Consider the following 113,515-nt stretch of genomic DNA (forward strand, 5'->3'; position numbering starts at 1 on the left):
GGAGCATCGTCTGTGGCATCGACGTGTTTCCCGTGGGTCTCTGAAGAGCTGTTACAGGACAAGTTCTGCGTGTGCTTACAAGGGTGACTGCCCACGGGGAGCCTGGATGAGACAGTCTTTTAACATAGTTAATTTGTTATTGAAATAAAACTTGTGAAGTTAATGAACAGCACTGTCGTTTGTTTGCACCTGCTGTTTCTGTTGCAGGAAGGCGCTATATATGTATATCTCTCTCCACAAAATGCACCTTTCAGAATATATTTAATGCATTTTCGTGCCGCTGCTGCCAGGGTGGGCTTCGCCTTTTCCTCCTCGACTTCGGGCCTTTTCCCTGTGAAGTTTTCCCCTGCCTGGGGCTGAGTGACCCATTCCTGGGCTGCATACGCCGTACGGAGCTGTGGGGCAGCCCGGTCTGCGGCTTTGTTCGGGACAAAGGTTGGAGGTGGTGACCTGCTGCTTTCAGAGCATCTTCTGGTCATTTAGCTATAATGCGAACTCACACAGCACTACAGCCAGGTACAGCTTACGTACTGTAGACACCTAGAAAGATTCAGTGGAAAAAGTAGGACTTCTATTTCCTTTCTCTCTGTTAACACGCAGGCAGGACTGCAGGAGTTACCTTCTTTTTCAGAAGAGAAAAAGACAATATTTGGAATACACTATTTTCAATATTAGGAAACTAGGGTCTTATGCTGAATGCTCTTCCTCCTGCCCAGGTGTACTGGTGCGGACAGATGAGTTTGCTGCGCTCGTTATCATCCCTTTCAGCTTTCCCTGCCTGGAAAGCTCTTGCTCGCAGGCCGGAGAGCAAAGGAAGCCCTGAAGAGTAAGAATTGTGGAAAATGGAGAGTCGGCTGCAGTTAGCTCAGACCTCCCTGGGACGGCGTGCGGGGGGGGGAAGTGCTGGGTGCCAGATGGGACTTTTTAGACATGTTTTTATTGCTCCTGAGTAAAATAACAGTTCTGGCTGTTCCTGCAGCATCTCTGCTGTCGGGTTCAGTTGTGGCTGTAAGGCAGGAGTTTGGAAACTGCATTTTTCAATTTGTGGGGGTCTGGTTCATTTTGCACCACTATCAGATATGGTTAAGATGCGAGTCCTTATGTGACCCTTAGTGAGAAAGGTGTTAACTTATAGCTTAACTTCTTAAAACCGCAGGAAAATGAATTCTGGAATATTCTTTTCCGCTCTCGCTCTTCACACAGGGATGCGTGTCTGGTGTGTGGCTCCGTGGTGGGTTTGTGGTTGGACTGGATGGTTCAAAAGGTCTTTTCCAAGCGAGGTGACTCCAAGTCCACCCTCCAGCCACCGCGGTGCCTTGAACGCCCTGTCTGGCAGTGGGGTCTCCACCGCTCGTGTGCTCTGCGGGCTCCCCGGGCTCTGCCGCCCTTCGCGGTGCTTGTCCCCCGTTTGCAGGAGGAGCCGGGGGACCCAGAGCCGCTTCTCCCCCCGCCGGCTGCGGGTCGTTCCCTGACCCCTCCCCCGGGCCGCCCCCTGGGCCGGGCCCTGCTCGGGGTACAAGTAGCTCCGGCCGGCGACACGGGGGAGTTTTGTCCGTGTGGGAGCCCGGGAGGCGCGTCCGCCCGTCCCGGGGCGCGGGTGGAACAGCTGGACGGGGCAGGTGAGCCGGGTGGGGTGGGGTGGGGTGGGGTGGGATGCTCGGAGGGCGCTTTGTCCCTGCGGGCCGGGCGGAGGAAGCTCCAGCCTGAGCTGATGAATGTTCGCGGGGATGATCAGTGTCTGTTAATTACCCTGATCGGTTCTAATTGCCGTGCGCGCCCGTCTGGAATAGATTCGCCGCGGGTGGGCGGACGGGGCTGTGCGGGGGATGCAGGGGCAGCGAGCTGGTGCAGCGGAGCCCGTCGGGGTTCCCTGAGCCGTTCCCTGAGCTCCTGACCCGGCGTTTTCAGGGGCTGCCGGTCGGGTCCCCGCGGGGAAGCCGTGGGGCGAGCAGCCCTGTCCGTGTTCGGAGCGGTCACGGGTGGAAGCGGGGGCTCGGCTGTGTTTCCGTGGGGTGTCACTGCTCCCGGGGTGTGCGGTGCTAAAGGCACCTGCCAGGTAACGTTTGCTCGGAACAGCAGAGTTTTTGAAAGTGATTGTGTCTAACCTGATATTCAGTGGTAAAAAGCAGCCTTTCATAGTTTAGAGTGTGTGGAATTACGGTGCTAAACCAGTTTTCCGCTGTAACAATGTGGCTTATTTGTGCTGCCTTCAGCAGGAGGGTTTTTAATCTTTCTATTGATTTAAAGACCTGAGCTACATAATTATTTCCTGCAAAAATCACAGGGGCAGTAATTGCCTGAGCCCTTCTTTTCCTGTTGTGCAGAGACCTGTTAATAGGATTCTTTTCTCAGAAAGAAAGGTCTCCTTAGCAGCATTTCATGTCAAGAATGAAGCGGTGTCAGGTAGAAACGAAATGTTTGTCAATGGGGATGTGTATTCTAAAGAATTCCAAACTTAACTCTAGAGTGTTCGGTGTTTTGAAAAATAGTGATGAAGTGATACGTTTAAAAAGCAGAAACATCTCCAAATGATATGCGCTTAAGTGTGAAAATTAATGAGGGAACGTTAAAGTTGAAACTTGAACAGCAATTTGAGTGCGCACTTAGAAGACAGAAATCCAGGCTGAATAAATAGGGGAGGTGAGAGAAAGAAAAGTGTTTTCAAGTGCGTGTGGGAGGGAACCGCATGAGACTTTACAAATGAGCCGTTTACAAATGGTGAGAGAGGATGCAAATGTATTTATCTGCGAGTTTGCCGGGAGGGTTTGTGGAAGCTCTGATGCTGCCTCTGGTTTGGGCTTATTTGGTGCTGAGGTACAAGCCCAAACATGCGAGGGGCCGGATTTGTGCTGGCAGGGCCGGCTCTGGAAAACGACCCCCACGTCCTGAGCTCCCCAATGGGGCGGGGGGCCTGGATCTGCACCCCCAGCGCAGCCCCTGTGCCCGCCCTGAGCCGGGGTGACGGGCGGCACCTGGGAGCACCGCCGAGCTTTGGGCTTCTCAGGTGTAACACGCTCATTTCCTCATTCGCACTTTGCCAGAGTCTTTCATCTGAGAATTTTCACTCTGCTTGTTTGCTTTGCCCAGAATTTGGGGAAATATGGACAAAATGAAACCTGTGTTTCTAAGAATAAGCAGCTTGAGGGTGGAAAATCATGTCTTGCCTGTTACCTGACCGGTCATCGAACAACTTTGTTTCCCACACTTTGGAGAAAGGAACTGAATTTTGTTTTGCATGAATTTGCATCAGGGATGTTCTTGTTGTTGTTTCCTCTGAAAATCTTCCCAAGTCTGGCCGATTAAGAAGTCTCTGAAAAATGCACACGCTTTGCTTTTAGTTGGGGTTTTTTGGATCACTGAAATGTCAGAAGATTCTGCCCTCGCCACAGCGGAGTCTCCAAAAAGCTGCGGCTGGGCCGGCTCTGCCGCTCCCAAAGGGTCGGTGATGATTCCGCCTTTGACCTGTGGCTTCCGATCATGAGCCGGATCAATGAGCTGTATTGGTGAACCGGATCGTCACCGTCCTGGGCGGTTCGGGCCGGGAGCTGCACCGGCTGGGCCTCCCGCCGTGCCCGGAGGAGACTCGCTGCCTTAAAACAGTGATTTACAGAGGGATCTGAAAAATATCTGACAGGTGGTGCTGGCACACGGGTGGGGTGGGAGTCCTGTGAGTGTTCTTCCAGTATAATTCTGTATGTATAGAGTTTTAATACACAGTGAACAGACAGCAAAAGGGGGAGGGGGGGATGAACTAATCATAGTTCCTCTTGTAATGTTTTGCTAATATTTGTCATTAAAATGAAGTTTTAATTTCCTTAGAAGTTATTTGCAAAGGAAAAAACGTCTTAGAAATGTCATTGATGTCAAATCTGCATATACCTTGTAAACTTTATTCTTTGAAAAGTTCCCTCTGATTTCTAGTACCTGGGTTCTCATATTTTCCTCAGGGTTTCCACCACCAGTGTTGGCCAAGTGTGAGGCACCTTTTCTTCAGTTTGCCATTATTTACACACTCAAACAACAGAGGGCAAGTGTACATTTTCTTTAAACAAGGGACATATTTATCTCAAGGGTATGCAAAAGATTAATTACATTGCATATTTCCTGTCTGCTTTTGGGGTCTGATTTAGATCTGATCCAAAACGTTAAAATCAGTGTAAAGGTGCCATTTACTTCAGTGGGCCTTAAATAAAAACTTCTTAAAAGGACAGTGACAGAACTTAATGTTCTGTCAAATTATGTACATCTTTAAGAGTGAATAAATGCACTGTAATATTCCATAAGTAATCTGACAAGCGCGTTTTCTGGTGATGCAGAAGATCTTTATCACAAAAGTGATGATTCTATGGCTCAAAGTGTTTCCAGTTTTGGTGCTGAATGATGCTGGGTGCCAAGGTGAGGGAATGAAGGACGGACGGTCCGGCCCGGGAGCGGAGCTGGTTACACCAACATTGCGGTTACACCAATTCCGCGGGTTTCCTGCGGTTTGTTCGGGGCACACCAAGCCGGAATGGGAACCAGGCGGTTAGAATATTCTGCCAGAATAGGGTCCTGTGCATGATCACAAGTGACACAGAATTTCCGTTTTTGGCTCGGTGTGCGTGAATGGCTGTAGACTACATGTCTCGAATGAGATTTAGGTTATTTTCCTATGCAGATGAGCAGAGTGCCTGTACTTGCTCTCGCAGATTAGCATCATTCTGTAAATACAGGGCCTGCCTTCCCGTCGGAGCAGCTGGGAGGTGCTGGGTGCGGAGTGAAACATGTGCTGCTCGCACCTCGTGTCCGAGTGACCTGCTGCCGTGGGGATGCGCTGTGAGCCCCTTGCTGTCCCAGAGCATCCTGTGCCTGTCACTGGACGTACCTGCGGAACAACGTGGGGCGGCTGTGACCCCGGAGCGGTCACAGCTGGGCTGCTGTCCGCAATGTGCGGTTGGCGCAGGCTGGAAGGAGGTCAGCTGTGCCATACGTGCATGCTCCACATTGCTGAGGGATTTATACATCCAAGGGTCTTTCCAGCTTAAAATCAGATGAGCTCATACTAATTTTATCTAATCCAGGCATAGCGTCTTTCCGCTTACTGCGAATGTGCCGTTTGCACCTGTCCCAGCCTCCCTCCTCTTATTCCTCCTCCGTCCCTGCTGCTGGGGCCGTTTGTAGCAGCAGCTCTAGGACAATGAGCTGCGGGGTTGTGGGGGTCAGGGTGTTGTCCTCACGGCGTCCGCTGCCCGCAGACCTGGGCAGCAATTAACTGCCCCATAGTGTCCCGATTTCAGTGTGTGTCGCAGCCCTGCCGGGTGACACACTGCGCACTTCCACTCCTTGGTGGTTCTTTGATAGTTTTTCATATCCCAAATACCTTGAAATAGAATGTTTAATTTGGGCTGGGACTGGAGCATCTTCTTTGGCACAAGCCAAAAGTTACTTTTAAGTTTTTTTGTAGACAGGCTGAAAAAGTGATGAGATGAACTGAAGCAATTCTTACTTAACCAGTTCAGTTGTCAGAATGAAAATACATATGATGGGCCAATGCCAGAAAGCTGTTCTGGCAGATCTCTGCTGCCAAGTTTCGTGTCTCTGGCTCTCTGCGGTGAAATTTTGAGTCTCCAGCTCTGCTCTCATGAGAATTCCCCGCAAACCCTCAACAGAAAGCAGTTGTTTAACTGGAGAATGTGGCTTTCTCCGTACGTAGCGCCTGTTCCTGGGGAAGCTCAGCTACAGCCTCTGCCGTGTGGTGTTTTCCAGCGAGGGCTGGGGAGCCCCGCGGGTCAGACGCACAACCGGGCTCAGGGTGACGGGGTGGGGGTCACTCGGACGCGTTGGTTTCTCCCTTCCCTTGGCACCAGCTCCTTCCCCAGGGCACATCTCACACGCGGATGTGGAGGAGACACTTAAATCCATCTCAAGGCCTGTGGTAAGCGATGTGGTTTTTAGATTTGCTTCTGGGGCGTTTCAGAGGTGTCCCGGGTGGCATTTCGGAAGGGTCAGTAGAAGCTGTTGTAACACACTAAGGGCCTGTGAGCTTGCACGTGTGCTCTTGGGTGGCTTGGGCTTAAGGATCTGAGACCGTAACCTGAACTGACCTCTGGAAATGCCCCCATGGAGCTCACCTGTTCGTGGTTAGTTAAGCCAGGAAAGCTGGTCTGCTCCTCAGAGCAGGGAACTGGACGGTAGACTTGTTCTCTTTCCGCTTTTGTCATTAACTTATTGCATGAGTGTGTCTAAATCGCCGCGTAGCTCCAAATCTGTCCCTTGAACAGGTTCCGTCAGCTCTGCATCTGAGAAGCACTGAGTTCAAAGCACCTTTATATGTATTTATATATGTATTTCGAGTAATTTTGCTGAAATTATATGAAACAGACTGTTAAAACAAGAACAACTTGCTCATATTAAATAAGAAATAAATCCTTCCCATGTTAGTGCATTTTGTTAGTGAATTGCCAGTCATTAGATGAGACTTATAGAATTTCATGTTGTGTATGTAGGAGAATTGCTGCTTTTAATATATAAAGTCAGATTTGGAAAGCAGAGATCAGTTGTAGCATCTCGTGTATCCACTTACAGAACAGACACCTCTCATGCATCCTGTCGTCTGTTAATAACTTCTTACAAGTTTAGCACATGAAAAACATCTTGAAACTTGTTGCTGAGTTTTTTCCATGATGGAAAGTCTCTCTGTTGTGGCGTTTCCATAGTGCGGAGCTTGCAGAACAAGGCCCTTATTAGCAGAAAAGGGCCACAGAAAAGAAAATGTGTGCTTCCCAAAGTATTAATCTCAAGTGTAAAATGGCTTTGTGTGTTATTCTGTCATCCCAATGCCTTCTGAAGTTCAGGAACGCTCCAGAATTTAAATGATTAACTGGCATTTCCAGAGTGCTGGCCAAACGAATGCTTACCAAGCGGGAAGTTATGTGATTAATGAGCCAGATTTGCTTGCAGACCTCTGAAACAGATATTCGTGTTTGATTGCTAGGATAATATTGCCTTTTCTTGTGAAAATATGTCTACTCAAGTTGCGTTGTGAGACAGGCTGGTATTTTTCCAAAAGCTACATTCAAGAGATGTTCAGAACCTGCTGATTTTATAGATTTCTATGCTCCGCTGCAGAGAACGAAGGTGTGTGAGGAAGAAATCCCTGTTAGCCGTCGTTATTCTGAACTGTACTTAATGCCCAGACCTTCACGCTCTGTATTTCCGACCCTGCGTGATTCTCCCTTAGCGAGCAGGCGCTGGTTGGAGCTGCTGCCCGCGGGCTCACGGGGCCACGGCGGAGCTGCCCACTCTATCTGGGGCTCAAGCGCGTAATGCTCCTTTTCTTTATGACTCCTAATGGTACATTATTTATTTAGCCTCCCCGTGACAAAGACACCGTTGTGCTGGAGTGTTGTGGGAGCAGCAGAGGGCCGGGCGCTGATCGCGTAACCGGATCGACACAGCAGCAGAATGTGTTGGTTTTCCTGAGTGCAGAGCAGAGGAGCAGGTCCCCGTGCCAAGGGCAGGCGGCAGCTGGCACCGCTGCTCCCCAGCCTGAGCCTGGTCTCGGGGAACCATCAGCTCCCTCTCCTCTTGCTTCTCTCACATTTTACAATGCTTAAAAGATAAATAAATCACTATTTATTTGGGAGTTTTTTATTAGCATCCTGTGCTCCTTTTAAATACTTAGCTACAAGTGCGATTCCTGACATTTTTTTCAATGTAGTGACAAGTTGCTTTGAAAGTCAAGTTTTATAATCTATGAAAAAAGGAAGCGTACAACTTCTGACGAGTGACGCGTTCCTGAAACAGAATGCCCTGTTTATTTCCTTAATGCCTTTTCATGTAGCCAGTATAAGGAAGGAGTTTTGCCATAGATTTGAGCGGAGCCGGTGCGGGTTTCTGGTGAGCTGGTTTGCTGCCGAGCGCTGTTCACAGGCTGGAGCCCCGGGTACCGCACCAGCGATGCGCGGTCGGTGCCGCCAGGGACGGGCCCTGCTGCTTTCTGTCTTCTGTACCCAGACTCCGTTTTATATTGAAGGAAACTCAACTCAGCACTAACGCTGAGAGAGCGTGAATTGATTTGGGATGAGTTTCTGTGTTAGTGTTGGTGCTGCTGAAACGCGTCCGTCCTGCAGCGCGCTCCTCTGCTCTGGGATCTGCTCCATGTTCACCCCGTTCCTCTGGGATCTCCTGCAGCTCAATGAACCAGCAGAAAATGGAATAAAAACCCTGACCGCTTTCTGCCAGATCACAAACTGAACCAGGCGAGTGCGGATCCAGGAGGGGAAGGTGTTGCCGTTTAAATGGTTTGAGCAGATTCTGCCCAGGGATCGCTGGTGATCTATATCAGCCGTACACGGGATTGCTGGTGATCTATATGAGCCGTACAAGGGATCGCTGGTGATCTATATGAGCCATACACAGGATCGCTGGTGATCTATATGAGCCGTACACGGGATCACTGGTGATCTGTGAGCCGTACACGAGATCGCTGGTGATCTAGATGAGCCGTACACGGGATCGCTGGTGATCTATGAGCCGTACACAATGAGGCTCAGCTGGTTTCAGAAACAATGTTAAACAGTAAAGTTAAAAGCGCTTATCCAGGCTGCTGCCGCCCCTTGATTCAGAAGCTAAAACATTGTGTGATATGATATTCTCTAAAGAATTTTCTGTGGGTTCAAAGAGCTCAGACACATTGAAATGGGCTTGCAATGCAGTTTCAACTGGAAACTTTGGTTGGCTAAATATTGGTTTACTTTTCTAATGAGGCTTTCGAATATTATTTGATTGTTCTCACCTACATATCTGCGATTATATATTTTACTAGGGACGAATCCTGTAACCATGTGCAGTCAAAGCTCCCAGTGCAGATTTACATGACTAAAAGTGTGGCTGTGCCCTTGGGCAGTGACACCAGTTTAAGGTAACATTGGAAGCTGTGCTGCTTGTTTCTGCCCCACGCTGTGGCAGAAACGCCCCCCTGCAGCTGCTTGTGTTGCTGCGCATTGGGAAAACAGCCTTAAAAGCAGCGTGAGCAAAGGAAACTTTGGTATGTTGCTTTGCTGCAGAACAGTTTGTATGAAATGGGGACTGAAGGAACACGGGGACCTGCCTTTGATCCGCAGTATATCAACATGGCTTAGAACAATAGCAGTGGCTTTGTGTTACCTTCTATAAACTGTTGCCAATTAACTCAATAATATGAAGTGCAAAAAAATATTGATTGTTTGCTGTAATGTCATGCAGAAGGATTAACTCCGATAGGAATTATTGGATTCTGATGAAAAAACAATGAATATGTGTCTATAATACCCCGTCTCAGTCTCTGCCCTGCAGCCAGTTTGGTTCCTAGGTAGGGCAGCTGCAGTCTGGGATTGATGAGATCTCTTGGGAATGTTGTTTTGTCCATTAGGCTGCAGTTGCTGAGATGATTTTGGTGGGTAAACCCCAGGATTTTGATTTTTACTTTATATCTGTGCCACCATTGACCTAGTTTGTGAAGCCAATAGCTCCGAGCAGCCATCTGTATCCCAGCTGATGCCGAGTAATGAAAATAACATCAAAAGGTAATAGCCTGCTGGGCAACTGGAAGTTTTTCCGGGTAGCAATTGCTGTTTGCATTGCTTCTCCCTTTGGATTCCACTTTCCAACACCTTGAGAAAAAGGCCGGGAAGGGAGATGCTTGGGGAACAGCACCGCGGGGGGAAGGGGGCTCTGATCAGCCCTGTCCGTGGCTCCTTATCTATGTGAGATGGCAACAGCAACCACCTGTGGTTTTATTTATCCCGCTGCCTTAAGGGCTCACATGAGTAACCGGTATCAGATTCGGTGTATTTGAGGCTGGATGAAAGGCTGTCACAGCCATGAGGAATTAGTTAATGCTGTGTTTATCTGATACCCCTGCAGTCCGTGCGTTGGCGGCGTGGGCGCTGTACGGCTGCTGCTAACGGGGCAGCGGCAGAACGTGAGATGCTGGTGAACGGTGAGCAAGCAGCTCCCTGGGGGCTGTTGATCGCTGCGCTTTTCTGTGTTTTCTCTGAGTTTCAGGTCCTTACCTTCAAGCACACAAGTGTGGAACACATCCTAACAACATGCAGATCGAGCAGGTCTGTAAAGTCATGTTAAGAGCTGAGTTTTGGCCATAATCCTAGTGATTGCTTTTCTGCTCCCAAGCAGTTCTGTGCGGTGGCCACGTTCAGAAATGAAGGGTATCCTGGTGTCAACCACCGACAACTTCATCATGAACATAATGAGATTTTATGCATCTCTGAAAGCATTAGCTGTACAAATTCAACTTTCCCTGAGAGTCTTAGCTCCCAATGAAGAAATCCACTGTGTATATTGGTATTTCTGTTTGCGAAGAAGAGTTTGAAAACATAATGTAAATGCACTCTAAACATTCAGGAACAGATCAAAGGAGCCTCAGCTTGGTTGTTTTTACCAAATCCTTTGGTTGTTTTTACTCTAGGCCCTGTTTATTATTGTTGCCATGTAAGTTTATAGGTAACAAACCCAAGGGGGCTTTTTCATGCCGTGTAGATTTCCTGAGAACACTCAGTTATTTGCTAGCGGTGATGAACCATGGGCTGCTGTGCCTGTGTCTGACGCGCAGGGAGGTTTCTGCCTGGCTTCCATCGGGTCCTCCAGTTCTAATGTATTGTGGTGGTTTTAAGTGCCAAGAGCAGCTGTAAATTCTCTCTTTTGGAGTCTCTCCATTGCATCTCATTCAATCACTATTGGTCATTAAAGATGTTATCATATCCAAGCCGGGCAGGGCTGCGGTGAGCCCCGTCGCGGGGAGCGAGTTCGTTCTGCTGTCCCTCGGGAGCAGCTCCGCTCTTCTGGGCCTGAATCCGAGAGAGCAAAGGGCAAACACTCACCCCCAACCTACAGCACGTTGTGCGAAGGCAGTGCAGGGCTTTAATTGTTAATACTGGCAAAACATGGATTTACTGCGACAGGTGGGGCCCTAGAGGAGCTATTATACATGATATTATTGCATGCATAGTGCTGTGTATTACTGCGAGTTACTAGTAAAGGTCTGGTGGTTCAGAGCGGGAAGTTACATGATACTGTGCTCACGGGGCCATTTTCCTGTGGCTTTGTGCTGTTTTGCAAAGTCTCAAGTGATTTTTCTCTGAGCTGTCACTGTCACTCTGCCCCTCACAGAAGCTTTCGGCGCCCCCGGGTTGGCAGGGAAGTTGTTTGTCTCTGAGAGCCCCACAGGTTTTCGCGGGTTTATCCTGACAGCAGTGTGGCAAGAAGGATGTTGTTTGTCCTCAATTTACATACAGGACACTTCATTTAAGGGCTCCTGAACTTTGAGTCTGTGCAGTTCTTGTCCAGAGTGGTCAGGAGATGGACATCAGGCATCATGGGTGGAAGGGTCTGGACACTATCTCAGTTTTGATGTGTTCAAATGTCTTAAAAGATATATATATAAAAATAGAAATATATATATATATAAATATATATATATTTAAATAGAAATATATGTATGTGTGTGTGTATATATATATATATATATATATATGTATATTAAAAATTCTAATATAAGGGCCAAACCTTACAAAGAACTGTGGCAAATCCCAGAGCTAAACCAAGCTCTCCTAAGTGAGGAGCCCGGCCCGAACTCAGCAGCAGTTTGTGATTGGACCCTCTGAGACACCGGGTGGAAAAATGACGACTTTGGCTTTCCGTATTTTCTCATGTCTTATATTTGAACCTTCGTTATTTGTGTAGGACTAAGGTCGGACTTGTCTGCAGCACTTTAACAAATCGCTCACCATGGACGTACCTGCCCCAAACGTGCTGTTATCAAAGGAGCGCACGGCGGTTCCTGCGCAGGGAGGACACGACCAGTGTCACCGGCTCTGGCCCCACCGGAGCTCTTATTGTCACCAGCAGGGGACTTGCTCAGGTTTGTCTTTTCCTTGCAGTGCAAGATGTGGGTATTTTTCCTTCTTGTTTCTCAGACTGTTGGCAGCGGTCCCCTCGCCTGCTGTGCCAGAACACTCGACTCCATCAGATACCCAGGCAGCGCTTTGTGAAAACAGCGTTTAATGCAGTGACTGAACACCGAGTTAGTTACTGAGTAACTACCCGGGAGCCCTTCTCCATACTCTGGAGTTACTGATCACGTTATGTGCTGGTGGAATTAATATATATATATATATATATATATATATTAGCTGTAGGGATGGCCTGTTTGTGTTTGGGATTTTGAAGAGGAGCCTGGACGGCTGCTCACAGAAAAACCTCAAAAATGGGTTAGATGAGTCACCAGTGAACTGTATTTCAGAGACTCGTGTATTCTGCTCACACAGGAGGTGTGGAATGGAGCATTTTCTTGGGGAAATCTCACTGTCCTCTCCTGCTTCTGTGCACTAAACCAGGGTCGGGTTCTGGGCTCTCTGGGGCAGCTGCAGAGCTGGTGGAGCCAGGAAAACCAGCGGTGGGATCCACGTCCCGCTGCAGAACAGTTACTCCCAAACACTGCCTGGAAACTGAACGCAGCCACAAGCAAGCACGTTGGTTTTGTAGGAAACGTGGAAGGAATCCCCTGGTTTCCCTTGAGAGACGATACATAAGAACAAATCCAGGAGCTGTTGCCTGCACGGCACTATCCAGTTGGCCGCTTAGTTTGAGGAAAAGAATAGTGGCATAAAATCAGCTTATTTTTTAAGCCCAGCTGGAAACTAGCGGGAATTCATCTTACCAGATAAGGATGTTATAAAATGTTATTATCAGGCTCTATCACATATATTTGGAGGCAGAAAAGAATGTATTGCAGAGGCTTGAGCTGATTCGAAGTTGCACAAAAATAGATGAGGCTCAATCCGTGTGCCTTCTATGCTGTTTTATGAACAAGACACTTCACAAAACCCAACCGAAAACCTTAAAAACAAAAACCCTGCAGCATATAAAACACAGCTTCAGTGTTTTCTTCAGCTTTATCGTACAACCCTTCTTCTCTTCCGCTCTGAAAGCAGCAAATAGTTCTTTAAGAAAATCAAATCTAACTGATTTGTTGGATTAAATCTATTTTCAATTGGATTTAAATAGCTGTTGTCTAGCGGTGCTTCCTCGCAGCAAGGGCTCTGGTGTGACCCCGGTTGGGGACAGGTTGAGGTTTATGGGGTGAAGGATGCTCCCCCGGTGATGCCGTCGCGGCGGGATGCGGGATGGGGTGCCGGGGTGCCAGGGCCTCTCCTGCTCTCTCTGCCGTGGCCTTGGCAGCGTCTTCATGGAATTTTTCAGTTGTGCCCACGCAGGAGTCGTGTCCACCGGGCAGAAAAAGCACCGTTGTTAATAATTAACTGGCGAGATAACGAAACGGCCGAGCCCGCTGTTTGCTTGTCTTGCTTTGCCGCTGTAACGCTGCGTGCGGCGGGTAAAGCAAAGGGCAGTTTCCCCCGGGGAGGCGGAGGTTTGTACCCGTGTGTGGAGCAGCCGCTGCCTCCGAGACATCGCGGGTGTGCGGAGGGACCGAAAGAGACCGGGAAACCACCCCGACACGGTACGAGCTGTGCCCAAAGCATCGCGCATTCTGACGGTCACAGTTGCTTTTTCCACTGACTTTCAGGTCTTTCCTGTGGAAATGGCTGGAATGTGGACCCAACGCGTTAGCTTTTGTTTTCTAAAGATGAAACTGGAGGTAGAAAATGTGTGCTGGCTAAACTGACTGTGAATGTGCCTTCAGATCGCTAGAGGTGACGAGCCAAACGGCGTTTCAGTGCGTGTGGATGCAGTTTAGATGGCTGTGTGTGGTACACAGTGTCTCTCTGTCATTCAACAGCTGCTGTGATGCTTATCTGTATATTTGCTTTATGTAAGCAAAGAGTGGAAATAACATTCTGGTTACTGTATGCTGCTCATATCTTGTTTGCTGTAAATCTGGTGGGAACAGACCCAGGCGTGGAGGTGGCAAGAGAGGGAAGAGCAACATTGGAAAATGAAGCGTTGATGTGTTGTTTTTTGTTGAACCTTTCTGCTCACCAGGGACTAACTCGGGTTCCCTCCAGAGCATCTGCTGCCAAAGTCCATCGGCTCCCACCCCTCTGTAACAGCAGAGAACGGGTGACGGAGCAGGATGTATCTTGGAAAACATTAAAACCACGTGTAGAAATGTTTAACCTGGGGTTGCAAGCAGCCTCAGGCACATGAGCACACAGAGCAGCCTGAGCTCCGGGGCTTGTCCTGTGTCTGTGTGCACAAGTGATGCTTTTCATAGGGAAATGCGTGAGTATAACCAAATGAGTAAACAAGGATAGAACTTCATTTATACAAGAAAATTCATCTTTAAAATGCAAAAATTATTGGTCCCTTACACATTGTAACACACTAATAATAGACATATTTTAAAACTACTTGCACAGAGTACTAAGCAGCTCTTCCTGTCAGTTATTCTGGAGCCAAACCGCCTGTCTGGGGAAAGATGTGCTGCCCTGGATTTCATTGATTGAGAGGCCAGTTTCTTTTTGGACAGCCTCCTGAGATGGTTCCTGCCCCTGCTCCATGAGCACATGCCCATGTTGCAGCCGTCCCTGGAAATCAAACCTCTTTTTCCTTTATACCTGTTAAAATCCGATGGCTCATCCCTCGGGGAGAACACAGTTCTCTCAACGTGTCCTGCTCTGTCTGAGATTTCTCACCTCTCTATCGGTACTGAGACAAGCAGGGGACAGAAAAGTCACTTTTTGCCCTTAAAGAGCACATTTCTTGCTAACCCCGGGGCGGGGAGGAGGCGAGGGAAGCCTCTTCACTTAGCTGGAATTTTCTTCTGTGTTTTCTAGGCTACTGGATAGTACACACTAATTCTAAAGAAACCTGTCTGAAAATGAATAGTATTGTTAGTTTTCCTTTTCGAAGCTGTGTTCTTTAGGAGTCTGTCATTCTCCAATGCTCTTCAACATTTTAAAGCCTGTTCTTGTAGCATGTCGAAGCAGCATGGATGGTGAATTGATGGCATCAAATGAACTTGATTAGATTTAAAAAAATGAAAGTTGTGATGAGGTAAGAAAGGATGAAAAGCGTACATCTGGGATAAAGCTGTGATTCCTGACAAAAGCGTTTTTTAAAGTGCTTTCAGAGGTAGAAAAGAAAAATAAGGGTTTGGTGTTTAGTAGACTAAGCAGTAATGATGATGGAAGCCAAGAGAAACTTTTGAGGCTGAATAAGGCAAGTCAGAGAACTGGAGGCCAATGGGGAAGTGTGTGGTGGCGACTGCTCTGATTTAAAGGTCGGACCCTGCTGGGTGCTCAGAAAAGGACTTTTGCAGGGCTGGGAAAAGTTGCCAAACCTGATCTTCCTCATTGAATCCTAGGCCAGAGATCAGACTATGGTTCTTGGGTCCAAAGCCATTTAATCTGGGCCACAGCTCTTCTCCAGCCGAGCGTGCAGGCTGTGGAAAGGCTGGCGCTCGTGTCCGGCAGTGAGATGCTGTCGCTGCGTGGGAGGCGGCTCCAGGGAAGGTGGAGGACGGAGCAGTTCGGGCACCATGGCCAGAGCGGAGCTCCACTGTCTGGATCCATGGTCTTGACCGGGAATGTTCACATTCCTCAAACCATGGTGAGATGTATTCTGTGCACTTGAGATGTAAACCTCATCAAAACCCCATGCAGTATCCGTTTTAGGAATGTTTGGACTTTCCTTGGCTCGCAGCAGCAGGGTGAGTTTCCCACTGGGTCTGCATAAGCCAAACCTGAAAGTCTGTCCTTAGGTTTTGATGTATGATACCTTTGGCAGCCCTTAGCAACCTGCGTGATAGTTCTGGACATTACACTAAATGAGAAGTCTGGTTTTTAGAGTCTTCAGAAATGTTTGCAAGAAAAATGCGGATTAGTGGAATGTGTATTCTCTAGTCAACTAGAGGGGTGGACGATATATTCTGATATATTCTCGTATGTTGCCACTCTGAAACCTAAAGCTGAGAGTCCTAGGGGATCAAATTGTTGATTATACATTAGAAAAAGAATAATATAGTGAATGTATCTATTAAAAAAAAGCTGACAACAACAACCAAAAAACACAACAACAACAGCCAAGAGAGAAACAGGGAGTTTCGGAGCTGCTGGGTGCAGAGCTGATCCGCCAGCCCCACCGGCCACAGTCCCGTGGAAGTGGTGCAATTGGAAGACTTCAGACATTTGTCTGGATTTTCTGGATGTCTCCCGGTCTGGTCGAAGGAGCAGCTCTTCTTGCTGGGCACCTTGTGTCTCAGCAAGAGGAGACACAGTCACCGAGGACATGCAGGTCGTTCGTGTTGGGAGTGCGCTCAGATTTCAGGCCAGGAACCGGGGCTGGATCAGCAGCTGGTGCCCGACTGAAGGTGTGTGTCCCACCAGCAACTCTTCTCGCCTTCCCCAAGCCTTAGGCTCTGCAGACCCCCCGGGACGGCCGCTGGGACTGCCCACTGCAGCCGGAGTCCCACAGGTGATATTTTGGGAGCAATTAGAGCCCGTGGTCTGTGAAACACGTGGGTTGGATGCTGTGGACTGTGCAACTGATTGGAATCTGAAGAATTTTGGCTAATATTTACATGGGGTGTTTACCCTTTGATAAGAAACAGGTCATTTACAACCATGTACATGACATAATATTGGTAGGTTGGTCACGGTGTTTGCTTTGCATTTCACACACTTACCGTTCTCATTGCTTGGAGAACAGTTGCATATTGTCATTTGATATGGATTAATGGCTATGTTTCCCCCTTTATTTCCATGGAGCCATTTGTTTAAAAGAGGCAGTTTGACAGAAATAGATGCAGGAGGTTTGCCATGTTCCCTCACATAGTGTTGCCTTTGTCTCCGGAGTGTTTTGGGGCAGAAATCCTCTTTGGTTTTCCAAAGTTACAATTCCTCAGCTGCAAGCACCACCAGCCCGGCCTCAAAAGGAGATTTGAACTCTGCCTGTGTTTATTATGGAAGATTTGAATTGTTTCTCTGATGGAAAGATCGTGTTGGTAAACTTGAACTGCGCAAGCACACAAATGTGGCTGCATCCAGTGCCAGGGCTGGTTTTCTGGGGTTACTGGAGATAAATCAGAGGCTGGATGAAGAGAATCGCTGTGTTTCAGATGGGTGACGCTTTGGGCAAGAGTTGTATGTAACTACAGGTGAGTTATGGATTAATTAGCAGCAGCTAGTACAGCCTAAATGAGGTCAAACAAGAACAAAGTGTAAGGAGAAGCAAGCTTGCTCCTAAAGCGGGTGACACGTTAACTGACTGCAGGCTGGAGCTGCTGATTTTTCTCTGTACAGAGTGAATTTGGCAGAGACGTGAGGCTTTGACCTACTAAGTTGGTTGCAAGGAATTCAAGATTGTGCAATCCAAACCACTTTCCCTAGAATCCAGAGGTTGAGCTGGTGGCCGGTGTTTTAATTCCGGATGAGATTTGATAAGCGTTTGGGTGAAGAAGTTGCAATGCAAGCACTGGTACCTGAGCTGAGAAAACGTACGGCGTGGGCTGTAAAAATGTGAATTTCCTGGCCATGCCCACTGCTTTACCACTACTATTATTTTTCTCTGTCATTATTATGGTGGAAACTTGGAACAAGTCTTGTTTTGAGACATAAAGCATGGTTATCTTAGGCCAGAGACAGCCCAGCCCAGTGCACACAATGTCCCATGTCACCTGGATTTTGTTCTTCCTCAGCCATCGGCCTGAAGCATTAGAGGAGTTCTGATCCTTACAGGTTCTCTTACATGCTTTTGTTCATGTCATCAGTCTAGTTTGCAGGGACAGGAGTTGGACTCGATGGTCCTCATGGGTCCCTTCTAACTCAGGCCATTCTATGATCCTCTGATTGTCAGATCTGGAGAGCAGAGTGCAGGTTTTATATTTGCAAACGGCTTTGCTTCCAGGGCTGTGCCCTGTGTGGGGCTTCCTAGGTAGTGCTGGAGTCAATATAATAAATAAGTGGATGGAAGTCAAGTTAACCCTTTTAAAAACAAACCCCAAAACCCACTGCCACCAACACTTTGGATCTTGGTAGGTTGTTAGTAGCTTTATTTCTTCCTTGGACATGGAGTGACACACTGTTAATGCATTTCCCTTCATCTTCTGGTATTCTGGCTTCTTATATAGTTTTAATCTAACGTTTTTGCTTACAGAGGTTTACAATGTGAGCCTGGAATGTGCACATTGTATTGCAGCCTTGCCAGGGTGGTTCTAAGGCCCAGAGACAGTCTGGTCCATGAGGGTGCTCTACCCTCTACCAGCTGAGGAGAACAATAACACCGTTGTTAATGGTCCTTGAGTTTTAAGTACATTAATTTGCTTCTCTTCCATGTAAAAGAGAAGGCAGTTTTCACATTGATCTCAGGGTGTTTAAAGAACAATGATTCAGCTTCTAGAGCTTGGGAAACATCTTCCCCAAAAGAAATACGACATGTTTTCCCCAAGATGTGTTTCAGTATCATATTATTTAAATTTTAGCAGAGACTTCCAGAGAACATATATTACTCCATTTCTTATAATATTTCAGTTGTTTCAAGGATGTGAAATTGCAAACTTGGTCTTGAGCAAAACATACACGCAAAGTGCCATCCATGGACCAGAGGGCACCCAATGTGGGGAAGTCCTCTTGTGTTTCTGGTGCTTGTCCACGGAGCAGAAGGAAGAGGCTGCGGGACCTTCAGAGGGGCGATGGGAGGGACCACGCAGATGGAGCAGGGAATGTCCTGTGAGCTGCAATGTCCTGCACCTGGGACAGGCAGGGACGCGTCCCTCCTGCTGCTCTTTCCCAGCCTGATGGTCTTACCTCAGTCTTCTAAGATATTGAACTTATATTTCCTATTATTTCTGGTATCATCATAAAAACCCGAGACAAAGAGTCTTCACTCTGTTGCCGACCTCACTGTAAATCATCAACAGGTCGCTTGAAATAATGGAGGGAAAGAGGTCTTGGGAAACCAAGAGAGTACTTTTGTTTATATATATAAACCAAAGCACAACTGTTATTTATATTCCACACAAAGCTGTGAAAAGTTAGAGCCAAATTCCCATTGTAAATCAGGGCGGCTCCATTGACTTGAGTGGAGCGGTGCCAGCACGAGCAGGCAGAGCCCCGGCTTGGCCTGTTAACAGCAGCCGAGGAACGAGCTGCGCGGGGAAGATCCACTGGAACAACATTTTGATTTAACAAACGGAGATAAGAATGGCAGAGGAATCTGCCTCTGGTTCTCCCATGCAACGTGGCTCCCGTGGGCTTGGGTCCTGGGCACCTCCCAGCAGAAATTCCTACTGTGCAGCGTTATGCTGTTTTCTTTTCCCAGAAACTAGTTAATTTATTTACTGTGCCCCACCAGTCCAAGTTCGCTGTACAGATTAGATTAACTTGTGTATTCTGGCTCCTCTCCATCTCTTCCTTTGGCTCAAAATGAATGATACCAGGACTGTCTCTGCAATGAGGCAGGAGTGGGAAGTTTTTTGATTAAACAGCTATATTACCCCCGAAACCTCCCTCAGGGCCAGTTTTCTGAGTCTTTAAAACTCATTTAAATGAGAGTTACTGCATAAGGCCTCTGGCTGGTACCTGTCAGGCTTTTCTTGGGCTGGTGCTGCCTGTGGGGGTGTTGGGGTTTGGAGGGTGATGGGAGCTTTTACGGAGTGGGGAGAAGGCTGATAAGACTGATTATAATGATGATTTCTTTCTATTTGATAATTCTTCGGGGTCCATGAGCATTTTTGGAAGCACAACTCTAAGTCATTTTGAAACTTCAACCAGCCAGATGCGTGTTGTATTTAAGCACCTCCAGCATTAGCATCGTATCTGAGCTGGGATTCTCAACCTCTCCGATTTGTTTCTAGGCAGGTTCAGGAACTAATTTTCCTCTGATTTTTCACCTGTTTCTCTTTCTTTTTAGGATCCCTTAGATATTATTAGGATGTGACCACAAAGAAAAATGTGCTTTTCTACAAAGTCGGTTGTGGACGTTTAATCAGATTTTGGTCTCTGGAAATGCTACAACATGGCTTCATCTGGAAATGAGCCAGGAAGATGGACTCACGGGCCAGGGGCCAGCGCTGGGGAGCTGGGAGAGCCTGGGACCTCTTCTGGAAACAGTACTTGTGTTTCACCGGTGAAGTCGCTGGGCAGCACAGATCAGCCCTTGCACCTCCCTGGAAGAGCAGACTCTGCTTACAGCTCTTTCTCAGGGGGATCAAACGTTCCAGAGTATCCCACCCCAATGTGCTATGGTGAGAACTGCTGTTTGCCTCCAGAGCAGGTACCGTACATGGACGCGGAATATGTGAGAGGTATTTACCATCTAAGCACAGCAAACTCTGAACTCGGGTGCCCGCATCCACACCAGGCACCAGATCTGAGCGTCCAGAATAACTCCCAGAGCACCAGCCTTGCGGAACGCTGTGGAGTCACTCCTGCCCAAAGGACTTCACGGCAGGGGCCGCTGCCTCTGCTTGCACCTCCACCTTCTCCTCCCACGCGGCTCGATAGCTATAAAGTCACCAAACACCTTGAAAATGCGAGAGGGAGACGCAACTCTGGCAGTCACAGCGAGTGCAGCGCACAGGACGGTCCCCTCGCTGGCAAGGATGCTCCACGGAGTCAACCCAGGGATGAAGGTACCGAGCAGGATACAGTGGCTGCTAGGATAAGGACTCTGGAAAACAAGGGCCTTTCTTCTGCTGATCCTACAAATGAGGTCGCTCTATCAAAAAATCAGGGGTTAAAGACAGAGGAAAATGGAGAGTGGAATCCATCGCAACATCCTGTAAAGAGGAGCAACCCACACATTTTCAGGAGACCTTCTTCATTCATTTTTCAAGAATATTTAAAGACTGACTCTGTGGCTAACGTCCCTAAAATACTTTCTGCTTATAATTCAGTTCATGCTTATAAAATTCCTGAAGAGAAGAGCTCCAGGCCCTATCACGCAGTGCACACCCAGCCGAGTTCTGTTAACAATGCACAAGGAGACAAGCAGTGTCCCTGCGTTGTGCACAAGCCGGGTTTGCGAGAGGCGGATCCGCCGAGCGCGGCGCTGGAGCCCAGCCGAGGAAAAGGGTCCTCGCCCTGCGCTCGGTGCCCGCTGCTCACCCAGCTGCATCCGGACTCGGATCAGGATGTGTTTGAGGGCAGTTGTGACTTAAAATATATGGAGAATGCTCTTCTAATGGAATCTGCTTCCAGGAAGCTCCACAGTTGTACAGATGGAAATCAGTGCTGTGACTCCGAAGGAAAGATTGGGAGTGATGTTAAGGAACTGCTCCTGAATCAGCAAGTCAGAACACCGAGATCATCCCTGTCCTGCAGCTACAATGCTGTGGGGCTGGAGCACCCTCACTGTGAGGGGCCAGACCAGGGAAACGGGCAATGCTGTGATCAGCCCAGTCAAACATCTTTTTCCAGGCCAAAGGAAGATTCCACATCTCAGTTTTTACATGAAGCCACGAAAGAAAAACAGACTAATAACAGCAGCCCTGACCTGAGCACACATCTAGGACAAGAGGAGCCTTCTGTCCCTCCTCAGAAACATCAGGATGACCTGGCTGGTGAACAAATAACCAGGCAGACAACTCCCATGCTTTACTACCTTTCTGGGGGGAAAACCACCAACATGCTGCAGCCCAGCAAGCTCACCCCGTGCCAGGAGGACTCGAGGAGCTCACCAGAGGAGTTTCCAGCCAGCAGCCCCTCTGCCCCCACGCAGTGTCTGCAGATACAAAGGGAAAGTCATCGGCTCCAAAGGCCCGACCACCACCGTCAGCGCGGTGCCGACGATCTCCTGCTGCAGCCTGAAGGTCTCATTGGCGGGAGTCCCACTTCGTCCGTGGATGAGAGTTTCAAGAACGACTACAGAGAGAAACTTAAAGTGGCTCAGAAAAAGGTTCTGAGAGAAACCTCCTTTAAAAGAAAAGACTTACAGATGAGTTTGCCCGTTAGACTGAGACAGAAATCCTCTAGAAGGCCTTCAATTGAACACCTGAGGTCTTTCTCCTTATCCAGTGCAAGCGAGGATGCCAAACCTGTTCCTTGTTCCCCTTCTCATCTAGAACCCGTGGAAAGCTTCAACAGAGATGAAGAAATTAAGAGGCCACAAATGGGTCGAATAGCAGGAAGGAAAAGGGTAACAAAGGAGCAGAAACAACTCTGTTATTCTGAACCTGAGAAACTCGATCAGCTGGCAGATAAGGAGGTGTCATGGAATCAAGTCAGGGATGAAATCACTGAGCAAGACATAGTGGCAGCTCGGAAAAAGACCCTGGAAAACAGAGGTAGGGCACTTTCCAGTTCAAGTATCTCCAGGACGGAGCTGAAGCAAATCCAGCATACCGCACTGATTGAATACATGGAGAGGAAGATCAGTCAAAGACCAGGTAGTTCACAGCACCTCCCGCTGCATAAGCCACCCCTGCAGAAGAGGCTGTCGCATCCCAACTGGCCTCCTGGCAAGGTCTCCATCCCAAACGGGAGCAGGAAGGTGCAAAACACAGAGGTTTCCTGCCAGGTTTTCTCTAAAGAAAAGCCACCAGATGCTTTTCCTCCTTTGGCTTTCGTTCCCCCACCAAGTGCGCCCGGCATGTGCGATCCCAGCTCTGCCGCTGCGGGGACGCTGAAGCACGACCCGTCTCCCAGCGACGCGGACGGGACCCGCATGGGCCCGTGGGTGTCAGCCCAAAGCATCCCCCAGGCCAGGGAGCCGGCAGCTGGGAGAGCTCACCAGAGATCCCAATCCACTCCTCCTTCCACACAGGTAAGAGAGATGTTAAGATAGCAGCTGTTGTTTGAGTCCATCTTATGACTATCCACTGGTTCTTAGAGAACTGTGAGGCTATTCACAGGAAAAACTGCTGAATGTCGTGAATGAGGAACTAAGACTTTAACTTTTTAGCATGTAGTAGCGGAATGATGGAGGAGAAAAGCCATGTTTGCTTAATCTATAGGAAACACCATGTAGCCGTTCGGAAGCAAAATGCGTGCTCTGCTTTGCAGTGTGCGGGAGAAATAATTTGAGGGGATTTTGAGAGAAACGCTACCGATTTTAATGCCCTAAATATTTATGATCGATGGTAAGAATTTGTTATTCTTGAAAATGCTCATAAGAGAGTATTGCAGATGAACAGGGTGTTCTTTAATGGGAAGCGTTGCAAGAGAAGGCTGGTTGCATTTCAGCAGTCGCTGTTGTGAACTGCGGCCGCTTCATTAGAGCGCTACCCCAGAAAAGGGGATTATAGAGACATTTCTATAAATGACCAGCCTTTTTGCTCCTGGATTCAAAGGACAGTAGCTGTCAATATTTTCAAGGAGAATAAAGAAGATAAAAAGGTTAGAAAACCAGTAATCTAATATGCTGCTACAATTACCCAACTGAGGAGGCTGACAAAGTTCCACCAGTGCCACCTGCTTTCTGAATTGCTGTGAGAGCCTGTGAGAACATGTATTTTGTTGCCAGCTGTGCTTTGATTTTGTAGGAAAAAGAGCTGGATGCTTCCTTGACAGTGATGGATTTATTTATTTATTGTATGTTTACATTCTTAACAATGACCAGAAAGTTGTTTCCTGTGGTTGTGCTCCAAGTGTTCAAAGTCCGCTTGGACGGGGCTTTGCTGGTGAGAGATGTCCCTGCTCATGGCAAGGGCTGGACTAGAGGACCTTCAAAGGTCTCCTCTGACCCAAACCATTCTATGATTCTACCTGGGAAGAGCACAATAGCAATTTAATTAACAAGAAGAGACAGACAAAATTGAAAACCTTGTTGTACCTACCCAGAGACTTACTCTTGGCTCCTGTTTCTGGGGATGACAAACGTGGGGTAAAATGAAAGAGCTGCCTATTTGCGCAGTGCTGGTTGCCCCAGTGTTCTGTTCTCATTCGCAGGACCCGTGCAGATGCAGCGATGGGGCAGCGGCGCCGTCCCGGGGCAGCGAGAGCTCTCCTGGCACCCCCAGGTAAGGCTGTGCCAGGTGTGAACGCAGCGGCTGCTTCTACCCTCCTGTCTTGGGGTTCCTCCTTCTCCAGATGGGGATGTTCTATTTGTTCTGTTTGGGGACAGTTAATTTCAGCTGCGTGGAGCAGAGGTGGAAGGTGCAGAGAGCAGCTGAGCTGCCGTCCCCGCGGCGGCCGCTCTCCTTCGCTCTCTGAGTTCACAGCTCCCTCGTCTGAGCTCCGGCACAAACGGCACCTGCAACAGCTTGGAAATGCCCAGTCTTGGAAAATCTGTGTGCTGAGAGTGGGATAATAGGGGCTTTTGATGGGGTTTTTAAAGGGAAAAATTACTGTGCCTTTTACACAGAGCTAACTGGAAAGTCTGTGTTAACTCTGTTTGCTTTGCTCGTTTGGGTAGCATCGGGGAGAAAAGTGTCTGAACTCTGTCTCAACAAGGCAGTGATGCTGATGCTTGTGTAGTAATAGAATTTCTGCTGTTTCAGTCATTCAAAAAGATCCAAATGGTTTCCTAGAGGCTTGATCATGTTAGAAAAAAGTTGTTTTTAGTAAGATATTGAAGTTTTTCTTAAATTTCCTAGTTTGGCTAAGAGGCTTAGCAGGTCTGTATGAATGGCACTGGGAGTTCTGGACAGAACAGCAGCATCATAAACATAACTCTAAAATTAATAGGTATTGTGGAATCTGAATTAAAAAAAAAAGCTGGAAAGATAACGATAATTAACTGTAGCTGCTTAAACAGTCTGCAAAAGTATCTATTGTAGAGAAAGTGTCTAAAGTAAAAGGAAGTGTCTCTTTATAGTTTCCATGATCCTGAGAAAGATGGATGTGAGAATCACGAGTGTAAAGACAATGACGCGACTGGACGTGCGTGTTGTCAGGATACGCAGGAGCCGAGTCCTGCAGCCTCTGTTCCTGCCCCAAGAAACAAGGAGGATGCTCAGGAGTGTCCTGCAATAAACGGCGACGAGGAGGAATGCAGAACTAAATCTCCAAATGGCAACACCTTAGTGGAGTGTCCAGCGGAGCAAACATCCGTGCCCAACAGCCAAGGTGATGCTCCCCTTGACCGAGAGCCCGGTCTGCCCGAGGGCAGGCGGCCGTCTCCTGAAGACCAGCGGTGTGAAGAGCTCGCTATGGAGATCGCTGCCAAAGACAGTTCGCTTGTTGATATTCTCATGCCTCATCCTCTTAGAAAAACGGCTCTCGACCTGCTGGACGGTCTCTTTCCCATTAACGTTTCCATGCTGGATAAATCACACAGAAAAAAGGGAGATGTACAGTATGCACAGGAGTGTGAGTAAGTAGACAAAACCAATTATCAAGTATTTTAAGCTATGTTACCATATGAATGTAATATATATTCTTGTAGCAAGATGCGCTGAGCACATTTTTAATTTTTGTTTCATTAGCAAAATATTTCATCTTCCTGATTTACATATCAAGAAATATCTGAGCCTATGGTTCAATTATATCTCAAAAAATGGGACTGTAACAAGCCTGAGCTGCAAATCTTTTCCTCTATATCTTTTAAAAGCTTAGAAGAATTGCTGCTGTGAGAAGAGAGGAGAGTGATTTTGGAGCAATGAACGCAGTGTTCGTGAACAAAACTCTTAAGTGTTTGCCACGGGTATTTATTCTTTGTTCCAATAGCAGGAAAAGTCATAAAGGTGCAGCAGAAGAATGTCCTGGGTCTGAACCTGATGCGGAGCGGAGGAGTGAAGGTCCTGCCTCCGAGGGAACCCGAATCCCGCACAGGAGCAGGGACAGCACCAGCAACCTGGATGACATCACGTCCAAGAAAGTAGGTGGATGCCCAACAGAGGCACCGGTGCTTCGTAACACAGCACAGAAACGTTATTAGTGTCACATACGTTACTGTGGTTATTTTTAGTTGACTTTTATCCCAATAATATTGTTTAATAGATAACTTCGAATCCACGTTTGCCAGTAGGTGAAGTTCTGGCAAATCAGCGTGTTGATCAGAACGGGTGTATTTAATTGACTCCAGGTTTGGTTCAGACCTTTGTTGTTGGGGCTGGAGCTGGAGCAGGCGCGCAGGCTTGGTGAGACCTTTCCTTGCCAGGCCGGCTCCTGTGTGGCAGCTCGCTCACAATTTAATGTTCAAATCTGGCCTCAAAATTAATGAGATTTGTTACAAATGGCAGCCTAAATAATAAGAGAGACATGGCAGCAGTTTCTGTGCTCTACGTTGCCCTATTAATGTCCAACTGTGCAGGGAACAGAAGCAGCTCAGACAGAGCTGGACTATGATAGAACTGCAGCAGCTGGGAAGGGCAACATGTAGCTTTGAAGAATTAGAGTTTTTTATTATTATTTTTTTCGTCTCCTGTAGAAGCTTGGCCATGCTCTACCCAGAGAATGACAGCCCGCCTTCCCGAAACGCCTCCTGCTCCGCGGGTGCTGACACTCTTTGTTACCCACTGTCTCACTGCTGCTGCTCATGGTGGCATTGGCTGTTTTCAGAAAAAGCTGAGGGGGTTCTTCTCCCACTCAGCTCTCGGAGCCCTTTTCTGTATCAACATTTCTGTACCAAGCAGCCTCCTCTGCTTGCATTGCTCTGCAGGCACGGTGGCGTGCTTGGGTCACCCCAGAACTGGGCATATTATACATGAAATTCCAAGCAGTTCTTATAAAGGTTGGTAATGGGACTGTGACTTCATGCTCACGTCTCGGAGCAAAACCCGCGTGTCATCATGTTGTCATCTTCATTGTAGTTCACTCTCTGAGCTGGGGATTATATCACTAGTTAAGGCGATCACCAGTACTTTGCTTTTCAGAGTTTGAGAATTAAGTACAGCTTAGAAAATGTATTTCTTTTGGTTTTTCTTTCCCAGAGCTTAAAATTATTTTAAACCTCAAAAATTTGGCAAGGATGATGCCAGGAAAATAACTTTTCTAGAAATAATAGAGATTCTCTTTGGCAATAAGAGGTTTCTATGGCTTTGTTCCCCCCTTTGCAGCTGGAGCTGGCGTCCCGGCTGCGGCGGAAGCTGCGGGCGCTGCGGGAGGAGCGGGAGCTGCTGCTCGGGGAGGCGCGGGAGTGCGCGGGGCGCGGGGCCGAGCTGGCGGCCGCCCTGCGCCGCCTCTGCAAGCCCAACGAGTTCGAGCGCTACGAGACCTTCATCGGGGACCTGGAGAAGGTCGTGAGCCTCTTGCTGTGCCTGTCCAGCCGCCTCGCCAGGGTCCAGAATGCCATGAGCAGGATCGATGGCAACACGGATGCCGAGGAGAGGGTCAGTGACAAGCGAGCGGGGCGTTTAGTTTTTGTTCACCGCAGGTGAGGCTGCGCTCGCCTCATTTTTCTGATAGCTCTAAAGCTGTAAATTCTACAGGAATCCCACGCAGCTTTTGTTCGGGTTTTGTTGGTATCACCGAGGCAATGACCTCAGTGTGGAGCATGGGTTTGGTGCACAGTTGTTGTCCCAAAACCAGGGTTTTTTACCCAGTGTGCAAAAGAAAAGCCAAGTTTGTAGCTCAAGGACACAGATGTTTAGTACTGAGTTGCGCAAGTCTGAATGCTGGAGTAAAGCCAGCACAGCAGAAAGAAAAGTAGCAGCTGTTATATACAAAATCTTATCACACTCAGGGCAGTCCTAAAGAGTCAGTTGGTTGCACATTTGCATACTGGGTACATAATCATTTTAGTGTACAATGAGCAACATTCACCTAAAGGATGCTTGATCCAACAGTCTCAAGATAGGTGTGTTACAGCGAGACTCAACTGATTATGCGGGCTTCAGAATGTCTAAAGCTGCAAGGGCAGTCTCTCCAATGAGGCGCTTTGCGGATCACTCTGATCTTTGCCTGATGAGTGGGGTGACCTAAAACTGACGGGATTTCTGTATCTTTAGGTTCATGCTTGCTGGCAGGATGCGTTCTGGAGGTGGTGATGGGAACAGCGGCTCTGCGGGGGCCGCTGGGGGGAGCCGCACCAGAGCTTGTGCAGATCGCTGGGAGCAGCTCCCAACCTGCACTTCAGGAGGGATTTTTGTCATTCTGTTTTGTTTTTAATTGGTAATTTAAATGCGGTAATTACTGCTTTTGAAAGTGTATTTCACTTAATGTGCTTGTTTTAACTGTAGGGAGCAGGAGGAAGATGTGGCTGTAACTTCAGATAAAATTCCCTGCAGTTTAACTCACCTGGCCTGTCTTGCTGGATAATTAGGAATTATTTCGTGTCACTCGGAAATCTTTTCAAGTCTGAAATACGCTTTTTAGCTGTTGCTTTAGTGTATCTTTATACTCTGCACAGTAAATACATTAAAATAATGCATTCGAGAATTTGAATAACACGCTCAATGAAGATTTGGTTACGTAGCAGCATTTTTACAGCCATATCCCCGTTGCTGCCATTGCCCCGGCGTTAGGAAAACCAGCAGGCTCCAGCTTTGGCTCTGTTTTTAGGGTGCTGATTGTGACCGTTGCTCTGTGGTAGATTTATCGGCACTGTCTTGAAACTGCGTGTTTTCCAGCAGTGCTATCCTCGTATAAATCAACACAGCTGCAAGAGAATGACCTGAAATGTGAAAGGGATTAAAATCCTGTAGGACAGACAAGGCTTGATTCTCATGGGTTTGTTAAAAAGAAGCCTTTGAACCATTATGTCTGCATCAAAGATACTTTTATCGTATGTACCTTTTAATAGAAGTCACGCTATCTTTTTAATATGATATTGGCACTTGAGACACATGCAGCTTGGAGAATACAAAGAACTTCTAATTAAATGAAGGATGGGCACAGGTTACTCTATAATTACCAAAATGTTAAGTATATTGATTCTTATTATTTATTTTCCTGAGGGCAGCACGGCAGAAGTGAGCCTTGGTGGGGTCTACTGGGTGTCTTCACCTCACAAGCCACACGAATGAGTAATTCAATCAAGGAAAAACTCATGTGGAACACAAAGCCCACAAGAGGAAGTAATTAAACTAAATTGAGTGTGGCTTCCAATTGAAGATCTCGAGTCTGCCAGGAGCTATGAGTTTTCATAGCGTGCTGCTTTGTTTTATCCCCATTAGCAATCGCTGGACGAACGGCACAAGCTCCTGTCCAGGCAGCGGGAGGATGCAAAAGACCTGAAGGAGAACCTGGACCGCAGGGAGAGGGTGGTCGCCGGCATCCTCGCCAAATACCTGACCGAGCAGCAGCTCCAGGGCTACCGACACTTCGTTCAGCTCAAGACCTCCCTGCTGATCGAACAGAAGGACCTTGAAGAGCAGATTAAATTTTTCGAAGAACAATTAGAAAACCTAGAGAAAAGCATCCCCCTCTAGTACCCACCAGCAGGGCATCAGCTTTCACACACGGTAACTTGTGGCGTTCCCCAGGCGCTCGCCGGGCTGGGTTTGGTGAATTTGTGTGATCCCATTAGTGCTGGGGTGCCCTGGGGGTGCTCTGGGCACAGGCTGGACGTGCCTTCCCCCCTGGATGGGCCAAGTGACAGCAGCCAACAGTGTGTGTTTTGGAAACGACTGATAGGATGTGTTGCTCCTATTAACTTGGCATGTATTTCCCCTTCTTGTCTGTCCATCTGTTTCCAGATTGACGTGATCTCAATAAAAGAACGATACCAGTATTTTCCTCTCGTGGGTGGGCTGGGTATTTGAAATGAGAGATGACGTGGGTGTTCAAATTTGAAATGGAGATTGCACAAAGTCATAGGAAATGTTTATGGACTATTTCAGCGAGACTCCTCATTTCTACTGTTTATATGAACGGCACAGTAAAAATACACTATAATGGAAGTAAATAATGATTTCCTTTCTCGGCAGCGGCCAACCGTGAGTGTTCCCTGGTTCTGGGGGATCCCGATGGGCTGTTTGGTAGGAGGGCAGGAAAGTGTCATCCTCATTGACAGCAAAAAGCTGATCAGTGATGAAGCCACCTGAAATAAACCCTTCGGGGAATGATAAACTCTGACCCTACTCCCGCGTGGTCATTTGCAAAGTCTTCGCCATGCCTTTGAAGGGTTTACTTTCGAAGCAGCCCCTTCGGGGGTTGGGTTTAGGCAGTTTTCCATTGTCAGTGCGCACAAGAAGTGCTGGACGGGAGGGAGAAGCTGCACTGCGGGGCGGCTGGGATGAGTTGGGGAGATTGTTCTGTTTCAATGAGGCTTTAAATAAATCCCTCAGCTAAAATATTTTAAACTAATGTGTGTTGAGTCAAACCGGTGATGTTGCTGTATTTAAAATCTGAGTGTGGTGTGTTTTTTGTTAAGTATTCAGTGAGAGGAATATTCCATCTGGGCCACATACCTAGACCATGAATAAGGTGGCTGCTAATCAAACTCAGGTTTCTTCCACAGGCAAAAGAGATGTTAATGTTTCACTAGGGGTGTGTGTCCTGACTCCGGTATCATCAGTGCCAAGAGCAGCTCCTGAGGCATCGTCTGCTTTGGGGCTGCGTGAGCTTCCAGTAAGCACGGGTCTGGGTTTGTTTTACCTCAGATCACATTCTTCATCTGAGTTTACCCACTGGGCAACACGAATGAACCGATCAAGAGGTGACAGCATATGGAAAGGAGACCCTGTGTGTATTCTGTTTGCTGAGGGGGACTTGCCGGCCCCCCGGGGAAGGAGGAAACTGAGAGCAAAGCAAGAAGTGGCCTGGGATGCTGCAATGGAGCACAAATACTTTGCCAGCCTCCGAGGTTGCCAGCTGCTCTGGATTGGTAGCACAACAAATAAATGTATCATCAGGTACTGTCCAGACTCTGACAGAGAAGCATTGTTCTGTTCTGTGTTTGCATATGTATGCAGAAGCACTTGTATCTATAGCCCTGCTCACGTTTCAGGAGAAACAGCTCAGTACCCTGAGCAAGGCGGCAAAGACCCAGCCTCAGGAGTCAGTTTATGATGTGTACTAAGTATCAGTGAATACATTTGTAATGGTGCGAGTGGATGGTATATAGCAAAGAGTAGTTTTGTGATATTAACGCTTTGTCGCAGCGATCTGAGCAAAATACACTGTGCTCAGTGCTGAAAACACCGTTTCCCTGGGCACAAGGAGCTCCAGGGGCGCAGTGACCAAGGTGGTTATTGCCCCAATGTGAGGGAAAAGCAGCCAGACACAGATCTTGTCCATGGTTCTCAAACGGCCGTAAATACATCCTTTTAATATGTAAATCTGAAGGCTGCCTTTCCAAAACGGTCTTTAAAGTAGCAGAAGTAATGCTAAGGGAATGGAGAATTTTTAAAAATGCGCCATGTTAAGTGAGCTGTTTGCATTATTTCAGAAGCCTGACTTGAACCTGCCCTCTATTATTATTCCTAGTTGAGGAAAATCCAGCTGGTTTGAAAATGTTTGATAACTGAAGCTAACGCTTGCCTTTAATTGAAAGAATGGGTCTGTGCTGTTCGGTTTCTCGTGTGTGCCCTGGGGCAGATTGCTGCTCCTGCCACCCTTCTCAGGTTCACTTCAAAGAGCAACAGTTACAAACGACTTCCAGCCTGTTTTCCAAAGAGTCACACCTGTGCTCCTTGTTGCTTTGTTAGAACGCTGAATTTCAGGCAAATGAGAACGGATACAGTGATGACACTGACATCTCTGCGGGCAAGCGGAAACCCTCTTTCCAAAGCACCAGCAGGTCTGGATCCTGAGGTGAGCCCTGTGGTTTTGTTTTGTGTTGTTTTGTTTTCTAATCAATTTATTAGGAACAATTTCTTCCCCAGAGGGCTGTCGGGCATTGGAACAGGCTGCCCAGGGCAGTGCTGGAGTCACCGTCCCTGGAGGGTTGGACAGATGGAGGTGAGGTTCTCAGGACATGGGGCAGTGCCAGGGTGGGTTATGGTTGGACTCGATCATCTTAAAGGTTTATTTGCAACCAAAATGATTCTGTGATTCTGCTGCCTGGAGTGAGGAAAGCTGGGGGTTTCCAGGGACTTCAGGGCCTTGGCATTTTACCAGTGCTGAGACCTGCTGGGCTGTTTCTCTTGCAAAGTCAAGTGTGTTGGGGGAATGTAAGGAACGACGGGGCTCCCGCTGCCAGAGCCTCTGGGGAGACAGAACAGGAACACCGGGGACTCTCCTGCAGCCGGCAAACCTGATGCTGCCTTGACATCCCCGGTGCAAGGTAACCAGAGCCCCACCACGAGAGGGCTGCTATGGGACACCTGCCGTGGTGTGTCTGTCTGAATTAATTACAGCTACAGCCAGGGGAAAGCAAAACAATAGAGAAGGAAGAAGGTGAACTGGGCAAAATGCAAGAGCCTGGATCTCCCTGGTTTGTGGGAGGCCGCTGGTTTTCCAGGAACGATCTGAAGCTCATCTGGCCATCCACGAACACGCAGCGCGGGGGGAGAAACCACAGTAGCCTCTGTCCTGCTAAGGAAGAGCAGGTGGGGCCCGTTTCAGGACAAACGGATCCATTTTGTTGCCCAGGGCCAGAGATGAGCGTTACAGGTGTGGGACAGGTCGTGGGAGCACACGCTGCTCTGTGCCCATCTGATGGTGCCTTGGCAGCAACTGCAGGGATTTTGGAAGTAGCAGCTCATTTAGAATTTGATTTAACACCCACAGGGATGTGTGGGAGTCACTGCTGGATCAGGACCTGCTGGTTCAGCCCTTCAGGCACTAACCAAAGGATTTTGATTTTTGTTTTTAAACCAGGCCTTGTTTTCTTTGCTGGGGTGTTACTCTGTGGGACTTTTGCATGTGGAGCTAATTAAGGAATGGAGGGGCACAGGGATTAATGTAAATGTGCTCTGCGAAAGATCTATTTGCTACTTGTGAGAGCTGTGTTTAATAAGTAGAAGGATGTTCTCTCTGCTTTGGGAATTCATGGCAACCATCTGAATAAAACTTTAAAAATAAACTGAGAGCAGCCCTGCAAAGCTGATCTGCGCCTGAAGGGAGCCCACGTACGCATTACACAATAATCAGGGAACCTCTGGGTTTCGCAAAGTGCGCTCAAGAAGCAGCACATGAATTTCACTGCTGAATGAGGCAGCATTAAAGGTTATCAGAGAGACTCATGAGCCTTGAGGCTGACTCACCTCCTAGATAAATCCACAGAGAGAAAACATGGGCTGAACTGATAGTCCTGATTTAGAGAATAAGTGACTCTGCTAAAAATGTGCATGAACAGGCAAGTGTCTTGCTGATGGCTTCAGCCCGTGATGGAAGAACAAGGACATCCCAGGCTCCAGAGGAGGCGGTGGTAGAGCGCTGGGTTATTCCACTGGAGGAATGGTGCAAGTTCTACACGGAGAAACAGTCTTTCTCTTGGATTATCTGCATTTCTACCAGAAGCATTAATTGACACACATTTACTCAAAAACGTTTTGTGGTGCAATTGGATTTTTTTTTCTTTTTTGGTTTTTAGTTTTTTGTGTGTGCTTTCTTTTTTTCTTTCTTCTTTGTTGTCATTGTCAGACGCCCCTTTCGGGAGCGGTGAGCAGGACTGGGCTGTTCCCATTGAGGCTGCACCGTGTGCTGCTGCAGCAGCTCTCTTGGAAGTCTTTGCAGGTGTAACACTGTTATCAGGGGAATGAGTTTTGTGATAGCCGTTTATCTATCTATTCTCTTTTTTTAACTAGTCTGGGTCATTTGCATCACCATTAGGAAGCATCTCCTGATAGGACTTCCCTGGCAGTTCACTCCAAAAGGGCCGGGAGGTGACCAACCACCACTGTTCAACCGCCAGCAGCTGGTCATGGTTCAGTTCGGGGTATAAGGCCTCTATATGTGCTTAATGGTTTGCTTTGTGTTAGAAATCAGTGAAATAAACCTTGGAACTGGAATAGGAATGTTCCTCATTAGGATACAGAGCTTTTGATGTGTCATCTCTTCTCCTGTGGAACAACCACCGTGCTGTTCGTGCCCGTGCCCTGTGCCGGCCAAGTCCCCATTAACAACCTCTTCAGCTGGGGGGTCCCATGTTAGTGTAGATCGCTGGAAAGAGCAAAAACTGCCACATTACCAGTTTGCTCAGATTAATATGCAAATCGGGAGACAAATGCGTCCAAGGAATGTAGGTCACGGTGGACCCGTGCAGGGCAGAAGGGACGAGCGATGGGGAATTCGGGACTGTCTGGAGAGGCCTCTGCCCTCGCCTGGCGGCTGCAGCTCCCGTTGGGCTGTTTGAGTTATTCAGTGACTTTTCCATTAGACCTTGGTTTTGTGATGAAGCTGAGATCCTGCAGCACAGGAGTGGCATTTCCTGGGGCTTTTGTAGAATAAGCGTTTCTACGTGGCACTGGCAAGGGAACGGAGATGGACACAAGCTTATCTGAGCCTGACAACAACCACGCTGCTCAAACAGCCATGTCTAGGGGACAAAGTCTGGCGTTGTGGAGAGAAATGTGGCTTGAAGGTTGTTTGCAAACGTCTTCTGTGCAGGTTTTTGAGCTGATATTCCTCAGAACAAAATGTGCTGAGGAGCAGGCAAACGTGAGTTATCTTCAGCGAGACAGCCTGAGCCAGGGGCAGACAAACATGAGCTTTGCTGATCTCTGCTGCTGAACTCCGCTCCCAGCCAGTTTTATTTGTGTAGGCACTCTGCTGAATGCACAGCATCCACGGGTTGTGGATGACACTGCTCATGCTGCCTACAGGTCTAAAAAAATCATCTTAATTTTGATGTGGAATATCAGTGCTAACTGTGTGCTTTAAAGGAGTGACTGGGGTTCATCTCCACTTTATGGCCAGAAAACTGAGCTGTGGCCAGTAGGCAGGGTAGTAACGGAGGCACAACGCAACCCTGAGCCCCTGAATCCCTGCCCTGTGCCTTATCTGCACCTCCCATCTCCAGCCTTCCCCACCACCTGAGCCATCTCCAGCCTTCCCCACCACCTGAGCCATCTCCACCCGGCAGGAGGGGAGCACAGGGGCTCCAATGTTGGGATTTATCCTTTCCTGTGACCAGCTTTGACGGGGAGGGCGGCTCCCGGTGGTCACAGGGCTCCTTGCCCAGCCCGTGGCACACGCTGCGCAGTCCCGGCCCCACAGGCCTCCCGGCTCTGTGGCTTGGGGAAGCGTCCTGGCTGAACGTCACTGCCGCCAGTCATTCAGGTGAGAATCCTCCAGCGTTCAGCCGGATTTGGGCTCGGTACAGTGAAATTAAGGAGAATCCATCAAGCTGAGTGATTCAGAAAACAGTCCCGGCCTCATCTCTGCCAGAACACTCCCACAATTGTCCTACAGTGTAAACAACAACAGACGGAAGCAAACCCCAGAAAGGCTGACGGACTGGTTGTACTTAAGCTAAAGGTAATATATATATTTTTGTGAGTTTACAACAGCGCCTTCTCAACACCTCTCGGTATTTCTTTGCACCTGAAGCGATGCAGCGCTGAGTACACCATTATATACGAATCGCAGCCTGTCTAAATACTTTTCCTTCATCTGAGCTGAGTCACGGCAGGAACTCGCTCACCGCCTGACCTTGCCAGTCCCCACCTGCCCCAACCCTGCTGGCGCCTCCCAGCACTGCAGTGTGCACGGACCAGGGCTCTGGCGCCGCTGGCGTTTTGCTGTTGCACCAGCTCATTGCCGGGACACCTCCGAGGAACGAGTAGTGCACAGTTTCCTCGAAGACACATGCTGCAAGGAGCCTTATTTCAGCTGGGACTTCTTGCTTTTCCTTCAACAGAGCAACACAGGAGCAACGGAACCTTCTCTGCACTTTCCTTGATCACAGGTTGGTCAGTTGTTTTGTTTTAAACAGAAAACACTCCATCCTGGAGCCTTACCTCTGACGCAAGTGGGTTTTACTCAGAACTAGCAGTAAAAATTGAGCTATGTAATTTGAACAAGTATCACGTGTATTCCTGTGACTAATGAACAAACATCCCAGCAAGGCCGAGGCGAACTGGAGAGTGTTTCCAGTTCACAGATACAGAAACGCGTATCAGTCCTGCCGGTGCAACAACACGAACACGCGTGTGCTTCTGTGGTTTCAGTTAACACACACAAAGTATTTCAGGTCAGTAAACTTGGACAGACTTTTGAAAACAGAGTGACAGGTTTGTGTTGTCTTCCTTTTTCCTGGAAGCACACAAGCTGACGCGGTGCAGCACCAGCCATGCTCCCAAAAGGCCACGCTGGCCAATGGTCACACCAACAGCTATGCAGCAACTAGGATTTTATTTTTCTTAACCCCTGCTCCAGATATAGAAGTCATGAGGTGCTTGATCACTAATGTTTGCTTAACAACTTAATTAGTTCAATGCGGAAGCAGACTGGTGCGGAATACCCCAGCCTCTTCCGAGAGCGGGTGGATCAGACCCCTCTGCAATCGCTGATAACGCTCGCAAAAAAACATCAGCAGCTTCAGGAAGAACATTTTGCAGCGAAGGAGGGCAGCGCCTCCACCTCCAGCGCGTCCTGCAGCATTCCTGCTGCTTGGGAGAAGCCAATTACAGCCCATTAGAAGCACCAGGCTTAATTCAAGGCTGACAACAAAACATTCCTGAAGTCAATGACTTGGAAAGAAAGGCAAAGTGTGCAAACAAGTGGTTTGGTAAAGAAACCAAACCACCTGATGGCTGGAAAGCAAAGCAAGTGCAGTATCACCATAACCCTTTGCCTCTGAATTTATACAGGGGTTTAGTTAGGCTTTCAGAGAAAACATGAGAGTCTAGCAGACTGGCCCCAGGACCCAGACGCTTTCTGTTCTGAGATCTGCCTCTTCACATTAACTTTAACCAAAATAGTAATTAAAAAAAATAATAATCTCACTGCAAATGTCTTATTAACCTGCAGTTAACATGCTTTTCGGAGCTACATGTAGTTCTATATATAGAACAATTATGTTTACAACATAAAAGAAGAGTTAGTTTTAAGCCAATAACTCATGCTGCTGTGACAAACACTGTGGTCATGCAGACGTTCTATCATGAAACATCTAACATAACGTACGCCCAATTTTTACAAATATTTATTGTAAATAGATCAAAATCAAAGGCCGAGTTTTAAATAAGAAGAATCAGACACACAAGCTCAACTTTGATTCCAGGTGGCTCCTCAGAAACTCCGCAGGATCCGATTCCCAGATTTTCAGTTCAGTTTTTCCCCTATCAACAATGTTTTTATTCAGATTAAGTGACTGAGCTATTGTCAAGTTGCAGTGTTCACAGTATCATCACGACACGTTAGTACCAGCTGGTCAAAAGTCTTTCAGGAAAAAGAATAAATTAAAAATGCCAACCTAGCTTCAACCTGAGGTAGACAGGACATGGTCATTTGAGTGCTGAGCGTTGGTTTTTTAATTTTTAAAATCTGTTTATCTAATAAAATGCTTTAGTCAATAATTGAGATTGTTATGTTAGTATTTCTGATAGCGAGAAACTTTGTTTTGAAAAAGTACACTTTTTTTTTTTAATAGAAATATTCCTCTTCTGTTACCAAAATAATCAGAAACATCATAGAAAACTATGCATCTCTCCTCTAATAATTTAAGCCCGCTATATAACAAGCCATGTTAAAGTAGCCAGCTACCAGCTTGCTGTTCACAGTGTAGAATATGCAACTCTTTACCCCACTTTTGCCCTCCAGCCAAGGGACACAGATCAAGAAGGCCGTACCTTAAGCACTTTAACCTGTCTACAGACACAGAGGTTGTTACAGATTTTCAAGCTTTAAGTATAAAGTTTGTGGTCTCCGGCGATCCATCAGCAGGATGCAGCATTTGTAATGCTCCCTGGGCAGCTCCCTTTGCACAGGTGTCTGAGCTGCCTTTCACCCAGCAGCCTTTGGGCAAGACCACATCAATGACTTAGTTAAACATCCAAAATGATATACACGGAGCGAAGAGATCCGAGCTGCTTCCATGAGAGAAAAATCGAGACCCCCACTCATGTTATTAAATGATTTTGATGCCAAGAAGGTGGAGACTAGTGGCCAAAGAACAGCTCAGACACGGGTCTGCGCTTCACGACGACCTCCTCTTCCTCCTCCTCCATCGCCTCGGAGAGGGAGGAATACGAAGGGAAACCCCCTCTGGTCTTTGGCTTCCTCCTGGGACCCGTAGTGGCAGCCAGGAGCTTGTTTAAGGACGAGGGCTTCCTTAAGCCTTTGGTGAGATCGTAGAAAGCCATGTCATCCGATATGACCCCCAGAAAAGTGCTAGTAGAGCTCAAGATGGAAGCCGCGAGCTTTGTGGACTTCTTGATGGGCACGGAGGGCTCTGCGCTGTGGGAAAGGCTGGGGTCCCCCAGCAAGCGCCGCACCGCAGAGGAGGCCCCTTCCTTCAGGTACTGGTGTGGCTTCTTCCCGCTGTAGTCCCTCAGGTCGGTCTTGGCGTGGTAGCTGTAGACCAGCATGGTGATGATCTTCTCCTGGCCGTGGATGGCGGCCAGGTGCAGGGCCGTGTAGCCGCCATGCGACCTGGCGTCCACGTTGACGCGGGCCCCCCCTTTCTCGGCCGCCCGGATGATGTTGGTCACCATGTCGCAGTTGCCGCTCTTGGCGGCCCAGTGCAGGGCGGTGAAGCCCGAGATGAAGTCCCTGCGGGCGGCCAGGCTGGCGTCACCCAGCAGGAGCCCGTGGAGCTGCTGCGTCCACTGCCCGCCGGCCGCCAGCACCAGCCACTGGTGCTCAGCCTCCTCCAGCGGCACCGCTGACGGCTCCTCGCTGGCCCGGTGGTTCTTGGGCCCCCGCCGCAGGCCAGGCGAGCGGGACCCGGCGTCCTCCTCCGGTGGGGGTGACAATGGGGACGCTGGCTCCTCCGGTGGCACCGGGGCGGCGGCGGTGGGGGGCGGCACGCAGCGCACCGGCAGCATGCAGGGCTTGGAGAGCGGCTCCCGCCGGGCGCCCCCCGCGCTGGCAGGCAGGGGCACCCCGCCGCCCCCGCCCTGGAAGAGGCCCCGCAGCTCCGACACGGCCCGCGGGGACGGCAGCTCCTCGGGGGGCACCGGCGAGAGCCGCCCGGCGGGGCCGCGCTCGGGGCCGCCGCCGCCATCGCCCCCCGGCGCCAGCGCGCCCCCTGGCGGCGGGGCGGCGCGCAGCTCCCGCCGCAGGACCACGAACTTGGCCCCGTCGCGCTCCTTCACCACGGCCACGGCGTTCACCGCCGCCTTGAACCGCTCCCGCCGCTCCGCCCGCGCCGCCGCGTCCCCGCCGGCCTCCAGCAGCGGCCGGAAGGTGCTCACCAGCTCGGTGTTGCGCACCCGCCCGCCCTGCTCCTGCAGGAAGCCCAGCACGGCCGCCGGGCTGATGTCGAGCTCCGCCATCCCGCCGCCACAGGTGGTGCCGGAGCCGCCGCCGCCGCGCCCGCCGACTCCCCGCGGCGGAGGGAGCCGCGGAGCTCGCCCGCCCGCCCTCGGGGGCTCGCCGGGATCTGCAGGCAGGAAGCACCTGCAGGCAGGAAGCACCTGCGGCGGCGGCGAGCGCGTCCCCCGCGGCCGCTCCCGCTGAGGTGATCGGGCCGCCCCGCCCCGCCCCGCCCGCGCCGCCGCTGAGCGAGCGGAGCCGCACCGGAGCGCGCTCCTCCCGCGGGGCGGCGCTGCGGGTGAACCGCGCGGGCCCGGCCCCCGGTGCCCCGACCCCCCGGCTCCGGCTCCGACCCCCGGTCCTGGTCCCGGCTCCGGCCCCCAGTCCCTCGGCCCCGTGTCACTTGCTGCTCCGATGTCTCCGCCAAGTGACAGAAGAGACGCGTGTCGGTGAGACCAGAGTCTCTCATCTATTCGAGACGATGTTTTGTTCGTTTGTTTGTTTCAAGAGCAGATAAGTGGCGCAGCTTTGGGTAGAACTCACTCTGCAAAGTCAGGTTTCCATTCCCTGGGAAGGCCCCGGTGTTCTGCCCCAGCTGCCATTCTTCTGGCTTGGAGTCTCGTGCCTCAAAATAGTTCAGAAGACAGGGGGACAGGTCAGTCTTTTGAAATATATTCAACTCTATTTGATACTATATATATCATACCTATTATTTCTATGTCTCTTATCTATATAGCGTCTATAATGTAAGTATCTGTATAGATGAAATCTATACAAGATGTTTGTATCTATTCATGTACACCCAGAGGAGAGTGCTTTTTATAAAGAGAGAAGCTGTCTCTGCTGCCCCATCAGTTACTCCTGCCTAAGCATTTAACGTTATTATTGTTGTCAATTCTATAGGCGAAAAAAAAATCAGAGACAAACGCGTTTCCCCAGTTGAAGGAGCAGGACTGAAGACCTCCTGGAGCCATGATGTGCAGCCTGCAAACTTGTTTTCTTCTCCACTGAGTGTTGCAATTGAGATCACTAAATCAGTTCCTGACTGACTGAACAGTTTGTCTAGGAAAACTGCAAGAGAGACTGAACATGGAACAAACAGAGTCAGTGTGGTAAGAAGACAGATATATGTAACTGTCCGTACAAGGATGGATAAGAAAACAGAAAATAGATTCGGTTTGTTTTCACTGTCTTGGAACTTGAATAAAATGGAGTATCAGCCAGTGCCAAAGTCTCCATTTTGAAGGCAATGGGAGGTGTGTCGATCCCCATGCAGTGCATCTCTCTCCCCTCTCGATGATGCTGACCTCCCTTCTGCCTCTTCACACATTTTACTGGTTGTAGGAGAACCTCTGCCCACAGATTGCTCAGAGTCTTCCTCTGGCAGTCTCTCCCCTTCTCTCTCTCTCCATCTTTGTGCAAATCTCCTAAAAGCTATTTTATCTCCTGCTAACAAGCTGGCGCTGAGCCAGCTCCTCAAAATCGTTTTGCTGCTCTAATGTTCTTCCACATAATAGTGTGTAATCTTCGTGCTGCTTGTAGCAATTCAGTATTTCTACGTGAATCACACACCTCTTATTACTGCCTTTCACACGGCGTACAGAGCAACCTTGCCCTCTGCTGGGGCAGCCACTTGTCTAGTGTTCTGCGGGATTAGCAGCGCTTGCTGGCTCAGGGCATCGCTGCGGTTCTGCCTCGCCTGCTGTAGAGAGCGAATAATGAGCATGCATCCGAACCCTAATTGCTATGCCTTGCTTTCAATGTTGATTTATTTTCCTTACTAGAATCTATGGCAAGCATAAGAAAATCTCAGCAGTCTGTGATTTTTGCATTGCAAACTTCCAGCTATACCCTAGGATTATAACTCACATCTGCAAATGAGCAAGGGGAGGAGGGAAAACAATTCAGAATAAAAGGCTCTTTTAAGACACATTTTCTTACGTTACAAATGCACAGCGAGAAGTTGCTCCTACCGAGCGTGATCTTTGGGTGGCTGAGGTCTCATCACCTCATCGGGAGCTTGTGTTGGGTGGGGGTCCCAAAGAAGGGGTGTTACTGATGCTGTTCCCCGCTGCAGGTCCCGGCATTCCTGGTGGCTGCAGAGCAGAAGGGCATGTCCCCGTCCCGAGGAGGTCACAGCAGAGGAGTGTCTGCCAGCACCTCGGGCCGTGCCACGCGTGGGCTGGTTGCTCTCGTTCCACTGCGCTGGTGCAAGGAGCTCTTTCCCCAGGTAATTTTCCAGTGATGCATCCAACCGCCTGTTCCACGTGCGCTCTCTTCATCCTTTGCGGGCAGCCCGTGCCGTGTGGTTATGTTCCTGTTCCCGGTCTGTGAGAGGGTGTTAGATTAGCCCTATGCTTTCTGTAATTAAGAAAACAGTGCCTCTGCCTAACCCTCCATACCGTTTTCAGACCGCAGCACGGGGTGCATCCTGTTTGCCAACCTTTCCCTTTACCTCTTGATGCCTTTTGGTTGCCCACCACCCTTCAGGCTGAGTGCCAGGTACCGTGGACCAGATCCCAGTGACCTCCTCTTAGTCTACTGATGGCTGGTTGTATTCTGATCATATTGTGCTGCAAAACTTAAGCTGTTTGAATGCATTTTATTAATATAGATAATAAAAGCCTGGAGCATTATGGGTGTTATGCTCTTCAGCCATCTGAAATTTCCAGCCTTAAAAAGCATGAGAAGTTCTGCCTCTTTTTCTGTGTCACTAAAAACCTACAAAGCAAGTATTTTTTTGCGGGGCTATATACAGAATTCTGTGGGCTGCTTCGTAGGAGATTTCAAGCCAACTGTCTTGGTATTTTTAATTTACTGGCTGAGACAAAAAAAAAAAAATGTACAGAAACCCATGATTAAATTAATTTACTACTACTTTTTAAACACAAATAGTGCAGTTTGCTAGTTCTACATCATAAGCCGTAGAGAGCCGGCCTCTATTTTGAACTGTGAGACTAAGGAGAATTATCTTTCCTGGGAAGACATTCCACAAGCTTTCCAACGATCAGCATTACAGTGCAGTGAGTGGCATAGAGAGTCTGGGGCCTTGCGCCACCCCCGCAGGGGAGGAAGGTAAAGGTTATTTGACTGTAATTATTGACATTGCACAACACCAGGAAGTACAGTGGGAGATCAAGCCAAGCACCTAGTCAGGGCAAAGTGATTTCTCCGGGCACTTCCAAACAAAAGGAGGTGGCATTCCAGGTCCTGCTCTGTCCCACACGATATCTGCAGAGCCATAGTGAAGGTGAGATACTGGGGTGGAAGCAATGAAGGGAGAAAAAGGGAAGGCAGGGGATAGTCTCCATGGGACAGGCCACCTATGCTTTGCTGAAGGGCAAAGCTCAGGTGCTATTGACTGCGGCTGGGATTTGTACCTCAAGGAGAACTTATTTTCCTCTGAAATGAAATCAGGGTTCCCAGAATAAATAGGATGACAAAGCCCTTGGTTTTCCACTTTCCTTGTTGATATATTCATGTGAAACAAAGAGAACGCATTGTGAAGAAAATAGCCCTTCCTTTGTTCCGTGGAGAAATGCAGTAACCTTCCATAGATAAACAATCGAGCTAAAGTCAGTGAAGGGGCAGGGAGTGGGGGGAAGAGTATTGCAGATAAAAGGCATTTTCTCATAAATGAGCAAGGTTCAGTTGTAACTCAAGGACCTCAGTAATCAGTTCAGATGGTGTTTCTCAATAGCAACCATTCAAATGCACTTCTCCACGTATCTCAGAGTTTGTATTTATTAAATACTGCTTGTTCTATGCAGATGATGCAAGGACCCATCCCAGACATCCTCTGATTTTCAGCTAGTGCCTGTGAACTTGGGGGAATTCCATCAGGATAACACAATCCTGGCGTGAGGTACAGTGTGGAAATACTGCCCTTAACATCAGTAGGCGGGGAAATTTGGGGTCTGTTTCCAGCCAGCCCACTTACATCCTCTGGGACTGCTCAGTGTACATAGGGGATATGGATTGACAGATCCTCTTGATTTCCAGGTTAGAAAGACAGCACTTCTGTAGAAAAAGACTTCTAGGTCTCGTATATTATCAGTATAACTGATGGAAGTCTAGTAAGGTGCTTGGCAGTAGCGCTGCTAAAAGAGTAGCTATTGAACTGTTTGATTTCTAATATTCCCCAGAAGGATACGTAGCAAGAAGTGCTCAGCTGCTTCCTCCAGCCCATGCTGAGAAATGTGAAGAATCCTGTTTATCTACAGCACCCGGGTCTGAAGATGGAGGACTTTACCCAGCCCTGGGGGATGCAGCCACCTTCAGAATGCCTCGCTCTTGCTGTGGTGTTCATGGGGCTGATAGGATGATCACTTGTCCACTATGGCTTTGTGTGAAGTAAAAGGGCCTGTGATCGCACTTCTGTGCACATTTATTGCTCTCCAGCCCTTTGTTTTCTCTGCCCCAGCTCTTTACCTGTAGAAAATTGCAACTCATCCTAAATTCACTGTGGATTTAACAGGTACAAATATTCCACTGAGTTTAAAATCCTTGCAGGAGCATCCAGCTGTAATATACATCTAATTCTCGAACCATTAAGAATGATTTCCATAACAACTGAAGCCTTAGCAGTTAAAGGAGCCAGCAAATCCAATTCTCTCCTCCTGAAGTGGTTTTTATGCACCTGGAGCTTTTGAAATCGGCAGGGTTTCTCTTTAACTGGCATTAGAAACAGTCTGCTTTTTGAAATAACAAGGTGGTTAAAAATAACCGTGAGCTTTTCCCAGTGCCCTGCTGTCCCAGGGACGTGCCCCGTGCTGGGGACACAGGCAGAGAGCGCTCGGCTGCAGGTGGTCACAGCAGCGCAGCTCAGCCGAGTCCCTTGATCTGCTGCGATGTCTCAGAATGTCCTTCATGCCCCGAGCCTTTGCATCCAGGCTGCAGCTCACAGAAACCAGGAGCTTCTGAGAATCAGCTGCTGTCAGCCTTGTGCTGTTACATTCTGGACTTTATCAGCAGGGAAAAGAGCTCTTAATGAATCAAACTCAATCACTCCTCCCAAAGTACCTGACATAAAGGCATTTAAGCATGTGTTAAGCAAGAGTTTTACATTGTCTTAAATCAGGAATCCAAAGGTTGGATTCCCAAAAACCCACAAAAACGCCAAACTTTTAAACCTTTTTATCTGTTTATTTTTGCTTCTTTGTGATATGTAAAGGCAGCCTGGAAAATTAACTTTGCTTCTATATAAACTATTCTACTTGCATCTGCGCACTAGAAATACCACATTCTACCTTCCCCACTTTTGCTGAAGGAGAGAGCTGGAGAACCTTTGGGAATCGGCCAAAGAAACAAGATGGCAAAGTGGGTGTCAGGTCTGCACTAATGTGACACCTCCACGGGATAAATGAATGAAGGTTCCAGGGGTTTACGGCCCTGTTGAGGGCAGGGGGAACTGTGGCTCGTGGTGTCCCCAGCCCGCGGGGCAGCTTTGCTGTCCCTGCAGCTCCAGCACAAGGCTGCACTAACAAAAAGCTGTGGCTGTGACAGGAAGAAGGTTGAGTTTTGTGGGGTTTTTTTTGTCATTTTTGGTGATCCAAGAAAATAAATTAACAGATGGTGTTCAGCAATGGCCTTTCTAGAGAAATACAATGTTCTTGCAACCTATCTTTAGCCGGAACTAGTATATGGATTAGCAGAATTAGTTTGGTCGTAGGTGGTCCACTCAGGAAGGACAGAAAAACAGCTCTTCTGACCTGCTCTGGATTTAGATTTCAAAAAGCACATCACCTGGATAACACCTCCTCAGAAAATGCCCTGAAATTGCTTCAAGGGAGAATACAACCTTCTTCCTCATTGCCTGATCACAAGTGCTTACATGTGATAACCCTCGCCCCCTCTATTTAATTATCTACCCCTCATTTTCATATCCTGTTTTATTTCTCCAGCACCAACACAGTCTCCTCCTGGGACGAATCGTGCTTCCCAGAGCTCCTGCAGTGCAGGTGGATCCCAAAGAGTCTTGGGAAGAACCAAAGATGTGCAGATATAACACAGGATCTTGCACAGCTGCTGTAACACGGAGCTCAGCGCCCACCCGCACAGCGCCGTCCCATTTATTGATATTGCCGTGGGAGCAGGAGACCTTTGTTAAGAGCACAAATAGCAGGTAAGGGAGAAGAGAGAAGTGAACATGAAGAGTATTTTAATTAAGTCTAAGTTCTGTTTTAATTTGGTTGTTGAGGTTTGATTGTCTTTGAGTACTTCAGTCCTGCTTTAGGGCTCTCCAGGGACTGTGCTTTTGTGGGCAATGAATAAAAGGAACTGGGATATTGGGTATCTTTCCTTTTCCTTGCCGAAAAGTTGGAATTTGGCAAACCTTTTGAAAAACAACTGGCAACAGGGCCTACGCACAGTTGCTCACTGTTTTTAGCAATTGGGGTGGGGCTCGGAGCTTTAGCTGTATCGTAATTAGGTAACAAGGATATTTGTGGCCCTCCTTTGTGCACAGGATGCTGCAGTACGCATTGCTTCGAGAGACAGGGTGAGGGGAAAAGCCGAGGACACAGCGACCGACAGAAAGACGGGAAAGCCGAAGACAAAGCCAGCAGGCGGCTGAGGGCTGTAGGTTCTGGTGTGGTGACCCTGCTGCATGAGAGCACATGCGGCTCTGGTGAGAGGTTCCTTCCTGGGTGCACTGCAGCAGAGGGCACCAGAAAGCAAGGAAAACTATGCTCTGTGCTAACAGCTTGTAAAATACAAATGTCTGTAGATTACAAAGACTGAGGATGCTGGCTACGGGATTGGCTTTGTGCTTCATGTGGGAAGGAATGAAGAGGAAAGACCTGACAGTCCGCTGTAGTGTACTTGAACTTGGGTGTAACTCCCGTGTGACAGGCACTTTGGCGAAGAGGCGCTGCTGCCCTGCACTATTTCATGGTCTTCCAGGATGCCAAACACTTGGGAGTTTCTTGAGATGGGGAAATGAGTCTCTATATACCTCTGTGTGTGTGTGTGTGTGTGTGTGTGTGTATATGCATATACACGTATCCTCTGCAGGATTCAGGGGATGCTCCTGGTACTTCTACAGTCACAGACTCACAGAATGCTTGGGGTTGGAAGGGACCTCTGGAGATCATCTAATCTAGTCCAGCCCCCCTGCTAAAGCAGCTTCACCCTGAGCAGGTTGCACAGGATGTTGTCCGGGTGGGTTTGAACGTCTCCAGAGAAGGAGACCCCACAGCCTGTCTGGGCAGCCTGGTCCTGGCCCTGGCACCCTCAAAGTGCAGAAGTTTCTGCTCATGTTCAGATGGAGCCTCCTGTGTTTCAGTCTGTGCCCGTCGCCCCTCACCCTGGCGTTGGGCACCGCTGAACAGTCTGCTCCATCCTCTGCCCCCCGCCCTGGAGACGTTCATAAGCATCGCTAAGTCCCACTCCAACACGAAGGTTTTCTGTGTTGCGGGTGATGCTGCGCGGAACGCTCACCCCAAAGCCCCATCTGCAGCTGACCCGGAGTGCGGGGACCCCCGGGGCCGCCCCCGGCCCGTGCGCGCGGCCGCGGGCGGAGGGAGGGGCCCGGCCCGGCCTCCCGCCCGCCCCCCGGGGGAGGGCCGCGCTGCGGGGGCCGCTCCCGCCCCCGCCCGCCCCCGGCGGTGCCGGTGCCCGGTCCCCCGGTCTGTCGGTCGGCGGGGCGGGCGGTGCCTGCGGCGGGCGGCGCGGAGGGAGTTTCCAGGAAGTGGCCATATTGGATCCATTGAGCCGGGAGCGCCGCGCCAGCCCGGCCATGGCCGCCACCGACCTGGAGCGCTTCTCGGTGAGCAGCCAGCGGCCCCGCTCCCCTGCGCGCGTCTCCTGGGGCGAATAACTTGTGGTTTTTCTCCCTCGGGGGGTGTGGGGGGGGGGAAATAAATCCAGCCGATGGCGGGGCCAGGGCAGCCGGGGAGGATGCGCCGGGCGGCGGCTCCGTGTGCGTGTCCGCGGGACCCGGCGCGGCCGGGAGGAGCCGGCGGCGGTGCGGGGTTCGGCTGCCGCGGGGGTTGGAGACGGGTGAAGCTGCTGTGCTCGGGGGAGAGTCCTTGCGGGAAGGTCCTGCCCGGTGTGGGGGGCTGGAGCCGGGGCACGGCGGGCTGGGAGGGGGTACGGGGCGCTGGGAGGGGGTACGGGGCGCTGGAAGGGGGTGCCGGGCGCTGGAAGGGGGTGCCGGGCGCTGGAAGGGGGTACGGGGCGCTGGGAGGGGGTGCTGGGCGCTGGAAGGGGGTACGGGGCGCTGGAAGGGGTGCCGTGCTGCCGGGAGGCTCCAAGGCCTCGGTACTTGGTCTGATGCTGAAAGCGCTAATGGAAACCTTTCATGACCCTTGAGCGTCCAAGATGCTCGCAAAGGGCATCCAGTATCTGCGTGTCTGCGGGAATGAAGCACCCGCAACGAGGGGCGGAAAGAAACGGGGTCAGAGCTTCCTAAATAAGGCTAGTTTACATACCACTGGTATCCAAACACTGAAACAGTAACTTACCGGTGTGTATATAATACCGAGAGAGACGCAGTGATTGGAACACGGGTAAAGCAAACCCTTGAGGCTGGCTGGGCTCTGAAGAGCACTGTACAGCAAATATGGAGCGTGACCTGGGCACCGCCGCCTCTCTGCAGCTCACATGTTGTATAACTGCTATCGGAAGTCAATCTGGCTCAAATCTGTGTCGGTTTAAAACTATTCTTTGTCTAAGGCTTGAATTTTTTGTTGTTGTTGGAAAGCGGTTCTGATTACATAGCTCGGTGATGCATCTTGCAGCCTTTCAGAGCTAAAAGCATTTTTACCACATTAAATAGCATAGCTCTCAAAAGTCAAAAATGTCTGGTGTGAGATTGCTAAATAAATGGGCACAGCAATGGTGGTTGTGTGAATTATAGGTATGTCGCTTGAGCACAAACAAGTCCCTGCTACTGTTTTTTCTGTAAACCACTTTTTGCCAAGAATCTCAAACTCTGCTTCGTTTCTTTGAATCCTGGCCCAAAAGTTTCCAGCTCAAGAATGAATTTGCGAGACTGTAACTTACTTAAAACTTGCATAAAGGAAAATTGATTGTGGCTTCTCATTTAAGAAAGCAAATGCTTCTAGACCCTGGGGAGAGGGGTGAAGGGAAAGCCCGACTTGCAGGGAATGGAAACACCGTAACTCTCTCACTGCAATTCTTTCCGCATTTGTATCATATATAAATACTTTTAACTTCTTGTGCCTCCTGGTGCCTGTGCAGGTTTTCACGGGTGTTATGGGAACCTAAAACATTGCCTACTTAATCTTAATCTTGCATTCTTTGGTGTGGGTACTTGACTGCTTAGTGTACTTGTGTCAATACTCTGCCACTCTTATTTAAAAAAAGAGAGGAAAAAAAGGTCCCTAAGGTGCTTGGCACTCATTTGGGCACCGAAGTGAAATGGCTGGGATCCAATGGGACTTTAGCACCCAGCTCCACTGGGAGAAAACCCGCTTGCTTTGTGCGGGGAGCTGGGGTGAGTTTGTAGGGGTCTGCTGGGCTTTGCCTTTGGACCAGTTTGCTTTTCAGCTGGAAGCGCGGATCCGGCAGGAGCGGCGGGAGAGCAGCGCCTCGTGTCCCTGTGATGTGGGGCACAGGGCTGTCCCACTGCTGCTTCCTTCGTCCCCAGCGCGGCTGCTGTTCCTCCAGCAACATCACAGAAACCTCATCATTAAGGTGTTTCAAGGTGTTCTTTCTGCAGTTTTCTACAGTTTTCTTGGTGCCATTTTATATCACTGCACCTCACTTTCTGGAGAATGAAGTCTGGGTGGGAATAGCTTGTTACCGGCAAGAAAAGATGATGATTTTTTGATGATTTGTATCTGCAGTGGCAAGTAATGTAGAAAAAGCCTCTGAAGGAGGTTTTTGATAGGCAATAGGTCATGCTATTCAGATTGGTGAAGCTATTTTTAAGTGTCCAGCTGACACTGACATCCTGGAATGTAGCGATCCTTAGGTTTGGATAATGTGTTTTCAAAGCTCCCCAGATGCAGCCTCCCTTGTGCAGTCCTCCAGAGCCCCTCTGTCCCCAGCACAATACAGTTCCCTTGGAGTGCTGCTGCTGGAAATGACCAACAAAAGCAAATGAAAGGAAACTCGCCCATAGAAAGCAGCCTCTAAGGCAGCAGAGTCACACCAGCGGTGCTGAAGACCGCCTTTGTTTTTGTGAATGTGGGGCTTGTGAGAGAGATTGGCCGCAGCCCCCGGAGACTGAAGTTTCTGCTGGGAGAACGTGGCTCATCGCCGCCCTGTGCAGGGCTGGCTCTGCAGGCAGCGCTTCTAGAAACCCCAGGCCAGTTGTCTTCATTACAGTCACCACCAGAGCGGAAAGAACGCTGATAAAATTGGGTTCAATTCTGAAATACTTAAGTTTGTCATCAGTGCTCCGAGCTTCTCCGTTGCTGTTGCGGCCAGTGCTGAGCCAGCACGTGCGCTGCTGTCTGCCGGAGCAGACGCGGGCAGAGTGAGCAAGGACGCTGGTATGTTGAGTGGGAAACGGCCCAACCACCACGTGCGAGCAGGAGCCAGAAAGTGCGTGAAATGCAGCAGGGAAACGCAGAAGCTCTGGAGGAAGCAAGAAAAGCTGGAAGGGAAGGAGTGATGGAGAAGTGACTGAAGACGCGCAGGAGAATAAATGGGATGTGAGACCAAGGCTGTAAGACGGTTTTGCTTTTGAGAAGCTCTTGCAAAGCCCCAAGTCTGTTGCTTTCTCTCTTAAATAAAACCGATGGGCCTCCCAAAGTGCTGTCGCTTGACAATCTGCATTAAACACTGTCTGGCTTGGAGGCGCACGGGCAGTTGCTTGGGCTCCGAACTGAGCAGCTGTGGGTTCTCAGTGCACACATGTGCGGAGGAGCAGGTGTCCTCAGCCCGAAGGTTGGGCTGAGATCAGAATTTAACATTATGCCATACGTTTTGGTAATGTCATGGCTGATTGCATTGTCTGCATACCGTGACAGTGTGCGCGGAGCAGGGATTTTGGAGGGTGACGTGCCGTGCAGAGAGCACAGCCTGCGCACACGTAGCTGCTGCGGGCGCTGTCTCTGTGCAGTCCTGATGAGATGTCCCCTCGTGTCAGTGATTGAGAGCCAGCCTTTTACTGGTAGCTTTACTATAAATTAATGCTCCTTAGGAGAACTTGCCAGAAAAAACACCACTTAATACAGAGAAAAGCCAAACATCGTTCTGACTGGAAAGAGACACTGGGATTTGTTTTGTGGCAGCAGGATGCTGCGCTGGGGGGTCTGGCCAGTTTGGCAGCTTCTTGTGGGTGTTACCTGTTTACACACCAGTGCCTTAGAATCACAGAAACAAACGTCCCTTCTTGTGACCTCCCGGCTCCGGGGGGAGAGTGACCTTTGAATGGTGCCTGTTCCTGCCATAACTGCCTGGGTTGTGATAAACTTGGTGTATTTGTGCTGCTGCTGTTTTCTCTAAGCTTGTGTTTCCTAAACCGGCTCCTCCGCATGCGGGGCCAGCGTTGCACCCCAGTCTGTGAGCGGCGGGCACGAGGAGTGGGCTGACACAGCTCTGTGCGCGGGGCTGGGGCAGAGCGCGTGCCAGAAACCTTGTCACTGCGGGTCCCCAGCACAGGCTCACGTTTTCTTTTAATCAAACTCCCAAGGAAAATGTTTCCATGGCTCAATTCCAGTGGAAACCGGGGCTTGTTTGGATTCAGACATTCCCCCTGCCCTGTTTTTTTGCCCAGCCAGCGGCACCATTTGGAAGTTCCAGGCTTAAATTTCCTGATCTGTTTTTGTCGTTCAATTATTTTACCTTTAGCCTGGAAACACTCAAGTGATCCCCCATGCAGGGTGGAACAGAAGGGACAGGTTTTTCTCCAGGCTGGTGCCCTGTAGCAGGAAGCGGCCCAGCGGGGGCAGCCCTGTCCCTCCCTGTTCTGGCCAGCTCTGGAGCGTGTGCTTTTTTGGGAAGGAGGGCTGGGGAACATCCTTTCCCACTGGAGGAGACAAATTGGTGGTTGCCTCTCCAAGCCCCGCAATCCCTCCCCGTGGGGCTCGCCTGTCCTCGTACAGGAAGCTGCTTCAACCACAGGACCTATTAGCTCGACCACAGTCTGTCGCTGTCGAACGCTTATTTTGAATGTATGTGCTGGGAACAAACGTTGCCCAGAAAAAGCTTTGTTTAATTTTTTTCTTCTTCCCTGCCGCGATGCTGTTGCTGTCGGTGGATTTAGAGCGTCTCTTCCTCTTGCAGCAGAGATGCAACACGTTGTTCTGCGTGGGAGCTCCAGAGCTGCTCTTAGCCGCTCGCGATGGCAGCGAGTGCTGAGGCGGTGGGTGGAAGGACGTGAGCTGGCAGATGCTGAAGCCGCGTGTGCCCTCCGCATCGGCAGAACAAACGAAAGCCTGAAGAATAACTCTTTCAGGAGGCCGGCGCAGTGTCAGGGCTCGTCGGCAGTGCTGTGCTGGCAGCTGGCAGCCAGTCCCCAGCGTTGCTGGAAGTCCGAAAGCTCCCGAAATATTGTCTACTGTAGCAGAATCCCGGCGCTGTCGCCAGCTGCGGGGAGACACGCAGCCCTGTCTCCGAGTGCCCCTGCTGTCCCCAGTCCTGTCATCTCGAGTCACCACCGTGCAAACCAAGGGCTGTTTTTCTGTCTGCAGGAGTGACAGTCGTGCTCATCTTCTTTCCTTCTCCTGCTCCTTTGGCTCGGAGGTTGGGAGGGGAAGAGATGGCATGACTCTGAATGGCTTCTCTTGGGTTGTGCAATTAAGAGGAATTTGGGAGGCTGAGGGAGGCGTGCAGGGTGTGGGCACGCTGTTTGTACCCCGCCTCTGTGGGGTAGGGGCAAATCTACATGATTAACTTTGATTATTCGGAACGTATCCTGGGTACATTTCAGGCTGTGGGTGGGAGAAGCTGCCCTGCTTGTTTCAGATCAGCTGCAACCCTCAGAAACAGTGTTGTCCTGTATCTGTGTTTTGATGTGGTGTGGCCTGCGCATTCACGGGCAGCCTCCTTATTGCTCCCTTTCCCCACTTTTGTGTAGCTTCATGTATAAACCTGAAGCTTTGCATTTGTATTAATGTATCGTAGAAGTGTCAGATGAGGAGGAGAGCCCATCTCTGCTCCCAGAGCAACTCAAGTGAGAAAAGAAAATCAGGAAGGTGCTGCTTCTCCTCGGTCCCAGCCATGGGCTTTCCTTCCAGAGCCTCTTCCCTGGCAGAAGCCGCCGTGTTCACCTCTGACTTGTGACATTTGGATGCAAAAGATGTGGCCAGACGGGGAAGCAGCACCCTCCAAAACAAGGTGACGGTGAGATTTTCAGAGGGCTGTGGAGCGCGGTGTCGGTGAGACCCGCGGGCTTCTCACACACAGCCCTGGTCGCTGGGCTGGGCTCCGGGCTGCCCAGGGCCCGTGGGGTCAGGGCTGCGGAGGCACCGCTTTGTTTAGATGTTCAGATTCCTTTGCGAAGCCAAAAAGCGTCCGTCTCCCACACACATGGAATTCCAGAGATGTCAGACAGCCGGAGAGAGGTTCCCATGGAGCACCCTGCCTCGGGGCGCAGCCTCCACAGCACGTTGTCACCGGGAGCCGGTGCTGGTTTCCATCGCGGGGCGGGGGGCTGCTCCCGTCCTCGCCTCCGCATGAGGTGCACGAGGAAGCTGTGCCACCACCACATTACGTGTGCAAGGAGGCATGTGGGGAATGTCCTCCCTGGTGTTTCGGCTGGTTCTTGCTGTAACAGCGAGGCAGGACACATCCCTCCGCTCCCGCTCGGCTGCGTTCGTGTCGGCCTGCGCGGGGCTGTACAGACACGCCTGCAGCCGCGGGCTGCCGAGAAGCATTTCCTGCAGCTCCTGGAAAAATCAAACCTTCCCGCAGCAGCAGCCAAGGTCGCTCAGGTTGTCAGAGAGGAGAGCGACCGGGTGGTGGTAGATCGGATGTGTTCCCGCAGGTGTGCGCGGAGCAGCACGGCCATGGCGGGGCAGCTCGGGTCGCAGGGATGTCGCTGGGCCTGTCATCCAGACCCCGCTGCCAGCAGGCTGAGCCCAGCCTGGGCTCCTAATACCAGCTGATCCTGGCTTTCAGCTTTGCCACAGTCACAAGGGCTCCTAGGAACACTCTCCTCCTCCCAAAGGGTGTTTCCAGCTTGTATTGGTGGCTGTAGGTTTCTTCTGTAGTTTCTTACGGAATGAATAGCTCTTTCAGCTTATCTTTTTGCTATATACTTTTTTTCAGACAGAGTTTTTCTTATTCTGTTGCCTTCAGTCTTCAGATTAAAGGCATTCTGTGCTAATAGATTGAGGCTTTCTGGAGGCACGTGTTAATAGGATATATAGCAGTTGGCTTATTAGCATGATGACTCTGGTCGAGCCCTTGCAGCTCAGTGGCTGTGGTGGGTAAAACTCCTATAGAAACAGGTGTCTTCCAGGCAGTATCACAAGGAGACTTGTCCAGTAGCTGCAAGAGCCGTTTGTGGAGATGCTGTGAGATGGTTGCACAAGGCAAACTGGGAAAAAGCACAGTGGTGACCGCAACGCCTGGGTTCCCATTATATCTCTGTTCCCTTGTCTAAATATATACTGAATGATAGTAATCAGGCAATAAATTCTGGAAACATATGTGGGAATTAGCTATGTTTATTTTAAGTGGTAACTAAAACAAATAATCTGGGCGGCTGATATCCAGAATGGCTTGTTTGGTATGATGGGGACCCGGATCCTTTTCTCCTTTCCAACATTCATTTTGAACTACCCCAGCTCTTTTCCACAGCGCTCCATAGGGGCAGGCACTCCATTTCTTTCCCGGCTTTGTGTTTTCCAGGTGTCTCCTCCTCCTCTTCACCGCAGGGTGGTAGGGAAGGGAATTGGTCCTGCTGGTCCCACCAGTGAGCGCAAGCTGGGCTGAACTTGGGAAAGTCTCTCATTAGATAAGGTGATCAGATTAGCCCATTGTCAGGCTTAATGGGGAAGTTCCATTAAATGAAAAACCTCAGCACCTTCTGAGTAAATATTTTTGAAAAGAAACCAACTAGGGTAGTCTGGTGTGTTTCTGTTTGTCTGTGTTTGGGTTTGGTTTTAAACAGACTGAAGGGTTATGTTTGTGTTTTGGGCTTTGCTTGCTTGAGTTTGAATAGTTCGTGGGGGATGGAATTCTCAGGCTGACGAAAAGCTGAACTTTCTCATCCTTTGAGGTCATTTTGGAGGAAATGTCTGTCATTCTTGGTTCCATAGTTTTCTCTGCTTTAACCAACTTTCCTTATTCTCAAAGGCAACGTTCATGTTTGCAAAACATTGTGTGTATAATGCCCCGCAAATCCTGTTTTGCTCCTTTGTAAACTCTCATTCAGGGCTTGTGGTATGGACAAAATGCATGTTCAATCCTTTCTTAATTAAGAAAGGCCTCACAATTAATTTATTAGGCTTTGTAAATGTTATAGGGAAATTGGTAAATAACAGCTTAAGAAGAGGGAGCCTGTGGGAATTTTGCTTTTACTATAAAAAGTCAGACAGGAATTTAAGCCAGAGAGGGTTGGTTTGTTTGCAGAACATTAAAGCTGATGTTGCATTCACAGGTTGCAAATGTATCATCTGGGATGTGGGTTGTATGGGAAAAGATGAGAAGCTCTACTCTCCCTTCAAACCTCGCTCAGAAAGTTGGCAAAACCCGATGATTTAAGGCTGTGTTTGATTCTGTAGAGGTGTTTAGTGTTTGTGTGGTGTTTCTGTAGGGAGGAAGGGCCGTGTCTGCGGTTCAGCTGTGGCTCCGCAGCGCAGGCGCGAGCGGGCTGCTGCACAAGGGGGACGCGTGGAGCGCGGGTCCCTGCTCCCAGTTCGCTGCTGGGAGCGCTCGGTGTGTTACTGGGCGGCCGGGACAATGTACCGGGAACCAGACACCACCTCGGCACCGGTAGCTTTGGTGCAGGAAGGCAGCTGAGGAGTTTGCCGAAGGAATTCTTTCCTTAAAAGGAGTTTTGCTTTCTCATTGAATCCCTGTTCACCTTCTTCTGGGCAGGTGTTCAGCGCGTTGGTTTTTTACAGGTGTGCAGCAGAGCATTTTCTTCCCCAAGATGAACGTGGGGTGTATGGGACATTTGGAAACATCGAAACTGGACCAATGATTTATTTATTTATAAACCCCCCCTGTTTTCCCAAAATGCTGAGCATTGCTCTTTGCAATGCCCTCACTGATCCCAGGGTTTGTGAATATCTCTTCAAAACAGGCCTAAAGCTTTCTAGGGAGTCATCACTTCAGGCAACACAACCTTTAGTTAGCACTAAAGGAGAGAACCTCAGCTTCTGAGTCGTCTTGCCCCTGTGATGGAAAGTGTCTTTCATTTCGATTTGGCGTGTCTTGGTGGTGACTCTGTATCTGGTTCCTTCCGTGATGTTTTTGCCTGCCTGGAGTGCAGCTGGGAGCCGCAGGGATATGAATAAAGGCTTGAGTGTCTGGGAAAATTCTTGGCATTCTTAGGAGAGCAGTTTAAAGGAGGGCAGAGAATTGTGGTGGGTTTATTTTCAGTGTGTGGTTTTTACCGGGGGAGATTGCAGGGTGGGCTGGGAGGGGGACTGCCCAGAGTGGTGGGGTGTACCTGGGGACAGAGCAGTGGAGGCAGAGGTGCCCGCACCACCATCCTGTCTGGCCACGTATCCCCACCAGAGCGAGAGACAGCAGAGGACCTGAAACGCAGCAGGTTGCTGTTGTAAACCAAGTGGTAAATCAGCAGAAACCCCACATCTAAAATTGTCTCTGTGGGCTTTGGCTTTTTTCCTCCCTTTCTTCTTTCCCCAGCCTGTTATTAAGTGCTCCTCAACGAGGATCTGGAATTTTAAGCACATGCTTAAGATTAGCTGAAAACCTTCAGAATGACGTGCTTGTACTTGGCAAAGCTGCTTGGGGTCAGGTGGCATTGAGGTGTGACAACCTCAGCCCAAGAGGTGCTGAGGTCCACATTAGGCCCCCCAGCTGAGCTCACGCTTACTGCTCCTAAGCCCTCTGTCCAGACTTACTGTGCTCGGCATCCTCTGTTGCTAGACAACCTCAAATCTGATCTTATTGCCTCTCCTGGGCCACTGCTTGGTAGACTGCGAAGTGCAGGCTCGTTCACTGATGCTGTGCTACATCTAGTAGTCCTTAGCCTGTGAGAACTAGAAAGATAATATTTTTTATGTGTGGAAGTGTCTATTTTGAATGTTGCTGGCACCACAGAGGTGCTTTTCAAACGCCAGGTGTGTTGTTGCTGTTACTGCCCCCCAGTCGCTGAGCTCAGCAAAAGAAACGTTTTCTTCATGGAAACCTGAGCCTGCACTTGCTGCTGCTCCTTTGCCCGTGTCAAGTGGCTCTTGTCGAGCGGGTGTTTGGGGACGGGGAAGGCTCTCCAGAGAGAGGAGGTGATTTGCCAGGTTTTTCTGTGTTGATCCAGAAACCGGGCCCAGCCCAGGGAGTGCCCGCTTGGACAAATAACCCGAATTTGGCTCCTGGCGCTGTTTGCCCAAAGGTCTCTGGGCAGGTACTCAACTGCCCCGTGACTCAGTTTACTTGTGAACTGAGGGTGAAACTGCCAGCGTCTCTGTAAGGAATCTTGCAGTGCTGCGTGTTTGGGGAGGTCCCCTCTGCATCACACCATTGTGAGGTTGGGGTAGGGACCCCAAAGCAGGACCGCGCTGTTCCATGGGTTTGTGGGCAGCTCGATTTTAATGCTAGAGTGAGGTTATGGTTGGACTCAATGACTCTTCCAACTGAAATGATTCTATGATTCTGAGCTGCCCGGTTGCTCATGGCCAGGCCATGCTGTACATGGGACCAGCTTGGATCTGATAGCCAGATCTCATTCAGTCCTTTCTCAGCTCAGCTGCAAATGAGACTCCCTGCATCAGGACCGAATAAGTTCCTGCTTCCGCACATTTCCATTCAGGAGGCAAGGGAACAGCACCTTACAAACCCCACTGGTATATACATTGATCTCTGTGTTGTGCGCATTGTTCTGGTGGTGGATTGTGGCCGGGGAACCAAGAAGGTGAGGTCATTGCTTGGTGAGTGTGAGCTGTCCCAGCCGTGCCGAGCAGCCCCTGCAGCGCCGCGGCCGCCCCGTTCACCACAGGAGAGCTGCGCAAGGCGCTGGGCGCACGGGAGCTTCTCCAGCTCTTCCTCTCGCCGCTCCCTGAGTCATGCTGATCGGGGAGCTGCAATCTGTCCGCTAGCGCTGCTTCATCTCTCTGTTTTGATTTGATTGCAAATTGGAAGGGAGCGGATCTGTCTCTGCTCTGCACTTCGCAGGGCGCCTGGCGCGCTGCTCCGTGACTCCACGTGCGCTCCCGCGGCGCCAAACGCCGTGTCCGTGGGTATATCCAGCACTGCGCAGCTGCTGATGGGCACTGGGGCTGTACCCAGGCTCAGTGAGAACGGGCGCTGCAAAGTGCTGGTGGATTTGGCGTGATTTAAGGTCAAGATGACAACTGGAATTGAGGAGTTTATAAGCAAAAGCGTGCCCTGGTAGTGGAAGGTTGCCGTGCAGAGCTTACGGCGCAGCCTCTTGCTGCGGAACGTGTAAGTGGCAGAAGGCCAGGCAGAGAGGAACCTCAAGTGCCCCTGGGCTCTTGGAACAAGAAGCTGGGCTGAGGACAGCCGCGGCTCTCCCTGGGCGCAGGGCTGGGGCTTGGGGAGCTGCTGGAGGGAGCATCTGATGCTCGTTGCTGAAGTGTAAACCCTTTCCATTTAGCAGACAGAAGAGATGACTGTGGTTCCCCTCTTTTTTCCCTGTTTGCTGCTTTGCCTTGGAAAATGTCAGCTCTTCGTCTCTCTCGTTTGTGGTTTGCTAGGCTGTAGAAAGGAGAAAAGGCACATTAGATACAGAAAAGTGCTGTGTTTTCCCTTGGGGTATAAAACTAGGAGTCGTCTTCACTCACGTCATGGTTTAGCTGATAAACAGCAGCGTGTTTTTTGCTCTTGGTTTTACAGGGCATATTCACATGTTGCTTGTACAGCAATGAGTAGATTTACACTATAACTCCCATCATGCTAAGTTATTTTAAAGAAATAAATATCACCATTTTAAAAAAAAGAAATATCACTACTTATGATTGTGGCATTCAGTTACGCTTTTGTTTATCCATATGCTTTCACCTGCTTCATTCAGGAAAACAAAACTCCGAGGGTTGTCTCAAGCAGAGAACATGAGCATATGTCACCAAAGAGCACTTCTTGTTGAGATCGACTGAAAAAAACTATACTTCTCAGTATCTTTTAACCAGCTGATGTCAGCATGGCGTTTTATATCCAAGTCCCAGTCTGTTCATACAGCTCCTGGTGTAAGAGCAAGAGCAGAGGCAGCGCATTGGAGAGCGAAGCGAGCTGCTCTGCTCTGCCCCGGGAGCCCCCGTGGGGCAGACGGTCCTGGGGGGCTGCACGGGGTGCTGAGCTCCTCGCTGCCGACACCTCCGTGGGCTGTGCAGCCAGCCATGAGGCCGCTTTTCCTCTGAGAAGTTGCTGACAAATGTAATGACGCAAAGTGAAACCGGTGCTAATTTGGAGGTGAAGCATGAAGAGAAACTGCGATCAGGTTTTTTATTTTCTGAAGGATCGTAGGCACACCGGTTGGTGCTGTAGCCTGACGCACTTCTCACAGGTTTCCTCAATCCCTCTGTCTACTAGGAAGAGCCTAATTAATATGTGAATGCTGTGTTGAGCCTCCTATAGCGATCTGGATTTGGTCTCTCTGCTGCCTTTTCTTGTCTCACTCGCAATAAGGAGGCGAATAACGTATGATCTCCTACGGATGTGGTTTGTGGGCAGCTGCCCACAGCAACGCTGCCTCCTGCGTCCTCCCAGCAGGGCTCAGTGCGCGGGACCCTGCTGCGGATGGCCTTGGGAAGCTGATGTGGGTTTCAAAGGCCATTTTCGGTTCCTGGGGCAGGTTCGTGCCGTCCTGCATCCCCAGGGCATCCCCAGCGCCGCACGGAGCGTGGCTGGTGCCGCACAGCGGGTTTGAAGGGCTATGTTTGGAGGTTTCTTTTCAGTCCTGCGGTGCTCAGCGAAATCTGGCCGTCTGTGTGACCAAGGGCACATCTGTCTTTCTGCTGCGTGGCAAGAGAAGGGTGCTGTGACATATTGTCAAACCAGAGCCAAAGATGGATTTCCCTCCGGGGTGGCTGTTGTTCCCACGGCTGTGCCCCCAGATGCCATTTGTGTTCCTGTTGCCTTGGTGGACTCTGCTCCTCAGCCCTGAGGAGCATCCGTGAAAATGTTTAAAGGACTTTGGATTAATAAATTCTGCTCTGACCTGATGACTGTCTTGTTTCCCACCAAATTTCAGATTCAAAATACAATTTTTTTCCCCTTGTGTCTCTGCTTCAAACCCCAAAGATCAACTCAAGGCACAGAAAATCTTCAAAGAGCACATTCAAAGGCTTCGAGTGAAACTCTGGTAGCTGCCCATTGTGGGATGCAATTAGTGACTCAAGAAGCGATCGGGACTGCAGTGGCTGTTTATAGTGGGAGTTGGCACCTGGGGCCACCCCAAACGGTAATTATGGTGGTGTGAGATGCTGAGATGGGCCGCAGGGAGGGTCGGCTGCCTCCCGGCTGTTTGCGTCCGCAGGACGGGGTCTTGCCCAGTGGGAAGCAGCAGTGTTGTCTTTCCAGGGTGTGAGATGAGGGACCTGATTGTCACTGGGCACTGTGGGGGGTGGGAGCGTTGGCAGGGACCGGAGTGACTGGCAGGGGCAGAGCTGAGCTCCCGCCGGCTCTCACCGTCACCAAACCCCCCCAGCTCTGCCACGGACCCCGTCCCGCAGGGCGGGCACAGCACCGGCACCAAACCTGCAAAACGGCCCACTGGAATTCTTAACTTTTAGAATCATTTCAGTGGAAGAGACCCTCAGGATCATCGAGTCCAACCATAACCTGACTCTAGCACTAACCCATGTCCCTAAGAACCTCATTTAAGTGCCTTTTAAACCCCTCCAGGGATGGTGACTCCAGCACTGCCCTGGGCAGTCTGTTCCAATGCCCCACAGCCCTTTCCATGAAGAACTTTTTCCTGATATCCAATCTAAACCTCCCCTGGTGCAACTTGAGGCCATTTCCTCTTGTCCTATCACTTGCTACTTTAAAACTAAAGCAATAAGCCCCCCCACACCGCTGCATTACTGCTGCCCTCATTTATCGCAGCATTTGTATTCAGGATTGATTATTTATGCTGAGCCTAGCAGGCTGGCCGCTCCTGCTGGAAAGAATTCAATGTTGAGCGTGACCTTGCTGTCGTTGCTGGCGGGTGAGCTGTGTCCGTCTGTCCTTGGGCCACCTTGGAGCGGAGCAGCCGAAGGATGGGACTCGCACGGTGGCTGCGGGAAGAGGTGCTGGTGGGTGCTCATTGGGGTGCTGGGTACATTCCTCCCTAGGGCCAGTCAACGCACCATACAGCACAAGTGAACAGAGAAGTTGTTTGTATTCCCAAGGCTGTCAACTTTGTGAGCTCCATGGATTGGAGAGAAAGAATAAAACAGGGAAAACTTATTTTTTCCATGTTTTTCTTAGTCTTATGACTTTGCAGCAGTTGTTGTGGTTGTTTGTCCTAACACAGCAACGGGAGCAGGATCCCTTTGGAGGCTGAGCGACAGCTGAACACGCTGCACGCACAGCAAACGGGTTTCTGCTTTGGAATCATCAGCGTCTTGAACCTGAACCAGGTTGTTATTGCTGCTTACAGAAATAAAAGGAAACCACATTTCAAGGTCACCGACAAAGACATTTCACTGAAGTTTGGCCTGTTGGTTTAGCAGCTTTAAGAGATGACGAGCGGTTTTGAGTCAGTGTATTCTTGTCCCGTAATGAGCAGAAACCGAACGCCAAAAAAAGAAGAGGAAAAGAAGGGCCTGTGCGAACACATTTGGGTTTCCTCTCTGGAGCATGACTGAGTTCTCAATGCAGCCTCTCCTAGCTGGAGCCTATTTTAAAATGCAGCCTTGCTGAGCTGGAGCCTATTTTAAAATCCCGAGCAGTGGTGCTGCCTGTTGCCTGGAAACCTCCTCCCAGCCTCGGGCACTCTCAGCCCCATCATCACCATCGACAGCCTTTATTTATTATAATTTCCCTTCCCAAATGTCATCCCAGGCTTCTGGTTTGTCTGCTTGTGGGTGTTTTTTTTTGTTGTTGTGTTTATTATTTACAATGAAAAGACCCAAAGTGTAACTGTCAGGCCGGGTGACTCTGGGAACGGCTCTGTTGGCCGCCGCTGCGTTGCAGTGCTGGGAACTGGCATCTGAAGTTCCAAGGGGCGGATGGGGCCATGAGCCCCCAGCTCTGCCGGTGCACGCAGTGGCTCTTCTGTAAGGGGATAACAAACCTGAAGAGCTCAGAGCCGGGGAATCACCTGCACTTGGGGTCTGTCCCTGCAGACGCTCAGTGTGGTGACGGATGGATGGATGGAAGAAAGTTTAAATTGGAGCTTTCCCTATCTTAGGGGCTCTTTTTAATTCACCTAAACTCTTGGCTACCTTAAAACCGTAACTGATGCTATCTCTCCCACAGGAAAACTTTAAATGGTTGCTATTTCCACTTAGTTAGTGAGAACGATCGATCCTGATGGGATGCAACAGAATTGATTGCAGGAGCCCCGCTCCAATTTGGTTGTGTTTCTGTCCCTTGGGAGAGCGTGGGGCTGAAATAGTCTGAAAGTTGGTAACAAATGCTAAGCAGGCGAGCCAGGATGTTTGGGTGTGAGACGTAAGAGCTGCTTCAGCTGTTCACAAGTTGTTCTTGTGATAGAAATGGTTTATTTTACAAAACTGAGACTATTTGCTCTACCCAAGGCAGAACTAAAGGGAACTTCGACTCGAAATGCAATTGAGCAAAGGTTTATGTTTTGTTTAGCAATCTTGTTGCAGGTGTAGAGCAACATGCAAGGCTTACCATGGCGTTTCTTTTATTTTCCTCTGGAGTTAATTTAGATTTGACAGCCTGCTAAGGCTCTTCTCAGGGAATGCTCGTCTCATCGTCTTAGTGCTGGGGTGTGAAGTCTGAACTGTCAGGGACAGAACCTGAGCCAGACGTCCCCATCTTCCACTGCATGCTGGTGATTAAGAGAAACAGACTCATTTACCAAAGAAACCGCGAGGGTCAATGAATCGTGCTCTGAAAACGTGTCCGTGCTTCTCCAGGGCAGGATGAGAGCGTTCGAGAGGCTGCGGCAGCGGCGGGTCCCTGCGCTCAGCGCCGCTCGCTTGTGCAGAGAGGCAGCAACGTCCATGGAAATATTTGTGCAAATCCAATCTCCTCTATTGGTAACCACTAGAAACAGGAATGGCCCTTCTGTTGAATCTGCTCTTCTGGAATTACGGCAGGTCTGGGCTGCCTAACACAGGGCGTAGACCTGTTGTCTCCTCGGGTGTTTATTGTAGTTTCTAAGCAAACTTCCTCCAGGTGATCAGCTGAGTCTTCCTCTGGGGAGGGAGGAGGCAGGAGGAGGAACAACATGCATATGGGGGAGGCAACGGTGGAAAACTGCTCACAGATGGCAGAGCCAGAGGGTTCCTGGCCCTGCCTGTGCGCCCAGCACCCCCGAGCTAATAAAGCCCTGCTGCTGATGGCAGGAGCAGAGGAACACAATCAGCGACTTGGGAGGAAAACGCTGAGTTGGTCGAGCTGAATTCACTGCTGCAGGGTTTAAGAAAATAAAATGAAAAAGGATGAGGAGGAGTGAGTGCTAAAACACACAGTGGTGGGGTTTCCTTTGCTAATCTCTCCCAGCTGCGTGCCGTTGGAGTTCATGCTGGTGTTTTTTCTCCGTAGCCTGGTGGCTTGGTTCTCTCAGTTCCCCATTGCGAGCAGCATGTTTTCCTCTCTCTCTCTTGGTGGCTGTTGGAGGGTTTGCCCCGTGGCTGCCAAAACAGCAGCTCCCGTGTCAGTGCCCGGGAGGGGGGTTGTTCCTTCGGCTCCTCTCGCCACCTCGGTGCGGTTTGCTCACCTGGCTTCTTCTCTCCACCAGAATGAAGAGAAGAGGAACCTCTCCCTGGGGGGCCATGTGGGCTTCGACAGCCTCCCCGACCAGCTGGTCAGCAAGTCTGTCACACAAGGCTTCAGCTTCAACATCCTCTGCGTGGGTGAGCAGCGTCCCCTGCAAACCGACACGGACCGAGCTGGCGCCACGGGGGGGCTGGGACCAGAGCTTCTGGTGTGTCCTGCTGTGCCGTGGGCCTCAGCAGTGACTTCAAACGAGTCAGAAATCCCTCATGCTTCAAAAATACATTTAAATGTCCGTGAAGTTGAGCTCTCTGGAGCTTGGTGCTTCCAAGCTGTGACTTTCGCAAGTGACTCTTGAAGATTTATTGCCCCAAATTAGAAATACTTTTGGGAAAAGCTTTAGTGGGTCAACTTGCTGCCTTTGAGGAGTGGGTGGGAGGAAAAGCAATTGGGCGATGCTGTCGGCTGCACAGGCTGCCCTCTCATCTCAAAGATGACACGTCCATGACATCTCTGTGCAGAATGGGACCATCTTGGGCAGTTTGGATGCACACAAGGCAGCTCAGCCTTGTGTGGGGCTTGCTAGTCTCTTCAGAGCGGTGTGTGGATGGAGGGGAAAGGGTTCCGGCAGAGTGGGACACACGGCACTGCGGGGTTGAGGCTGTGGAAGAGGGACAAGCTGCTTTAAGGCTTCCAGGCAGGCCGAAGTTCAGCTGCACAGCCAAATCATGAACCTTTATCCAGAGTCTTTTCTGCTGCAAAAAGATTTGTTCAGTCTGCTGGAAGTTGTCCCAGCAGGTTCAGAGCTGCCTGCTTATTTCTCTGTGCTGAAATTCCCAGATTCGCAGCCCAAAAAACAAAATAGCCAGTTCCCCAGAGACTTCAATGGCAAGATAAAGCAAAGAGAGAAAATGGTAAAGCAGCCTGTTGAAGTCAGAAATCTCACAGGAAGGAGAGGAAACCTCATTGTCAGACTTCCCTGTCCCCTCCACAGCCCACCCAGCACCCGTTGCCTTGTGCCGATCTGCAGGGTTCCCTGGGGCTGTCGCTGTGTTTGGGATGGCCCACAGCTGACCCAGATAGTCCTGTCAGAAGGAGCAGCTGAGTTTTACTCCTTCTCACCTGAACACTCAAAAGACTCTAAAACTTTGCTCTCCCCAGCCTCTCCGGTGCGGGATCCCCAGCCTCTCCGGTGCGGGATCCCCAGCCTCTCCGGTGCGGGATCCCCAGCCAAGCGGGGTACACGGAGGGGAGGATCCTGCGTTTTGCTGTGTGGTCCTCGCTGGGAGATGAGACCAGAGTGCTCTGTGTTTGCTTTGTGTTAAGCAGGGGTGGCCTTCAAGAATGCGGTTACCTTTGTGACAATGATATGTCTGTCCACGAGCAATTTGTAGTAACCTTTCACAGTGTAATTTAGTTCTGCTCTGTAATTACTGTTCTTTGTGACAAATTCCTGCTGCAGTGAGCTGATGATTTCTCCTTCCTAGGTGAGACCGGCATTGGGAAATCCACACTAATGAATACGCTCTTCAATACCACGTTTGAGACGGAGGAAGCCAGTCACTACGAGAGCGCGGTTCGCTTGCGGCCACGGACCTATGACTTGCAGGAGAGCAACGTCCACCTGAAGCTGACGATTGTGGACGCGGTTGGATTTGGGGATCAGATAAATAAAGATGAAAGGCAGGTCTCGTGCCATCTGTTTGGCATTTCTGGGCTTGCTTAGGCATGAGCTGCCTGTGGTCCTGCCTGCAGCGCCGCAGAGGGGTGTCCGTGGTTCTGTTAATGGAGCAGCTCTCTACAGTGGCGCCGGTTTGTGGAGTGAGTGTAGAAGGAGTTGGGTGAGCAGCCAAAGACAGAGGTCACAGGAGGTCTCTGCAGCAGAGAATGGTGTCCTCTGGGAGCGTGAGCAGTTAACACGCTGTCCTCAGTGCAGGGTTGGGAATTATCTGTTCTGGCAGCGATCGGTGCCTCTGGACATGTCTCATTTAATTACATCTTGCTCAAGCTCCAGGTAAAGCCTTTCTGAGACTCCAAGGTCTCTCCTTGGTTATGTTGCGTTGCTGCAGCCAGATGGCTCAGCCCCGAGAACTGGGCACGGTTTGGAGTGTGGAAATAGTCATTTTTCCGTGCTCCGCTGTCCTTAGAGCAGGAGACTCCTGCAGCCTTTGGATTATGGAGTCTGCGTGTAAATGCCATGCTTGTCCTCTTCTAAGCATAAATTGTTTGAGTCTTATCACTTTTTAAATGATACCATATCAGTCTAGGAGAACTTCATAAGTGTTCAAACTCTTCAATTTTGAGCCCCAGTATCTGGGTTGCTAATGGTATGGTTTTAGTTACAGGCCTATTGTTGAGTACATTGATACGCAGTTTGAAAACTATTTGCAAGAAGAGCTGAAAATCCGCCGATCTCTCTTCAACTATCATGACACGAGGATTCACGTCTGCCTGTATTTCATCACCCCAACTGGGCACTCGCTCAAGTCCTTGGACCTGGTGACGATGAAGAAGTTGGATAGCAAGGTAAGGGGATGGCGACCTCTGTCTGGAAGTGGTGGTGCTTCTGTTAACATTGTCATGTGCAAGGTTTTGTTCTTTCCGTGGAGTCCTTCCTGCACATTAGCTGAGCCATTTTTAGGACTCTGGTAGAACTCTATCTGCCCTGGTGCTTGCTGAGGTCCTGTGCTTTATCTTCTCAGGTGAAAAACCCATTTTCCAGCTAGCTGTGTGAAGTCTAGAGTGTCCATCTCTGTAAGACTCTTATCCACATTAGTTTATGTTTATCAAAGCCATCAACTGCATCTTTATTAGCTTTCCTTTCCAGGTGTGCAGGTAAGGATGTGCTCCAGCTCCTGCGCAGCCACCTCCGCTGTCCTGATCTGTCAGCAGGGACAGAGGAGCTGGGGGGTGTCCCAGGGTGGGGGGCAGGACGGAGGAGCCCAGGGCTGGAGAGGTGTTGGCTGTGTGAGCTGCCACTGCTGGCAGTGCCAGGTGATCTGGACAGGAGATCACGATATCTTCTGAAAATATAAATATGGTGAGAAGTTCTTGAGGTCATAGGGATCCTACGAGTGGGTTGTGAGCGGGTCTGGCTGGGGGTTGTTTCTTTGTGCATAAGCTGTTCTGCCTCGGGGAGCAGTGGGGTTGTTTCTTAACCGGTCACTGCTGATGTTCCTGCAGCTCGGAGGTTTCTGACCCGCTTTTGACTGTCCCAGCTGGCTTCCAGGGAGCTGCAGGAGACTTCAGAGGTCACTGGTGACAGCAGCATCTCTTCTTTCCTTTGCAAGAATTTCCTCTCTTTCAGAGCAGTATTTGAGCAGCAAGGTGGTTCCTTTCAGGTGGCAGGTGCTGATCAGTCTGCAGAAGGGCCAGACAAGGTAGTCAGGACCCTGCAGTAACCGGGGATCCCGGGGTTACGTTTCGGGAGCGCTCTTTGCCCTGGCCGCTGTCCCCGTGCAGCTCCGTGGGACGTTCCCGGCGGGTGCGTTCCCCCCGCAGAGCCCCCGGGGCTGTTGGCCCCTTCTCCTCGGCCCCGCTCCAGAGCGGGCGCTGGCTCCTGGTGCCCTGGGCCCTGTGTCACCGTGGTGGCTCTTACACCCACTTCAGTAGGAGTCCGAAAACTTTCCCGTCAGAAACTCTTGTCTCTTGGTGCGATGCCAGCATTACGTGTTCCCAGAAATATGTATGGAGTGAAGTTTTGCATGATTCCCCGTGGTGCTGGTGGTCCCGCAAAGCTTGTCTCTGCCTTTCCTTCTGCATTCCCTACTTTTCGCGTCTCCCCGTGGCTGCCTTTAATGTGGTCCTTGGGTAGTACCAAAATAAATCCTTTGTGCAGAGATGGGAACGTTGTGCACACACAAGCTTTTTATACTTCTTAAACTTCCACTTAAAGAGTCCCCTCTGAAGTCATTTTATCCCTTTGCTCACATCTCCCTTCTTAGCACAGGGTGAGAACCTCTTGGATTTCACGGTGCGGTGGCCTCGCACGAGCATGCACATGGAAATGAATAAGCAAGTAGAGACTGTTGATCATGGAGGGTGTATTGGAGGTGATGCTTTGCTGCATGCTCTGCTGGCTCAGCCTCTGAGCCTGGTTTTAGCGAGGGTTTTGTAGGAACCGGGCTCAGTCACACCTTTGCTTTAGCGCGCCGCTGGCATGGCATCAGGTGTTGGGCAGGCTTTTGAGTCTGCGCGACCGTTTCAATAATGAATCTTGCTTTCAGTGTAAAGTTTACAAAACCCCTTCTGGGTAAAGCTGTTTTGTAAACAGAATCTCCCATTGTGCTGTAATACGGTATTTGTTTGGCTGAGCTCATGGCCAGCTGCTGTTTGGGGTGTTTAATTACAGCCAGGGCTAGAAGCATCTCCAGAACTGGATCTAGGGGGATGAAATGGGGCTGACTGGTAGCGGGGAGCATGCGTGATCTGGCAGGGTTGGCTTTCCATTGTGTTTAACCTGGGAAAAGGAGGAGATAAATGAATAAGATAAAGAAGATGGCATCTGTGTCAGAGGAGAAGGTGATTGATTGATTTAAAACAGCACTGCCCTGGAAAGTGAGCGCAGAGCCGTTCGCTGCCATGGGCATCCTGGTGTTCCCCGCTCGTTGTCCCTGAATAGTTTCTAATCAGTGTGTGCTGGTTACAAGCTGTGGCTAATTGCTTGCCCGTCCTGGGCGGTCACTGGCCCGTGGGGCCACGTGAGGCTGGTTTGTGCCTCTTCCCTTCAGTTTCCAAAGTGAGATTTGCCTGTTGGCTTCACCGGGACTTAGAGTTTGGAGATGGGGAAAACCCAGCTGTCTTCCACAGGGTAAAAATGCAGGTAGCCTTATTATGTTAGCAAAGTTGTTTTCTACCAAGTGACTTAGATGTGTTTCATGTGCGTGCGAGCGAGTTTGCTGCCTCGTCTGAAGCTCAGGCTCTGTTGGGAATTCGAGCTCCAGCACGGGGACTCCCAGTCCCCTGCCGCGTTCAGTGGGATGGCACTCCAGTAGTTAGCTTTATGACTTTATTACTAGGTCTTTAAGCAGAGATTATTGCTCTTCCACCATGAGATATAAGAATATTGCTCTGGGATTTCACCTGCAACCCAAGGTAAACATTATTTGTGTAAAAATAAGAGTGGGCAATGAAACCTCACACGGTTCTGGCATCACTTCCTTTTATTGGGCTTTTAAAACCTGTTCAGAAAGGAGAGGAGAGGTGCATTTTCTTCTCTAGCTAGTTGTATGTCAGGTTATTGGCACTGATCTCTCTGCCACAGACTGTGGCCTTTGCGCAGAAGTGGACATGTGGAAGGTACTGTAGGAGGGCAGGATTAGACATGTGCTTCGCTTCAGTAGCATCTCCTGTCTCTTTTGTTTCTTGTTTCCAAACTCTTCTGGCCTTTCTTATTATAAAGGGATGAGGTCATTCTAGATTTAGACAGCTCTTGTGTGCCAATGCTCAAAATCAGAGAAAGGAAACAACAAGATAATTGTACGGTGCTCCGGGTATCTCATGGTAACTGTGGGAGTCCAGCTGGTGGGTTTCCAAGGCGTGCGTGAAGTCGATATAAAAACAGTAATAATTTAAACTATTAAGGAACCCAGAAGGGAAGACAAGAAGAGGAGGGACACCAACTGGAAATGGACTGAAACGAGCCCTGTGCGGGCTGCACAGCCCATCAGCGGCTCCGCAGCAGGTGCTGTTAACACAGCAGCCCTGAGCTGAGCCTGTCGCTGAGCGTGCTGGTGGGTCTGAGCCGCAGCTCTGAGCAGGTCAGCGCGACACGCAGCTGTGCCCATGGCCCTTGTTACCTCTGTAATGAGGACACGGACCTGCTGAGGTGGGGTGAGACCAGCAGACCTCATTCTTTGAGGATTTGTGGTCCTTGGTAAAAGAGGCCAGATCAGCGGCTGAGAAAAAGAAGGAATTTATCCTCTCTGATTTGCAATGAGCAAATTAAGATGACTTTTTTTTCTTTTGAGCAAGTAGTGCTCTTGTATTTAGTGAGTGCTAAACCAGGAGCGGCAGAAAAATCAAGAAGTATGGAAAAATTACTGAGCCACAAAGAGAACTTGAGCTGGGAAAGCAACGTAATTTATTTTAGCAGGCACCCGTTGGAGACCAAATGGCTGCTACAGATTTCTGCCCTGTAGGATAAAAAGCCTTGACTGTTGGGAAATGTGAGACGGCAAATCTGACTTTCCCCTCATTTCTCTGAGTTCTCGCATACGACTGCTGTGAATTTGGCTGCTGTTCAGGCAGACGAGTGGTGCTGTTGTTTGTTTGAGCAGCGGTTTGCAGTGTCGCACGTGGCTTTGCTGGGCACAGCAGCATCATCCTGTGGCGGATCCTGCCCCGCTGTAGCTGCCCCAAGGCCGTGGCGAACCGCGTCCCTCCTGAAGGATGTGGGGTTTTGCTCTCCATCGCAGTCGATGGGACTTGGGGACCTCCCCACCGCGCAGCTCATGGGTGGCTTTGTGACACCAGGAGCCGTGCGGTGCCTCGTGCTCGGCGCCCGCTGATGCGAAGCCAAAGCGGAGCGACAGCAGCGTGAAGACGCATCTCCCAGGTGGCGCCTTTCCCGGGCGGTCTGTGCGATCCACACAGCGTGCCCGAGCCCCGATCCTCACGGAGCGGCTGGGGCATCCTCGAAAGGGATCCATAGCTGCTGTGAGAGCATCGCAGGAGCCCCCGCTCCCTCTGCTCCCGCACGGGGAGGCCTCATGTCAGCTCGCTGCAGTGTTTCATCCTTGCGCTTGTCTTCTCAAATGGCTCATCAGCACAGCCGGGAGCCGTGAGGACTCGAGACCTGACAGTTGTGCTGTCTCTGCCTCCCTCCAAGCGTGTAACAACATACATAGGCAAAGGCAGGGGCTTTGATCTGCTCCTTGTGTATTTATCACAATGTGTTCGTTTTCATTTTATCTGGAAGTCTCACAGTCAAATTAGTCCTGGAAAACTCTTCCCTCTAGTGTTCAGCCGGGCTTGTGCCGCAGAATGTGGCACCTTTGGTTTTACCAAAGCAGCAGCCAGGTCACCCCACGGGCATGGCGCTCCCCGGAGCCGCTCCCCGGGTTACAGCTCCTTCCCTCCTGTGCTGCAGGTGAACATCATCCCCATCATTGCCAAGGCAGACACCATCTCCAAGAGCGAGCTGCACAAGTTCAAGATCAAGATCATGAGCGAGCTGGTCAGCAACGGGGTGCAGATCTATCAGTTCCCCACGGACGACGAAGCGGTTGCAGAGATCAACTCCGTGATGAACGTGAGTGACACCACGGGGGCTTTGCCTCCAAAAGGCCCGACAAACTAAATCACTGCATGAAAGTGCGTTTGAAGGGCAAGTTGCATTGGGATTGTCCAGACGCTCAATCTATTTGAAAGTCGAGCTGTGGATCTGACAGACGCCTCAGGCTATTGCATACAGAGTTAATGAAATTGTGGCTCTTATTTAATCTGTGGGCTCTCTGGAGAAACTCAGCTCGGCTCTAAAATTTGTTTTATTGCATTTTTGAAAAAGACTTTCTTCAAAATCTATTCTGTCTGCTTTCAGGCCGCTTTTCAGTTGAGGAGGGCGAAACTTTGAATAAAAATTGTACAGTTAAGATTTATATTGGCCTTCCGACTTGAGGAGGGTAAGCAGAGGAAACCCAATTTAAAATAAGACAAATTGTTAGACCCTATTTTGTCTTTTTTTTGAAATTCAGGTCCGGTTCAGACCTGGCACACGTGCAAACACTTTCCAGTTTCCTGTCTCCCAAATCAGTGCAGCTATTGCAGTAGAAACGGCTGGGATGTTTACATGTTAATTTTTAAAATAAAACGTCGCTTTTTTCATCAAAATGAACCTTTTTTTGTAGAGCTGTTTCTGATTAAATGCTTTGTCTTCTCTTTCAACTGCTCCCTTTTTTTAAATTTAGTTTCAATAGCCAGTTGATTTCTGGGTCAACTAGATATGCATTTCACTTTAATAGGCTTTTTTTGCTGAGTTCATGAAAAATTTGGAGGACGCACTCTTTTTAAAGTAATTGCAAGCTGCGTGCATGGGGGAGAAAAACAAGTCATGCTTGCTTGCTTTTTCTTTTGTTATTTGTTTTTTCCCCCTTTCTCCCCAAATGAAAGTATTTTTGGCCACTTTGCCACAAGTTCCACAATTCTGCATTCGTTTCCTCTTCAATGTGAAGGACTTTCGCAACCTCATCCTACCAAAGGGCCTGATCCGGGCTCCGCTCCTGCAGTGCCCCAGGACGGGGTTTCTCTGTTCATTTGTTTCCTTCCTCGTTCGTTTATTTGTTTCCTTTCCTGTTTATTTGTTTGTTTCCTTCCCCATTAGTTTATTTGTTTCCTTCCCCGATTGTTTGTTTCCTTCCCCATTTGTTTATTTGTGATCTTGGTGTTCTGACCATATTTTCCCGTCTCGTTCAGCCCGGCCAGCGTTGCTAGTAAGCTGTGCTCTGGCCCTTCGCTGCTCTCTGTTGTAATATCACAGAATCCCAGAATGTCAGGGGTTGAAGGGCCCTGGAAAGCTCATCCAGTGCAATCCCCCCATGGAGCAGGAACACCCAGATGAGGTTACACAGGAAGGTGTCCAGGCGGGTTGGAATGTCTGCACAGAAGGAGACTCCACAACCCCCCTGGGCAGCCTGGGCCAGGCTCTGCCACCCTCACCCCCAACAAGTTGCTTCTCAAATTGAAGTGGAACATTTTGTGTTCCAGTTTGTATCCCTTACCCCTTGTCCTATCACTGGTTGTCACAGAGAAGAGCCTGGCTCCATCCTCCTGACACTCACCCTTCATATATCTGTAAATATTAATAAGGTCACCCCTCATCCCAGCTCATAGCAGAGACTACCCTGAGTATTGGAGACGGGTGCTTCAGAGGAAGGACATTTTGCAGTAGACCTGTGCCTGGGTGAGCGGATCTACCGGGCAGGCTGATCCCCGAGGGGTCAGCCCATGCGCTGACTCTTGGCTGTGTTTCAGGCTCACCTGCCCTTCGCCGTGGTGGGCAGCACGGAGGAGGTGAAGGTTGGGAACAAGCTGGTGAGAGCTCGGCAGTACCCGTGGGGAGTGGTGCAGGGTAAGGTGCTGCGAGCGGGCGCCCAACGCGACCCCCTGTGTGCATCCCCGTACAGACGCTGGCACCGTCTCCAGCTCTGCCCTCCCGTGTGTGTGCGTGAAGCTGCCGGTGCTGAACGGGGCAGAAATGTCCTGTGTGGCCTCCTGTGCAACCAGTCTTCCCTTTGAACTCCCATTCCTAATGGCAGGTAGTAATAGTCAATGGGAATGGAATCACAGAATCATTTTGGTTGGAAGAGACCCTTAATGTCATCGAGTCCAACTGTAACCTAACTCTGGCACTGCCCCATGTCCCTAAGAGCCTCATGTATATGTCTGTCCAACCCTCCAGGGCTGGTGACTCCAGCACCGCCCTGGGCAGCCAGTTCCAATGCCCCACAGCCCTTTGGGGAAGAAATTGTTCCCAGATCCAACCTCAACCTCCCCTGGTGCAACTTGAGGCCGTTTCCTCTGCTCCTGGCGCTTGTTCCTGGGGAGCAGAGCCCGACCTCCCTGGCTCCAAGCTCCTTTCAGGCAGTTCAGAGATCAGGTCTCCCCTCAGCTCCTGTTCTCCAGCTGAACCCCCAGGTCCCTCAGCCACTCCATCACACTTGTGCTCCAGCCCCCTCCAGAATCCCCACGTCCAGGGCTGTGTTGCGCCCTGTGCGGGACAATGGGTAGAGATCCTTGGGAGGGGAGTCTCTGGAGCTCATCTGTATGAGCATTTGCTTGTCCTGCCACGTGTGCAGTTTGCCAACTTCTCTCTTTGCTTCCATCAGTCGAGAATGAAAGTCACTGTGACTTTGTGAAGCTACGGGAAATGCTGATTCGAGTCAACATGGAAGATCTTCGGGAGCAGACTCACACCCGCCACTACGAGCTGTACAGGAGGTGCAAGCTGGAGGAGATGGGCTTCAAGGACACAGATCCAGACAGCCAACCCTTCAGGTGAGCGGCCTTCATGTCCAGCAGCAATTTAGAGCTATAGTTTGGTAATTATGCCCCTCAAAACTGGGAGGTTTGTAGGTGGTATCCACAATGCTGGGCTGGAAAATACTAGCACTGGGTTGGAACTTTGCAGCTGACTTTGGTACCATTCCCTTCCCTGTTTGTCTTCAAGTAACACAGACAGACATGCATTTTCCCATCTCTAAGTCACTGGTGTCTGAAGAGTCTGGATTTCATTTGGTTTCTTCCTCAGCCTCCAAGAAACGTATGAGACCAAAAGGAAAGAGTTCTTGGGTGAGCTCCAGAAGAAAGAGGAAGAAATGAGGCAAATGTTTGTTAACAAAGTCAAGGAGACGGAGGCAGAGCTGAAAGAGAAGGAGAGAGAGGTGGGTGTGCCAAAAACCTGTGAGAGAAGCCCAAAATGCAGCCATAGGCTCTGGGTCTGGGCAGCATGCGAATGCTGGAACGCACACGCAGCTCCTGAGCAGCCTCACCAAACAAAGCACAAACAGCCCCCACTTCCCTCGCTCGGAGAAGGGGACACGGGTCATGTTTTCAAACCAGCATCACTGGTTTAGGTGCCACAGAACCATTATTCGCAGTCCTGTGCAGGATGTAGGGGGCTCGGGTGCTGCTCAGTGCAGGATGTTTTGGTGAGCGCCCACGTTAGGCAGACTTCACCCCTTGTCTTCAAAACTAGTGAGGGATGAAGGAGCCCGCACTGTCCCCATCTCGGTGACAGGGACACTGAGCCGTGATCCTCAGCGCACTGGCCCAGGGCTCACGCTTTCTCCCGTTTGGTATGTGGTGTCGGGCAGAGCTGAACTGATTGTGGCTTTTGGTGGAGAGGCTGCGGTTGCCCAGGGCAGCTCTGCCGAGGGGCTCGCACGGTGCGGGCACTGCTGCTGTACCCGGTCTCTGGTGGGGATTCATGTGGGCACTGCTGCTGTACCGGTCTCTGGTGGGGATTTGTGCGGGCACTGCTGCTGTACCGGTTTCTGGTGGGGATTCATGCGGGCACTGCTGCTGTACCCGGTCTCTGGTGGGGATTCGTGCGGGCACTGCTGCTGTACCTGGTCTCTGGTGGGGATTCATGTGGGCACTGCTGCTGTACCCGGTCTCTGGTGGGGATTCATGCGGGCACTGCTGCTGTACCGGTCTCTGGTGAGGATTCATGCGGGCACTGCTGCTGTACCGGTCTCTGGTGGGGATTCGTGCGGGAGGTGGGACGGCGGCTCCGCGGGAGATGCGGAGGGACAGCTGTGCTGGATGTGATGCTCAGAGGGTCTGTCTCCTACCAGCTGCACGAGAAATTTGAGCACTTAAAAAGGATACACCAGGAAGAGAAGAGGAAGGTGGAGGAGAAGAGGAGGGAGCTGGAGGAAGAGATGAACGCCTTCAACAGGCGGAAAGTAGCGGTGGAAACCTTGCAGTCCCAATCCTTGCAGGCTACCTCACAGCAGCCGCTGAAGAAGGACAAAGACAAGAAAAAGTAAGTGATGGAACTCGCGTCTCTCTGCTCTGCCCCGGGGAAGCTGGGTGTCTGCTCAGACCCTTTAACGTTTGTTCAGTTGCTTAGAGAGCGAATGGAGAGGGGGATTTTGGAATCCGGGGGGTTTTGAAGTGGAGGAGAGACGAGCTCCCCCTGTGCTGGTGCCCGTGGGTGGGAGGGATTGGCAGTTTGGGGCTGTTCTCAAAGGCTGAGGTTCCTGCGGGGTTTGCCCTTGTCTCTGTGACAGTCGCCTCACAGGATCCTTGACGGATGTCGGACAGAAAGGTGACTAGAAATAAGCTGCTTCCTCCCAGCACAGAGGAGTGGGGACAATCTTGACATGGTCTTGTAGGTGTCATCCCTTGTCATCCCGTGATCTGTAGGTTTGGGTCCCTCTTTGACAGGTGCTCTTCCTTGATTTTTGGAGGCAGAGCTGTAAGGGAGGGAAGAGCAGCTTAGCGTTGAAGGTGTGTTAGAAATTCATTAAGGCTCCAAGTCACAGTTCCACTTACGGGCAAGCTCTTCTCCCCTAAAGGCAGAACTCTTAGGTGCTGCAGGTTACCTGACACTGCTGAAGGCAGCAGGAGCGTGGGGCGAGGGTGTGTGATAACGCTTTCGGCTGCCTGGCTGTGTAATGATGGAGCAGGAGTGGGGCAAACAGATTTAAGAAGAAAAGGTGTGTGGAGGTGATCCTGCTCCCATTCAAGCCAGTCTTGACACTGGCTAGGGAGCAGAATGAGAAGCGTGCCATCGGGCAGGCTGCTAAATCTGCTATTCCACCATTTTTTGGTTACTTCCCCTTGCGTGAAGGAGCTGAAGTGTCAGAGCTGCGTTCTGCCAAACCCAGAGCGGGCTGCTGGCCACACTTTCTGAGCTTTTTAATGGCGAAAAGGCAAAACACCACGGGGAGTAGCAACACCCGGGTTTGCTTGTGACAGCACAACGTTCAGCTTCACGTCGCTGATGAGATCTTGTGCTCTGCGGTGTCTCTGCTGTGAGCTGCAGCACTGGAGGAGCTCGGTCTGCACACTGACATGCGGTAATTTGTTTCTTCCTATGGAAGATAACAGTGTGTATTATTTAACCTGTTTCCTTGCAACGTCGGTGTGTTGGTGTTCAAACCAAACCAAAGAACTGTATTCTGCAGACCTCTCCGCCGTGCGTGGGCACGTCCCACCTCACACACAGAGCCCACAGTGGTTTGTGAAATAGTTGCTCTCAAAATAGGGCTGAACCCAGCTGAGTGAGCCCGTGAATTAGGCGCTGAACGCTGGGGCAGCCTGGGGCCGGCTCTGCTCTGGGGAAGGGGAGCACACGGAGCTGTGCGCTGCTCGCCGGTGCCAGCCGAGCCACTCGCTGGGATGCTCTGGTGATGGGGACCAGCTCCCTCTGTCTGCGATAGCAAGAGGTTTCGTGCACTTTGCTGGTCTTGGCCGCCTGCAGAGGCTCCTCAGTGGTGGCTGGCAAAGCGCAGCTCGGGCGGCGTGCGAGGGACCAAGGGGAAGGTGCTGTGACCTCGCAGGGGCTGGGAATGTATCGTGAGCCTGCCGAGGGGGGATTTTTTCTTGTTTCAATTTTTAGGAGTGCTAGTTGAACCTGTCATCATCTCCTCTTTCCACACAGTGGTTTTAGTAGGTTTAATAAAAATGGAGATGGAGGAACTGCAGGTGTTGAGGGGCAATAGAGGCGTTGGTGCTGCGGTTCTCCGGTGCTGTGTGTGCCGCGGCTGCGCTCTCCCGCTGTTTGCCCTTCTCTTCCTTTTTCTGTTATAATTCGCTACATTTTGCTTTTGTTTAATTTGCGTAACTTTAATTCATATCTCTTTTATGTTTTGTTTCTTTCAGTTAATCTCACACAGACTTTCAGGCCAAGAGTGGACTTGGTGCTTTCATGTGTTAAGTTGCTTGTTTCCCACCCCGTGACCCTTCTCATAACATTGTGTGAATGGACCAAAGTGAAAGAGAACATGAGCATCTTCGGTGGCTGCAGCGATCGCCTCGCTGCTGTGTGTACAGGACTGACAGGAGGTGTTAAGGAAGTAACCTGACCATGTACATTTGGTTAAAATCAACTAATCCCTAAAGTAAGATGTTTCATTCTAAACCCAGTGACGGAGCAGCTGTGTATAGAGTGACCGTAACTGTCTGTCTCAACCCATCTTACCCACCAGCTCAATACTTGTGGTCTAGAGTTTCTGTTTGAATTGGCTAAGGTGGCTGCTTGAGGCTCGTCCACCTTCCCTGTCCGCTCACAGACGTGAGGAGCGCTATCAAGAACGCCGAAACATTTATTTTTCTAACAAAACTCTCAATTTGAATAAGTTTTTAGAATGGGTAGAAAAACACAATGCTTAGACTTTCCGCCCTGGGAATCTTAGCCCAGTAATTATATATTTTAATCCTGAATTACTCTAAACACTTTCTACATCATTTATAATATATATATATATATATAAAGAGAGAGAGTGGTTATGAAAATTAACGGGACAATGTTTAGAATTTTCTTTACTGCTGAAGTAGAACATTTATATAGAAAGATTTTTCATAAGAGTTTGTTGTATAATGTGGAACTGCAGGATTCGTGTAACTTTCCGTTTGTCACTTACCAACGTATTTTACTGTTGTGGAAAAGTTATTTAAGTGCTCATCTTTACTTTGACTCTTTAACCTTAAACTTCTTATGTGCCTGATAAGGAGAGTCCCCTAATCTTGAGCTGTGCACCTGTTTATGGCAATAGGCTCGTTCCTCTTACAAGGTGCTTCCTTTGACGCTCCTCATGCCAACGAATCACGGCCGTGTTTTCCTGGGTGACCGAGCTTAGAGCAATAATTAGGATCAATATTATTCTTTTTTTCCATTTTGTGATAAGGCAGGATGAAAACTGAACAGAGTAAAGGAAAAACAGTTGGACCCAAATCCATCCATCAGATAACAGGCTAAAAGAAAGCAAATATTTTATATTAACCCCACATAGTGTCTTTAGAGTTTATAAAAGCACTGGCTGGCTAAGTGTTGGGTGTGGGGGTGTGCGTTTTGATTTAGTTATTAATGTCGCAGGATTTCTGTGATTTTTGTTTTCTTAAAGACCTGTCTTTGAGCTGAGATGGCAGCGAGTTCCCCGCTGGACTCGCGATGGGGAGCGCGGCCCCGCGCCCGAGCCGGCTCGCGCTCTTCTTCAACTCCCCTGTCCCATTAAACCAGCTTGTTTTGGTTTCTTCCCCTAAATACATGCTCAGGTGTCAAACCGTTTTCGTCTGGACATTGGCCATTTATATGGATATATTGAAAATTACATCAGCACTACTTAGTGCTTGTATGAAACAACCTCATGAAGACCTCGCAGGTACCTTTTAGAACAGGCTGTTTTTCGGAATAAAAGTCATGCACACGTATTAGCAGTCTGCTGAAAGCTGGGCCTTGGATTTTTCAGGCTGCTCCTCCAGGTTAGATGTGTTTTAAAGAGTAACTGCCCAGTGTTAGGAGGGCCCGTGTGTTTTGTTCGGAGAAGCGCACAAGGAGCACAACCTGCTGCTCCATGTGAGGAGACAACCCCAGCTCACCCTGATTGCAGCCCGATCGTGCACCAGCTTAGGGGCAGAATTTGGATTTGTTTTGCTAATGAGAGAAACTCCAGCGCACTAATTGGCTGAGTGAGCAGCGCTATTCGGTTCGTTGTGTTGCTTCTCAGGGGCAACGCTACAAAAGCCGAGATAGACCCATCACTGCTGCTATTGGGCTGCAAACACCATCGCTGCCCAGCCCCTCGTCTTCTCCCCATCTCCTGCAGGGAGATCTGTGCAAATCTGTGCAAACGGTTCCATCTGCCCTGGCTCAGCAGAGCTCCACCCTTTGCTCCTACAATAACAGCTCGTTCGGAATAATCATAACAAAAGAGTAAAAACCTTCAAATCCATGGGCATTGTGGAGAAATTTCCAGCTTTTCTGATGAAGACATTCAGAATGTATGTAACAATATTTTAATGATTATTATTATTATTATTATGTGTACGTTGACTTTATGTTGTGACAGACACACCTTTCCTTTGTAGTAACGTGTTCTCCAGAGCAGTCAACATCGTAACCTCCCCGATGGCACTCGGTAGTTTTTCTCTCCAGTACCTGATTTTTCCTATAGGCTGACACAAGATTTCAGTATGTGCTATATAGGGTAGCTCTGTATCTTATCTTTATTTAACAAGTTACAAATACATGCTGATGCGAATCTCACTCCAGTCTGAAGATCTACATCTTCTAGGCTAGAAGTGAAAAGCCCTTCAGAAATGAGCGAAGCCATTCAGTTACCCACCTTTTAGCTGCTTTATACGTTTATCTGTAAAAGGTTCACGTTGATGGGAAAAACTGTCTGTTTTTTTAATCATGTAAACATTTGCCATCATGTATGTTGTCTGCTTTCTAATTTAAAGTGTGGTTTTGTGGCTCTGAGCTCTGTCAGTGTCACGTCGGAGGGGCCTCGGGGACCGGCCATGGTTGTGGCCCCTCCACGTGCCCGTCCCTTTGCCATTCCAAACGTGTTGACTTGTTTTGTTTAATTTTCAGTTCTTTCCGCTCACTTTGTACATTTTTTTTCTTTTTCTTTTATTAAATCTCATGTATTTTGAGTTTTTTGTGGTGTCGTTTCTTCAGCAGTGGGTTTCCTGCGTTACGCAGCGGTTCCCTTCTGAAGTAATAAAGCGTAATGATTGCAAGCTTACCAGTCACAGGGTGTCTTGTGGCTGTTGGGAACATCCAAAAATAAAATTAGCTAATTAATTAAGAATTAACTAATCATATAGTACGCAGAAAAGCACCTCACCTGTAATCTGGAGAGAAATTCTAAGAATTGAAGTCAAATGCCATCCCTGTTAGGGCAGCAGCAGCGTTGAAGTGTGTTGGTACATCACTTGGAGGGGTCTGGCAAGCGAGCGGGTGGATTTACCGTCCGTTTTGCTGGTGGGATGGTGCCCAAAGAGGTGATTTAAGGATGGGGTGGAAAAGGGGCAGAGACGGAGGGTGGTAGGTTCGCAGGGGCGGTGGTGTTTAGTGTTAACAAGAGCTGTGTGTTTTTCCTGGAGAAGCACATCATGCGCTCAGATCACGGCCAAAACAGCCCAGTTTAGGTTTGGGGCTGTATTTGCAGAGAGCTTTACTGATGGCCCTTTCTTGGTGTCCGCTCTGTGGACCATTGCTGTGTATGATGCATTCAGCTATTTTAGGGCGTCTCTGGGTTTTATTTGGTATCGGGCAGAGACCGATGCTGCACTTAAAACCAGAAAGAGGAGTTGGACAGTGTTTGCTGAAGCGCTGCTTCACGCGGGAGCTTTTCCTGCAGCCCTGGTTGGAAGAGCAGAGCGGAGCTGGTGATCCTGGCTGCTTCTGGAACCTGCTCAGCACCGTGCAGCCAGGCTGTGCTGATGCTGCAGGAGTTGGCTTGTGTGCGAGACCTCTGCTTTCTGTGTTGAACGCTCAGCTTGCTGAAAGGCAGAGGGCAGTTCTGGTCACCTCCTGTGCTTGTTTGCGTCCCAGCTTCTTGCACAGCCGGGCTGTTCCTGCTGCGGTACCGTGTGGCATGGATGCTGTATGGATGCTGTATGGATGCCATATGTCCACCCGCAGAGCTGAGCAGGAGCAGGTGCTTGGAGCTGGTGTGATACTAATATTTGTTGCCTGTGGTGAGCACCGACAAAGAGTGCAGCTGGTGAAAGGCTGAGTCTGGGTCACAGTTGTTGCTTGAGCCTGTTACCTTTTTGAAGGATAAGCTTTAGTGGGGACTTTGCAGTAGATACCAAGTGGTTTGTGTGGAACGTTTCACAACCTTTTCCATGCCCACACTCCTCCGCAGCTCTCCCCATCCCGTACAGCGCATCCCTTCTTGGGAAAAACATTCAGATCAATCCCCTGGTGACCAGTTCCAGACCAGATCTTGGCAGCCACAAGAGCTGCTCTGAGTTGCAATGGTTTAAACGTCCCTGGTGCACCCAGTGCTCTCTGCTATGAGGCAGCATCCGTTCCATTTGTGTTTGACCTTTCATGCTGTCTTCATGTAAATAACTGAAACTTAAATACTGATTCTCTTTTGTTCTTTCTGTAGCTTTTTTAGTCTTCCCACTGCGTGCTCCATAACATCAGGAAGACATGTTAATTAGAAGATTTATTAAGGCCAAAACATCTCATGCAGAAGAAATTAATTGGTGCTTTCACCTTTAAGCTTGCAATAAGTTGCACAGAAGAGATTATATAGCAAGGACTAAGATGCACCGTATCTTCTGATTGGGAAAACTTTGATCAGGTTTCTTTGATGAAATCTAAGATACTTACCAACAGATAAATTGCTAACGAAGGCTGCTGCATGGCTTGCACTAAAACCAGAGCGCTAATCTCCGGGCGAGAGCCCGTCCTAAGCCGTTAACTCTGACCCAGCAGGCTGGGGTAGCGCCAGGCGCGATCCCACTTTGCTGCTTGAGCTGCTGCTGTCATGGGGCTCCTGGGGCTGGTTTTGGGGTGTAACTGGGGAACCTCCTCACACCCCTCACCTTTCAGCTGGATCCTCATGTTTCTTAGCAATAACTCCTCTGTGTAGCTTTTTTCTGTAGACTTACAGGTTTTATAACCCGGATCCCGCACCCTTCCTTGGTTCGGGTTGCCGCGCACCCGCACTCTTCCCAGAGCTCCTGCCACCTCGCTCGTGATTCGGGGACGGGAACCTGCGGGTCCCAGCGCCGGCACCTCCACTGCCATGGGCTGGGCGAGAACGGAACCAGTTGAAAGGACAACTAGATGTTATATGTGAATGGAAGGGCAATGGTTTAAAGCTGGAGACTCGGCGTTCCTGGGTGTGGGTTCTGTGTTTGTAACAGACTGGCCTCCCTCACACAAATACTTGTGGAGTTTGTTTTTTGGGTTTTTTTTTTATTAAGGAACATAAAATAAGTGTGATGTCTGTGCCTCAGTCTAACTTCACCCAAGAACAGGGAAAGGCCCTAGTTTATCATTGTTTTAAAACAACCTTGTAAATTAATCTCAGGAATGACCTGCTTGTACCAAAGTTGGGTTTAATAAAACCAAAACTGACTTGTTTAACGAACACCTGTTAAAAACACCTTTTGTACCCTAGTTACATCCACTGGAACAACAAAGTGCTGCGTCCAAATTCCCAACCCTCACAATTATCCCAGTTTCTCTCTGTTAACCCTGTGTCTCTGTGTTCCGAGTGTGATGTCCCCTATACACCCTGTACATCTGGGGCGGCTGCTGCTCGTCCTGGTGCTGTAGGACCAGCAGAAAACCCGTCCTTAGTAGGAGGTTTGAGGGAAACCTGCACCACGTACCACCACCTTGTGCTGGGTGGTGTGACCGGAGGGGGACGAGATGTGGCTGTGAACACCGGGGTGGTGACAGGAGCCCAATGAGGCAGCCTGGGTGTCCCCACCCGAGTCTGGGACAGAGGGGACGGTGTGGAGGCAGCGCCTGCTGCAGGCACTGAGCTCCTGCCCCGGGTGTGCTGTACACAGCAGTCGCTGAAGCCTCTGGATGCCCTTGGTAGAAATTAGAAGCTGGAAATAAATTTCAGCGAGTAACAGGTATGTGGCTTGAAAATAACCAAACCAGACCCACGGGAAGTTCTGGTGGCTCCTGCCCCTTGCAGGCAGCAGGGACTAAACCTGCAGGTAAGTGTGCTTGTCCCATGTTTCTCATCCTGTCTCCATGTCTGCTGTGCCCTCACCGCGCTGGACAGAAGCTCTGACGTCCCTCGTGGGACCCGCTGCGCTTTCACCGCTGCTTCACGTCCCGTCTGCTCACACATCATCTGCACCACATCTCTGACACCGAATGTTTCTCTCTGGAACACGTGGGCACTGCTTTCATTGTGGTTTGGAGAGAAAAGCGTGGCTTTCCCCCCGCACACAAAGCTCGCTCTGTTCTCATTGCCCGTTCTGGCAAATGTAATGTTTTAGAAAGCGTTATCTGTTAACAGAGCTGCTCGGGACACCAGTCCTGCACCGCTCGGCATTGGGAACTCCTCTCCTACAAGGTAAGGTGACAAGCAAGGGAAGGAAGGACAGAAACCTCCCTACACTGATGCGTGCAGCTCTTACACAGCATGAGGGTCTACTTGCTCCTGTTTCATCCCTTATTTATTGATCCTGTATCATTGCGTGGGACCCTTTCCTGGTCTGTGACAGGATTTGTAGGTGTGGTAGTGTTATCAATCCAGTACTGCCTGGATTACATGTCCACATGGGTATATAAATCACATGAAAATGCTAGGCCTGTTGTTTAAAATGAGAACACAAACAAATAGAAAACCCAAAGAAAACTCTTATTTTAAAAGGATGTGTAAGGCTGGTCTTAAAAAGTGCAACAGAGGTTTAAACTGACCTCTGTAGTTTGTAAAAATTCTTTGCTATGGAGATTGTGGCAATTTGTATTGTCCAGTTGGAGAAGACAGAAGTTCGCTGATACTAGTTCTGCAGTTGCTGCTTCCAAAGCAGAAATTCTCCTCTAGTCCCTTTCCAGTGTTGCAAGGGGGGACACAGGGAGCTGCCTCCTCCGAGGCCCCGCGTTCCCCTCCCACCCTCCTCACTGTACAGGTGTCTGAATCCATTGTAGTACCCATCCCTCTCCACGATGTCTTGAGCAATTTGGGCTATAGTAGGTGTGAAAGGTGCTAAAACTGGCTGGACGCTCGACCTCATTTGAAGGGCATTCTTCAGCCCAGTAGGGTGGTGCTGGGGTGACCTTGCCTTGGGGTGGCCCTGGAGGGCTTGACTAGCAGGACAGAAATATGAACAGTGTTGGATGGCTGCAAGCGCATTAGCTCTTGATCCACAAGCATTTTGCAGTGGATGAATTCAGTGCTGTTAATAGGTAAGGAAAAGAGCAGATTGTGTTTTTGTAAATTCATGATAAATTACTGCTCCTGTAACTCTGCAATTGGGGGAGGGCAGGGACAGGCTGTACTCAGTCGATGCATATCAGCAATATGGATGTTGGCCCTGATGCGAAACTCTTAACCGGGAGCTCCTGAACTGCTGCACAAAAGGGGGCAAGTGCTCCTTCTTTTTAGGAGGTGACAACAGTCAGGAGGGACAGGAGGAGGCTGGGTTATTTCAGACAAATTCAAGACCACAGAACGGGTCAATGGTAAGCTGACAGCATGGCTGTTTATCCTTCTGGGTATTCTCTCTTAAAAGACATGTGTTCTAGCAAACCGGAGAAAAGATTTTAGGGGAAAAAATAAAAAGCTTGGTGCATCATTAGAAGCCAAACTGATTTTGGTTTAAAAGCCATGGAACTGTACTTGGGAGGTTTTGCAGTGTTCAGAGGGAGCTGGGAACACAGTGGGCAGGTTTGGAGGTGCTCTCGGACGCTCCCGTTGTGGGAGAATCTCTCCTTGCTCAGGGGGCAGGGGGATATCTGTGGCCAAGCAACCTGGAAACCTCCCTTCCAGCCAAAGGGAAGGCTCTTTCCCCAGACCCACCCCTTCACTGCCGTTTTACTCCCCTTTTTTGTTATTATAGCACTAGCAGGGCCTGCAGCAAAGGCAGAACATGGACACAGGCGTCTCAGCAGGCTGCTAAGGTGCAGTGTTAGTCATAAATATGCGTGTGCTTTATTAATTTCTCGGTGTCCTGGCTTCAAGATTTGCGCCCAAAGGCCATTTTGATTCCTACCTGTTCTTTTTTTAGCAGATCAGTAATAACAGGAAACCAGGCAGGAGTCAGCGTGTCCAGCTCCAAGGTGATGATCACCAAGGCCAGCGTGGAGCCCTTGAACTGCACGAGCTGGTGGGACGCCATCCAGTGCTGCAGCTGCCTGGTCAAGAGCGCCACGTGGCGGGAAGGATTCCTCTGAGAATTCATCTGAGATTCCATCGCCCTGCGTGGAACTGCAGAGAACAGAATATATATATATATATTAAAAAAAAAGAAAAAAGCAGAGGTCAGTGAACTTCGTATGTTTTCCTGTGCTATCAACCAGAAGTACAGACTAATTTCATCTCATATCAGGAAACCTAAAGGGTTCCCCCCCTTCCTTTTTGTTTTGTGTTTGTACTTGCCAACCATGGAACTGGCTTTTTGAGCTTATAATGAATGTACAAGGTCTGTGTTTCCGAACAATTTCTGAAGTTTCTACGTTATCCAGATGCTATCCAGAAGATTCAATTCAGGCCGGCAGATATAAATAGAGTAAAATCAATAATTGTGACTGCACCCTGACTGTACTGAGGAAACAAGCACCTAAGAAAGGCAGTTTTCACAATCAGCAGCCTAAGATGGCTTAATATTTGCACATAACCTTAACGAAGGGATCCAGGATGTGTTTGTATCACATGATTTTTGCCTTATTAGCACATGATCATTTCCAGAAGACAAAGTTTAATTGTTTCTATCAAATGTTTAGTAACTGCAATGTGAACTAAGTGCCAGATTGGGGTAGTCTCATTGCCTAAAACAAGGGTGAATAATTAGTGGAGTGAAAAGGAAAATGGTTTAAAAAAAACCTGTGTGTGAAATGTAGCAAAACTCTGACAGCTTTCTATGTACAGTATTAATAGAATGGAAATAGTTAGAAATATTTTTGCAGTGTGTATTTAAAAAAAATTAAAATGGCATATAGTTGTGCATTATGAGAATCTTTTTAATGTCCATTTTAGTTGTCCTTTGAAGATGAGAGTAATTTTTTGAGCAAAATGAAAGTTTTAAATAATAGAAAATTTTAGAAATAAATTTTAAAAAATCACTGTAACATTCTTCAAAAGATCTGGAACTAGTTAAGAACAGGTAGTTTTCAAAGCATCTTGGGAAGGATGTTTGGGTGTGTGTATGTGTGCGCATCTGTGTTTTCTAGTCTTATTTGATAAGGAGCTGTTTCTTTAAAGAAAAAAGAGTTTGCAAAACGATGTGTAAGAAATCCATTGGTGTTGCTGTGTAAAGATCTCAATGAAGCTTATCTAGTAGAATTCTTTCCGTTCTCAAGATCTCAGCCGGGGAGCATTTACAGCCACTCCGCATCCTCACCGATGGTATTACCTGTAAAAAAAACCATTAATAAAGAAGCCAAACATCCTACTCAGTGCTGTTTGTGTTTCTCTGTGTTGTGAAGGGATCTGATGAGCTGATAGGATCCCAGAGGGTGAAGCAGAACCCTCCTGCAGAAGAGCACGTTCCTAGGAGCTCCCATCCAAATGGCGACTGGAGCCAGCCCAGGGAGCCTCCTGGACGCTGCATCGCTCACGCATGTTCCCTCTCTCATTAGTTCTGCCGCCCCTGGGCCTGTTTTACAGGGCCTGCCACAGTTCTCTCATTTCCTGTGGCCATTGACTCAGCTTCTCCTCCTTAGATGAGGGGAAAAGAAGAATAACCTCAGCGTGACACATCCTACGAAAGGCTGAGAGCATCTCGCTGCAGCAGAAGGCATTTGAAGAGATGTGCACGATTCCAGCTCCTAGGTTTCCTCTTCTTTTTCAAAAATGGAAGGAAGAGGATCAATGCAATCTGAAACCCTTTTGGCTCTTATCTGTAAATGTCCAGAGAGTCCATCAGTGCGTTCTGCCACAAGAGATGATCCTGTGCAATCTCACACCGACACAGGCACTTGCTGGTTCTACACATTCACCTTGATGTGCAGACCTGAGTCATTTCCTCACCAGGTTCAGAAAACAGTTTTGACTCCAAGCAAACTCATCTGTCTTAGGCTTCCTCTGAAGAGCCTCTGCTCTGTCTCACCTACCTCATCCTCCCAGGACCTGTAACAATGGAACAGCAGCACTCTTGTGCACACAAAACCATGTGTGTGCATCTTAAGTATCCCCTCCAGACTAAGCTTTACTGTGAGCTGTGGGTTCTGAAGAAAGGAGAGAGGTTTAAGAGCAGGAGGAGGGAAACACATCCATTCCATAAGCAAATACAAGTCCTTCATCCATAAAGGTCACAATTCTTCCAAACAATGATGAAACAGGACTGAAAGTGTTACTGGCACCCCTTAAGGACCACTTAGGGTGAACAAGTTAACACTTCCTCATTGTGCCCAAGTGATTGAACGACCTCAACACAAACAGCTTGAACACAAGAGATGAGTTTAGGGTGTTTAAAATTAAACATACAGACCTCATCTTCTTCATTGGTTTTTGCTGCAAGGACAAGGCAGGAAATTGCAATGCACTAAGGATATTTGAATTGGGCCTGAAGGGAGAAGAAGAAAACATTGAGTAAAGAAGATAACAGTCTTGGGGAAATAATTGTCATTCTATGACAGATGCACAAGTTTCAAACTTCAATTGAAGTTACAGTTGCTTCTGAATTAGTTTAGCTGTAGAAAAAGTCATTTGAAGCTGTTAACAGAGCAAGGAAATCCAAAGTGAAACAAAATAATTCCTCCTCTTGGCGCAATTTTTATTCATGTACCCCACAACTTTCAGTTACTATGCAATGCCACAGTATTTCCAATGCAACATTATTCTCTTCTCAGCAGAGATACTAATTAATATGCTTTTTCCAAATGCTGGTATCAATCTAAATAGAACTGAGAACTGCAATGCTCAGTTCGAGTCTTAACTTTGGTGTTTTTTCAATGGCAAAAGAGTTGGCCCCAGGGTTTGGTTAAAAATAATGGTTTCAAAACTAAAATATTGGAAGTGGTAATGCAAATGTTTTCTGTTTAGCAGAGACAACCAGACGACGATGAGTTTTTTTTGTATTTCTCACAGCATTTGGACAACAATTCACACAAATACTTCTACTGAAGACTGTCAATCAGTGGAATCTCATCAAACACTTGAGTTCATATATATATATATATATATATGTATATGTATATGGATGTGTATATATATACGCTTAAAAGCCTTCCCCAGCAACTGACTGCTCTGTAAATCTGCTGCCAAACATAGTACCTGCTTTGTCTATAAACTGATTACATCCTCCTTACATCCCCAATCAGTAATCTAGCTGGGAAAAAGCTGGCGGAGATTCGGTACCTTTACTGATGCCAATAAGCGGTTCAAGATGCTGGCAGCCAAGGCAAATGTTTCAGGGTAAAACTGGAACTGCGAGCTTATTTCTGCAATCCAGAGAACAACTTTCTTCTAACACGACAGAGAGATGTCTGTGCCCTGAGGGGAAGAAAAAGTTAGAAGGAAAATCCAGTTAGTGCTTTGATGATTTTGTTAACATATCTCCAAAGGAAGACGCAGATCATTCTAAAAGTGCTCTAATTAACATTGCAGATGTCTGGAGGCTTGAAATGAAGAAAGTTGTTGGCTGTGACTACAGAGCCAGGGCAAATTGTGGAGCAGTTTAAAGTACTTGTCTGTGTTGCCCACCCTGTCAGGCTCTAGCTGTGCTTACAAGGGCCTGGTACTGGAATTTACTGGAGCTTTGACTGGAGTAGCATCCATCTGCACAGTGTGTATGAAGCACAGAACCCAGCTCTTACAAACGAGGTGCTGAGGACGCTCATGATTTCCCCTCCTGAGAAGACTGAGGCCTCCGGTGCAAAGTGACTGTGTTGACTGAACACCTTGAACTCGAGCTGCCTGACTCACCTGGTGACACCCAGCTGGGGCTGAGGGAACAGCCCTGTCCTGTCATTACTGGTGTGTTCCCAGCCCTGAGATACACTGGTGGGTGAGATCAGAAATGCTTTTGGAAACCCCAGGTCAACCCTGTCCACATTCCTGCTCCAGCTTACAACCTTCTAGCAGAAATACAGAGTGACTGCCTGCTGCAGCCCTCAGCGTGTTCCTGTAATTGATGTTCCCTGCTGGTTATTCCTGACCTTGCTCTGGCATCCCAGGCCTCAGGGCCAAGGCAAAGCCAGCGTGGGGAGGAGCAGAACTGGAACAACGCCCCGTGACCTGCCGCTGAAGGACCTGGGTGCGCAGAAATACCTGGGAAGGGAGCGGAAGACAGAGCAGGGACGGCAAAAAGATTAAATGGATTTCCTGCCTGTGTGGAGAACAGGCTGGGGCTGGAGCGCTGTCAGACCTACTGAGCCCTGTCAGCCCCACTGGGCCCTGTCAGAACCCCCAGAGCTCCCTGTCAGCCCCACGGAGCCTCGTCAGGGCTAGAACCGGAGCCCTCCCGGAGTCCCGTCAACCCACTCCGGAGCGCAGTCGGGGAGCCCCGGAGCCCCCGGGCGGCGCCATCGAGCCGCAGTGACACCGGACGGGCGCCGCTGCACCGCCCGCCGTTCCCATGGCAACGCCCCGCCCATCCCCGCCGTCCGCCCCTGTCATTGGCTGGGGCCTGGCACCTATGGCTGCGAGGGGCAGACCGGGCTCCTCCCTTCGCCGTCAGCCATTGGGTCCTCGGCCTCCGCAGAGCGCGGCGATTGGCTGCGGGCCGGGGCGGCTCGGGGCGGGCGCAGGCGCGGTGCTGTTATTGTGCCGTTGTGCCGCCCGGCGGGTGCCTTGCGCTCGGTGTCGCTCTCGCCCGCGCCGCCGCCATGCCGGTGAGCTCCGCCGCGCCGGGTCCGCGTCCGCCGCGGGAGTGGCGGCTGCCACCGGGCTCGGGGAGCGCGGTATGAGCGGCCGAGGAGGCGGCGGCCCGGCCCTGATGCCGCCCGGCCCCTGCGTTCTTTGGCCCGTCGCTGACAGGAGCCGCGGCGCCCGGCGTGGGGGGGTTCGCCAGCTTGGAGGCCCCGCGGCCTCTGTTCCCGTTCTTGTCTCGACGTGAGAGCCGCCTACGCCGGGGGATGGGGAACGGCGGGTGGCGTGTGCCGTGCTGTCAGGCTGAGCGGAGCTGCGGGTGGGGCAGGGCGGAGGTTGGCCCGGCCTCCCGGGGGGTCCCCGCTGCTCACGGGCCGCCTCGGGCTGGTCCGCCGGCACAGGGCCCTGGCCGGGAGCTGGGGGCTCAGGGCCGAGGTCTGGCCCGGGCAGTGGTTCGGCCGGTGCGTTCCCTGCGAGGCCGCGGGTGTCACCGGCATGTGGCTCCTGGTGACTCACTGGTTCTGTAGCTGATTTCGGGAACTCTCCCGTACCTGCGGTGGTAGAGCTGGCCTGTAGGATCCGTCCTCCAACAAGATGAGGCTCATGGGCTCTGTACTTTCTCCAGAGCATCCGCCAAGGCCTGATGGAATCTGGGCAGAGGGCAGCGAGTGGGAGAGGCTCTTGGAACCCGGGTTTGTTTCTCGCTGACATCCCAGAAAGCTGCTTTAGGAGCAGACAAATGCTCGGCCACAGCCCTTCCCACCAAGGGTTGTGCCTTAAACTTCACTAGATAAGCATGGTTTAGATTTATTTAGTCAGGAGAAGCATGCAACATCAATCAGTGGTGCTTCCAAATTTATATTTAACTACTTTGTTGAATAAAAGGTTCGGGAGGTTTTATGATATGGCATTTGAATTCTCTAAATTATTAAACTTAAAACTTAGCCAGTATAGTAACTTAAATGAATTCCCGTCAGCTCACTGGCATCTGCTGGCGTCATCTGTAAGGTCTGAGACTTGTGTGCACCGGTGGGAGAGCGTGGTCAGTGTCAATGGAAAGGAACGGCACAAATGCACCTTCCTCCAGCAAACTACAGGAAATTGTTTCTTGAGGACATTAATAGATGATATTGAATATGAACTTCTCAAGAAGTTTTACTCAGTTTCCGTGTTAGCAAACAGAAGATTGCATTGATTGCAGAAGCGTATGCTATTTTCTCAGCTTTTTATTATAAACCAGTTCTGGCTTAAAGTCCACAAGTTCGTGATCCTGTGGAGATGTATGCATCTATTTTAATTGATTCAACAGCATTTGTGTATAAACACACGGGAATGTTAACAGCAGTCTTACAACTTGTGGTGGGTTTTTTTTTGCTTTTTAAATAATTATAGATCAACAAGGCTGAGAAGCCGGACAAGCCGGAGAGCTGTGACAATGTCAAGGTTGTTGTTCGATGCCGGCCTCTTAATGAACGAGAGAAAGCTACGGGCTACAAAATGGCAGTCAATGTAGATGAAATGAGAGGAACTATAACTGTTCATAAAACAGACTCATCCAATGAGCCCCCCAAGACGTTTACATTTGACACAGTGTTTGGACCAGAGAGTAAACAGCTGGATGTCTATAATTTAACTGCAAGACCTATTATTGATTCTGTCCTGGAAGGATACAATGGTAAGTCCCTTGTTATTTTAATTCAAGGATCACCTCTCCTATTCTTTGCATTGTCAGAGTTCCTGCTGATCATATTGAAGGGAGTTTCACCTTCTGGGGGCTATAGTCCTGTGTTGTTCCTCTTGTGGCCTCTAGCTTAAAGTAGCCTGAAGGAACTTGCTGTTGGGAGTGCTAGGTAGTTGTACCTACCACAATCACTAACAGTGGGGGATTGGTGACCCAGCCAAGGTCAGTTGGTTGTATGGTTTTATTCTGTTTGCAAAAGACACACACTTTATCTCATTATCAGAATTCTCAGCGTCTCTTCACTATACAATTGCAGTAACCAGGCAGCTGCCGCGGTCCTACAGTAACTAGGTACGCATACCAGACTTGTGCATATAACTGCTGCATTTTCTCCTCTAAACTTTGCTGTTTTAAACTAAGATGACTAGTTAAACACATCTGCCCTACCCCACAGATAATCTGCTGCTTCCTACAGCTGGGAAGAATGTTACTGTGATTTGTGCGTGTGTCTGTTATGCATGTAAATTTATTATGTAAAGGCAAGCAGATGCTATTAAGGGAACAAATTACTGCTTTCCATAACAGTATGCTGTAAACAACAGATTAGAAAGTTTTTAAAGGTTTGTAAAATGCCTCATTAAGCTCTTGTGCTAACACACCCAGGTTTCAGCTGATTATAATTCAGCTTTTTCTAAACTGTAATGTCAGTGGCTTGACAACCAGATCTTGGGTTTTCAGCAGTGCTAGGCTAAACTTCAGAACTAATACACTTCTGGAGTAACAGTGTCTGGGATCTCAGTGAAGTTTCTGGATCTCTTCCTGTGCAGACTGATTTTCTAGTCCAAATTGTAGCTGCCTCTGCAGGTTCAGAACTGGGCTTGTGCTGTGGCCTGGGTTGTAGAAGCCTCACACTGTTTCTGCTGTGGCAATAGTTGGTTTTGCAGTTGGTATATAATGATCTTCCTCTAATTGACTGTGTTATTAATTGGGCTTGCCTTAATTATTTGTGTGAGACCTCGGAATACTAGCATTCCATACTTTAATCACTCTGCACAGTATAAACAAGCTTTTTCTTGGATATCATGCAGGCTTGGTGGAACAGTAGCTCAGCCCTGTTTACTGTGGTTGTCCAGCATTTCTGTTGCTCCCAGCCTGGAATGGATGGAAAAATTAAGCCCCATGACAAATAGAGGTGTTTATTGCTATCAGGCTAAGAACAGATGAAGTAAAACTGCAGTTAGCAACTTCTGAGAGCTGGCTCATATATCTTCTTATCCTTTAGGTACTATTTTTGCATATGGGCAGACTGGAACAGGCAAAACGTTCACTATGGAAGGGGTCCGAGCAGTTCCTGAGCTTAGAGGCATCATTCCCAATTCCTTTGCCCATATATTTGGTCACATTGCCAAAGCAGAGGGGGATACAAGGTAAACAGCTTCTCTTCACTGCTTCTGTCCTTTGTGTGTCTGTCTGTATTGGGAGCCTGACCTTGACCATGGCAACTGAAATGGTACCTCTGGCCCCAGCTCAAAGGCTCCTGCTTAGGCAGTTCTTGATGGCGTAACAGGATCGTGTTGGTCTATCACTGCTTTTTCTTTGCACTCTGTGATTGTGTTTGATGGACTTCAACAAACATCTTGCTAAGAAAGCTCCTCAACTCTTTGTCTTCAGGTTTTTAGTTCGTGTGTCTTACCTGGAAATTTACAATGAAGAAGTGCGGGACCTGCTAGGAAAAGACCAGACACAGCGATTAGAGGTGAGCCTGCTGTTCTGAGTGGGATGTTTGCTTGGAATTGGTGAGCAGTATTGTATGCCGTTCTACCCTGAAGGCCCTCAGCAGCTTTCCTAGGAATTGTAGACTGAGCTTTGCAGTCACTGTTTGCCGCCAGGGAAAGCAGTGGAATATTGCCCTACATGGGTATTTATTCCTTAGCTGTTCCGATTCTGAGTATTGGAGTGTTTTACATGCAGCCCAAAACCTTGGAGGAGTAAATCACTGTACTACTAGAGTACTGCTGAAATTTGCTATCGGGCTCTCCTAAGGATGCTCAGTCTGAACTGTTTCTCTCTTAGGTTAAAGAGAGACCTGACGTGGGAGTTTATATCAAAGACCTTTCAGCTTATGTTGTGAACAATGCAGACGATATGGACAGAATCATGACTCTGGGCCACAAGAACCGTACGTAGCCTTGCTGTGGGCAGGTTTATAGCTCAGACAGAGCAAAGGTCTGGTTGTGAGGCCACAGTAAGAGATCCTAGTCCTGCTGCTGGGAAGGTTGTTCAGCTGAGCAGAACAAAAAGCATAACTCCTCCCAAAGCCCGTTTGCTGGGGCAGGTAGAGGAGTCCATGCCTCCCACATGGGCCAGTAGGGGAAACAGTGAAGGGGAAGATGCGAAGAAGGCAGCCAGCATTGTCAGAACTACTAGTGTGTGTCGTGGTCTTCTTCCTTCTTCAGTTCTGACCACAGCAATTAGCCTTGTGAGATGGTGAGTGTTTTCTGGAAGACTTCTTAGTTAAGATCAAATCCTTTTATGACCTGAAGTTTGGACTATGGTTGGTCTTGGCATGGGTTGCTGTGTTCTTATTTCTCAAAACGCAGCTGCTTTCAAGGGTCAGCTGTGAATGAGGCTACTGATCTTTGTAGCCCTAAAGAAACAGGTAAGAACTGCTGTTTGTGGGATGGGAGTCTGTGGTTGGCTTAGAGCTACAACAGGCTGTAACCTGTCTAGTCTGGATTGGAGATGTGCTGCAATCTCACTGTCCAAGAATACAACTTGCTGCTGAGTCTGAACATCCTCCTTCCATCTTCCGAAAAACAGGGTTGGGTAAAGAGCTGGGAATAAGTCTCCTTTGGGAGCAGGAAGGGTGTTACAAGAGCATGCAATTCCTTCTGAAGACAACATTGCTTTTTCTCTCTACTAAAAGGTTCTGTTGGTGCCACAAACATGAACGAGCACAGCTCTCGTTCGCACGCCATCTTCACTATCACCATTGAGTGCAGCGAGAAGGGGGTGGATGGAAACATGCACGTGCGCATGGGCAAGCTGCACCTTGTGGATCTTGCTGTAAGTAGGACCAGGCGGGTCTGCCGTAGCATGTCGTGGGTGTCGCTGCTCATGTGTGCCCGGGTGAAGGTACAGTGAGGGAGTATCCCCTGATTCACAGCTAGAGCCCAGGCTTCTGTTGGACATTTGATTTCTGTGAAGTATTACCCTGGGGCTTTAAAGCACAGTTGTACCAGAAAGAGCCTTTAGTGTCGCTAGAGCCTGTCCCAGTAAAAGGGCTCTCTTGCTTCTATTAATTAATCATTAAATGCATAAAGTGCATTGGAAAGAGCCTTCTGGACAGCAGAACTGGGTCTTTGCAAGAGGTTTGTGGTTTTTGGATTTTTTTTAAGATGGTTGTGACCAGGTGGTTCATGACTTGCAGGTTCCCTCTCTCTGTCACTCACTTTGAACTGATAAAATTGTGCTGCTAAAACATGTCTTTAGCCCCAGTTTTACACTGGAGTATCTTTCCCTGAAGAAGATGAAGGAAAAGGAAGACAGAAGGCATTCAATGTCTGTATGTAAACTTTATTTACATGATGTATGTTCAGTTTGCTTTATGAAACTCTAGTTGTGGTGTTGCTTTTTTCCTTTCACCTGCTGATAGGAGAGGCTGGAGATGCTGCTCAGCAGCTCTAGCTGAGGTGCCTCGTACCTGCTGACTGGCTTCTCGTGAAATTTTTGTTCATGGGGACAAAAGCTCCATTTTCCCATCTGCATTACTTTGAGCGCTCCAGAGTTGAAAGCTTCAGTTAAGGCTTGTTTGACTTGTTTCTCACAATGAGGTACTTGACCAGGTTCTCTAACAATGGCTGAGGAGGTTAGTGATGTGGTTGCTAGCAAGACTTTGGGTGTAGTTGATCCTGTTTGGAGGAAGGAGATGTATTAGAGGATCTGTTGTAACTCCTGCTTCTGCTTCCTGCTCCCTTTCCAGGGTTCTGAAAGACAAGCGAAAACTGGAGCCACGGGGCAGCGACTAAAGGAAGCCACCAAGATCAACCTCTCTCTTTCCACGCTGGGGAACGTTATCTCTGCGCTGGTGGATGGCAAGAGCACCCATGTGCCCTACCGTAACTCCAAACTGACACGGCTCCTGCAGGATTCTTTGGGGGGCAATTCCAAAACCATGATGGTAAGCTGAGAGATGCTCAAGCTGCGTTTTTGCAGGGCTACCACAGTGATTTTGCCAGGAGAACACCCTGGCATTTACCTCTTTATTTCAGGACTGTTTGCAGCTTAGAGAACTTTTTAGGTGTGGTTTTTTTTCTATATTTTCCCTTTGCCTCTGTGCAAATGAGGTTCAAAACGCTGCAGATGTGCATAAGACCAAATAGAAGCTGTGCTTGGGTAGCCAAAAGCAGCTTTGGTGTAGAAGCAGCAAGAAAGCTTGGGAAAGAGGAGCAGTGCGAGGTTGGGAGAGCTGGGGATGGGTCCCTGAAACTACTGACACTGTCCTCCAGTGACTCCGTCTTCTGTGTGTCGCAGTGTGCAAACATTGGACCAGCAGACTACAACTACGATGAGACTATCAGCACCCTCAGGTACGCAAACCGAGCCAAGAACATAAAGAACAAGGCCAGGATTAATGAAGATCCCAAGGATGCTCTGCTCCGCCAGTTTCAAAAAGAGATTGAAGAGCTTAAGAAAAAACTGGAAGAAGGTGAGATTCCCCTTCCTCAGAGTGTTTTTCTCTATGCCAACGCTGCTTCTGTTTGAAGATGTTTGGTTTGCGCTGCTGCGTTCCAGGAGGTGTCCCCTGCGAGGTGACACTTGGCACCAGGGGGAGTGCTGGGCTCTGGGCTGAGCTGGGTTTGCCTGAGCCAGGCTGGAGAGCAGGAGGGCTCTGGGCAGGGCTGAGGAGAGTGGGAATTAAAATGCACAGTGATGAAAGGTCAAATGTTTTAACTGTTGAAAGAGGAGGGTTACTTTTTTTTTTTGGGGGGTAGGAGAAAAATGAACCAAATTTGGGAGCTAGAACTGGGGCTGATTCTAAACTATGTGTAGGAAAACAAGAAACTTCTTTAAGCTGTGTAACTTCAGGGCCTTGTGATGCTATTAGTCCATCAACATGGAAGGACCCTGCCAGAGGAACACTTGCTGAAGAGCGACGTTGGCACAACGTGCCTCTCCAGGGAGACGGTCCTGACACAGAACAGCTGTAGTAGTAACTCCATCATGGTTTGCTGGTGGAAGTCTGTCCTGTTCAGGAGAAACCAGAAATGATGAGTAACCCTTTCTTCAAGGGGTAGGAGTTGGGTGTAACTGTTTCACCCCTGCTGGGCTGAGAGCGGCTCCTTAAATTTTAGACTCTAAGCTACAGAACAGCCTTATGTTTGCTAACATCGCTGGGAGGGCTGGATGTTAAATGTTGGATTCTATTCAGTTGGTTTCCAAACTCAGCCTGAAACTTCTGAGCATTGTGTCTGCAATGACAGCAGCGATAAACATTTGTGAAACTGGGCATGTTTCTCAGCTAGCAGCCATCTAGCTTCATGTATACAGGGGTCTGATTAAGTAGCAAGTCTGCCTGAACTCTGTTCATCTGACCATTTTCAAGGTATGGGGAGATCCCATTAGGAAAATTTTGTAGCTTGATGCTTTATTTCCCACAAAAAACACCCACTTGAACTTTAATGTATACACACACTTGCTTCACAGCATTAAATTGCTTATCTTGATTTTCCTTAAGTTTCCTGAGCCATGGCAGGCTGTGTCTGCCCAGCCATTAATGATTTATGCAGGTGCTCTTAAGCTGGTCTCGGACTCTGCTGGGTTTGGACAAATGCTGCTCTCACAGTTAAAAACTGATATGAGGTGAAGGAAAGTGCATCAAAAAGCACTCTCTTCTCTTCCTAGGGGAAGAGATATCTGGTTCTGAGACCAGCGATTCTGAAGAGGAGGATGAAGACGATGATGGGGAGATTGGAGAGGATGGAGAGAAGCGGAAAAGACGGCGGGGTAAGGCAGTAGAGATCCCTGTCAGTGCCACCAATCTCCTCTTATCCAGCAGCTGGTGTCAGAAACCATAGCCAGAGCTGGGTGGGGAACAGTGGAGGTGTAGAGCTGCCCTACTGCCGCTGCAATTATCATGCCTCTCCTAGAAACGAAGCTACTTGGTGCCGTCTCTGTAGATGGACGGCTCTGAACCCGTGTAGTATCTGCTTCCACTCGGGTAGCTGTGCTTGTGGTGACATCCTCTTTTGCGGTGGCTCCCCGGGTGCCGCAGGGTGGCTGCGTGTGGCTTGTGACAGGTGGTGTGGAACTTCCCCTGCTCGCAGAGGTGGGAGGAAGAAGGCACCAAAGATCAGTGGTAGGCAGATGTGGTTTTTATAACCATGGGAATGGTTGGAGGGGAATTTTGGCTGTGGTTTAGGCAAAGGATTCATCTGTCTTATGGATGCTCAGTAACTGAGTCTTCTGGTGTCCTATTTTATGTTGATAAAGGAAAAACTTGACCTTTAGGTGTGTTTGTGCTAGCTGAAAAGCTGAATGGGAGCTGCACATCCCTTGTTTGGGAGCACTCTGGAAATCCCATGGTGAAGTTTGCCTTGTCCTACACCAGTGTTAAGCTACTGTGTAACCTCTAAGCCCCAAGGAATGTTGCTGAACTGCAGGTAACTGTGGCCCATGGGATGCTGTGGTTTCCAGGGAGCTTGTTATGCCCCTGGAACCTCTGAGATTTCTTCATGGGGAGCAGAGAAGTCAAGCCCAGTGCTACACTTCAACTTCCAGCTTCTCTAGTAAACTAACTGTGACATTCAAACTGCCTTCCTGTCCTGAAGCACCCACATCTGTCTAAAAATTCCTGTTAAAGCATTCTTGCTTTAGATGCACTCTTTGTTATCTGTCCAAGTAGAGTCATAAGTGACCTTTTATTGTGCCTTTGGTGATAGTTTTAACAACTTTTACTTAATTTCTTACCTTTTGGTAATTTCTAGAAGCGAAAAGGTTGACTGCTGTCTCCATCAAGAACTAAGTCCTACCCACGTCTCCTCCCAAGGGGAGACCACCTTCAAAATGCTGCTTGAAAGGAGCAGAGGGTGAATAACTGACTTACTCAGTTTCCAAACAAGCTACTCTAGTTTAAACTTTCCAAAGTAAGGGTGCAGCTCAGCAGAACACACAGCAACTGTCCCTGCGTAAGCTGATTCCGCCTTCTAGAGGGAAAAGTGCACATTGCTGTGTACATAAGACTGGAAAGGACTCCTGGTCACTGAATCCTCTGCTACTGCAGATATCCACAGCCTTCTCCACTACGATCTGGTTCTCTGTGCTGTTGTCGCTTGAAACAGAAGCTGCCTTGGCATGTGTTTTAAGCTGTAGGCTGGTTAAGATGGGTTTTAACTGAAGTGTCTTTCTGAGCATGCTATTTTGTGCTGGGAAACGGTGGCTTTGCAAGCTGAGTCTGGGAGGGATCCTGGCAAATGCTTCTTGATGGGAACCTGGGCCTTTTTCAACTAGGTTGCTGAGCCTTTTGGGTTTCTTTCCTTTAGAACTAACTTCCCATCTGCATGTTTCTCCGTCTCTGGGTTTTTCTGTGGGACGCATTTCTGTTTTCCAGGCAGTAGCAGCAGCAGTAGTTCAGACTCCACATGCTCTGTCATAGAGAAACCTCTGGATAAGTCCTTCACTAGTGAGTGGGAGCTCTTAAGTCCTTTAAGCTTTGGCCTTTCCATAATTGCACACTCCATTTTGCAATGCCGCACTCTTCCCTGCTGTGTCTGTTGAAAAAATAAACCTGAACTTTAAACTCTGCTACAGCATGCCTTTCCTTTGCTGCTTTCATGCTTGAAACAGTTGTTCAGTGTGCACATGGTTAGCCAGATACGTGAGAGTAAGAAGCAATTCGTTGTGCTGCTTGAACAAGATTGAAAGACAATTGAGAAATAATAGGTTAAAAAAAAGTTTGCAACTTGTGTTAAACTCTCCCTCTAAAATATCAGGGAGAAGTCCAAGCTAACTTTTCACTGGGAGTTGCTACAGTACGAGTTTATAACAGGGACAGCTAGACAGGTGAAATGGATTGTGCTATGGTATATTGGACTCTACCCTCTCAAAAATAGTTTTGTAGAAAATGAATGAAGCGTTCAATGATCAAGCAGCACGAGGTTTATACCTGCAAAAATCCCACTTGGTTGATTTGCTTTATTTTTTCAGATAATTAAAAAAAATATCCTTGGTGTTGGTCGAGGTTTAACTGCCCACGACACAGAGTTCTCGGTCAGTGTGGGACTTAGTTGAGAGGAACAGGGGATGTAGGTTTGGCTCTAGCAGTGCAGGCAGCCTGCTCTGCTCTGGGTCAGAGAGAGGGCTCTGAGCCTTCAAAAACCCTCCAGTCAGTTAGTGAAGATTGAAGAAACAAATCACATCTCAGGAGGTTGCTTGTAGGGACTTCACCCACTGTTGTGGTTATCCTGTATAGATGCAGTCTGCTCCTTCCCGCATGGAGGGAGGCTGGAGAGTATTGCTACGCAGTTAAACTTTAATCACATTTGTGCTAGTTACGTTAGCGGAAAGCACCAGCTCAGAGAATGTGTGGAGGCAGGTTAAGAAGGGTGACAACCTAAGGGAGACCTTTGGTGGGTCATGCAGTGGTAGGCTTGGAATCTGCTTGCTTTAAACTTGCTCTTTCAAAGCTTGCTTGAAACCTGAACTTTTGATTTGGATGAGGACAGTTAATAGCAGAGTGCTGGCGTGGCAGCAGCTGGATCGGCCTGTCTGCTGCGGTTTGGAGACAGCTCTGCCGTGGAAGCTGCCCTGGGCTCTTGGTGCTGATGAGGAGTGTGGCTGGGTGACCTGGGCTATTAACTGTCCTCCACTGTGGCCCTTTTGCATGTGGTGTCTCATTGTCCCTTTCCTGTCCTGCCTTTTTTGCTGCACTTGCTTGAATAACCAAAACTGGCGATATACCTCTATGGAAGCATCAGTTACTGCAAATTAACTTACTAATACCCTGTGTAGTTATAACAAATGGAGAAATCTTTTGCTGAGACTCCCTGTGTGCAACTGTCAGGTATCTTGCAAAGAATTGGCTTGGAAAACTGGTTAAAATTTAGAACAAGCCTTCTGTATGCCAACATTTTACAGGTAACGTAACAGAATTGGCTACCTTGGGGTTGGGGAAAGCATTAAGTCTCTTCTTGAATAAGAAATCTACTGTCTTTAATTGTTTCTTAGGGCATGATCTTTGCGGCAGGCTCATAATGTCACATTTAGATTCTACATTGCGTTGAGTGGGCAGGAGAAAGTAAGAGTGAGCTGAAAATTATCATGGATGTGCCAAGCACTGAAGTCCAGAAACTTTATCTGCTTTAGCATAAAGTCATGATGCATTAATGTTTGCTCCAATGGAGTGGGTTTTAGTGATGATTATCCTGTGCTTTCTACTCTAGCAACATGCATAAAATTAATGCTTGTTCTGATGCTGATGATCTTTGCCCAAAATGAGCAAAGCAATAATATATTTTCTTTCCTCCTCTTTTTATGCATATGCTGCCTCTCCGCGATTTACTTTCTACTTCCTCTTAATGCAAGATCAAGCAGGTTGGTGATTGATTTCTACCTCCTTGTAATACAATTGCAGAGCTTGTGAAAGGGTCTTACAGCTTGGTTTAGTTCACCTTTTTCTCTAAACTGAGTATATGTAAGGCTGTGTACTAAGAGTAGGAAGCCTTTATCTGGCTTATCTCTTCTTCTATGATGATCTCTGTGTAGCACTTTCAGAAAGCTGCTTACTCAAAGCCTAAAGAGATTTTTTTTACCGCAGATCCAGAAATAAGTGCTTATTATCTGATGCCAAAGTTTACCAAATGGAAACTAAGACATTGTTTGCTGTAGTGCTTACCTTGCACAAAACTAATTCTCTTGTGTTTGTGACCGTGCATACAGATACAGGCATGTGTGCATGCATGCTTACAAATACACTGCACTTTGTCTGCTAGAGGTCATATATATATCTGAATGCCATGAAGATTGGAGGGAAGCCCTTTATTGAACAAGTTCTTGAGCACATTCTGATCATGTGTACTGTGTCATGAAGACAGTCCCTTGACAGTCAATGGCTTCTGGTAGTTTCTAGGCATCTGGATTCTATTTTTTTTAATGTCTGGAGAAGGGCAAATCAAGAAGCTGAAGGATTTACTTGCAGTGAATAAAGGGAGAATCAGGACTCGTGGGATGTCTCTGCTCATCCGCCTCAGGCATTCTTGGAGTTATAACGAAAGTTGACTCAAGACTTGCAGACTGACTTCTAAGAACAGCAGCCTTACTTTTTGTTTCAAAATCACAGGCATTTGGGACTAACCCTTCAGACCGATTGGTTGCTCTGGCCACTTCCTTTGTAACCCTCTATGAAAGTACCTGCTTTGCTGTAGTATTTACACTGCGAAGGCACAATGGATAAGTCACAGCAAACATCAGTACTTTCACATCTGTGGGTAGTCACTGCTACGTAGGTTGAATACCATAGAAAAGTTTCCTTGGCTGCCTGTTTTGTGTTTTTTTTTCCATAGGCCTGTTCTGAATTTCCCTACTCCCTGTATTTTTATAGCAGTGCATTCTTAAAATACCCGTGTGCTGACTTTGTGATGGGTAAGCCCATAAAAAGGGCAGTGAATGAGGGCTGTGGTGGGGAGGGTGATCTGAGATTTGGATGGATAACTCTCGGTAGTTTAGCTCTTGTAGCTGTAGGTCAAGGCAGTTTTGTTTGCCTTCATTTGGCCTGATCTACCAAGTTAGAACGTCTGAGTTTACAGCTCAGACCTCTCTTTAGGCAGTGCTCCTCTCCAAGTGCTCTGTATGTGTGCTCTGTTTTGGGGGCATTGTGGTGCAGTGTTGTTGTAGAGCGTTCCTTCCAATGGGATTGGAAGGACCTGAGTTGTGCCTAGCTTGGAGCTGACATCTAATTACATTAATTTTTGTTAAATGCAAGTATTGAATCTGAACTTGGAAAAAATGCTGTGATACACAGGATGTCTTATTGTTCTCTGAATTAATTTGTTTTCACTCTCTCTTCAAAAGGCAAAAAGAAAGTTTCCCCTGACAAGATGGTAGAGATGCAAGCAAAGATTGAAGAGGAGAGAAAAGCTCTTGAAACGAAGCTTGATATGGAAGAAGAAGAAAGAAATAAAGCCAGAGCTGAACTGGAGAAGAGAGAAAAAGACTTGCTTAAAGCCCAGTGAGTGCCCTGCTCTGAGCAGTTTGTGTGGTCGCGTGGGTTTTTCCTTCCTTAATTTATAACTCGGGTATGGATATTGATATCTGGAGAAGCATGGTGAGGTGTGTGTCAAACTATAAACTGAACATCAGCTCTTGCTATTATCAAAGCAAAAGAGGAGCTTACTCTGCTTTCAGAGTTTAGAGGACACGCAAAAGACAAACTTGATCCTTTTGCCACTTGTTTCTTCTATAGCCTAGAAACATAAAGGAATGATCCAAACCATGGGGACCCGTGAAGAGCAGCAGTACTGCCTGCTCAATGGGCAGTAGCAGTGCAGCAAGCCAGGATTCCCGCAGCCCACTGTCACAGCATGTCACTTTGGGTGTAGGGCTTCTCCACTCTGGAGCTCAAAAGCTGCCGAGGTTGCACTGGCCGCTGCAGACAGGCCAGTTCTGCTGTGAGACGGCTCCAGCAGCAGCCGGCATCCCTGCTTTGCATCACAGCCGCCTTGATCTCTGCTTGCTCGCTTCCCTCCCGCTTCTGTGGCTGCCTCTGGGCAGCGCTGTGCACCCAGGCCCTGGGCAGCTGTGACACCGCTGGTGTCCTCAGCCCTGGCAGAGGGGATGTGCAGCAGAGACACTTGTCACAAACAAAACCAGGTCAGCGGGGGAAGTGATGAGAGCTGGAGCTCAGGGAACTCCCTGCAGACACTTGCACTGCCTCACCCCTTCTTAAACCTGTGTCAGCAAGACAAGTTTTTCCAGCCCTGTGAATGCTGTCTGGGCTGTAAAACTGAGCTGGACCTGCTGCCTTGCGAGCACTGTAGGACTGGAAGTTTACACTTACCTGTCTCTCTAGACAAGAGCACCAGTCCCTGTTGGAGAAACTGTCTGCACTGGAGAAGAAAGTGATTGTTGGAGGAGTGGACTTGCTGGCAAAAGCAGAGGAGCAAGAGAAGCTTCTTGAAGAATCAAATATGGAACTGGAAGAAAGAAGGAAGAGAGCAGAACAGCTTCGCAAGGAGCTCGAGGAGAAGGAGGTGGGGTTGTGTGCAGTAGCTGCCTGAAAGCAGTGATGGCAGGACACCCGTGTGTGCCTTGGCACTGTGCACGGGTGGGATGTGGCTCCACTCTGAGGGTGCAGCAGCAGCTCATGGCTTTGGAGCCACATGTTGGCACTGTGGCTGCTGTGGGTCTGAGCCAGCCTGGCGAAGCCAGGTCTTCGTGCCCTTGGCAAATGCTTTGTTTTGTCCAGGTAGTTTCTCCTCCAGGTAGTTTCAGATTGGTTTTTTTTATATTATATTAACGTGTGGATGTTTGTGCTGAATGCTGCACACAGCAAGAACGCTTGGACATTGAGGAGAAGTACACCAGCCTCCAGGAAGAAGCACAGGGGAAAACCAAGAAGCTGAAGAAAGTTTGGACCATGCTTATGGCTGCAAAATCAGAGGTTAGTGTCTGAAGTTGTCAGCTTGTGGTGCCGTGAGTGGCTGTACCTGCAAAGGGTAAGCAGTTGGCTCTGTAACACTGGGAAAAGTGCCAGGAATGTCTTTCTGTGCTGTTTAGCTCACATTATTCAAAAAGATCTAATTAAGTCTGGTGTCGGAGCTTCACAGAGGTGTGTTGTAGCGCTGTTCTCTAAGCCTGGCTGAGGGGCTCTGTGCGAGACTCTGGGATGTTCAGAACTTCAAGAAAAAACATTGGTGATTTCTGAAACAGAATACAAGTTGCTTGCTGGCAGCCCAGTCTCCTGCTTTGCTGCAGCCCAAACGCTCCTCTGCTCTTTGCTGTCTGTCCTTTCTGCTTCTTGCCCTCGTTGTTTCTTCCTCAGTCACATTGGATCAGTGCATCTCTTGGACGATATTTAGAGTTCCTGTTTCACAAAAATTGCATCTTTGTCTTTGAGATCAGAGATTTTCCTTGAAGTCTGCCAGGGATGTAATTTGTCTGCACCTCTTCCTCTGCTCTTAGCTGGTACAGAGCTTGGACTGGCAGAGGGCCAGTTTCATTTTTATGAAACTGAGAACTTAATGCTATTGTCAGCCATCTCTGAGCTGGAATGTTTCAAAGGGTTTATACTTCAGAGATAAATATTCTAGTACTTATAACCAGAGTTTAGTTTTGTTTCCCAAAAACTTTGTATAGGCAGAAGACTCTCAGTCTGTTCCTGTGTCGTAAGCTCTGCCTCTCAGATGCCTGCTTTGTCTTCAGATGGCAGATCTGCAACAAGAGCATCAGAGGGAGATTGAGGGACTACTGGAGAATATTCGGCAGCTGAGCAGGGAACTTCGCCTCCAGATGCTGATCATAGACAACTTCATTCCTCAGGACTACCAGGTACGGACACAGACGTGACGCCTGCGGCTCAGGGCTGCGCTGTGTACACTGAGCTTTCCGCTGGCGCTCTGTCCAACAAGCGGAATGAGTTGGCTTCTGTTTGTGGGGTGTTGGCATTGAGCTGATGGACACTTGTCTGCCAAGCTGGAGCCCAGATGGGTCAATGTGTGTTGCTGTTGCTCAGCGAGCAGCTGCAGTTCGTTTGCATTCATGTGTTTGTGCCGTTGTCTGGATTGTTAGAACCAGGTGATGCTAAAGTAGGAAAAGTTGTTTTTGTCAGGTGAATTGTTGTAACTTGACAGGCTTGTGCTGGAGTTCAGTTGGAAGAAGTTCAGAGTTAGCGGGTGCGTGCGGCTCCAGAACCAGCACAGTGATGTGAATAACGAATGCAGAATGGCTTGGTTATGTTTCTACAGGGTTCTGATGACCCTGGCTACAATTCCATGGTAATGGAATCTGGTTTAGGGAAGTGGTTCATCATGTGTCAGGGCTTATAAGCAGAGGTATGAACTAACCTCAGTTCTCTTGCAGCATATTTTCCTAATGATTTTTTAAAAAATCATGTTCACCATGTATTTAATTGGTATGTTCACTGTGTGCCTGTGCTCTGGGTCTGTTCTAAACCTCTTTTTTCCACTATGTAGTTGTAGTTGCTAGTGTCTGATAGAATATTAATACAAAGTAGTAAGGCTGAACTTGGAACTCTTCACTTGTTTTCTTTGTGACCCCCAATGTTCAGAAAAATCATTATGAGCTTAAATATGACCCAAGCTATTAAATAGAAAACATAAAAGCTATTTCCCTTAATCTTTCTTTATTTTTTTAAGCCTTTAGGGATGTAGGTTCTGGAAACTGCGTCTGGAGCATAGATTGTACAAGTCTATAACAATTACTGTTCTGATTTGTTTCTAGGAAATGATTGAAAACTATGTTCACTGGAACGAAGACATTGGTGAATGGCAGCTGGTAAGTGGAGCTGACTGGCTTGTGTACGTTACTGTTAGCACCCACTTCTGAGGAGCTTAATTGACCTCAGAAGTGAGTTGATAAAGCTGTGGTCAGTTTTACTGTGCGCAGTAGATTTTACTGACGACCTTTTCTTTCTTTAAGAAATGTGTGGCCTATACAGGAAACAATATGAGGAAGCAGACGCCTGTCCTGGATAAAAAAGAAAAAGATGTGAGTGACTCTTTGCAAACGTGTATTGAGCTGCACGGGTCTGAGTTCTGCATGTTCCTACCGCTGCTTGTTTATAGGGAAACTGTTCTGTTTCAGTTTTCTCTTGAAGAGATGAGTCTCTCTAGTGTTACAAAAGCACTGCTGATCAGTGTATAAAATGATTCTGATATTTTGTGGTTTTTTCCTGGGTTTTTTAGCCCTTCGAAGTGGACCTTTCCCACGTTTACTTGGCTTACACTGAGGAAAGCTTGAGGCAGTCTCTGATGAAGCTGGAGAGGCCGAGGACTTCGAAAGGAAGGTCCAGGCCCAAGACGGGTAGAAGGTGAAGAACTTTGGAGTATCTGTATGTAACGGGGGCTTTATTCAGGGGAAGCCTTAAGTTTGTGCATGCAAACTTACCCTAAGTCTCTTGCTTAATGAGAAAACACTGAAATTTTACATGGTAAAACGTTTACTAGTGCCAAGTGAAATCTCTTTGCTACGGTAAAATCTTGTCCAGAAAGGCTTGTGTGGGGATTTTTCTGCTGCCCTTTTGCTGCATTCCCCCCCTTGCAGCTTCTTGCTTTATTTTGCTGTGTCTGTGGTTCGGTTTAACATCTGACACGCTGACAGCGCATACACTGCGTGTGCTGCTGGGGAAGGCTGCTGCGGGGCTTTGCTTGGTTGCTTTTGGAGAGCAACATTGTGTAGTTTTGACTTGAAATGTGGCTGGTCCCTGTCTTTCCTAGACAGCATAATGATGTGTGTGGTGTTATTTTCCCCTTTCCTTTCTGCTCTCCAAACAGAAAACGCTCGGCAAAGCCAGGAGCTGTCATTGACTCTCTGCTGCAGTAGGTGTGACCTGTTCAGAATTGCCGTAAAAATCAGTGAGTGTGTAAGATTTGGCCAGAATGTGGGATTCGGGAGATGGCACATAAAATGGCTATAAAATCCATGCCTTGCTGGGATGGATCTTCATTAAAAAAAAAATGTATTTTTCCTTAGTTGCCCGTATATTGTATGTTATATTAACATAATATTAAACTGGTATATAGATGGTTGTGAAATTCCATGTGTTAAATGTGTTGTGCAGGGAAGCTATTGTTGGCAATCCTTGTTGAAATGTATAGCAAATAAGGGTTCTAGATGTGTTTAAGCGCTAGGCATGTTAGCTCAAAACGGTTGATGAAACCCTAGAATTTAAGGCTGGTGAATCTGATGTGTGCCCTGCTTTGCACATCACCAGCAGCTTTCACTGTTGTCCTCCGTTGCACTGATCCATGCTTGAATGTGGTCACTGCAAACCTTTGAATTAAGAGCATCCAACTCTTTTATTTCAATATTCCTCCCTGTGGCTGCAAACCTGATGGGTTTGTGTGTTGGATCCACAGTCCTTTTCCCTTCCCTTGCTGTCCAGCTGTACCAGGGAAGTACTTGGCTTGGGGAAACGTGAACTGCAAGCGCCTGAGTCGGGTGGGAGGGACCGTGCTCTGCTTAAGTGCAACAGAGAACAAGTGTGTCCAGGGAGCGCTTTCGTCTGTTGCGTGTGATCTGTTGGCACTGTGCACAGTGAGGCCTTTGCAAAGGCGAAATAAAGCTGCTTTTTTTTTAAACTCCTTTTACATCTGTGTTGCAGCATTGCTTTGGCTGCTTCTTATGCTTCTGAGCTGGAATTTTTTTAAATGTATGAGTTGTTTTGTAATCTGAACAGCAGAGATTATTTAAGGGCGATGCTGTAATGACTTGGTGTCACTGTGAGCGTTGTGGCTCTGTTTTCTCATCCCTGCCTACCAGCGCACTGGACCAGTGCTCCAAGCTGAGGATGAACTGGACATTGTATTGAAACAGGTGTGAACTACCCAGTTTTCCCAGAACAGAAACAATGGTTTCCCCTGAAACAGTCGGTGCTGTTGGTGTTGCTGTGCAGACTCTGTATCTTGGGTCTCTGGCTTATGCTCAGAGAGCAAAAAATTCTGGTCTCTCATAATAACCATTTATTTGTGGTGGCTGCTTGTTTGCTTTGATATTTATGCTGCTAATAGACACATATCACTTTAATATGTTGCTTTTGTGTCACAGAAAATGTCTCCTTTGGATTGTGTGTGCTTTATAACTCATCAGCTGCAGGCACCTGAACAGCTCCCGTGCCAGGGTGTTGGTAATCGGCTGTAACTTCTGCGTCATCTTCACATTAACTACAGGTTTACAGTTACTAATGGGAGAAACTGAGTCCGTAAGCCTGACAGGACAGACAGCCCCTTCAGTGCCCTCGGTTCTCGCTGGCAGCCACGTCTGCAATTACCACAGTGTTCTTGTGAAGCACTTAGAGTAGTTACAAGTTGATATCCCTGTCTTACTGTTGTGATGCTGAACTGGATGTACCTTGTGGCTCTGACAGGATCTGTAACAGTTAAAACTGGTCTTGTAAGGCCACATTTTCTCTGGAGATATATTCTGTGCTATTTGAAAGAAGCCGTAAGCTTTTCCCTGTGTTTTTAAATGTGTGTTTCAGGATCATGACCTAGAAGAACATACTGCCCTCTGTTAGGGTGGGCAGGGAGGCCACACGAGATCTGGCTTTGTCATCTGGGGCCAGAGGAGGCACAGACAGCAACACTCCAGCCCAGCAGTTCAAGGTGTTAGGGAACAAACTTCCCTGGCAAGGGGTGAATACTCAGAATGTCTGTTGGGCATAGTTGGTTTTACTCTTGCAGAGCCGACCTGACTTGGAATGTGCTTGGATAGAGTCGGATTATCTTGTGGTTTGTATTTCTCAAAGAAGACAGACCGGAAATGGTTTAAATGCTGTTTTATCTTAGGCCTGCTGTCAGTTCTTGGTCCAAGCAAGGCCTGTCCTAGTTCTCAGACCAGGGATAACTGTTGTGTTTCCCTTTTGTGTTCTGTTGTGCTGAGATTTGTTGAATGATCTGTTTTTAAGGGAGTTTCTCCTGAACTGTGGTGTCAGAAAGACCATTGGGAAATCTTTTACCTGGCAGACATCAGCGGCTCAAAGATCCCACTGTGAGCAATGGCGCTGCATTTAAAAATATCTAAAACTGAGCTGTAAAGGCACATGCTCTATGATTTAATGTTACAGTCCTGCTGCTGAAAACAATAGTACTCTACAAATTGAAGTGAGCCCTGGAGTGGAGAAAACACTAAATTGCCTGCACACCTTTGTGGTTGGCAGGGTGGAGAAACTGGCTGGAACCATCTGTTAGAGGGGCTTGGAGAATAAGTTACCTGCTCTTACAAGAGGAGTTGGGTTGCAGTGGCGCAGTGTTGTCAGCTTGGCTTGCCTTTAAACGCTGGTTTGTCCAAGTTCTGTTTTACAGCCAGGGGGTCTGCCTTGCAGGTTCCTTTATATATGGGCCCTCCCTGTAGCCCTGGACAACATGTCGAATGGGCCCGTAACATGTTTCAGTGAGGAAGAGGGTTGGTTTTGTGGGTTTTTTTTAAGAGCTTAATACAGCCATTCTCATCCCAGGTCAGTACGAGCTCTAAAGTATTTATCAAAAATCGTATTACTGTACTATATATCTTGTGTGTGCTCATCTGTGCATCTTGCTACCGGAAGGTTCCCCTCATTCCAGAACATGGACCTTAACATTGAGGTTTCTGACACTTTATGTTGTTTAATGTTGTGTAAATGAATTGTTTTATATTTAACTTGTTCCTGATCTCTTTCTTTAAGAGGAGGGGAAATGGTCCTTAGTGCCTTTCACTGACTACACTGTCTGCACGTGTCTAGCTTTCACCTTTCTCCACAGTTCTGCTTAGCTGGTCCTGTATATAAGAAACTGCTAGTCTGTCTGTGGTTGGTCTTCCTATTTATTGGTTTTAACTCTGTTTATTTCTGATTAATCTTTGTTTCACAATTAAACTTTATTCTTTACACTGTGTATATCAGTATTGTGTCCCTGGAGCATGTCCATACCATGAAATAAAATTCTTGATTCCTAGTTCCACCTCCGTGCATGGGTTTCAGCTTTATATGTAGTGTGTAACTCGACTGAGTCAGAAGATCATCAGGAAGGGCAGCGAGACACTGGGAGTCCGTGGGCTGAGGGTGGGATGCGGATGATGAGCCGCACCCTGAGCAGCTCCCTGTTCAGGCCCAGCCTTGCTGGGCTTGGCCTGAGCGGCCCTTGGGGAGCAGGGCAGCCCAACCGAGCCAGGGTGCTGCCACAGCAGCTTCTCGTCCTCCAAAATCATCGCTGCTGCTTGTTCTGCCTCTTCTTGCGTCTGAGCGCTGCACCGGTGCCACGGCTGGGGAGAACTCGGCTTCTCACCTTGTTCTGCCCTTCAGCGTCCTCGTGCTGTCACGCTCCGTGCTCGTGCAGATAGGAGGAATCTACCTGCAGCAACTGGAAGTGTTCAGCTCTGTTTCCTTTGCTGCATAAACCATATTGGTCTGCAGGGCATTTCTTCCTCTGGAAGATACTTCAGCCTCCTCACACAACAGGTAACAGGGATTTTTTGTTGTCTGTTAGCTTTGCGGCTCCCCTGAGTGCTGTGACTCAGCTGATGCACAAACCAGACGCTGTGCGGTCCTGGGACTTTCCCAAGTGCTCTCCCACGCTGTGCCAAAGCACATGGTCAAAGGGTAGACACTGAAATACCTCCAAGACTCCAGCCCCCTGTGCTAGAGAAAGATTTTAACCAGCACCCAGGTCTCCCGCAGGCTCGCGTCATCCCTCCAGCTGTGTGTTTTTGCTCCCTGTTGCTGTGTCTTTTGCTGCTGGAGCCTCTTTACTCCTGGGCCACAAAGGGCAATACCAAACTATAGAGTGAGGGGGGACCTGTGCTCCTGGCATCTCCCTTCTCAGCTGCCGCACACACTCTGCAGGTCAGAGCCTTCAGCAGTGCCCCCACTCTGGCTTCTCTTGGCCTTTTTCCTCTGCTTGGACCTGCTTTCCTTGTGTTAGTACCAGCCTTAACCCCATAGCAGGGCAAATTACTTAGGCAACTCTTGCCAGCACCACGCTTATGCCAGTGGACCTTGGGCTCTGTTCACTGTAGCTCCATGTTTTTCTTGTAGCTTATATGTCAAAACAGCAAGAATTACTCTGAATGTCATGATTTTAAAGCCTCAGCTCCATGTAGGAACCTGTCACTGCTCCGCTCTCTGGAGTCAGCGCTGGGTTTCCAGCCCAGTCACAAACTTGCCCCTTTCTGAGAACGTGGATAGGAAACAGCTCAGAACCACAGACCCCGCTCCTTCCCTCCCTGCCCTGTGGTGTCCCCGGGTGTCCCTGGTCCTGCGGCCCCATGTCCCATGCTCCAGCACCCCGGAGCTCCCACATCTCCTCCTGTGCTCTCCAATTTCCAGCCAAGCAACTTCTAATGCAATGCCAACAGATTTAGTCCAAAAATACATTTATTAAGAGAATTATTATAAATAATCTTTCAAAAAAATACAGTGTCATAGTTTAAAAACAAACAAAGAAAACCCCATGTTTTTTCCCTCGAAGCTCTAGTCTTTTACTAATCGTTGGAGGACTCTGCGTAAGTTCAGTAGGAAGTCGTTCAGTGACATAGTGTTGCCTGTGGCCACGGGACACGGGGCCTGTAATGGGAAGAGAATAAATGGCCATGAGGACACTTGTTGGGGGAGCTGGTTCTCCAGCCTTGACTGCTGATGCTGGTTGGGAGAGCTTTGGATGAGAGCAAAAACAGCGACCAAGGGAGCAGCTCGGAGGCTCAGGGCTGTACAGCCCATGTAGGGGGCCGGGGGGGGCTTGCTGTACCTTGAGGTCCGGTCTTTTTATTTGGAGCAGGCTGAGCAGGTTCATGTAAATTCCTTCGAGGTGGTTGTGGCAGCTCCGACCCTCCAAGGCAACTGCAGAGGCTTTGCATAGGATCTCCATGTCGTTGGTCTGGAAAAGGACACACGGCTCTTTTAGAGACACTTTAGTACAGTCACAGCTTTGTTAGCGGCAGATTAAAACAGCACGAAGAATACATTTCTGCTCTAAATGACAGGTGCAAATACAGCCTGAGATGTTAAAGCTTCCCAAACACTTCTGTGCACATGTGGGTCCGTTCCTGTCCCTGGTGAGGAAGGTGCCACCAGCCGCTGGGCAGAGGTCACAGCAACATCTGGGGCAGCGCTGAGCGCTGTGTGCTCAGAGCACTGAGCTCCTGGTGCAGCTGGGGGGGGACCCCGTGTTTGGGGAGCTGCTCCCCGTGGGGTCCTGTGGGAACAAAGCTGGTTTGGGTGGACAGAGGCTCCGTGGGAGCAGCAGCAGCCCCCAAGAAGAGGTTTACTCCATCAGGTGCTTTGCGTAAAGTCCCACAGCAGAGACACGGAGAAGATGAGGAGCTAATGAGTGAAGCGCTGGTGGTATAAGAAAATTATTCAGCTGTCTTCCCTGCAGGATGTTTGGTGGGCACCTCCTGCAGGTGCCCCAGGGCTCTCCCTGCTCCGGGTTCCTCAGATTTCACCCATCGGCACCGTCAGGTAAGCAGCGCATCCCCATGGGCACAACCTGGACTGCAGGCGCCGGGTTGTGCAGCATCCTGGGCAGCTCCTCTTGCTCCCCGTGGTGGGGGGTGCGGGACCCCCAGAGGGTGCTCAGCCACCCAGGGGAGGCGACTGTGCCCCTCGGCTGCCACCCACGAGGTGAAGCCGCTGGCTTTCTGTGCAAACAGGAACCCTCGCGCTGGGGAGCTTGGCTTAGGCAGCAATTTTCAGAGCAGAAATACGCTTTATTATCTGCTATTAAATCTCCTGCTGACTCAAGAGCCTTCCCTAGATAAGGGGCTGAAGATGGATAGTGCATCAAACCAGCGCTCGAGGTGCTGGCGAGAGGCGCGTGTGGGTGTCTGTGACGGTGACTCACGGCCCCAAGGCAAGGGAAGAAGTTCCTCTTTTCCTTTCTGAAAAGCCTGAAAAACCCTGTTTGCTGCTCAAACACATGCTGCCCGTTCCTGCCCGTCCCTCTGGCCTCCCCCTTACTGGGTGACTGCAAGCAGCTGATGCTGCTGGGGCTGCAGGTGGGAAGGTGAGGGCTCTGGGACCAGCTGGGACCAGCCCTGCATCCCTGCATCCCTGCATCCCTGCATCCCTGCTCAGGGCTCGCAATGGGCTCCGTGCTCCCATGCGGTGCTGCACTGGGCTTCGTGCCTCCTTCCTGGCTGCCCCTGCTCTCCTCTGGCCCCCAGCATCCTCCCCCATGCCCACCCATGACCCCGTGGTTGTTTTCAAACACGGACAAGTTAGGTTTTTTTCTCCCTTACCTTATCACCTGCAAAAATATTGGTCGCGTTCATCTTGTCACAGGAAACCTTTATCAAGACACAAAGGAGAGGAGCGATCAGGCTCGAGAAACCACTAACACGGGTCCATCCTGACACGTGTGCGCACAGACACACACCCATCCATCTGTCCGCCCGCTCTGGCTCCCCGGGAGCGCTCTGTCCCGGTGCCGCACGCTCAGCACCGTCCTTTGAGTCAGCGCCGCTCTCGCCGAGCCCGGGGGAACAACTCGTCCCTCTCATGGGGACACGGCCGCCAGCCCTACCTGTGCGTCCAGGAGCTCGCCCAGCAGCGTGATGCTCTCCTTCAGCAGCGTGGATGTCTGCGGCACGGCCGCCCCGCGGCCCCGGCACGCCGCCAGCGCCAGCAAGGCCAGCAGGACCCGCACTGCGACGCTCATGGCCTTGCGTGGACCCAACCCCATCAGCTGGCACAGCCTGGATATTTTGGTGATCTATACCTGTGTGTGTGTGCTTTTCTGGAAGAAACATCTCAATTTATGGCTGTAAAATTGCTGAACCTGCAGGAAAAACTTATTTTTCCCTTATCTGCACTTTCCAAAGTTGCTCCTATCCAGTTAGGACAACAGGTCTCTTTTGTAAAAGTCAAGATTTTCTTCTGATCTTGCATTACGTTTCAACATAGGAAATTTCCACCGTAAGATAACAGTGGTAGGAGTCGGGTCACATTGAAAACTGTGTAAACTGCCTGGTTTGGGGATTCTTCATTTCTCCGTATCCCAAGACTTTCTCTTCACCATGTGGTGAAAGTGCCGGAACTGGGGAGACCACAGATCTGACTGCGCTCAAATAATGGAACTTTGCTGCTGGTTTTTTCTTTCCTCTGACTATCCTTCAAGCTCTTCCTTCGCTCAGATGGTGTTTGATTTGAATATCTCCAAATCATGCAAAGCTTCCTTCATCTGCATAACTATTTTCTGTTGTTATCTTAACCTGCGCCCGCCCGGGGAGAAACAGAAAGCGGCAGA

At 49.1% G+C, this 113,515-nt stretch overlaps 4 protein-coding genes across 6 annotated transcripts; 3 read left to right on the plus strand and 1 right to left on the minus strand.

Moving 5' to 3' along the window:
* Positions 1–19,953: 19,953 nt before the first annotated feature.
* Positions 19,954–29,188, plus strand: SHROOM1 (shroom family member 1; the record flags this gene model as incomplete). Its single annotated transcript, XM_080353299.1, has 6 exons — positions 19,954–22,701; positions 23,826–23,896; positions 24,694–25,191; positions 25,545–25,695; positions 26,876–27,148; positions 28,934–29,188. 6 exons carry the CDS (start codon positions 19,954–19,956, stop codon positions 29,186–29,188), a joined length of 3,996 nt encoding a protein of 1,331 aa, XP_080209425.1.
* Positions 29,189–37,747: 8,559 nt separating this feature from the next.
* On the minus strand, positions 37,748–39,094 carry SOWAHA (sosondowah ankyrin repeat domain family member A; the record flags this gene model as incomplete). Its single annotated transcript, XM_080353535.1, has 1 exon — positions 37,748–39,094. The coding sequence occupies exon 1, from the start codon at positions 39,083–39,085 to the stop codon at positions 37,748–37,750; it is 1,338 nt and encodes a 445-aa protein (XP_080209661.1). The 5' UTR covers positions 39,086–39,094.
* Positions 39,095–46,803: 7,709 nt separating this feature from the next.
* On the plus strand, positions 46,804–84,309 carry SEPTIN8 (septin 8; the record flags this gene model as incomplete). 3 transcript variants are annotated; one of them, XM_080353107.1, is made up of 10 exons in its annotated part: positions 46,804–46,833; positions 62,998–63,112; positions 64,460–64,664; positions 65,312–65,498; positions 70,063–70,224; positions 71,943–72,039; positions 72,797–72,965; positions 73,219–73,351; positions 74,267–74,457; positions 84,144–84,309. In XM_080353107.1, 10 exons carry the CDS (start codon positions 46,804–46,806, stop codon positions 84,307–84,309), a joined length of 1,455 nt encoding a protein of 484 aa, XP_080209233.1. The 3 variants fall into 3 exon arrangements, with proteins under 3 accessions (XP_080209233.1, XP_080209234.1, XP_080209235.1); XM_080353108.1 differs by lacking the exon at positions 84,144–84,309 and adding an exon at positions 80,546–80,600; XM_080353109.1 differs by lacking the exon at positions 84,144–84,309 and having other exon boundaries at positions 65,318–65,498; positions 74,267–74,461.
* A 4,557-nt stretch (positions 84,310–88,866) lies between these two features.
* KIF3A (kinesin family member 3A) lies at positions 88,867–107,513 on the plus strand. The gene is made up of 17 exons (XM_080353133.1): positions 88,867–88,908; positions 90,278–90,560; positions 91,849–91,993; positions 92,238–92,322; positions 92,640–92,745; positions 93,493–93,632; positions 94,549–94,746; positions 95,100–95,274; positions 96,471–96,572; positions 101,634–101,790; positions 102,631–102,811; positions 103,111–103,221; positions 103,983–104,108; positions 105,021–105,074; positions 105,219–105,287; positions 105,485–105,609; positions 106,073–107,513. Exons 1-17 carry the CDS (start codon positions 88,903–88,905, stop codon positions 106,119–106,121), a joined length of 2,112 nt encoding a protein of 703 aa, XP_080209259.1. The 5' UTR covers positions 88,867–88,902; the 3' UTR covers positions 106,122–107,513.
* Positions 107,514–113,515: the final 6,002 nt, after the last annotated feature.

This window comes from Nesoenas mayeri, assembly GCF_963082525.1.
Source record: "Nesoenas mayeri genome assembly, chromosome: 14".
NCBI classification, from domain to species: domain Eukaryota; kingdom Metazoa; phylum Chordata; class Aves; order Columbiformes; family Columbidae; genus Nesoenas; species Nesoenas mayeri.

Bases quoted from the DNA above. Each gene is read 5' to 3' on its own strand.
- KIF3A (XM_080353133.1), top strand. The intron at 96,573-101,633 runs GTAAGGCAGTAG...TCTCTTCAAAAG, and splicing joins GAAGCGGAAAAGACGGCGGG to GCAAAAAGAAAGTTTCCCCT. The intron at 103,222-103,982 runs GTTAGTGTCTGA...CTTTGTCTTCAG, and splicing joins TTATGGCTGCAAAATCAGAG to ATGGCAGATCTGCAACAAGA.